General features: G+C 41.1%; 1 protein-coding gene and 3 long non-coding RNA genes across 11 annotated transcripts; 1 reads left to right on the top strand and 3 right to left on the bottom strand.

The window, feature by feature from the left end:
- Window positions 1-788: 788 nt before the first annotated feature.
- bach2b (BACH transcriptional regulator 2b) lies at window positions 789-88,922 on the bottom strand. Of its 5 annotated transcripts, none has more exons than XM_086019089.1 (6): window positions 88,517-88,922; window positions 67,919-67,999; window positions 39,506-39,760; window positions 25,559-27,052; window positions 7,562-7,768; window positions 789-2,510 (listed from the first exon to the last, which is right to left on the bottom strand). In XM_086019089.1, exons 3-6 carry the CDS (start codon window positions 39,746-39,748, stop codon window positions 2,025-2,027), a joined length of 2,430 nt encoding a protein of 809 aa, XP_085875215.1. In that variant the 5' UTR covers window positions 39,749-39,760; window positions 67,919-67,999; window positions 88,517-88,922; the 3' UTR covers window positions 789-2,024. The 5 variants fall into 5 exon arrangements, with proteins under 5 accessions (XP_085875215.1, XP_085875214.1, XP_085875213.1 ...); XM_086019088.1 differs by lacking the exons at window positions 67,919-67,999; window positions 88,517-88,922 and adding exons at window positions 56,948-57,011; window positions 57,092-57,511; XM_086019087.1 differs by lacking the exon at window positions 67,919-67,999.
- A 10,893-nt stretch (window positions 88,923-99,815) lies between these two features.
- LOC147127787 (uncharacterized) lies at window positions 99,816-108,549 on the top strand. Its single transcript, XR_015084014.1, has 3 exons — window positions 99,816-101,416; window positions 102,089-103,212; window positions 107,175-108,549. It is a non-coding gene; the product is annotated as an uncharacterized LOC147127787 (long non-coding RNA).
- LOC147127788 (uncharacterized) lies at window positions 102,027-105,330 on the bottom strand. The gene is made up of 3 exons (XR_015084013.1): window positions 105,024-105,330; window positions 102,890-103,038; window positions 102,027-102,602 (listed from the first exon to the last, which is right to left on the bottom strand). It is a non-coding gene; the product is annotated as an uncharacterized LOC147127788 (long non-coding RNA).
- Window positions 108,550-109,202: 653 nt separating the features above from the next.
- Window positions 109,203-115,248, bottom strand: LOC147127786 (uncharacterized). 4 transcript variants are annotated; one of them, XR_015084047.1, is made up of 8 exons: window positions 115,160-115,248; window positions 114,596-114,739; window positions 114,220-114,347; window positions 114,089-114,139; window positions 113,916-113,995; window positions 113,650-113,766; window positions 112,042-113,324; window positions 109,203-110,554 (listed from the first exon to the last, which is right to left on the bottom strand). It is a non-coding gene; the product is annotated as an uncharacterized LOC147127786 (long non-coding RNA). The 4 variants fall into 4 exon arrangements; XR_015084046.1 differs by having other exon boundaries at window positions 113,650-113,995; XR_015084049.1 differs by lacking the exon at window positions 113,650-113,766 and having other exon boundaries at window positions 112,042-112,933.
- Between the last annotated feature and the right edge of the window lie 7,111 nt (window positions 115,249-122,359).

Here is a 122,359-nt window from a genome sequence, read left to right as displayed (position 1 = left end):
TCTATTGTCAGATTTTTAAAATTCATTTCCAGAAAATGTAAACAAGATGATCTGCCAAGATGATTGGTGGAAGAAGGATAAGTAAAGACTGTCCTGGAATAATGGAATATATATATATATATATATATATATATATATATATATATATATATATATATATATATATATATATATATATATATATATATATATCATTGAAGTGTGAACATGCTTTGAGTGCTTCGGACTGGAACAAAAAGTGCCTGCATTATTTTTCTCTTTTTTTTTGTCAGTGGGTGTTTATTTCATTTATATGAACAAGGATTAGGGTCACACAGAAGTATATGAAGTCTCAAAACGATGAGAAAAAAGTGATATTTTTTAAAGGGAAAAAAATAGTTTGAGTAAATGAAGTTGTAATTAATAAAAATTGATGATCGAACAACCCCAACAAAGAAGTGATCTTAGTCCATGCATTTCTTCCAGAACATCCCAAAAAAATGTGTTCCATCATTCAACTTGTCAATCTAATGAAAACCAAAATTTTAATGTTTGTGAAAGTTATTCTAAAGTCTAACTTGACCAGATCTTGAGCAGTCGTCATCTTAACAATGTTATTTTTATATTATATGAAGATAATACTGTAAGTTTGGTCTTGTAAAATTACAGCTTTTATCTTGTAATATTACAACTATTTTCTCATCAAGCTACAACTTTAATCATGTTGTATTTTTTATTTACACTGTGGCCCAAATACTCCTTCATACATTCAAGAATGTGAAATACTAAAAAATATCTCAAACACAAACCACAGTGTATGCAAATAATTTCTTCGAATACTGTTATGAAGAACAAGATCCATTAAAACACAAAACATTTTTCCTTAAAACCTCATTCACTTTAACTATTGAGATAAAAGAGAAGAGCTGACTTAATACAAATTTATAACATGTACATTTAAGCTCCATGTGTACACATGACATGGCATGGCATGGCATGGCGTGGAGCCTAAATTTGGACATGTTTGTGCCACAAAATGTTTCTATCGACCTGTATGCATGTCTGTTAAGATGATTTCCTGAGAATTAAGAGCACCCACCATGTTGGGGGGAATATTCACTATATGAGATGGCAAAAGCCAGCATTTTCCCAAAGCAATAAGATGCTTTCTGTATCCTTGGTGGAAAAAAAAAAAACCATCGAAGTCTGCATCTGCACAAAGTCATTGATACAGTAATCATGCTCACACTATATACATTTTGTCAAACAAGCAAAAAAATCAATGTCCAAACAATGAATGGTATTGCTGGTTATAGAGAGAAAATATGTATCTGCCAGCAAAAACCTTTATATTGAGAGCTTAAGAAGGCAAAAAAGGAATGTGATCAGTTTACAGCCTGTACAGAATCACGAGACATTTTTGCATAAACACATTACAGTCTAATCACATGAGAACTTCCGCATGTATAAAATCTGTATTCTCATTTTGCATGAATTATGTTTAACATTCAGAGGATTTTTTTTTCCTGAGTTTCGAATAGCTGTAGATGAAAAAGGGGTCACTTACAGCAAAAAGCAAGAGAAGATGCATGAAACAGAGGCAGAGAGAGGTAGAGAAGACTGATGGAGCCCGAGTTGCAGAAAGAAGGGGAACACGCCAACAAAGCCAGCTAAAATAGAAAAAAATCGTTGTTTTTGTCCACTGAGGTTCCTTTTTGTGTTCTGGGTGACACATGAAGACATGAAGCCACGCTCCCTCACTCTCAAAGCTGCTGCCAGGGGCCATAGCACCATTGTAAGGATTTAGTGAGAAGCTCTCACATTCTGTAAGAGAATACTTTGTGAACAGTATTTCTGCTATTAAGACAACTTTAGTGTCAACTGTTCACCAAAAAGAAATCATGAAAAACAAATGCATACATTGTTTTTAGTGAACGTTGGCAGAAGCTCGGCATCTCAATGACCCTAAAAGAGGGTTTGTCAAATGAGTATGATTAAATAATAATAATAAAAACATTAAACATGAAAATTTTTTCGAAAAATCATTAATTAGTAGGGTCCTTGCGTGGCTGCTCATCAGTTGTACATTTTTCTGTCATTTCCTGGCAGAAATCAACTGTGACTGTCTGATTACCGTATTTTTCCATGCTCTGCCCTGAATCTGCGTACAAGCTGATGTATTGGCCGTCCACATCTTTGTCTTCCCTGTTTCCGACTGAGTTGATCTCCAAAGGGCCGGGAGAAGCAGGAATGTTTGTTTCAGGTGTGGCGGAGTCCAAACAGACGGCGAGATTGGCGCTGGTGGTGCTGGGTCTGTTACATGGCCTGGGGTCGTAGGCAGCATGATTGCTGGCAGTGGAAATGGTGGGTCGGAGGACTGGGCAATAGTGGTGCAATGACTGAACCTGTTCGGGGCTCAGCTGGACATCCCTGCACACCTCCTGGGATAAGCAGGAAAAGTTCTCCCATAGTTCTCCCATACAAGCCTTCAGTTGGTTCCTCTCCGTAAGCAGCTTCTCTTTTTCGCACACCTGTTTGTAAAAATGCACACACATACTTGACTTCAACTTTTGTTAACAACAATTTATACATAAACAATTCACCGCACTGTGATATAACCATCCATTCATTTTCTATAACCATGACAGCCTTTGTTTATCGCTGGGGTTATGATCCAAAAATGACCCCCAAGGCTATGCTTAAAATGACTGCAGTCAATTAACCCAGATTTTGCAGAGCGGTAGGGTGCACGCTGATTCTTTTTAAATAGCAGTGTATAAACAAGTATATATCTTGTCCAAACAGTGAGAGATTTTCAAACATAAAATATAAAGGCAGAAAATAGTAATGGAGGCATTAAATACACACAGTGAATATTATTTTTAAAAGTCACATTTTGTGCATTCTGATAAATTTTAATGGGTACAGAAAAATATTGATACTAAAAATTGCATTTGAAGAGTACATTGAGAAAGCGGTCCACATTTTTGTTTGTTGCCTCAATTAATGCCATAAAAAGGCAGCACTTTGAGACTGTTTAAATATAAAGTGCATTATAAACAAAATTCATTAATTATAATCATTGTTATTATTATTATGTCTAGGGAGAACACCCTGCAGTTTTGAAGCAAGTTCAGGTTTGTAGCTTGCAGATATACCATGGGTATTGGCAGAGCTGGGCAGTCCGTCCCTGGGCTGGACCAGTCGGACCCTCCTGCCCGGCCGAATGCCCATTTTTTGGGGGGGCGGCGTCGGTGACAAATTTTTAAAAATGGTGGACTAAGCATGGTCTGAAGTGGATTTTAGTCCGGCCCACTAATCGGCCCTCATGCGTTTGTCGTGGTCGTGAGGCAGCCAAATTTCATCTCAGCCTACTCAGTGAAAGGTTTTTTTTAGGCTTCTTTCTACTCCCGTGTCGGCGCAAGCGACAACTGCCGCATTGATTCACATGACCGACGCATTGTGCTGTTGGCAACAGGTCTGCGACACATGCCACACACACATCAGGAATTGTTGCTGCTCTGATGGTCCATTATGTCACATGTTGCGATGTTCCCACACGGAGAGGTGGAGAGAATGCAGCATGCAGCTTGTTGCTGCTGCAAAGCAAACTAGTTTGGAAATGAAATTAAATGCATAGTCTAGTCATCTCGGTTCCTTTATGGTTGTAGCAGGCACGATATCCATTGTTGTCGCTGTCTTTTTGAAGCGACGCCCCCCAAAAATAAATAAGTAACTTGTTGACTGCGACTTCTGGCCGTCGATCGGACCCAAATAATTATACAACCAAACTAACCCCGGGGCTCGCAATGGAAGTAATCACACGCAGTTGAGTTGCATTTTGAAGCATGTTTGAAGTGTGTCCACAGCGGGTTTGAATAGTAAATTAGCCAGCTAATGATCCTTAAAAAGCCTCTGCCATTAGCATCCCTCCCGCGGCGGCGTCAATCACGGACACGTTTTTGGGGGGTCGGGGGGGTGGGGTTGGAACGCGGCGTGGGGTGATTATTTTTATGAATAAGGGCAGGGGGCGCGGCCGGAAGGGTACCCAGGTCAAGGGTGGAGGGTCGCGGCCGGACCGGCAAAAAAGGGTCAAGTGTCCAGCTCTGGGTATTGGATATAAATAGTCTTGAAAATGCTTTCTTATCAATAGCGCATGTTTGAATTAGTTCCTCTAATATTGTGGGTTGTGGTGAGGGGAAGGTCGCACTTTCAGATTGCAGACATGGTTAGCCATTGATGCGTTTGTTGTTGTCGCTGGGGCCCCAGGCAGAGGCGGACATTCCGTCAGACTGACCGACCGGTCTGTCACTGACGGACGCCCGTGTTACAGATATCGCCAGTGAACACCTTTACATGCCTCAAGAAACTTTGATCATCATCATCAAGATGACACTGGTAGTCCCCCCCATGCCAAGATCCTTGCATTCCAGTCACATGACACTCAAAAGGAGCAAAGCGGCAGTTGCAAAGGTCTTTTCGTGAGTCACTGAACAGACCATAAAAAAATGTGTACTCTCATGTGTATACAATTTTGAGAATTATTTAACATGATATTGCAACCATGTTTTACACCACCTGCTCCGCTCTTTTTTCCTGGCCACTTGAGCGCGGCTGGACCCCCCCCCAACCCAGTTTTCCTTGCCGACATGTTTCTTTTCTTTCAAGAATCTTTCGCTTTTGTTTCTGAGCACCCAGCGATCTCCGGTGTCGTGTGTTTTGTACAGGTGCAACGACTTCATAGTGGTCGGAGCTGCTGCCAGGCCCGACAAACTTGTTGGCCACACTAGGCTCCCTGAACTTTCTCCAGTGATCTGTAAATAGGGATTTGAAATAGACCCACTAATCCTATGCGAGACCAGCTTTTTCCTTTTCTTCTCTTTTTTTAAATTTAAATTTTTTTCCTCCAATTATTTCCTGCCATCTCCTGTCTCCACTTGGCCAGCTCAACTGACAATCAGTGAGTCCAACATTTGCAAAATGACCAGTGAACAAAACAAAATTGGTGCTTAGTTAAGTCAGTCATGGACCTGCTTAAGGTGGACGGCCTTCACCCTAACTGGGAAGGCGCCATCACCCTTTCGAGGAATATAGGTAATAATAATATAGATTGCTGTTCATTTAGATTATAGCCGTACACACCACATACTGCTGCATCACATGGCAATATAGTTTCTACTGAGGTGGTGCTATACGATAATAATAGTACTCGAGAACTGACTAAATAACTACCAGATTCCTACAGTCGTACCCTCCCACAGCGCTAATAGTTATATATATATATATATATATATATATATATATATATATATATATATATATATATATATATATATTAGCGGACGCGCTAATCAGTCGACCACCGTGCCGTATATATAATATATTATATATATATTATATATATATATATATATATATATATATATATATATATATATATATATATATATATATATATATATATATATATATATATAGTTCAGAGGTGGTGGGTTCGAGCCCGGCCCCGGCCTCCCTGTGTGGAGTTTGCATGTTCTCCCCATGCCTGCGTGGGTTTTCTCCGGGTACTCCGGTTTCCTCCCACATTCCAAAAACATGCAGGGTAAGTTGATTGGACTCTCTAAATTGCCCCTAGTCCCCTGCCTACTGCCCAAAGACAGCTGGGATAGGCTCCAGCACGCCCCGCGACCCTTGTGAGGATAAGCGGTATCGATAATGGATGGATGGATTTTTTATATATATATATATATATATATATATATATATATATATATATATATATATATATATATATATATATATATATATATATATATATTTATATATAATATATAATATAATGTTTATATATAATATATATTTATATATAATATATAAACGGGGTCACGTAACAAATTAAGTTCGTAAGTTGAGGTACCACTGTGTTCGGTTTTCCAAAGTTCTGATTGTTTTTGATTTTTTTTCCTGGAGGTGGGGGGGAATAAATGTACCAATGTGACTATGAAATAAATACCTGTACCCTGATTCTGGCCAGTCCTTGATTTCCTTATGTTGTCTGAGAATCTGGTATAAATTGAGTGAGTGCTTCTACTTTCAGCCTTCAGCCAGCAACTTGTCATAGCAGAACGTTTTTGCAAAAGCCAGTTCTTCCACAAATTTCAGCTCATCAGACCGCTCATCCCCATCCGTCATACTTAGTTTTATTGTTGTTCTTGCCACTGCTGCTACACATCCAGGAAAGCATAAGTCGAGCAACAATTGACTTTTTTTTCTCATTTTAATCGGTTTGTGATTGAAAATAAAAACAGTGGAACATAAAAATAACTGAAAATATATACTTCACTATGAAGTGTTAACGCATGGGATAAGGACAACAGCTCCTCCATTGAAGTGTCTCCTTCCAAAATAGCATAGCAATCTTATTCAGATGTTTTTCTTTGATCCATTTTCTATTTATTTAATTTGATTTTTTTGACACAAAAACATCCTTGTCTTATTTTCATTAACATTAACAACATTAATGAAGTTACGGCAGCCGTTGTTAGAATTGTGATTGGAAGAAACGTGTGTGTGGGCGGAACTTCGGGCTGCACACAATAGCTTGCTGCCGCTTGCAGACGTTGATTTTTTGTTTTGTTTTATTTTATTAATATAAATAGACACTCTATTACAATAAATACTGTAAACACCAAACATACAGTCAAATGTTTGTGCCACGTTAACCAGAAGTGTAGGTGGCAGTTGTGAAAACTGTAATTGGAAAAAGTGTGTGTGTGTAAGCGCTTCTGGATACAGCTTTCTATTTGCTGCTGCTGAGGAACCATCAAGTTTTATGTGGACTTTTGGGGTGTTTAAAGCCAACCCTAACCTTTAAATCATTCTGAGATTTAATTAAGAGTTAAGAAAAAAAAACAGCACAACTATCGCAGTGAGTTATGCACAGTGTAGTAAAGGCTCAGCCTAACACACAGAGCCATCCACCCATCCATTATCTATACCGCTTATCCTCACAAGGGTCGCGGGGCATGCTGTAGCCTATCCCAGCTGTCTTCGGGCAGTAGGCGGGGGACACCCTGAATTGGTTGCCAGCCAATCGCAGGGCCCACACACAAAGACAAACATCCGCACTCACAATCACAACTAGGGGCAATTTAGAGAGTCCAATCAAATTACTATGCATGTTTTTGGAATGTGGGAGGAAACCGGAGTACCCAGAGAAAACCCACGCAGGCACGGGGAGAACATGCAAACTCCACACAGGGAGGCCGGAGCCGGGATCGAACCCACGACCTCTGAACTGTGAGGCGGACGTGCTAACCAGTCGACCACCGTGCCGCCCTCACACAGAGCCAATGATGGCTAAATTGTGCCAGAAGCACAGCACTGATCCATCTCATCCATGCTGAGATGCATGAGACGATGGGCATATGTAACTAGAGGCATATTTTCTACAAAAATTTGGTGCCTAACTTGAAAGGTTCGTAAAAAGGGTCGTTCATAGCTCAAACCTCCACTGTAGCTGTAAAAATGGCTGATTTGGGGTGATCCTCAAAGACAACAGTGTTGGAGAAGATGGACTCACCAGCTTTCTGATCTCACACTCAAGGTTCAAGATACAGTCAAGCTTTCTTTTGCGGCAGCGTTGGGCAGCGATGCGATTCTTACTCCTTCGCCTCACATCATGGATGAACTCAAGCTGCTCTGACGTCAGTTTGTGCATTTTCACCAAGGTCTGGAAGTCATTCCGTGGAAGATTTATGATTTGATCAACAGGGAAAGGTAGCTTCACCTGTAAAATTCACATACAGACATGTTGGTTATCACAAAATCATATTTTAAATAAAAGGTGTGATAATACAATACATCTGAAAATAACTTGAAGTTAAATGCAATTACCCTATCTGCCAGTAGAATACACAATTTTCTCCTGTCTCTGACCCACAGTGCAAGGCCAGTGTTAAAGGACCAAAAACAATAGTAAAGAAGCTAATCAGTGTGACCATAATGACTCAAATAATAACAAGCTATAGGAGAAGATGTCTGAATTAAAGCTAATTCTGCGGCCAGTGCTTCTTTGGGTTCGGAAGAGAGACATGTACTCCAAATTTGAAGATTAGTACACAAGGCCGGCTCAACCTATAAGCAGACTAAGCAGCTGCTTAGTGACCGCTGGCCACTAGAGGGGCCCCGACCTGAACATTAATGCCATTCACAAAAGAAAACAGCAAATACATCCGTGGTTGTGCGCCATGCAAGACGCGGCCAGAAGTCGAACTTCAAAACCAGAGCCAAGGTTATTTTAGTTGACCTAAACTAAGAAAATAACTAAAACTAAAATTGAAAAAAACAACAACAAAAAAACATTTTTGTTAACGAAATAAAAAAGAAAATGCTTTTAAAAAGACGAAAACTAACTGAAACTACATTTTGAGAACTAACTAAAACTAACTATAATTATTGCAAAACAATAATTCAACTTATTTCTTTTCATGTTTTAGAATGAGGTTTGGCACCATCTACTACAAATACTGACACTGAGTTGGTATGAGAGATTGAATTATCTTCTGCAGTGTAGCAAAATCTGATGAATATGTGAAATCTGGGTTTATGGGTTGCATATAGTAAGAGATGCACAGTAAACCTTGACTAAATGGTGCACCAGAAATATGGGCCTCTCAGGTTATCACACAGTATTACTGTCGACATCTGTGATTAGCTGAAAGTTTGGTCGGAAGTTTGCGTAACTTACGCTGGGTAATGAAGCTATTTTTGATTGAAAGAGATGTTAAAATTAAATAAATAACACATACTGTAGCAAATTTTTATTGTTTTTTTTCTGTGAATAAAATGGTTTCCAAGACTTTTTGCAGTCAAAAAAACTCCCAAACTACAAGAACGCTATTACTTTGTGAGTGGGTGGTCGAGGGGGTGGAGGCAGAACTTCTACCTCCCAGTGCATGTCTTTCCGTTCCCACAACACAAGAGGCTAAAAATAGTAAATGAGCTTTTCAGGCTCAAATAAATGCTAGCACAGAGCGACCCCGGAGTTGTGTTTGCTATAATGGCTTAATTGGCGGAGTTGATCAATGATGTCATTGATAGATGGTGCAAATTAGGACATTAATGTCATCACAGATTTATATCGACTGATTTCGATGCAAACAATCATATCGGCGTAAAATCTAGTAACAATAATAATAATAATGATAATAATAATAAAGGTATACTAAGGTGAATGTCTTCACACAATGAATCCTCTGAACTGAAACTGTGTAATTATTTTGCAAAATGATTGTCATTACTTTGTTTCAAATTTAAAAAATAGAGGCATTTTGTTTATTTGATTGAAAATACTTTTTATCATCTTCCATAATAAATGTAACTACTGAAAGTATTGAGCTAAATTGCTCTAAGGTTTACTCTTCCATTACTTGAGGTTTTCAAGGTAACAGTTTTCTAATGTTTGTCTCAACTTGTCCGGGTTTCATATACTGTACATATTGGGTGTATTGTATCATTATAAACCACTGTCAATAATATATTTCCCACTTATGTATATATTTTGTGAGTTCTGACTAAGAACGTCTAATATGAGTGTGCAGATGTGCACAAAATAATGTTGACATTTTTAAAGTGTAAAGAATGTAATTTTAATAACCGCTTGTAATCGTAAAATGTGTTTTTCCTAATTATAACAACAAAACCGTCATTAATTCCTCTAATAAAAATTAAAAGCTGAGGAGAGTCCTTTAGGTAAGTGGTTCTCAACTTTCTTTCAATGATGTACCCCCTGTGGAATATATTTTCAGCCAAGTACACCATTCCCCAGTGCAAAGCATTTTTGGATGAAAAGAAAAAAAAACAACCTTAAAACAGTGCCATCAGTGTCTGATTTATTAAGCTTTGGAACTCCATTAGTAGTGGTATCTGCTGAACGATTTGGAAATAAACAGATGTAATAAAAATAACGTAAAAAATAATTATAAATAAAGATTTTTGCACATAAAATATAATCATCAACATAAAGTGTGCCCCTTTGGTATCATAGTACAAATGGGTTCTCCATAATAAACCATTAAATTAATATTAAATAAAAGCAAAAACTGCTAAGAAAAGTTGTCCATTCCTTATGAAACACTTGACATTGATCATTGTCTTTTTTGGCCCACTCATTGTTGTGGATAGTTACAGCGAAGTAGCAGAGAGTAGGCCAGCACCTGTAAAAATCAAGTCAGTGTATCAATGTGCCTAATACACCACCTGCTGGGACGGTAGGTATTACACGGCAAAGATAATGCAGTCACGCAGGAAAAATTCTGCTCATGATTTGGACAAGGACAATTGGTGGGCTGTATTAAAAATAGCAACAGGCTGGATGTGGCCCACGGGCTATAGTTCAGCCACCGCTGATTTACTTATTCTGCCTGTCACTCTACAGTGAACTGCTGGCATATAGCTTGATGAACAAATTAGATTTTATAGGTTTGCATTTAATAAATAATAATTTTCTGACGAATTAAATGGAAAAATAAATCATTTCCCACCACATCCCTGATGAAATCTCACTACACCTAAGTGGCATGGCACCGTGGTTGCCGGAAATCACTTGCAAGAGACAACAGTATCAAGCAAATATGACATGCAGTAAGACAAATGACCACAGGATGGCAAAATTCCACCGGTCCATGTCATAATTTTAGGCCTTGGTAAGCCTTCCTGAAACAAGCACAGTACACTATTGTGTTCTCGCATTGGGATGATCCAAGATGACTCCATCTGTTGCTTAGCACCTGGAAATGTGCCAACATAGCAGGTGGAGGATGGGCAACAACTTGTCAACCTGATTTAAATCAATGTCTTCCTGAAATAATTTCTGTAGGCATGGATATTTGCAAATGCTAGTAACATGCATACAACATGTTTGTAGATGCAAAACAAAATGATCACTGGTAGTGTGTGACATATATTATTCTACTGCCGGTGATGGCAAACCTTGTAATAATCACATCATAAGCTGATCCACCCCAGCAGTATCTGCATTAACCAGGGAGCTGTAGATTAAAAAGCAAGGAAAGGAGTAGAGACATAACAAAGAGTTGGAGGAAGACAGCCAAATGAATTGGCAGCCATGAGAGGAGCTCCAGCGCTCTCTCTCTACCTTTCGTTCCCTATGGCAGAGTCTGCAGCTCACGAAGAACAAAGTCCATCAAAAGAGGAAGAGCGCGGAGAGGATAGTATAGACTTCTTCATACCTTTTTTTGTATTCGCACACAACCCACGGCTAATACTGGACGAGGACACCGCGGGGCGAAATTTCATCTCGCCTTTTCTGGCCAATTCAGGTCAATGTTTTTACTGCCGAGCAATGATCAAAACGAAAGCGATAACAATGGATATCGTGCCTGCTGCAACAAAGGGACCTAGATGCATTTAATTGTATTGCACAATCAATCATGAAGGTGGCGTCAAACGTGGTACGTGTGTGTGTAGGCTGCCCTCAAAGAACTGAGCTGGGGAAAAGTGTACATGGCATAAGTGTCATTGCAACATGTGACATAATGGACCAATCACGAGAGAGAATGCGCCCGGCGTCGTATACGTAGCAACAATTTCTGATGTGTGCGCGGCATGTGTCGCAGACCTTTTTTTTTTTAAGTCATTGTATTTAATTACTTGACAGATAAAATGTCCACCTGAATCACACTCAGTAAGTAAGACATCTCCACTAAACCTGTACTTTAACGTAGCTACCCCATTTGATGCAGACCTGTTGACAACATGCACTCACGTTGGTCACGTGATGCAATGCGGAAGTTGTTGCCCGCGCCGAAGCGGGAGTATAAAGAAGCCTTAGGAAATGCTCCACACTTTCACTTTACCTGCACAGGCTGCCTGAGGCCCACTAGATAAGATTTACTAAAAAATGACATTTGCTACTAATAAATTTGTTTTACATGCTTAAAATATGCAAAAATTAAAACTATTTACAACTAATCTAGTAAGAACATTTCTCTTTATAACACTGTGGTGATAAAGATAATACATTTTTCAAAGCAAAAATGGTTCCCTCCACTTTCTGCTCTCCGTCACGGCCCAAATTGTGAACATTGAGTAACTACTTTAAAAATTGTCATCTTACAAAAGATGGCCGTTGTTTTGGTTTCTGAATATACACAGTAAATGTCGTAGAGTACATTTGACTCTAAAAAGACTACATTTGGTCCCAGTAAACAGAGTAAAATATTCAGTGTGAAATTCAGCATAAATTTGACGATATTAGATCGTTAAGCGGTTTAACGTGTTCACGATCTCATAAAGCCGAAAGATCGTTAGATCGTCTACATGGGACATTCTAAACAGTTTAGCTCGATGGCGCAAAGCCGCTGACACGTATACCAACCAATCACAGCTCACACAGTGCACCGCACATGACACTCCCCACCTCCCTGTTTGTTTGTATACAGCTGGGAGCTATAGCGGAAAGTCACCACGAAGCAGAGTTGGTCCCAAAAAGAAACTCCACATCCACAGTGTCGATTTGGTTTGGCTTTTCCTCAGAGGAGAAAGCGCAAACCAGTGGTTTGCAAAGTTTGCAGGTACTCGGTTCGGACGTCAGCGCCGACAGCCAATGCAAACGGAGAGCAGACCATTGGTAGCCGGAGGCAGCTGCTAGCTCCAAGCTAACGCAACCCACGGTAACACAGCCATTTAACAAGAACCATATGAAAAAACAAACAAGCAGTGTAAAGAAGTAACTAAGGCAGTTTTATTACCTTGCTGAAGACATGATTGCCATTAAAACAGTGGAAAACAAGGCTTTAAAAGACTCTTCAAAGTACTAGACCTGCGTTACGAGCAGTGTTTTTATGGTTGCATTATGTTACCTTTTATGTTTACATTCACTGCACATTTTGATAAAAAATGTCACTATTCAAATTAAAACCTGTTCAGAAAGCTTAGCTGACTTAAAATGTTATTTTTCTTTGAGTTTTATACACATTTTAAATATATTTTATATGTTTAACGTGAGGAAAATGGTCAGAAATGTGCAAATTAGTATTAAAAAAAACGATGTAAAAAAAGAATTGTGATTGTGATTTTATTTTTAAAAAATCGTGATCTGATATTTTTTGCCAGATCGCCCACCCCTAATTCCAATTATCCCAGATCATAATGAGAGTAGTGCACATGGTGGTATCACTAACACAGTAACTGTCACTTGTCACTTCCTCTCACAAATTCCATTTCATGTTTCTTGCCATTAAGTAAAGAGTGACTTATTGACTTAAGAGTGAGAATTTATTTGTTAAGCTCAATACTAGTAGTTTAGCAGGACAAAATGGTACATTTTTAGTATTCACTGATGTCTTCAATGGCAAGGCTTAGCATTCAAATTATCCTTCGGGGCTGAAATGTGGCTGAAAAAAAAACACTCATAACACACCCCGGTCATGCAGTCATGTGAATTTCTTTCGTCCCACAAAAGCGTGTGCTGAAATGCTTACATTTATCTTGCAGTCATCTTTTAAATTACATCGCACCGAGAACGTGATTGGGGCTGCAAATCTACTACAAGCGTTTTGCGATGTACCTTGTGAACAACACTAACAACCACACAACTTTCTGATCTTTATCATACCACGTTTTGCCAACCTGCTCCTGGTGTACCCATCTCTTGTCTAACTGGAAATTAATCCAATTTATTGCCAGCAATGTGACCCAAACTCTGACATTGAACATGAAAAGTCAGTAGCAGGGGATTTGGTACCCCGTACTCCCGAAGCATCCCTCACACGACTCTCTGAGGGAAGTGGTCGAATACCTTCTCCCAGAATACAAACGCATGTTGGGCGAGCTCCCATGCACCCTCGAGACCCTGTTGAGGGTGTAGAGCTGGTCCACTGTTTCACAGCCAGAGCGAAAACCAAACTGCTCTTCCTGAATCCGAGATTCGACTTCCTGACGAACCCTCCTCTCCAACACCCTTGAATAGACCTTACCAGTAGAGGCGTGTGATCCCCCTGTAGGTGGAACACACTCTCCGATCCCCCTTCCGAAAATAAGGGAGCACCCTACTAGTCTGCCAATTCAGAGACAGTCTTTGAGTTATTTCTCCTTAATTCAATTCTCTCTGTGCACATGTTTGTATAGTTGTGTGTATGTGTAATTTTCTAAAAGAGAAGGACATACGGACCAATATGCAAGTGCACAACACAACACTGGATAAAAGGTACACCTCTCAAAGGATACTTATCACAATGCTGTTTAGGCAGCAACATTCAAACAGCCAACACAGCATTTTGACACTTGTGACAAAATTTTGAATATTTGAAACTCTGATTCTCACTGCTTACGGTGCACTAAATACATTATTAACACTAACTTACTCGTGATCACAACAACAGGTCCACTACAGAACGTAACATCAAAAAGGTAAACAAAACTACTCCAGGCTAGGAATCTGGGCAGTTAGTTGTAAGCAGTTCTCCAATAATTAGTGCATCAACATAAGTTTGACAAGAATATTGTGTGGTGTTAGAGGACCTATAAAAGCTGACATACTGTATGCCGTCATGTCCCACAAGAAAAGGTGCAACTACAAAGTTCAAGAGATGAGATAAAGTACAAAGAGATTTAGGAGATTTTTCTTAATTTAACAATGGGATAAAATATTACAAACGTCTCTCAGTCAGAGATGGCTACAGGATTTTTTTCCCTCCCGGGGCTAAAGGGAGGCTTCACTGATATATGGGGGGCTGAGAAAAAAAATTGATGGATATATTGTAGAACATCAAATAAAGTGTCTTAACTGGGGCGGCACAGTGGTCGACTGGTTAGCACGTCTGCCTCACAGTTCAGAGGTCGTGGGTTCGATCCCGGCTCCGGCCTCCCTGTGTGGAGTTTGCATGTTCTCCCTGTGCCTGCGTGGGTTTTCTCCGGGTACTCCGGTTTCCTCCCACATTCCAAAAACATGCATGGTAAGTTGATTGGACACTCTAAATTGCCCCTAGGTGTGATTGTGAGTGTGTGTGATTGTTTGTCTCTGTATGCCCTGCGATTGGCTGGCAACCAGTTCGGGGTGTCCCCCGCCTACTGCCCAAAGACAGCTGGGATAGGCTCCAGCATGCCGCGACCCTTGTGAGGATAAGCGGTATGGATAATGGATGGATGGAGGGTCTTAACTGGAAATACATAGATTTCTGATGGTGCTATATGGGCTAGATTACTGTAATTAACTTTATTTTGGAGTCAGCCAGTCCTGTTGGACTGTTAAATTGTTCTTAATTGATGTGACCTACTTTGGGGGATGTGGGCGGGGTTACACACAAGTGCACAATGGGTAAATGGGTGCACCTCTTTCACATTAGTAGTGACGATCGTGTGGCAAGCCAAACAAAAAACTGAGTTTGATGTGTTAGTCCTCCGTCCTCCGGCAGTCCCTAGCTGTTAATTATGGCAGCGCCAACAGGTTATGGGCATTTGGGAGTTTGGGAGCCGATGGAACCGTTTATATTTTGATGGAGATTAAAAGAATTATGAACTGTGGGAAACAAAGTTCCTGGCACATTTGTGTCTGCTAGACCTCAAGACTACTATTCTGAATGAAGCCCCTGATGCGGACGCTGATGATGTTGAAGAAGACGCCAGTAAGAATGAAGAAGCGTACGCAGTTCTAATTTAGCTTTTGGATGACAAAAGTTTGTCTCTTGTTATGAGACAAGCCGCCGATGATGGTAGAAAAGCGCTGCAGATCCTGCGCGACCATTACGCAGGTAAAGGAAAGCTGCGCATAATCAGTTTGTATACACGGCTGACATCTATCCAAAAGGGGATGAATGAGAGTGTTACAGACTACATTATCCGTGCAGAGACTGCCATCACAGCGCTGCGTAACGCAGGAGAGACGTTGAGTGACAGTTTGCTGACTGCAGTGATTTAAAGGGCCTTCCTGACGCATTCAAGCCATTGTCTGTTCATATTACACAGAGCGACGAAAAGTTACGTTTTTCTGAATTTAAAATAAAACTGAGAAGTTATGAGAGCACAGAGAAGTTTGGAGCTTCTCGCTCGGGGGAAGACAATGTGATGAAGGTGAAAGGAAGAGACAATTGGAGCGCCAAACTCACCTGTTTCACTTGTGGCCAAAAGGGGTACAAAGCCGCGGAGTGCACATCAGCTGGCAAGTGCAGAGAGCAAAGACAGTGGTGTAGCCTCTGCAAAAGCGCCACACCTAAGGACGCAAATTGCCGGCGGAGAAAGCGGGACAAAGTGAAGCAAGCATTGGACGAAGAGGACCATACGTTCGCTTTCAAAGTGCAGCTGGATGAGTCCGTCAGCACAATGAAGGTGAAGGGCCTTATGGTCGACTCGGGAGCGACCAGCGGGCCAGCGGAATTGCGCTGAAGAAAGGCACCGCCAACGGGCGCATAAGAAACAGCGAAGGCCGCATTGTCGACATCATCCTGAAGGAGGCGCTTTACATCCCATCATTCGTCCAGGACATTTTTTCGGTCAAAGCAACGACAGCGCAAGGAGCAACAGTTATTTTTAAAGAAGGACAGAATCGACTCATCCATAAAAATGGTATGTCTTTTGATATTAACACACAAGATAGACTGTTTATTTAAGTACTTTTCAAAGTGACATGGATGAGTGTTATGTGTGTTATGACGTCCAAACATGGCACAAAATATTGGGTCACTGTAATTATGATGACGTATTGAATCTGGAAAGTGTTACAGAAGGTATGACAATTAAAGAGAAAAGTGAGAAGTGCAAATTGAAATGTGAAGTATGCATTAAAGGTAAATTTGCACAAAGCAGAAATACACATCCTGATGTAAAACCTATTGACATACCGTATTGGCCCGAATATAAGGCGGCCCCAATTATAAGACGACCCCCTCTTTTTCAAGACTCAAGTTTGAAAAAAATTTTTTTGAACACCAAATTAATTTTTATACAAAAAATAATTACAGTACATCTGAAACAAATGATTATAACAATATATTTGAGAGAAAAGGCATGTTATTTTGCCTCATTCAAATCTTAATATCTCAACATTTAAATACGTAAACTAAAGTGCAATCACATTCATAAATGAATGGCTTCTGGTTTTTGAAATGTAAATAAACCAATCTATTGTGATCAAACAACAAAATTGCAATAACTGCATTAACCATCAAAGTGAAGTCTAACTAACTGTAGTCTTGAAACAAATCTGAATAAGGAAAAACATTGCAATAAAATAATGCAAACTGGTTCAACTTGAGAGTAGCTGAGATCTATTATGACAGAACATTACTCCTCACAAACAATTATCTGCCTCGCTGTGCTCAGTGTCGCTGTCCTTAATCCCATCCTCTGGCTCCTCCCATAGCACGTCATGCTCGCATGACAGGGGTTGCTTTGGCCTGCGGAGTCAAGTTCATCATTCGCTTCAATGATATCAAGCATCGTGAATGGGTATAATGTCTAGACCCCTTATATAAGACGACCTCCACTTTTTCACTCTTATTTCAATGCAAAAAACACCGTCTTATATTCGAGCCAATACGGTACTTGAACTAGCTCATGTAGACCTGGCTGGACCTATAGAGCCAACAGGCAAAGATGGTTTTAGATTTGCTACAGCTTTTACCGATGACTATTCAGGAGCTATGTTCACTTTTTTTTTTTAAATCTAAGAGTGACACAGCCAAAGCCACAGAGAGATTCATAGCAGATGTCGCCCCATAAGGAAAGATTAAGTGCATACGGTCAGATAATGGGACAGAATTTACATCATCTGTGTTTCAGTCACTGCTCAGTCAAAATGCTATCATGCCATCCGTATTCACCCCATCAGAATGGGACTGCAGAAAGGACATGGAGGATATTGTTTGAAATGGCAAGATGTATGTTAATTGAGAGCAAACTCCCAAAAGAGTTGTGGACATATGCAGTACAAACTGCTGCTATGAGCAGAGATCGATGCTTTAACAGACGACTTGAACAAACCCCATATTTTGTGCTAAATGGAAAGAAACCTGACTTGTCCAAAATGAGAGCATTTGGCTCTGAATATTTTGCATACAAATATGACAAGAAAAAGTTAGACACACGTTGTGAAAAGGGAATATTTGTTGGATACAACAAAAACAGTCCTGCGTTTTTAGTCTTTCATCCAAAGACAAGCAAAGTATTGAAAAACAGACTGGTTAAGTTTGTCACAAAGAATACTAATGAATGTGATACTCAGACAGATGAAGACATTTATGACTGTTTTGAATATTGAAAGAAAGCTGAAATTCAGCAGCTAAAAATTGATTTGTTCAATGTAAAAATGGAGGAATGTGAGTCTAATACCAACTTGGAAAGTAATGATGAAAAAGGCCATAGTTCTCGTAATCCAAAGAGAGACAGGAGATGCCCTCAATACTATACAGACTATGATTATGAAGCCAAATTCGAAGGTGAAGCATCAACAGATATTGATTATTGTTATCGTGTGACATGTGATGTACCCTTGACGTTACAGGAAGCTTTGAGATCTTCAAAATCAGAGGAGTGGTTTAAGATAAGATAAGATAAGATAAGATAAGAATGCCTTTATTGATCCCACAGTGGGGAAATTTTCGTTGTTACAGTAGCAAGGATATAGGTCACACAGGGGCGGCGGCATAATGTGGCCATTAATGTATAACATTGACGGCAAACATTTAGAATCAAACCTATGTAGATATACGCAGTAACATGTGTATATACACATGTGTATACACACCAACCTACATCTACATAAAAAATATGAGGAACACTCATTTCGGCCTGTACATAGTACAGAGGAAAAAATACTCTAAGTGACAGTGCTGCAGTGCTGTAGTGAAATGTAAGGAACAGCATTGGATAAAAATAAAACTAGACTAACAGTAGTGGGGAATGTTGAGTATTGCACGGTATTACAGTAGTGGGGAATATTGGGTATTGCACGATACGAGCTCAGGTGCAGGACTGCACAATTGCACTAATGACCGCCAGTTTGTAGAGACTACACAATGTTCTTGTTAAAGAGTCTGACAGCAGCAGGCAAGAAGGAACGGCGGAATCTCTCCTTTGCACAGCGAGGGTGTAACAGTCTGTCACTGAAGGTGCTGTGGAGTGCTGTTAGGGTGCCCTGGAGGGGGTGGTCCGGGTTGCCCAGCATTGATGACAGCTTGGCCAACATCCTCCTGTCCCCCACCGAGTCCACAGAGTCCAGGGAGCAGCCCAGGACAGAGCCGGCCCTCTTGACCAGTTTGTCCAGCCGCTTCTTGTCCCGGGCCGAGACGCCGCCTGCCCAGGTGACCACTCCCTGGAAGATGACCGATGCAACCACCGAGTCATAAAAGTTCCTGAGGAGTGTCCCCTGAACCCCAAAAGACCTCAGTCTCCTGAGTAGGAAGAGTCTGCTCTGACTCTTCCTATAGAGGGCGTCTGTGTTGTCGCACCAGTCCAGTTTATTGTTCAGATGAACACCCAGGTACTTGTAAGTTGAGACTCTCTCAACATCTGTTCCCCGGATATTCACTGGTGCAGGTGAAGAGTGCTGGCGCCTACCGAAATCCACCACCATTTCTTTGGATTTCCCCGCATTGATCAGGAGGCGGTTCTGCTGGCACCAATCCACAAAACCCTGAGTAAGTTCTCTGTACTCCCGATCATCTCCGCCTGTGATGAGGCCGACAATCGCAGAGTCGTCAGAGAACTTCTGCAGGTGACAGGTAGGGGTGTTGTAGTTGAAGTCCGAGGTGTAGAGGGTGAACAGGAAGGGAGCCAAGACAGTTCCCTGTGGGGCCCGCGTGCTGCAGAGGAGCACGTCAGACACACAGTCCTGTGTTCTCACATACTGTGGCCGGTTTGTGAGGTAGTCCTGGATCCATGTGGTGAGGTGGTGCGCCACCCCCGCCCGCTCCAGCTTGTCTCCCAGTAGGGTGGGCTGGATGGTGTTGAAAGCACTGGAGAAATCAAAGAACATGATCCTCACAGTGCTCCCCGCCTTCTCCAGGTGGGAGAGTGAAGTGTGGAGGAGGTAGATGATGGCATCATCCACACTGATGCCAGGCTGGTATGCGAACTGGAGTGGGTCCATTGAGGAGCTCACCAGGGGGCGCAGGTGGACAAGGACCAGTCTCTCCAGGGTCTTCATCAGGTGAGACGTCAGCGCCACCGGTCTGAAGCTGTTGAGCTCCTTCGGGTGGGGGGTCTTTGGCACCGGGACCAGGCAGGATGTTTTCCATAGCTGGGGGACCCTGCCCAGCTTCAGGCTCAGGTTGAACATGTGCTGGACAATTCCACACAGCTGGTCTGCGCAGGATTTGAGGAGCTGGGGGCTGATGCCATCTGGACCCGCTGCCTTCCTCGCCTTCATCTTCTTCAGCTGGTTCCTCACCTGAGATGTTGTGAAGGCCAAGGCTGGACAGGAAGGAGTGGTGGCTATCTGGTGTAGCTGGGAGCTGGAGTCTGTGGAGAAAAGAGGGGAGGGGGTGACACGCCCAGCAGGAGGAGTAGGTGGAGACTGCAGCAGGAGAGACTGAGTGGAGGCAGGCATCTGATCGAACCTATTGAAAAAGAGATTCAGCTCATTTGCCCACTGCAGGTCCCCCTCAGTCCAGGTCTTGGGTTGTCCGTGGCCTGAGATGGTCTTCAGGCCCCTCCAGACTCCCCTGGCGTTATTCTGCAGCAGCTGCTCCTCCATCCTCTTCCTGTAGGACCTTTTCCCCTCTCTGATCCTCCTCCTCAGCTGGCGCTGCACAGTCCTCCGCTCCTCTATGTTGCCTGACGCAAAAGCCCTCCTCTTCTCCTTCAGGAGAGCTTTTATGTCTGGTGTGATCCAGGGTTTGTTGTTGGAGAAACACCTTACTGTCCTGGTGGGTATGGTGTTCTCCATGCAGAAATTTATATAGTCTGTAACAGTGTCCGTTAGACTACTAATGTCTTCCCCATGAGCATCGCTGAATACTTCCCACACAGTTGTGCTGAAGCAGTCCTTTAAGGCCTCCTCGGCCTCTCCAGACCATCTCTGAACCGTGCGGGTCACAGCTGGCTGCCTGCGGACCAGAGGTTTGTACACAGACTGGAGAGCCACCAGGTTGTGATCAGCTTTGCCCAGCGGGGGGAGGGGCAGTGATGTGTATGCCTCCTTGGTGTTGGCATAGAAAAGGTCCAGTGTTTTATTGTCTCTGGTGTGGCAGGTGACATACTGTGTGAATGAAGGCAGAGAGGAGGAAGGGGAGGCATGATTGAAGTCACCAGAGATGAGTACCAGGGCATTTGGGTGCTGTGTTTGTAGCCTGCTCACTGCTGCAGTCAAGACATCACAGGCTGTGTCGCAGCTGGCAGCTGGTGGGACGTAGACGGTCACCGCGATCACGTGACTAAACTCTCGCGGGATGTAGAATGGCCTCATGCCAACAGCTAGCAGCTCAATATCCCTGCTGCAAAGCTGCTCCTTAATCGTGATGTGCCCAGGATTACACCATCTATCGTTCACAAACACAGCCAGCCCTCCTCCTTTCCTCTTTCCACTCTCCAGCGTCCTGTCCGCGCGTATGATTTGGAAGCCGTCCAATTCTACGACCGCGTTCGGCGTTAGCGTTGTTAGCCACGACTCCGTGAATAGCATCAGGCTAGCCTCCCGGAAGTCCCTCTCGTGCCGGGTAAGCGCCGCTAGCTCGTCCATCTTGTTGGGGAGCGATCTAACATTCCCCATGATAACAGACGGGAGGACGGGATGGTATCGTCTCCTCCTTTCCCGGCGTTTAACCCCCGCACGAGATCCCCGTCTCTTCCTCCTCAGCTCACGGGGGATATCGGGTCTCGCCCCGGGAGCCGGCGCATGGTTAGCACGGAGTGCTAACAGCTGATTCCGGCTGTAAACAATGGGGGCTCGGCTCCGAGCCAAGTCGCCGGACACGATCGCGCAAAAAATAGCAATCAGCAGCAGCAAGAATACCGCAGTTTGGGTGTCCATTGCTACGCAAGTTACGACTATCAATTATACGAAAAAGGTATGAGGTAGAGTAATATTAAAGAACAAAAACACACGAAAAGGCTCACCGATGAGCCGGAGCTACTGTAGCGGGCTGCCACTCGCGCGGCGCCGGAAGTCGTTTAAAGCTATGAAAGAAGGGATGGACACTCTAATAGAAAATGATACCTTCACACTAACATCTTTACATGAAGGTAAACATGCAGTGGGGGGTAGATGGGTTTATGTTGTCAAAGAAAATCCGATTGAGACAATTTACAAGGCTAGGTATGTGGCGAAAGGTTACAGCCAAGTGGCTGGTATTGATTACAATGAAACGTTCTCACCTACTGCTGATATGACCTCAGTACGTGTGCTCATGCAGCTTGCAGCTCAGTACGATCTAGAACTAGATCAGATTGATGTTAAAACTGCATATCTGCATACCCCAATAGATTGTGAAATTTATATGGAGCAGCCTGAAGGGTTTGAGGTTAAGTAAAAAAACGGGACAAAAATTAGTGTGGCGACTCAACAAGTCACTGTACAGCCTGAAGCAATATCGACGAAATTGGAATAAAATGCTTCATGACTACCAAATTGAAAATGGTTTTGTTCAAAATATAGTTTACTATTATTGTGTTTACAGTAAAGAATCTGTCAATGAAAAGATCATATTGGTAATTTGGGTAGATGATCTTATTCTTGCAGCGAGTGATTGTCAAATACTTAAAAGTGTAAAGGAAATATTCGGAGTTAAATTCAAAGTTAAAGATCTTGGGAAACTGAGGCACTTCCTTGGTATTGATTTTGCCCAGAAACAAGGGGGAAAAAAATGAATCAAAAGAGATACATTACCAAGATTTTGGAGAGATTTGGCATGACTCACTGCAAAGCAAGATCAACACAGTGTGAAATGAAAATGAAATTCGACAGTGAGGGTGAACTTGTTGGTTTAAAGAAATATCGTGAACTAATCGGCAGTTTAATTTATGTAATGACATCGACGCGACCAGATCTGAGTTTTATTGTGAGTAAATTGTCTCAGTATCTTGTTGAACCAAAACAACAACATTGGGTGACAGCAAAACATGTGTTGAGATATTTAAAAGACACTGTGGATCTGGAATTGTGCTACAGGAAACATGCCAACTTAAAACTTGTAGCCTTTTGTGATGCAGACTGGGCAGCTGATCAGAATGACAGACGTAGCATGACTGGCTACTGCTTTAGTTTGTCTGGAAGTGGAGCTATTATTTCTTGGAAGTCTAAGAAACAGCCCACAGTTGCTTTATCCACATGTGAAGCTGAGTACATGGCTTTGTCAGTTACTGCACAAGAAAGTCTTTATCTTGTACATTTACTTTCTGGAATGGACAAAGGATCAAAGTATGTACCTGTCACTATTTTTGAAGACAACCAAGGTGCTATTGTCCTGTCAAAGAACCCAGTTAGAAGTCAGTGGTGCAAGCACATTGATATTAAATATCATTTTGTCCGATCTGTCCTTGACGATGGTAAAATAATAATTCATTACTGTCCTACAGGTAGATTGGTGGCATATATTTTTACTAAACCTGTAACTAAAATGAGGACGAATGCATTTTTGATTTTTCTATTAGGCATTTAAATGTTTGTATGCGTGTATATAGAAAATTGTTGTCTATTTGATGTATTGTGTTGTACCCATGTCAACCAAAGAACAAGTGGGGGTGTTGGACTGTTAAATTGTTCTTAATTGACGTGACCTACTTTGGGGGATGTGGGCGGGGTTACACACAGGTGCGCATTCCAATAAATGGCCGCACCTCATTCACATTAGTAGTGATGATTGTGTTGCAAGCCAAACAAAAGACTGAGTTTGATGTGTTATTCCTGCATCCTCCGGTATTCCCAAACTGTTAATTATGTGAGCGCCAACAAGTCCTCTCTCAAGCGTCTCCAGTTGGTCCAAAATGCTGCTGCTTGCCCCCTAAGTGGATCTCATAAGAGGGAGCACAAAACTCCAATTCTGGCCTCTCTTCGCTGACTCCCTGTACATTTTAGAGTTCATTTTGAGATTTTTTTTTTGTCTTTTAATCTTGAACTTTATATGTAGATGTATATTGGTGTATATATACATGTGTATACACATGGTTACTGTGTATATTTACATTGGATTTGATTCTGAATGTTTGCTGTTAATGTTATACATTCACGGCTACATTATGCCGCCGCCTATGTGACCTATATCTTTGCTGCTGTAACGCTGAAAATTTCCCCACTGTGGGATCAATAAAGGCCTTCCTATTCTTTATTCTTTAAATGGCCTTGCCTCAACAAACCTCTCCGAGCTTTTCCACCTCACACACATGTCCGGTGCCTCAGGTCAGTGGACCAGACACCACTGGAGGTACTGAGGTCTAAGAGGAGATTGCGCTTTTTCCTTCCTCTCGTTTGGAATGACCTTCCGTTCAACGTTAGGCAATCCCACACTCTGTCCATCTTTAAAACTCATCTAAAACACTTTTTTATTTTTTGGAATTCGGCTAAGCATGAGACTTGACATTGTTTTAGTGGTTTAGTTTTGTTGTGTTTACTGTTTTTCATATTTTTAATTTATTGTCTTAATTGTATCTGATTTTTACTTTATGTATAGCACTTTGTATACAGCTGTGGTTGTTTTTATATAAAGTTGAGTTGAGCTGAGTGCAATTTTATATGGTCAGTTCTCATTGCTACTTCAACGCCCTGGTTCCAATCATTACAAAAAGAAAGTGAAATTATAGGTGTAAAATGGGACATATCCCTCTAAAAACAGTTGGGTTAAAAATAACACAATTTTGGACCGATCCACTAATTGGGTCAATTTGATCCACTTTCTTGCATTTTTTGCATTTTTGTTTCTACAAAACAGTCAAATTTTAGTGGTTGTTTTGTACGAAACTACCCATTCTTTGAGTGATTTTCTGCATAAACAACGCAGAAAGTTGGGTCAAATTGACCCAAGTAGTGGATTGGTCCATTTTTGACCCCAAATTGTGTTATTTTTAACCCAACTGTTTTTAGATCAATCTATCTATCTATCTATTAGTATCCTATCCAACTTATCAGAGTCCCTTGTGTGACTTCAGTGCTGTGTGGATGCTTCTCAAATACAAAGTAGTATGCTATACTGTATTAATGTAAAGTATTGACCAAACATTTGTAAGTAGCAGATCAATCCTCGAATTATACGAGCAATTAAAGTACAGATTAATAAAACACGCTCTATAAAACAGTTGGGTCAAAAGTTACCCATGTGGGGTCAAAAAGGGACCACCCCAACTTTCTGAGTTATTTATTTGATCCCAAAAATTTGATTATATAAAACAACCACACAAATTGGGATGTTGTAAAAAACAACTCAAATGTTTTTTTGTGGATTATTAATTTGACTTAACTTTTTAGGTTATTCATTTAACCAAAGAAGTTGGGGTGGGTGTTTTTTGGCCCTTTTTTTTTCTTTCTTTTTTTTTACCCAACTGTTTTTAGAGTGCACAATTCTTATATATAAGGTATCCTGCTCTCTGGTAAATGATGGTTTCAAGACTGCATATGCAGATTTGCACTCACCTCTGAGCCACGCTCTTGCACAGCGCAGGACTCGCTGTCTCCCTCTGAGAAGGAACCTGACTCATCGCTGGAATTGGTGCCATATGACTGTTCACATTTTATCTTGGGTTGCCCCTGGTTAAAAACAACATCCCCTACATTGTGCTCCTGCTGGTCAACATTAAGGCAGCGGGCCATGTTGGAACAAGGCGAGGAAGAGAACTCAAATTGGGGCAAACTACATGGAGAGCCTCCGCTGCCATCCTCTGCATATGAGTATGACGAACAGGAGCTGGATGTCCTGGTACGTGTCTCACAAGACGGTGAGCGTGAGCAAACTTTTATTGGAACCGGGCAGCTGGTGTTTGGCTGTGGGCGGCACAGTAGTTGGGGTTCGGCGGAGGTGGTGTTGGGAGAATAGGCTTGGGAGGTTGGAAGGGACTGACTGGCTCCATGACACATTCCCTTTGGTATGTGCTCAGAAAGCTCTATTTCAAAAGAATTCCCACCAGGGTAGGAATGTGCTGGGGTTCCGAGGCGATTGCAGGCTCCTGAGGAAAAAATGACACTCTGTCGATCAAGCTCAACTTCCTGTTTGCAGATTTCATCACAGGAGGTGGACTTAAGGGACAGACCTGCAGTGAAATTCTCATTGTTCTTTGGGGATATTAAAGACAAACTTAACTCCCCAGCGAAAGCTCTGAAGTCTTTTTTGTGATCTCCCTGAGAGTTAACTTTGTCCTGGGGACAGACAAGCCTGTTGGCAAATAGCTGCTGTGATGTATTGGGCGGATTGGAGCGCTCCACTCCTTTTTGGAATAAGGCTCGGACGCAGGATGCAGTCTTGATTATTTCTGAAGACACAGGATTATCCATCTCCATTGCTGAGACACTATCCTTATCCCTTATGTCCTGCTCATCCCCTGAGAGGCACAATGAGATGGCCTCTTCCTCTGTCTGTTGTTCAACTTTGATCTCAGCCAAAGGCAACCTGTCCTGATATGATACTTCCCCACGAATGCTGTTCTTTTTTATTGTGCTAGGAAAACCTGAGGTACTGGTGTCTGAAGAGAAATCATTATTGTGCTTGTTGCAAGCCCACTGGTATTTCCTGTACTTGGGGCATCGTGGCAGGTCCGATCCTCTGCGTCGATCAAAGTCCAATCGGCCGTCTGCGAAGTTACTAGGTACAGTCACTGCTAGCCGATCCTCACCAGGGCACTGAAAGGTGGCAAGATCATCAGCACGTCGTATCCTTGGGGAGGAGGGCCTTTCGGCCTCTGACTGCATGCTTTCATTCTCTGAGTTGATGCCCTCAGCAGCCACATTGTGACAGTGCAGCAAGCGGTCCTCACTCTGCAGCTGAGCTTCCAGAAAACGAAAGCATGAATCCTCTAGGTTGTGCATGCGCAGGAATTCGGCACAGCGGATGACCTCTTGAATGTTGTCTTTGCTGAGTAACAGCTTAGCAGTGTAGGCAAACTGCAACAATGGGACGAATCCTCTAGCAGTGACCTGCAAAATAGCAGGGAAATTGTCATGATTACTAGAACAGGGTGTGGTGAGAGAAACTGCCAGTCCTAATGACCTTTAAAATATAGTGGATTCACTTATATTAATAAAACTGGAATATTATTGCAGCCTATAGCAATAAATAATTGCCGGTTGTTGAAACTCTAGTGCTGGTGTCCAAACTATAGCCCTGGGCCATTTGTGGCCCGTCATCCGTTCTTAAGCGGCCCATGGCATATACTAAAAATGACATTTGCTACTAATAAATTTGTTTTATATACCTCGAGCTTTTCAAAATATGCAAAAATGTTAATTTACAACTAAACTAGTAACATTATTTCTCTTTATGACACTGTAATGATAAAGATAATCTATTTTTACAAGCCAAAATTGTTCCCTCCGCTTTCTACTCCTGTGTCAAGGCCCAAATTGTGAACATATCACATGGTCAGCTTACAGCAGCTCCTGTTTTTATTTCTGAATAAAGAGATGGGATTCGGCTGCTGTTCAGTGCAGGGGCCAATATTTTCTTGTGGTTTACAGGGGCTCTGACCACCACAAATTCTTGTGAAATCCTTAAAGTGGAAATCAACCCAAACATATTTTTTTCAAGAATATGTAGCAAAATCCACCAGTTTTTAGCCATTTCAGGGGTCGGCCATTTTATCACTTTTGTCAACTGAAAATTACATCAAAAATGCCCTGAGGGCTCAAATAACGACCAATTACAGCTCAGCTTCAGAAAACAGGTCAGCCGTGATTGGTCGTTACCTGAGCCCTGAGTAGCTGTGATGTCATTTTGAGTCGGCAGAAGTGACAAAACTCCTTGTTTCAACTAGTGGGCTTGCTAGGGTTGCCAACTTTCTCACTCCTAAATAAGAGACAGGTGCACGGTGCCACGGTGGTGTGAGCATGACGTATGAATTTTTGATTATTTTTCAAATTTCACGTCAACGCTGAAATGTTGCCACATTCACGTAAAAATAAGAAAAAATGGACAGTGTTTTTCACAGGACAGCGACGATATGTCACCTCATATAAAACCACAATTTGGCTGTTTTCATCAAAAAACGGGTGTAAGAAATTTGAAATGTAAAAGAGGAGTCTGACTCACCAAATTTCTTTTTTCCATGGATATTTCTGGCTGCTTTTGACTGACTCAAGCAGTCTTCTGTCATTTTGCGCAGCCAGAGAGAAGTCCTTACATGACGGTGAAGTGATTGCCGCTTGTTCTGTTCTGACGCTTTATCTGATCTAGGATATGTCATGTGTAGTACCGAGAGTCTCCATTAGAAGCGCTGTAATGTGCTATCACTGTTTAAGAACCAGCAATGTATGTTCGAGCAGATATACAAGTAAAAGATATTGAGCTGCTAACCCGTCTGTGTCCGACGTTATTGACAATCGATCGCCATCCAAAGCTTTACTAAAAGCATCTTATATTACAGGATCGGTGGATATAAAATACGGGGCAGTTGGCAACCCTAGGGCTTGCATAGAACATATTCTTGAGAAAATATGTTCCCCTTTAACTATTTGCCTTGTAGAAGGTGTTCAGGTAGCAGTTTCCCCCACATAAAACACTGTAATATACAGTAAACAAAATGCATTTGCTTGATTGACTGACTTTGGTGTTCTTGATTTATTCAAGTCCAAAAATTTTAAGTGGCCCTTGCATTCTTTGATTTTCTGTTCAGAAGAAAACGTTTGGACACCACTGCTCTAATGTCTTTATGCAGCACATTTCTGTAGCTATATGGTCATAAATAGAGTATTGCAAATTAACAAAATGTATCAATGTGAAGGGCAGGCAAATTATGTCTGGTACATTTGACACCTAATTTAACACACTTTGTTGCAGTCTTGTTTACAGCTGTACTTTTTTAGCTTCAGGCTATAATTTGTTAGACCACATAATGCCTTGTGTGTCAGTACCATGTGTCCTCAGGTCAAGTGTCTGGAGTCTAAAGCCTAATTGTTTGTAAGATTCCAGCTAATCTCTGTTGTGGCCATGTGGTGGGGAATGATAGAGAGGCCTTTCCATTTAGATGTAATGCCAGTTAATTAGGTATACTCTTGAGCCGGCAGAATTCCAGGCTGCTTTGGTGCTTCGTTTAAACATGTGAGAGAAAGGGTGTTAGAGCCTTTTAATATGACCCACTGTTTTAAAGATAAGCATGAGGTTCAAACTTGATTGTGAACATCTTTGGCATTTGGAAATGTATGAACATGTGCATTGCTCTTTTCACCCATGCCCATATTTCTGCTCTGAACTACATTACACTAAGCTCACAGTTCAACAACAGCAAAACATATCAGTTATTGTTAAGAGGAAGCTGCTGAGTTGATAGCCATGAGGGGGGATAGCGTGTGTGCGTGCATGCGAGAGAGCGAGAGCGCGAGTGAGAGAGAGCGAGAGAGAGAGAGAGCATAAGTAGGGGTGTGGGAGTCTGAGTATGACACTTTGGGGGAGGGTAGAGGCTTTGTGTTCATTCTATTTATGACTATCCACATTCACTCACACTCAATTCTACACACATGCAGTATACAATTTAGACCGATTATAAAGATTTAAATCCACTAAATCCAAATCACTTAATTTTTTGTTTAGTGGGCACACCCTTAAAGACTGTCTCTTATTGAGCTGCAACTGCTTGCAAGTGTGTGCGCATGTAGGAATTTTTGTTGTTGTTTTTTTGTCAGGATTCTAAAATGTTGCAAACTGTTTTTCTTGCTAAAAGAAAACCTGTCTGCCACTAATAAAATTTGTTTGGGAACATCTTTGCAACCTTTTGCAACTTTAGCAACACTGAAACCTTTAACGCACCCTTACTAATATCCCTGCTCAGCCTGATGCTCAAGTGATCTAACTGCAGTCGCCTTGTTTTGATGTGATCTAACAGCTCAACCAGAAACCACTAAACAAGCCTACTAAACAAGGTAAAAGGAAGCACAATTTGTGCCACCTATAGCATTGCATTTAATTACCACCCATGATTGCAAACAAGTAAAAGAGAGTCAAATTATGGCAATAGCTAGGACACGTGTGGAAACATACAGAGCTTGAATGAGAGGGATTGGCCAACCTGCTGCAGCTTATTAAAACGTGCTTATTAATAGCAACTCTGAACCCTGAAAGGAAAAGGTCTCAGCATACCAATGGGTCTATTTTCAAGTTAGTATCATCAGCTGCTGTCTGCAGGTTTATATCTTTATGTGCTCGACATATGCAATTACACTACTGCTAAAACCGCAACAGCAACCAAGAGATGGTTTGACCAAAACAAATTAACATTAAATTTAATTAAAACAAAATTGATAATCTTTGGGAACCGAGCTACGAACTTCAACAAGAAACTCATGATAAATAACATAGAAATTGAAAGAGTGACAGTAATTAAATTTCTAGGAGTACAAATAGACAATAAATTAAGATGGAAGTCGCACATAATTTATGTCTGTGCCAAAGTATCCAAATCAATTGCAAAAATGAACAAAGCCAAATATTCTTTGAATTAAGCTTCACTATACACCCTGTACTGTTCCTTCATACTTCCATACATTACCTATTGGGTGGAAGTATGGGGGAACATTTACAAAACAAACTCACATTCTGTCTTCATCCTGCAAAAAGAGCTATTCGTATCATCAATAAAAGCCATTACAGAGAGCATACAAATCCACTCTTCATCAAATTCAATTCAAAGCAATAAACCAGCAGCTTCCCACCAGCATACAGGAGTTGTTCTAACTGAGAGAAAAAAAGTATAATACCAGAGGAAACCTCATATGAAAAAAAAAAAAAGTCTGCATATATATATATATATATATATATATATATATATATATATATATATATATATATATATATATATATATCTCCATACAGTGGTGCACATAATTTTTTTCATGGGGTACTCACGTGAGTACCAGGAGAATGTCTTTGGTACTCACTAGTGGTCCATTGGATCACAAGTCACGGTTCAGATCGGTCATGGATTTTGAGTCAGGTATCAGATTGTTTTTTGGATCATAAAAAAAAGGTAAATAGAACTGATTTATTTTATAAAACGTTTTGCCCATAAAAAAAAAAATATATATATATATATCCTAAATGGCCATTTTAGACATTAGGAGTTGAAGAACACAACCTAACGCAATATAAGGCAGGGTACACTCTTATTTTGTAAGTGGTACAATGTATAAATTCCAAGGTATCCTGCCATTTTGAGCTGAATGTTTTCTTTGAATTATTTATCGAGCAAAAATGTTTTTATAAAAGTAATCTTGGTCCACAATATTGAAAAAGTAAAAAAAAAAAAAAAAGGTGCTGTATGCCAAGGAACAGCTGTTGAACTATCCGCTAATGATAACAGCTGCTAGCCACTAACGCCAGAGACTTGTACCGTATCATACAATGACAGCGTAGTTAACCAGCGGTTTGTTGACGTCCTAAATTAGAGACTGAATATGATTTCGGGGCAGCATTGCTTTAGTGTTGGTCGCAAGCGTTAAAAACTGCTGTAGCGTCGAAAGTGGAAGTCATGTTAGCCGTTACGCCACCACGCGGGCCAATTTCAAAGTGAAAGTCCACTAAGGCATTGGCGTCAATGACTCAATGTGCTATTTGGTAAGCTTTATTTTTAAGTTAGCCTTTGCCGAGGCGGTGTGTTCATTGAGTATGTTTGCAAAACGCTCGCGTACATGACTTAAGTGATATTGAGGTTTTTTTCAATTTCCTTTACTGAATGCAGACTAATCACATTGCCTTATTGTGAACGCGCAGTCACGCACGATTTTTTCACCAACCATTCTGTGGATTGTATCCATCCTGAACTGTGAGGCTTGATCCTTACCGATCACCGGTCACAGATGATTCGTTGCAGTGCACCACTAGTGTGTACAGGTACGCAAATGCGCATCATGACGCAAATGACGGTACGCATCAGTGATTTCTGTTGCGCATGCGTACCAGTTATGTGCACCCCTGTGTTTATGTGTGTGTGTGTGTGTATATATATATAAAATATATAATATATAAAGTCCACTGATAGTGTAGTGGTACACACGCCTGAGTTGTGTGCGGGCAGCGTGGGATCGATCCCAGCCGTCAGTGACAGTGTCTATGTGTGCCCTGCGACTGGCTGGCGACCAGTTCAGGGTGTAGTCTGCCTTCGCCCATTGACGGCTGGGATAGGCTCCAGCAACTCCCCGCGACCCTATATAGGATAAGCGGTTTGGAAGATGACATGACATGACATTTAATATATATATATATCTATAAAATATATAATATATATATATATATAAAATATATATAATATATATATATATATATATATATATATATATATATGTATAAAATATATATGTACAATATATATATATATATATATATAATATATAAATATAAAATATATATATATAAATATAATATATATATTATATAAATATATATATATATATTATATAATATATAAATATAAAATATATATATATATAAATATATATATATATTTATATTTATATATATATATATATTATATAAAATATATATATATATATTGTATAATATATAAATATAAAATATATATATATATATATATATATATATATATATATATATATTTATATTTATATATATAGGGATGTGCGCGATTTATTAAACGTTTAGTATTTTGCTAGTCGGTTAAACACTAAGTTTGGGGAAGAAAAGTACATACAAAGTATTTTGATGCAGCAGATGACAACGTCGTCTGTAGGCTTTGAAAGCATAAACTCGCTTACAACCACTCTCCCGGAGCGTTCAGAAACAACATCCAAAGTAAATCTCGATATGAACCAGCAGGTCGATGGCGGCGGGGCCAGGCAGACGAGCATGAGAGCGCTTGTTCCAGCCAGGCGCTGCGATGCTCACCGCACAGCAAAGATTACCCAACTAATTTGTAAAATGACGCGATATGCTGCCGCGTTCTTTTGTTGAGGGCAAACGAAAAATTCGAAAAAATAATGTTTCGAGAGTAGCCATAACCAAATGAAAGGGTAGATACTACGAGCGTTTGAGCGCATCAGCTATGTAGCCAATGCTATAACTACAGATGGATGGACGTCCATAGCCACCGAATCTTACATGACTATGACGTGTATAACGTATATGGACGAAGGACATCTCCGCAGCTGTGTGCTTTATGCGCCTTGGAGGAAAGACACACAGCTGAAAACTTGGCTGCTCTCCTGCGGAGTGTGATGGGTACGTGGGCACTAGAAAATGAAGCCGTCACCTGTGTGCATGATAATGCACCTAACATACTGTATGGCGAATGAGACCCTGCTGGACTGGGAGTCTGTACTATTACTCATTACATTATTCATAATAAACGCCATGCAGTCCATTGGCAAATGTATCAGAAATGTATTTCTCTTTCAATTGTTCACTTTTATTCAGTCAGTTGTTGTTACATCAATAGAATTTAAATTAACAAACTGTCCTGAATGTTTGGGCTAAAATAGCCCCTACTGTAAATACACAAAACATTTGCATTTTAAACTTTGAATTTTCTTGCTTATAGACTAGTAGACTAGTCGCAAATAAAATTTTAGACTAGTCGGCGGGCAAATTAGTTGAAATTCCCATCCCTAATATATATATATATATATATATATATATATATATATATATATATATATATATATATAAAGACTGAACACCAATGCACAGTGATTCCTTTGAAGGTAGCTGAAATTCTGTATAGTAAGGTGCACTGACATGATATACTGACAATGATGATCAGAAATCCCAAATATTTGAGGATACATTTTTCACATAAATTTTGGTTAACCTCTAAGAAGTTTAAACTAAAACTGCTACATTCCCTTTTAAGATATAATCATCACACGCCTACTCTGGGGAAGACAGGTTACTATTCCAGATCATTGGGTGAGTAAAGTCTCACCGCCCCCCACACACACTGTGGATTAAATCTGATAGTGTCTCGTAATCCGCTCACAGTGCAGTTTAGTCCAAGACAGACATTCGGGAGGACATGAACTTACATCTATAATGTTTATAAGTCTGCTTCTGACAATGCAAATATAATTTGGTTCATCTATTAAGTAGATACATGGAACTGTACAGCATTGCTGTCTCTCGTCTTTTACTTGTTTTGTTTTTAATGCTTTTATGGCAACTCATTTTTAAAACAAGGACTCAGGGTTCAAGATGCTTCCTTCATATGAAAACCCTTCATCACTACACTTCAACTGTTGCAAAGTCGCTTTCTACTTATGAAAGCAAAGTAATTCAATGTTTGGAGGCATTGCATTGTGCTGAATGTAAGACTTGTCACTAACCCAACTTAGTATATAAATAGTTCCCACAAAATCAATATTCAGACAATTTTGACCCGTACATGAAAACAAATCTAATGTGTTAGATTGTTGAGGAATGGACAAAGGAAATAAGCAGAAGTGGGCATTCCGTCAGACTGACGGAATGGTCCGTCAGTCTGTCACTGACGGACACTCGTTTTGCTGACAATTGACGATAGACACCAAACTAAAAAAATAAATAAATAAAATAAAAAAGACAGCCTAACACTGATGGAAGTGGGTTTTCGTTCGTCAGTGTAATCGTCATTAACCGGGTCAAGTACCGACCGACAGGGGGTATGCCGGGGTGACATAGTCCAATGTAAAGCAGAAATAGTCAAATGAAAGGCTTCTGGGCATTCTAGCGTTAAATGCACAAGCTAGCAAATGAGTAAAACAAATAGACGTATTGGGCACCACTCGCACATTTGAGTTCCTCCACAAATTGACCCGATCCATAATGTGTGCGTGCATTAGCAAGTAGGTGCCTCAATAGTAGGTGTTCGGTCATTGTAGGTCATATATTTCGTTGTGACTGCTGATATTATGTAAAAAAATGAATATCGTGATGTTTTTTTTAAATCTCTCTTTTTTGGGGATATCGTGATCTTTTATACAGTATCATGAGCTTTTAATATAACGCCAACCCCTCCCCAAATATTGTTATAATTATCATATCATGAGGTTCATATCGTGATATTATCGTATCGTGACGTTTGGATATCGTGACATCCCTACTATGTATGTGTGAGAATGAGTTATCCTGTTTTCAATAGGATCTCTACGGGGACAGTGATGCCCGGCAGTGATTGGCTAAGGAGGTCGAACCAGATGGCATCACTTCTCTTTGCTATGACAACACCAATCTACAGTCTTTGTTTTAGGCTAATATCTTATGCATGTGTATTTATTTGCATATAAATTTCAAAGTTTGTGGTTTTCTGTTAAATCTGAAAATCAGCACCTCCAAATCTGAGACAATGGTCCTCAGTCGGAAAAGGGTGGAGTGCCCTCTCCAGGTCAGGGATGAGATCCTGCCCCAATTGGAGGAGTTCAAGTATCTTGGGGTCTTGTTTACAAGTGAGGGTAGAATGAAGCGTGCGATTGACAGGCGGATCGGTGCAGCGTCTTCTGTGATGCACTCTGTGTCGATCTGTTGTGCTGAAGAAATAGCTTAGCCGAAAGGCGAAGCTCTTGATTTACCGGTCGATCTATGTTCCTACCCTTACCCATTGTCACGAACTGTGGGTCATGACCGAATGAACAAGATCCCAGATACAAGCGGCCTAAATGAGTTTTCTCCACAGGGTGCCCAGGCTCTCCCTTAAGGCCCTGATACACCAAAAACACACTGGCCAACAGTGACAGACGCTAAACCCCTGTGGCATCCGGCCGGGTGTCGGCACATCACGCTGGAGGAATACACCGCAACGACAGACAGTGACGCTGACCATTAAAGTACCTTCTGCGCATGCATAAGATGTAATACCCCTCCATACCATCAGCGGCGGTAGTCACCATTTCTCATGGTTAGAAAACTCCAACCGGAAAGCTGTTGGCTGGCGGCGGATTATAAAAACGTAAACAATGCATTCAGCTCTATTCTTCGCTCACGATGAACTCCGACGCGAAGTAAACCATCACGTTCTTGACACGGCATTGTGAAATACTTACATTGTCAACCCTCGCTCTTGTACTTGTAAGAAGATTAAGACAGCGGAGGCGTGCTCACTGTTTTTCCGCCTTTGTCACTTCCTGTTGGTGCTCCGCGCGCTGATTTGCTAGCTAACAGCCAATCAGAGTGACCACATGTCACGACTGGTGACGATAATTCAACATACGTAAACGCCCCCAAGACGCTTACAGATGGGTTACGACTAGTGTTGTTCCGATACCGACACTGGTATCGGTATTTGCGAGTATGTACATAACGTGCCGATGCCATTTCCCGATGCTGTACTAGTAAAGAACGTTGAATGCAGCGCTTTGTATCTTGCTCCCTGCTGCTTTTTTATGTGTGTGAGTTTGGGGGCAATGGGGTACAGGAGATATAATGTCGGCAATATGTAACTACTTCAACATAGAAACTCCAGCTAGATGTTGCAAGAGGTGGAACCAAAGTGGCCAGCTTCAATACGTTAAACCTGATGCAACATTTGAGAACAAAACATGTGAACAAGCACCAAGAGTTTGCGGCGGCGGCAGCGAGCATTAACAAGGGGAATTGACTGCAACAACAAACCCTGCTCAATTTACATTGAATGCAGCGCCTTGTATCTTGCTCATTCACGACACTGGTGTGTGGTGACTGTTCACTATTAGCCATCGCTATTGGCCCAGAGCGGACGCTCTTAACCAATGGCGGGGCTGCTTTTTCATGTTGAGGAAAAAAAAAACAGTAAGGTACAGGACAAATAATGCCAGCGGCGATATGGAATTACTGTACTTCAACATAGAAACTCCAGCGAGTACAACAGCTAAGTGCAAAATTAGCGGTGCGAAAGTTGCAAGAGGTGGAATTAAAGTGGCCGGGTTCAATACGTCAAATCTGATCAAACATTTGAGGACGAAACATGTGAACAAGCACCAAGAGTTTGCGGCAGCGGCAGCGAGCATGAACAAGGGGAATGGACCGCAACAACAAACCCTGCTCAAATTGGGATTTTGGAGTTGAACTTGTTGGATTTTTCTACTGCTTGTTTTTGATTTTGAAAATGGATTTGGGAGCGGAGGTTGTTGCGATGGGTCACTAATACTCAAAACAAACTTTTATAATAATGTCCTATAGCTTTTGTAATTAATCCGAAACAATCTCTTTCAAAGATACCTCGTGTATATTATTTCTTATTTTTTCCTTTTTCACAAAGGTTTTTAAGTCTGACCAAGCCATGATCGCAATGGTTTTACATCCAAGTGAGTATGCAGTTCTTTAGAATTACAAGAAAAAAATGCTCATATATATCTTTTTTTTTTTTCTTCTCAAAAGTCTGGTATCGGTACAGTATCAAAACCGGGTATTGGAATCGGTATCGGGGCCAAAAAATGGCATTGGAACAACACTAGTTACGACACTACGACGGTGGCCACTACACCAATCAGACGGCGCTTAAAGACGTGACGCTTCACGACCTCCGACGTCGGTTTGGTGTATCAGGGCCTTTAGAGATAGGGTGAGAAGCTCGGGAGGGACTCAGAGTTGAACTGCTGCTCCTCCACGTTGAGAGGAGCCAGTTGAGGTGGCTCGGGCATCTGATTAGGATGCCTCTTGAACGCCTCCCTCGTGAGGTGTTTCGGGCATGTCCCACTAGGAGGAGGCCCCGAGGACGACCAGGACACGGTGGAGAGACTATGTCTCCCGGCTGACCTGGGAACGCTTTGGGATCCCTCTGGAAGAGTTGGAAGATGTGGCTGGGGAGAGGGAAGTCTGGGCTTCCCTGCTGAAGCTGCTGCCTATGCGCCCCGACCCCAGATAAGCGGTAGATGATGGATGATGGAAATACCATGAAATATTTATCCACACATGTAAATTAACAATTAATGCCTGGTTAAGAATAACAAACTGTAATTTAACAATATAAAACAGTAATTTTTGACAAGCAATGGAGCATGTTTATCAAGCACAACATTCCTATCTCCAACGCTTGACGGAAAATACATTCGGCTTCTTTATTAATCACTAGTGATGGGAAAATGTAGCTTCAAATTTGCTTCATGAACCAGTTGTTGTATTTTTTGACTCCTCTAGAAGTCACTCTGTTCAAAATTGGTCTGAAAGCATACTGACTTGCCATTTCTAAACCCCTTTATTTAAACCAACAGTGCCATCTAGACATCAACTGGTTCATGAAGCAGATTAGAAGCTACATTTTCCCATCATGGCCTTGCATTAAAATTAACCATGGGGATTCCGGGTGCGGCGTTTTGGTGAATACAAGACGAAAAGACTGGACACAAAGATGGGAACACCAGATATTTATCAAACTTAACAATATTGCTCATATTATATTGTTATATTGTTTCCCCATCGATACCGCAGCAAGGTGCACAATTTCAGTAAAAGACAAGAAACATCAAACTAGGAGCAGCCTTGGGTCAGGAGGTAGAGCGGGTCATCCAGTAATCGAAGGGTACGCTGTTCGAATACCACTCTGTCCAAGTCATGTGTCATTGTGGCTACATATGTTATTTCCCGAAACCACAGTGTGAATGTCCGAGTACATAAATATCCATTGTGAGCAGTTTGAGTGCGCGACATAAAAGCACTACATACATTTGAAGCATTATTATTATTAATATCATTATTAAATAACACATTTAACATCTAAACTGGTGTGTACTGTAATAATACCATAACACAGTTGTGTTGGACTTTAATTCAAAATACAGTACTCCAGTTTACTATTTAAATAAGTTACAATAAAATACAGTACTCCAGTATTCTGTAAATTATAGTAGGTACATTGTAAAATAACAGTAAATTAATGACGTCCCTGCTGCCAGTAATTTACAGTTATTTTACAGAGAAATTATTATTATGTATGCAGAGATGGACACTTCACCCTATTTTGCTGGTCCGTCCTCCGTCCGTGACCTAGGCACCCTTCTGTCATCGTCCCTCCGTTCTTATTAATAAAGATAATGATGCTCCGACCCTGTCCATCCTCGTCCTTTTAATGCGCTTCCGTCCTTACATTCTGTCAATTCCCCCTCCCCGATTTTTTTCTGTAATTAAATACTAAATGGTGAGGCAAGGGAGAGGGGTGTAAAAGTATTTATTTCAATGAGTTTTGGACATTGAGTGGTTCTGATAATTTAATAATAATGCTAGATTAATTTATACCAATATATAAATATACAAATATTTCTAAATTTTACATGTAAAAAATGTAATCATGTGATGAATTTGTTTCATTTCACAAAAAAATGTGAATGCTAATGAATATTTAAGTTATTTGAAGAGAGCTTGGTTGGTACTGTGCTTTTATTGCGCCAAGAGAATATTTACTATGGCATTGTCTAAAACATGGTTGAATATCCAGCATTACAGGCTAAAAGTATCAGTCTAAATGATGTGTTTGTTGGACATACCTCTTCAGGAAGGCTGACCGTGAAGCCATTCTCTGCCTGGCCTACCAACACCTGGAGGAAATACTCGCTGCAGGCCGCCAGCACGGCCCGATGCCCACGAAATTCCTTGCCCTCCACTAGGACAGTCACATCGCACAGGATATCCTGCTTCCGCTGGTCATTAAGGCAGAGGAGGATATTGGTACAATGAACTGTTGACTCATACACATACATGGGGGCTTCAGGCTTCTCATCCACAGACATTCCGCTCACAATCTGAAAACAGAAGGGATGAATCTTACAACCAAGCATACAATCTGTAAACGTCTAGATATTGTAGTGTATAATACAACAATGCAGGAAAATAGTTTAAGATAAGATAAGAATGCCTTTATTGATCACACAGTGGGGAAATTTTCATTGTTACAGTAGCAAAGATATAGGTCACACAGGAGCGGCGGCATAATGTGGCCATTAATGTATAACATTGACGGCAAACATTTAGGATCAAACCTATGTAGATATACGCAGTAACATGTGTATATACACATGTATATACACACCAACAGACATCTACATAAAAAGTATGAGGAACACTCATTTCGGCCTGTACATAGTACAGAGGAAAAAATACTCTAAGTAAGTGACAGTGCTACAGTGCTGTAGTGAAATGTAAGGAACAGCATTGGATAAAAATAAAACTAGACTAACAGTAGTGGGGAATGTTGAGTATTGCACGGTATTACAGTAGTGGGGAATATTGGGTATTGCACGATATGAGCTCAGGTGCAGGACTGCACAATTGCACTAATGTCCGCCAGTTTGTAGAGACTACACAATGTTCTTGTTAAAGAGTCTGACAGCAGCGGGCAAGAAGGAACGGCGGAATCTCTCCTTTGCACAGCGAGGGTGTAACAGTCTGTCACTGAAGGTGCTGTGGAGTGCTGTTAGGGTGCCCTGGAGGGGGTGGTCCGGGTTGCCCAGCATTGATGACAGCTTGGCCAACATCCTCCTGTCCCCCACCGAGTCCACAGAGTCCAGGGAGCAGCCCAGGACAGTTTGTCCAGCCGCTTCTTGTCCCGGGCCGAGACGCCGCCTGCCCAGGTGACCACTCCCTGGAAGATGACCGATGCAACCACCGAGTCATAAAAGTTCCTGAGGAGTGTCCCCTGAACCCCAAAAGACCTCAGTCTCCTGAGTAGGAAGAGTCTGCTCTGACTCTTCCTATAGAGGGCGTCTGTGTTGTCGCACCAGTCCAGTTTATTGTTCAGATGAACACCCAGGTACTTGTAAGTTGAGACTCTCTCAACATCTGTTCCCCGGATATTCACTGGTGCAGGTGAAGAGTGCTGGCGCCTACCGAAATCCACCACCATTTCTTTGGATTTCCCCGCATTGATCAGGAGGCGGTTCTGCTGGCACCAGTCCACAAAACCCTGAGTAAGTTCTCTGTACTCCCGATCATCTCCGCCTGTGATGAGGCCGACAATCGCAGAGTCGTCAGAGAACTTCTGCAGGTGACAGGTAGGGGTGTTGTAGTTGAAGTCCGAGGTGTAGAGGGTGAACAGGAAGGGAGCCAAGACAGTTCCCTGTGGGGCCCCCGTGCTGCAGAGGAGCAAGTCAGACACACAGTCCTGTGTCCTCACATACTGTGGCCGGTTTGTGAGGTAGTCCTGGATCCATGTGGTGAGGTGGTGCGCCACCCCCGCCCGCTCCAGCTTGTCTCCCAGTAGGGTGGGCTGGATGGTGTTGAAAGCACTGGAGAAATCAAAGAACATGATCCTCACAGTGCTCCCCGCCTTCTCCAGGTGGGAGAGTGAAGTGTGGAGGAGGTAGATGATGGCATCATCCACACTGATGCCAGGCTGATATGCGAACTGGAGTGGGTCCATTGAGGAGCTCACCAGGGGGCGCAGGTGGACAAGGACCAGTCTCTCCAGGGTCTTCATCAGGTGAGACGTTAGCGCCACTGGTCTGAAGCTGTTGAGCTCCTTCGGGTGGGGGGTCTTTGGCACCGGGACCAGGCAGGATGTTTTCCATAGCTGGGGGACCCTGCCCAGCTTCAGGCTCAGGTTGAACATGTGCTGGACAATTCCACACAGCTGGTCTGCGCAGGATTTGAGGAGCTGGGGGCTGATGCCATCTGGACCCGCTGCCTTCCTCGCCTTCATCTTCTTCAGCTGGTTCCTCACCTGAGATGTTGTGAAGGCCAAGGCTGGACAAGAGGGAGTGGTGGCTATCTGGTGTAGCTGGGAGCTGGAGACTGTGGAGAAAAGAGGGGAGGGGGTGACACGCCCAGCAGGAGGAGTAGGTGGAGGCTGCAGCAGGAGAGACTGAGTGGAGGCAGGCATCTGATCGAACCTATTGAAAAAGAGATTCAGCTCATTTGCCCACTGCAGGTCCCCCCCAGTCCGGGTCTTGGGTTGTCCGTGGCCTGAGATGGTCTTCAGGCCCCTCAAGACTCCCCGGGCGTTATTCTGCAGCAGCTGCTCCTCCATCCTCTTCCTGTAGGACCTTTTCCCCTCTCTGATCCTCCTCCTCAGCTGGCGCTGCACAGTCCTCCGCTCCTCTATGTTGCCTGACGCAAAAGCCCTCCTCTTCTCCTTCAGGAGAGCTTTTATGTCTGGTGTGATCCAGGGTTTGTTGTTGGAGAAACACCTTACTGTCCTGGTGGGTATGGTGTTCTCCATGCAGAAATTTATATAGTCTGTAACAGTGTCCGTTAGACTACTAATGTCTTCCCTGTGAGCATCGCTGAATACTTCCCACACAGTTGTGCTGAAGCAGTCCTTTAAGGCCTCCTCGGCCTCTCCAGACCATCTCTGAACCGTGCGGGTCACAGCTGGCTGCCTGCGGACCAGAGGTTTGTACACAGACTGGAGAGCCACCAGGTTGTGATCAGCTTTGCCCAGCGGGGGGAGGGGCAGTGATGTGTATGCCTCCTTGGTGTTGGCATAGAAAAGGTCCAGTGTTTTATTGTCTCTGGTGTGGCAGGTGACATACTGTGTGAATGAAGGCAGAGAGGAGGAAGGGGAGGCATGATTGAAGTCACCAGAGATGAGTACCAGGGCATTTGGGTGCTGTGTTTGTAGCCTGCTCACTGCTGCAGTCAAGACATCACAGGCTGTGTCGCTGCTGGCAGCTGGTGGGACGTAGACGGTCACCGCGATCACATGACTAAACAATCGCGGGATGTAGAATGGCCTCATGCCAACAGCTAGCAGCTCAATATCCCTGCTGCAAAGCTGCTCCTTAATCGTGATGTGCCCAGGATTACACCATCTATCGTTCACAAACACAGCCAGCCCTCCTCCTTTCCTCTTTCCACTCCCCAGCGTCCTGTCCGCGCGTATGATTTGGAAGCCGTCCAATTCTACGACCGCGTTCGGCGTTAGCGTTGTTAGCCACGACTCCGTGAATAGCATCAGGCTAGCCTCCCGGAAGTCCCTCTCGTGCCGGGTAAGCGCCGCTAGCTCGTCCATCTTGTTGGGGAGCGATCTAACATTCCCCATGATAACAGACGGGAGGACGGGATGGTATCGTCTCCTCCTTTCCCGGCGTTTAACCCCCGCACGAGATCCCCGTCTCTTCCTCCTCAGCTCACGGGGGATATCGGGTCTCGCCCCGGGAGCCGGCGCATGGTTAGCACGGAGTGCTAACAGCTGATTCCGGCTGTAAACAATGGGGGCTCGGCTCCGAGCCAAGTCGCCGGACACGATCGAGGGAATTATACCATGGCAGCCGTTTAATCAGAATTGGACATCAATCAATCCATCTGTCCATTTTCGGTTTTAGTTTTTACTGTCCAGTGTTTAGCAGTTCATGGTCACCATGATGAGGTATCACTCATCACAGAGAGACAAATGACCACATTTTTCTACAACAAGCACTTTCGAATTGATATGTAAAACAAAATATTTAGTGGGGAAAAAAGCATCCGTCATTCAGGCCAGTCAGTTCTTAAAATCTCTAATACAAAATGCCAACAGTGTGTGTTTCATTTATATTTATATTTTTCAATTGACTAAGTATTATGGACATAATAAACAATAAAGAATTATAATATGTTGTTCCGGCGGGCAAAATTGTGTTTATTTATTTAGCATATGTAAGACATGGACTTTTCATGATGCTGTAATATGGTTGATTTGTTTTCAAAACAAGTACAAATTTACCCAAACAAAATTTTCAGGTCATATTTACTGATTCTAATATATATGACTATTTTGTTATTCCCCAACGTTATTATTTTCTTTTTATTTTCATGGTGTTATTGATTTGTTTTCATTTGTATATTTCTACATGTCACGTTGTAGTTCTCCTTTTTATAAATTGATTAGCTAATTTGCTCAGTTTTGTGGGGGTTACCCTAGTGTTGCATGGGATACCAGTACCAGTACTGTACCCCGATTTTTCGGCGTCAAAAACGGCTCGATAGCATTTTTTAATACCAGCACTTTAAAGAAAGAAAAACCCCACATAGCTCACTGTCTTAAAGGCAAGTATATATATGTGCATAGCCGCCTGTCTATCACCATGTGTGAAATGCCTTTAAGTGGCACGCATCCTTGACATGTATACATTATGCTTATATAAACATAGGCCTATCCTTATTATTTTTCAAATGATTAGTCACAGTTTGAATGTGTGAAAAGAATAAAAATACAAGAGGCTTGAATTTTACATGACACATACAAGGTCATTTTCTACTTGACAAAAAAAATAGGGTGTTCAAGAATAAAGTGTTCAACGTGCAGGGGTGAATGGGCATGAGGCTACGATAATAGTTTGGAATAGTTGAGCTTTAGTCGTTGAATAAACACAAAGGCTTGAAATCAATGATTCATCGTTTTAATAATCGGGATTTCAATCTCAATCAAAATAATCGTGATTATGATTTTTCCCATAATCGTCCAGCCCTACTATCAAGGTTGTCACCATTATAATATTGTCACAGCATGCTTGGAACTTTAGCTAATGAAATACAAGAAATATTTCCCCATAATACTTGTGCATCCCAGTGGAAAAGCATCAGAATGCATGCAGTGGAAAAGGGGCATTTGGTCTAATGTGGTCACATGAAAAGGGTAACCCGGGTTAGGTTGTTGTGGATGATCCTGTGGTGTAGAGAGCAGTATATTGAGCCACATTACTACTTGGCTCTCTTCTATTTAGGAAAAATAATTGATATATTTTTGCCCTACAAGCTAGTTTAGTTTTAATTAGCTACAGTAGAAATCAAATCGATGGATAATCAGCAAAAGAATATTTCAACAACAAAAAACAATTCAAAACTCTTTTGAGTGACATGACTTTACGTTCACCAATTGAATCGGCTCTTTCTGCAACTCGCCGTGGACTACTGTTGATTCTGACATCATCATCACATTGGGCAAAGTGTACAGATATGTATGTCATATGAACGTAGTCCAAAAAATAAGGACATTTGTGTTTGGTCTCTTCATTGTAACAATGCTTCTTGGTAATACAACTTTAATAGCTGGAAAGCCTGTTCGTTATAAATTCTAAAAGGTGCCACAATTGATAGGAACATGCATTTGTGGGATGAGCAAAAGAGCTGATATGTGGGTTGCACTCACGAAAAAATTGCCAAATCTTCTCTGTCAATGCCAAATTGCCTTTTTTGCTGTTATTGACTCTTGTTTGACATTTGGTGGATTGGATGATTGCAATTTGAGGAAAAAAAGACATGTCAGCAATTTAACACTGTATTCACTTAACAATCAGGAGCCTCAGTAGCATGTGGAAATGTGATAAAAAGCCACAACAACCTGGCACCTCCTCATGCTGGTCACACACTGCTGTGGCATGGCATCCCTATCTTGAACCTGCAAAGTGGCTGTGTTGGTCACTCTGACAAACAGCACACCTAAAATAATCCGCCTTGTGTTCAATGGGGTTGAGTCAGGCCATTTGATCCTCTCCATTTCCAAATTGTGGAGATAGTCTCTGAAGGGGCGAGTGTTGGTATCTTGGAGGCTAGAGTTTGGTCCCAAACAGTGGAGCCATGGCATTGCCACTGCAGAATCTAATCTGGAAATCAATCCATTGAGATTGCCTCCAATGATGACAAGTCTCGTTTTTTTTTTGCTGCCCTACAGCATCAGATGTTAGGTGTATGTAACCCACTTCAGAGTATGTACACATCACTGCTAGGTTCGGAAGGAGCTGAGAGTTGAAGCAATAACGGAATGACAAGTTTAACGTTGCAAAACTGTGAACTTTTAGTTCTACAAAATATGCAAACAATTTACAACATGCGTGCAACTCCTAAGGGCCCAATAAGTAATAAAATAAAATGTTCTTTTCAAAATTGTTCCTTATAGAATTTGTTCTTTTGAGGATCCAAGTCAAAAGTCACGGGAAATAGTCAAAAATCAGGGAAAATGTCCAGGAAGGGGACCTTGTTGATCTTGGTCAACAAGATTGTCACAATCCTACCATAGGATCCGCTAGTCAAGCTGTATGGTGGATTTCCACAGTTCGTCATGGGAGGCTCGGCAATAAATGGATCATTGGTCCACTTTGTAGAAGGACTGAAGCTTCTCAGGTTTTTCTTGCATCCAAAAAAACCTGACCTGTATAAATAACAGGTTTATAGTCCAGAATAATAAATGAAATATAATATAACTGTTTTTTCTAGGTGTTGTACAATATTAAAAACATTTTCAGTAAGGAAAACAAAATAATATTGTTGCAGGAAGGTGACAATTAGTATTTTCCTATTAACAGTTCAATGGAATCAAAATATAGCATTTTAACCTTTACTAATTAGAATGGATTGCAGTAAAATGACCACATTTTAATTAGGAACACTACAATTTACAAAGACATTACCTTTAGGGTAATACGCATCACTCACATTTTCAATGTGTAGTAATTATATACCTTAAGTCACAATTAGAGACAGTGACTAAATGCTTCTCAATGTAAGAACCTCACACAGTACTTATTTTTATAAAATATGCCAAACCAGTAATCATTTCACTTTTAAATCATGAAATAATTGCTTTTTACAAAAAATACATTCTCAGAAACAACATAAAATGTGCAAAATATCTTTAGACAGCCGCTACCAAAATCTCATTCACCTTGTGGTGTTTTCCACACGTACAATCACAGAGAACTTTCCAGAACTAGCTTACCAAGGAAGGGGATTTTCCGCCAGAAAGCCTAGCAATAAATGCTTCCTTGACAATTCTCGAAGTTCTAAAATGACATTTACATGGGTTTACCTCATGGGCAAATGCATATTAAGTGTCAAATAAAAAGAAGCAGGTTTGCATACCTTTTTTCTTGTTTCACATTTACACGGGAGAAATCAGAAGCCAATGCTCGATCGTACGTTAAGTTAGGATGAGTACTGCAGAGCACTTTTTCCGGTTTCTTCACAAAATAAAGCTTACGGTTTTCAAAATAAAAATACTGATTATTCAAACATAAAATATGAACAATTAATTATTCGAATTTAATGATGGCGGCACGGTGGTCGACTGGTTAGCACGTCCGCCTCACAGTTCAGAGGTCGTGGGTTCGATCCCGGCTCCGGCCTCCCTGTGTGGAGTTTGCATGTTCTCCGCGTGCCTGCGTGGGTTTTCTCCGGGCACTCCGGTTTCCTCCCACATTCCAAAAACATGCATGGTAAGTTGATTGGATACTCTAAATTGCCCCTAGGTGTGATTGTGAGTGCGGATGTTTGTCTCTGTGTGCCCTGCGATTGGCTGGCAACCAGTTCAGGGTGAGCCTACTACCCAAAGACAGCTGGGATAGGCTCCAGCACGCCCCGCGACCCTTGTGAGGAGAAGCGGTACAGATAATGGATGGATGGATGGATGAATTTAATGATTATTAGTTAACCCCTTTTTAGATGGGTTACATCGTCCCCCTCTTAATTAACCCTTCATGTTCTTAATTGGGTGGAAGTACCTTCAAATGTTTCAACTAAAGCTTTGTTAAACCCATCAAGCATGGTTTGTGAAAATGAAATCAACGGTTTACCAAGCTGTGGGTACGTAAACTTAGCAGGTGGCTTTCTCAACCGTTCAGATCTGCGCGTTTGATCAGCAGTTAGGTGATCAGGGTTTTCACAATTAGCTAGATCTTGTTTCGTATTGTCCATTTCAGTAAATTGTTTTTGTCTTTGGGCAGTTCAACTCTCTCTTCGATTTCATTGTCCACTTTGTTCCGTCTCTTTCCATAGATTGATCCAGGAGTTCAGGAGGTAAGTCCTTGGGTAAGTTGTCCAGTTCATCAACATTTGTTTTCTGCTCATTTGCAGCATTTGTGTTTGAGTTGACATTAGTTGGTTGGGTGATTCGAGTGGTTGTCTCGATTGTTGTAGGATAGTATCTTGGCCTATAATCATCTTCACTGTCAGAATCAGGAGGAGTTTCCTCAGGAGAGATGGAAGCCGCGGAGGCCTTAAAGGACTGCTTCAGCAGAACTGTGTGGGAAGTATTCAGCGATGCTCACGGGGAAGACATCAGTAGTCTAACGGACACTGTTACAGACTATATCAATTTCTGCATGGAGAACACCATACCCACCAGGACAGTACGGTGTTCCTCCAACAACAAACCCTGGATCACACCAGACATAAACGCTCTCCTGAAGGAGAAGAGGAGGGCTTTTGCGTCAGGCAACATAGAGGAGCGGAAGACTGTGCAGCGCCAGCTGAGGAGGAGGATCAGAGAGGGGAAAAGGTCCTACAGGAAGAGGATGGAGGAGCAGCTGCTGCAGAATAATGCCAGGGGAGTCTGGAGGGGCCTGAAGACCATCTCAGGCCACGGACAACCCAAGACCCGGAATGGGGGGGGACCTGCTGTGGGCAAATGAGCTGAACCTCTTTTTCAATAGGTTCGATCAGATGCCTGCCCCCACTCAGTCTCTCCTGCTGCAGCCTCCACCTACTCCTCCTGCTGGGCGTGTCACCCCTTCCCCCCTTTTCTCCACAGTCTTCAGCTCCTAGCTACACCAGACAGCCATCACTCCCTCCTGCCCAGCCTTGGCCTTCACAACATCTCAGATGAAAAACCAGCTGAAGAGGATGAAGGCGAGGAAGGAAGCAGGTCCAGATGGCATCAGCCCCCAGCTCCTCAAATCCTGCGCAGATCAGCTGTGTGGAAGTGTCCAGCACATGTTCAACATGAGCCTGAAGCTGGACAGAGTCGTAATGGAAAACATCCTGCCTGGTCCTGGTGCCAAAGACCCCCCACCCGAAGGAGCTCAACAGCTTCAGACCAGTGGCGCTGACATCTCACCTGATGAAGACCCTGGAGAGACTAGTCCTTGTCCACCTGCGCCCCCTGGTGAGCTCCTCAATGGACCCACTCCAGTTCGCATACCAGCCTGGCATCAGTGTGGATGATGCCATCATCTACCTCCTCCACACTTCACTCTCCCACCTGGAGAAGGCGGGGAGCACTGTGAGGATCATGTTCTTTGATTTCTCCAGTGCTTTCAACACCATTTGGGAGACAAGCTGGAGCGGGCGGGGGTGGCCCACCACCTCACCACATGGATCCAGGACTACCTCACAAACCGGCCACAGTATGTGAGGACACAGGACTGTGTGTCTGACGTGGTCCTCTGTAGCACGGGGGCCCCGCAGGGAACTGTCTTGGCTCCCTTCATGTTCACCCTCTACACCTCGGACTTCAACTACAGCACCCCTACCTGTCACCTGCAGAAGTTCTCTGACGACTCTGCGATTGTCGGCCTCATCACAGGCGGAGATGATCGGGAGTACAGAGAACTTACTCGGGTTTCGTGGACTGGTGCCAGCAGAACCGCCTCCTGATCAATGCGGGGAAATCCAAAGAAATGGTGGTGGATTTCAGTAGGCGCCATCACTCTTCACCTGCCCCAGTGAATATCCGGGGAACAGATATTGAGAGAGTCGCAACTTAGAAGTACCTGGGTGTTCATCTGAACAATAAACTGGACTGGAGCGACAACACAGACGCCCTCTATAGGAAGAGTCAGAGCAGACTCTTCCTACTCAGGAGACTGAGGTCTTTTGGGGTTCAGGGGACACTCCTCAGGAACTTTTATGACTCGGTGGTTGCATCGGTCTTCTTCCAGGGAGTGGTCACCTGGGCAGGCGGCATCTCGGCCCGGGACAAGAAGCGGCTGGACAAACTGGTCGGGAGGGCCGGCTCTGTCCTGGGCTGCTCCCTGGACTCTGTGGACTCGGTGGGGGACAGGAGGATGTTGGCCAAGCTGTCATCAATGCTGGGCAACCCGGACCACCCCCTCCAGGGCACCCTAACAGCACTCCACAGCTCCTTCAGTGACAGACTGTTACACCCTCGCTGTGCAAAGGAGAGATTCCGCCGCTCCTTCTTGCCTGCTGCTGTCAGACTCTTTAACAAGAACATTGTGTAGTCTCTACAAACTGGCGGACATTAGTGCAATTGTGCAGTCCTGCACCTGAGCTCATATCGTGCAATACCCAACATTCCCCACGACTGTAATACCGTGCAATACTCAACATTCCCCACTACTGTTAGTCTAGTTTTATTTTTATCCAATGCTGTTCCTTACATTTCACTACAGCACTGCAGCACTTTCACTTACTTAAGAGTATTTTTCCTCTGTACTATGTACAGGCTAAAATGAGTGTTCCTCATACTTTTTATGTAGATGTATGTTGGTGTGTATATACACATGTTACTGCATATATTTACATAGGTTTGATCCTGAATGTTTGCCGTTAATGTTATACATTAATGGCTACATTATGCCGCCGCCCCTGTGTGACCTATATCTTTGCTGCTGTAACACTGAAAATGTCCCCACTGTGGGATCAATAAAGGCCTTCTTATCTTATCTTATCTTATACGCATGAGTGAGGGGTCGGACATATTCACGCCACCTAGTTTTCTCTTTGTCCTTGAGCGTACCCAACATACCTTGCAAGATACGGTTATATCGCTCAACGGGGTTACCGCAGGGATGGTATGGGCTCGTTCTCACTTTCTTTGTACCAACCAAAGCGCACAATTCTTTGATGACTTGTGACTCAAAGTCACTATGGAGACGCTCAGGAAACCGTCATGGACAATGAAATGCTCCCAAAGGCATTTGGCTACAGTTAGGGCTTTTTGATCTTGAGTTGGAATAGCAGTTGTATATTTCGTGAAGTGGTCAGTTAAGACCAGAACGTCCTTGAAATTATGGCTGTCGGGTTCAATGGACAAAAAGTCCATACAGACGAGTTCCATCTACTGACTTGCCTGTATGTTGACTAATGGTGCAGCTTTCTCAGGTTGTCTTTTTCTTTTAACGCACCTTGCACAGCTTTTGATCTTGGAATCAACATCAAGAGACATCTTCGGCCAATAAAAGCGAGATCTGGCTAGCTAAAGTGTCCGTTCAGCTTCTAAATGGCCCATCTTATCATGTAAACTGTAGAGCACGGGGTTTCTTAGAGTTTGGGGAAGGACAAGCTGGTAAACTGTTTTGTTGTCACATTGTCTTTTTCTGTACAGCAAACTGACTCTAATTTCAAATCGACTAATTTCTTTGAGCATAAGCTGTAGTTCAGAGCAGTTGACACTAGCAGATACGGGTTCTCCTGATTCACACGACTGGATTACAACACTGATTACAGGATCGGCTCGCTGTAGTGCAGCTATCTCCTCTTCACTGAACTTAGGGACGGTAGAAAGACCACTCAGATTTTCATCATCTGCGAAATCTGAGGAAATAGCATCTAGATGCACGGCGAGTGACTTGATGTAACATGAGGACAGCTCAGGGTCATTTAGAAATACAGTGTTGCGTTGACATGTGGCTTGGACAACATCCACAGGTGCAAGATGGAAAGATGTGAAGTCCTGAATTCTTTGACTCTCTTCCTGAGATGCACTGTCGTTGATTAGTTCCCCATGTGGCCTCCTTGAAAGGCCATCGGCATCTTGATTTTGCTTGCCTGTGCGATATTTGATGTCAAAAGTGAACGTAGACAAGGCTGCTAACCAGCGATAACTAGTAGCATCTAGTTTAGCTTTGGTTAGAACGTAGCGCAAAGGGTTGTTGTCGGTAATGACTGTGAACATGTTTCCATCTAAATAGTCGTGGAATTTTTCTGTGATAGCCCATTTAGAAATTCCAATTTATGGGCTGGGTATCGGGCTTCACACTGCGAAAGACCCTGACTCGCATACGCAATGACATGACGCGGGTCTGGCTGTCTAGTTCTTGGTATAACGCTGCACCAAGGCCTGTTGTGCTTGCGTCTGTATGAACAACATAAGGCAATCTGGGATTTGCAAACCCTAAAACTGGTGCAGAAGTTAGTTTTTCAATGATCTGGTCAAAAGCATCTTGGCAGGCTCTGAAAGGTTCTTTGGGATTATGGTACTTTTAGCGCCTTTTCGTACGGGAGGGTACCCAGCTGTGAGGTTGGTTAAGGGCTTTACTATCTTAGAATAACCCTGCACGAACCTTCTGTAATACCCTGAGAACCCAAGAAAGGAGCTAAGGTCTTTCAAGGTCTGGGGTCTTGGCCAGGTCTTAAAAGTGATTCAGTCTTTTGGAGATCAGTTTCAACCCCGTTCCGTGATACTATGTGCCCTAAGTACCGGACTGAAGTTCGAAAGAAACGGCACTTACCGGGAGATAGCTTTAAACCATTCTCTTGTAAACGGGACAGGACATTTGGAAGACGGGTTTCATGTTCCTCCAGTGTTCTTGAAAAGACAATAATATCGTCTAGGAACACAAGTACTTCACGCAAATTGATGTCCCCCATGCACTTTTCCATCAAGCGCTGACTGGGCGCATTCGTGATCCCCTGGGGCATGCGATTCCATTCTCAAAACCCTAGTGGACACACGAATGCGGTCTTTGCTTTGTCACGCTCTGTCATCTCGATTTGGTAGTAGCCACTTTTCAGGTCCATTACTGAAAACCACTGAGAACCACTCAGGGCTGAAAAGGACTCCTCAAGATTTGGTAATGCATACGCATCTTTGACCGTTTGCATGTTCAATCGCTGGTAGTCCACATATAATCTGACATCACCATTTTTCTTTTTGACGATGACTATTGGAGATGCTAAGGAAGACTACGATTTGCGAATGATACCAGCTTCAAGGAGAGACTGCAAATTATGCCTCACTGCATCATAATCTTGAGGGTGAATGGGATGGGGGCGGTGTTTGAAAGGTGTCTCGTCCTTTAGTTGGGTGGAATGTTTCACTTTTGTTGCATGTGCATAGTCAAGATCGTGATGTGAGAAGATATCAGAAAACGTGTTTAACTTGTCAGTCATACGTGCTTTCCACTCTTCTGGAAGTGACGCTCCAAAGTCAAAGTTTAGGTTAGAACTTTGTTGCTCATTTTTCTGGCTAGTAGACTGCTGAAGGCTACTGCAACTAACGGTGTTCTGAGTTGAAAGTATCTCCTTAACAGCACTTTGTTCAACCATAACACACCTTACAGGTAGGCAAATGTCTCGATCAGTGTCATTCCTTACCGCTACAGGTACTTTGTAAGGAGAGACTCTTGGAACGTTAATGAGACAACATTCAACAAAAATTCCTCCAGGTAAGGATGGCATGGTAGGTTGTTCAAGTAAGACTCAATTTTCATTGTTCACATTGTCAATATGTGCATATCCTTCAAGCATTATCTTTTCACCAGCAGGGATTACACTTGGTTCAGTATTTCTCAGGTTGACAAGGCCAACTCGGCCATCTTGACGTTGCCGGTGTCTGACTTGTAAAGTTTTCAGAACTTGGTGGTAACCACAGAAAGCACTATTTTGAATCATATTGCCATCACGGAACTGTTTGTAAAGTGGATCAAGAGTGTTTGTTCCGATTAACAATGGTGTGAGATTATTGGAACGAACATCTGGTACTATGAGGGTAAGAGTCTCAAGTTCAGGCTGAGTGTCAATAAATTCTTTTGGAAACTGGAATGTAACTTTTACATACCCCAAGTATAGTATAGGCTGTCCATTTGCGCCTTGAATCTACGATTTCTTTGTAAAATAAAAAAATTATGAAAAATGAAGTATTTTGAATGTCTTTTATTTAAACTTATTTTTTCTTTGAACTCAAAATGCCAGTAAATTTAACTTAATACACACAGAACAATCCATTGGCATTTAAAGCATTTTACTTACACAATAGATTTCAGATCTGCTCTTAATTAAACCAATAATGAAAGAAGATGCATATTCCATCTGAAATGAAATCATCAACATGAGAGAAGGTAGACAGTCAAGTCTATAAACCAAACAGTCTGTCAGCAAGTCATTTTGCCAACCAGCTAGTGACTAGCCTTTCACCTTTCTCCCTGGTCTTACTTAAACATAAATCAATGATTAGTTCAAAACTGTCACTCAATAATACAATGCACTGTCAAGCTTAAGTACGGATGCACCGCCAGAGGTCCGTTGTAGAGGAGAAAAAATGGGACGCCTTTCAGACGTTGAGTTACTTGCTCGCGGATTGTTATTGTACATGCGGGGCACACACTACACTACAGATCTATATTTGCCCGATTTATTAACTAAACTGGTGTTGTAGTTTTTCCGGTGTGCACGCTCGTGGGAGGAAGCAGAAATGCAGAGGAAACTACGGTAGCTTAGATACACCAAAAATAAAAAAAAATCGAACGCGCTGATTTGATCGTTTTTAACATCATTTTATCCAGAAAATTCGATTTAGTTTCAAAATCGCTTAATCGAGCAGTCCTACCTGAGACCCAGTATCAAGTATTGAATTGCACTTAAGCCCATTAACTTGAACATTAGCAGTGCTTTTGCTGCCAACAAGTCCTTTGGGTAAGGTCCTGGATTTTGTCACCATGTTCTTTTGACTTGGCTTTCGGTTTGGTCTTTGGTTGAGTTATGGGACTTCCAGGTTGATTTGTTTCCATTTGTCCCTCAATAGAAACACAGCTCAGTTTAAATGTTTGTCAATGTTTCATTTTCCCAAGCTTGTTGTTTCTCTTTTAATAGAGTTCTTTTTGCAGACACTAAGGTGGCATTGGGAGGATCATTGCAGCTCGTGGCAATATGCCCATCCTCACCACAACGAAAACAGTACCATGGTTTTGGCTTGGGTTTAACTGTTCCGCTTGTGGTTTCAGATGTGTGTTTCGGGGACGTCGTCTTCTTGTTAACTGGTTTCTATTATGTTTTTCTTTCTCTTTTTTCTTTCCAGTTTTGTTTGTAGATGATGTCTTTGGTTTTGGACTCAAGAGAGCAGCGATTTGAGCCTGTAGTGCAACAATTTGCATTTTAAGTTGTTGCATAGCTTGTGGTTCTTCAGAGAAAGACTGAGATGACTCGTAGGTGCCTCCAAGATATTCCTCATGCACTTGGGCTACAGCTTGAGCTTTAGGTTTTTGAAAACCTAAATGCTGTTTCATCTGGTTTGCTTTTGCAGTCTGTTTGTCCTCCTCTGTGCGTAAAAGGAGTAAAAACTCTGGAAAAGTGGGTGGATTCTCTCTTCGTTGCTCAAGATGAAGGTTGTTAATCAATGTATTGTTTCAACAACCTCTACAGAATTGCTTTAACAGCTGCTTCTCGGAATCTTGGGGTGCAATGGTTTTCATTTTTATGATTCGGTCAAAAAATGTTTGGATTCTTTGAAGATAATTAGAAGGTTTCTCGCCTGAGTTTTGATTGACATTGAGAAACTGGGCAAAAGGTTCATCTCCATCTTCCACGATTGCATAACCTCAGTCAAGCAGGTCTAGAAAAGCTTTTGGATTGGCATAGTTCTGAAAGTTGAGTTAGGTGGGTCGAGACTGAGATTTTGATCAACAGTGCCAGAGTCTGTATGAGTGGCATCAGGTGAAATGGGGCCTACTAAGGGTTCAGCAGATCCCACGAGTGTGTCCTGATGTATGCTAGATTCACACTGTTCTTTAATTAATCTGGTAATTCTCGTTAGCTCATCTTGTAGTTGAAAAGGTTTTCCACTGAGTTTTGCAATATTTTGCAGGTCTGACGGAAATGTTTTGGTGATATCGGATCCCTTCTCACTTGAATACACACTACCTAGGGCTTCAATATGAAAGACAACATTCTTATCTGAATCACAGCGTTTGTCAATAGGTAAGTCTTTCTCAATTGTCTCCATAGCAGTACCAGATGCATACTCTACAAGAGTTTTTCCATACAACTCAGACATTTGGTCTGAAACTCTAATAATTCTGTCAATTGACCCAAATTGCTTCAAAAACACATAAATTTGTCAAATCTGATACAATGACAGCATTGGGAACCTAAATGCCTTCTCTCTCAATAACATCCATTTTGGTCATATTTCGAAAAATATCAATTCACACTTGTTGGACACTTTTAGTCGTACAACAGTTATAACTTAACTCAAAGCTCCTGGCTGGCTCGTCACGTTTTACCGTGTAACCCACTTCAGAGTATGTACACGTCATTGCTAGGTTCGTAAGGAGCTGAGAGTTGAAGCAATAACGGAGTGACACAAGTTTAACGTTGCAAAAATGTGAACTTTTAGTTTGACAAAATATGCAAACAATTTACAACATGCGCGCAACTCCTAAGGGCCCAAAAAGTAATAAAATAAAATGAAAATAAAATGTTCTTTTCAAAATTGTTCCTTATAGAAATTGTTCTTTGAGGATCCAAGATTTTGTCAAGTCAAAAGTCACGGGGAATAGTCAAAAGTCAGGGAAAATGTCCAGGAAGGGGACCTTGTTGTTCTTGTTCAACAAGATTGTCACAATCCTACGATAGGATCTGCTAGTCAAGCTGTATGGTGGATTTCCACAGTTCGACATGGGAGGCTCGCCATCAAATGGATTACTGGTCCACTTTGTAGAAGGACTGAAGTTTCTCGGGTTTTTCTTGCAACCAAAAAAATCTGACCTGTATAAATAACAGGTTTATAGTCCAGAATAATAAATGCAATATAATCTAACTGGGTTTTCTAGGTGTTGTACAACATTAAAATCATTTAGAGTAAGGAAAACAAAATAATATTGTTGCAGGAAGGTAACAATTAGTATTTTTCTATTAACAGTTCAATGGAATCAAAATATAGCATTTTAACCTTTAGCAATTAGAATGGATTGCAGTAATATGACCACATTTTAATTACGAACACTATAATTTACAAAGACACATTACCTTTAGGGTAATACGCATCACTCACATTTTCAATGTGTAGTATCTATATACCTTAAGTCACAATTAGAGACAGTGACTAAATGCTTCACAATGTAAGAACCTCACACAGTACTTATTTTTATGAAATATGCCAAACCAGTAATCATTTCACTTTTAAATCATGAAATAATTGATTTTTACAAAAAATATATTCTCCAGAAACAACATAAAATGTGCAAAATATCTGAAAACAGCCGCTGGCAAAGTCTCATTCACCTCGTGGTGTTTTCCACACACACACAATCACAGTGAACTTTCCAGAACTAGCTTACCAAGGAAGGGGATTTTCCGCCAGAAAGCCTAGCAATAAATGCTTTCTTGACGATTCTTGAAGTTCTAAAATGACATTTACATGGGTTTACCTCATGGGCAAATGCGTATTAAGTGTCAAATAAAAAGAAGCAGGTTTTGCATACCTTTTTTCTTGTTTCACATTTACACGGGAGAAATCAGAAGCCAATGCTCGATCGTACTCGCAATGTTAAGTTAGGATGAGTACTGCAGAGCACTTTTTCCGGTTTCTTCACAAAATAAAGCTTCCGGTTTTCAAAATAAAAATACTTATTCAATTAATTATTTGAATTTAACGACGATTAATTAACCCCTTTTTAGGTGGTTATGTAGTAATGCAGCCGGGGTACCCTTCTGCTGTCTGTTTATCTGCCTTTTTCTACGGCCGGAACAAATAGTCACCTAATCACCTATAGGCCAGTCTGCCAAGCATTTTAGAAAGGGCTTCTGTGTCCGTCTACAAATTTCCACCAACTTTCACTAGCACCATTTGGAAGGGAAATAATCAGGCTTGGCGGCACGGTGATTGACTGGTTAGCACGTCCGCCTGACAGTTCCCCCTGTGTGGAGTTTGCATGTTCTCCCCGTGCCTGCGTGGATTTTCTCCGGGTACTCCGGTTTCTTCCCACATTCCAAAAACATGCATGGTAAGTTGATTGGACTCTCTAAATTGCCCCTAGGTGTGATTGTGAGTGCGGTTGTTTGTTTGACTCTGTGTGCCCTGCGATTGGCTGGCAACCAATTCAGGGTGTCCCCCGCCCACTGCCTGAAGACAGCTGGGATAGGCTCCAGCACGCCTCTGACCCTTGTGAGGATAAGCGGTATGGATAATGGATGGATGGATGGATAATCAGGCTTTCCAAAGGTATAATATTTATTGCCAAGAAGCACTGTTAAAGGGAAGTCAACCCAAAAATTGTCCTTACAATAATAAGTTCTATGCAGCCCCACTAGTCCAAAAACATAATTCTGACTGATATTGTGCTTGTGGAATATGAGTTAAGGAGTAGGGGTCGTTTTGTCACTTGCTATCAACTAAAAATGATATCACAGATGCTCAGGGCTCAGGTAAAGACCAATCACGGCCCAGCTTCAGGAAACAGGTGAGCTGTGATTGGTTGTTAAATGAGCAACTGTGATGTCATTTTCAGTCGAGAGCAAGTGAAAAAATGGCCACCCCCTGAGATGGATAAAACTGGGGGGAATTTGCTGCTTAACTCATATTCCACAAATGCAATATTCATCAGAATGACATGTTTAGACTAGTAGAGGCACATAGAACATATCATTATTAAGAACATTTTGGGCTTGAATTCCTTTTTAAAATAAAGAAATCTACTAAATACAAGTTTCGTTACGTTTTATGCTGTTTACTGTTAGTTCCAATTATTGATATGGTTCAATTAACTCGCTCCCACCACAAATAAAAAACAAAATGGTAAGGATTTTTTTGGTTTGTTTACGCCTTTGTTGTAGTATCAGTATGATTAATGTGGTCTTATTGATATTTAAAAAAACCTAACAACTAGGCAGGTTTTAAAATGCAGTAATCGTTGTCAGCGTGCTTGTCCCAAGACAAGAAATACGTTTAACTGATATGCAATCAGTGCAAATATTGAAATTAAACCAAGATAAATTACCCAGAGACATTGCCAAAAATCCCTTAAAGAGATAGTCAATCAAGTCAGGAACAAGCTAGCTGCAAGCGCACATGTGCATTACCTCAAAAAGGTGTCAGTACAGATCCAGTCATCTTAATATTCCCCTCTTTGCAGTGACAACTTTCAATGCCTCCCGCTATTTGTTAGCAAAACCAGCTGAACCTATCAGTGTCTGAGTGTGGGTGAGTATGAGTGAACAAGCAAAGTGTGTGAGCGAGAGTGTGTGTGCGTGTGTTTGTATGACGACATTTAAGATTATTTTAGGCCCCTGCCTGCTTAAATGCAGCTTGCATGAATCATGACTTCCCACATAGTAGGTCAGTGAGTAGGGTGAGTCATATTGCTGTCTTATATGGTAACACACTGCACATGTGATAGAAACACAGTGTTATCTATAGACCAAACTCACTGTTTCAAATGTCTCTTAAGCATTGCTTTGCTGCTTGGCCCCTGTTGTTAGGTATTATAGTAATTAAATAAAGCTATAATTATATTGAAATATAAGTTTAATATTTTGGATTTAAAATGAGCTTGAATTATACTGCAGGTGAAAAAAAATCACAAGTTGATATTTTTATTTTGGATTCCCACCCCCTGCCCTCAGCATGCTGGTATGAGTCAACACGGTCTATTTTTGCTTTCACATGACACAGCTTCAGCCTAAAATCATATCAGTCCCCACATAGGACAAACATGTTTGGTGTTTGTAGACTTGAAGACTCAAAGCACAAAAGCAATCTCACATTGCAAAAAAAAATGTCCTTGATGACCAAGAGAATAGTCATTTCTTGGGGTGACTAAGACAATAATAGAACATGACAAGGGATTGAAAAATACAAGTGTAAAAGACTGTGTGAAACTGAAAAAAAACATGACAACCACATTCAGAAAAAAAGCCAAATGGAAAGTCGTGTAAATAGTTGTATTACCCAGAGATATCACCCACGTAAAATGCCAAATGTAGACAATGTGTATGAGGGCATGTGTGTAAATATGTAGAAGCATACCAGTGAAAAATCTAATCACACACCAACAAACAAAAATGTAATGAAATAATGATGAATACATGGCTACGTTCACACTGCATGTTGTGATGCCCAATCCAGATTTTTTGTTAAATCCGATCTTTTTATGTACTCGTTCACATTACAAACAAAAAATAAAAAATGATATCACATGGTACAGTGTTTACGGAAATAATTATGATCCCGCGTGATGGGGCTCATCTTTTTATCATCTCATATCGCCAGATAAGCGAGGTGGGGGTGTAGGAGGGGGTACAATTTTTGGGGTGAAATTATGCAAATTTCCCCATTGTGGGACTAATACGGGTTATCTAATGTAAAGTATGGTAATGTAGTATAATGTAATTTAATCTAAAGAGCACAAAAGGCGTATTTCTCTCACATATTGTTCACAAATTTGTGATGGTGACCACTTCTCCTTTGCCAAGTCATCCAGCTCTCAGGTGTAGCATATCATGATGCTGATTTGACAAAAGGATTTTTGCCCAGGTGTGCCTCAGACTGCCATCAAATAAAAGGTCAGTCTAAAATGCAGAGTTTTAGTGAATTACACTGTGGCTTAGATGGTCTCTGACAGTTTGTGCAGAAATGTTTTGGTTGTGGAAACCGATTGTTCCAGGTGGTTTGATCTCAGATAATCCTGGCGGTGAAGATGCTGGTCCTGGGTTTATTTGGTTACGTATGGTATGCGGTGGGCGTGCCGGCACGGTGGTCGACTGGTTAGCACGTCCGCCTCACAGTTCAGAGGTCATGGGTTCGATCCCGGCTCCGGCCTCCCTGTGTGGAGTTTGCATGTTCTCCCCGTGCCTGCGTGGGTTTCCTCCGGGTACTCCGGTTTCCTCCCACATTCCAAAAACATGCATGGTAAGTTGATTGGACTGTCTAAATTGCCCCTAGGTGTGATTGTGAGTGCGGATGTTTGTCTCTGTGTGCCCTGCGATTGGCTGGCAACCAATTCAGGGTGTCCCCCGGCTACTGCCCAAAGACAGCTGGGATAGGCTCTAGCACGCCCGCGACCCTTGTGAGGATAAGCGGTATGGATAATGAATGAATGAATGAATGGTATGCGGTTGTGAGGCCAGTTGGATGTACTGCCAAATTCTCCAAACGGACAGATTTAGACAGATTTCTGAACAATATTTGAGAAAGGCATTTTGTGTACAAAGAAAAAGTCTTTGTGTTCAGCTCATGAAAATTGGGAGCTAATGCTGCATGTGTATTTTTGTTTAGCGTATGATGAATGCAAGCACAAATGAGCCCAGGGGAACATCTAAGGAAAAAAATCACAGAGTCAAGCTGCTGCTATTTGCGGACGAGACACACATTGACTGTGAAATGACATGTTGGATGCTAGGCTGTGGGTGAATGTTCTGCGATTGGCTGGCAACTAATTCAGGGTGTCCCCCACCTACTGCCCGAAGATTGCTGGGATAGGCTCCAGCACGCCCGCGACCCTTGTGAGGATAAGCGGTATAGATAATGAATGGATGGATGGATGGATGGATGGGTGAATGTTGACTTTTCTCATATCACCCAGTTATTTGTAGGTATGATAGTTTTACAGCAAATCTCTACTTGAGTATCCAAACCATTTCAACTCATGAGGTGCTGTAACTTACACAGTACTGTGGTTAGTAGACACAGTGGCTGCCATTCTTAAGCCCCACACAAGGCGAGATGGCATGGCCATTCTTTATCGTGCTACCATTTCCTGGCTAAACTTAACCTCTATGCTCACTGAAATCTTGTCAGACAGACAGCGGAAAAATTTCCATTGATTTTTGTGTTGTATGTGTTAGGCACTTCGCACCATTCTATTTTTAGCTGTTTAATCCATTTTAAATGGGTTTATATTATGTCACTGACAGGCCAGATGAAAAATAAAAATGAAATGAAAGACTATCATGGTTTTACACCTGAACTGCCATTTTGGACTGTAAACTTCCATTATGCAAGGGATAATCAACTGTAAAGATCGTGCATTATGTTTGAGTCCGGATTATTGGGTTTTGGGGGTTTGGGTTGGTTGGTTGTTGGGGTAAAACAGCTTGTTACAAAGCCATGACATGCAGGGAACCTTGCTGAGCTTGAGCAGGACAAAAACATGACCTGACAAAAACAATACGGACAACCCTCTGGCCTTCACCAATGACTGAATTGCTTGCCTTTTAATAGCCACAAAAGAATAGCTATTGCGAGACGAGAAGTCCAAAAATAAACAAAAAAAAGCGTGCTCGTCTACTTGATTTGGCTTGATTTGGGATAAAGATTTAAATATTCCTATAAAAAGCGCATTTGATAACCATAAATAAGACAGATTTTCTCTTATGTTTCTGATATTGTCGTAGATAAAATCCTTTTTACAATTTAGTTTCAGTTTTAGTTCAGAATAATACACGGGCGAGTAATTCTGCACCACAATGCACGAGATTCAGAATGAACAGTGAGGCCTGTCACGATAAACACGAGCCCTGCTGCGAATAGTGAATATCTGAGAGTAATTGGCGGACACACAAAAATTAGTTTCGACAGCACGAATGTAAGCAAAACTGACAACAATAGACAGCAAGCCACTGGTGCCATTTTGACCCTTGAGATAGGCGATTATGCTTTAAAATTTTAAGAACATCAGCGGAATTACAACCTGCACTGCATTGGTGCTAAAATTTGGAGTCCGCAAGCTGTAGAATTATTATTTTGTATTGTGAAAAAAAAAGTGAATACCTGCATATGGGGACTGGTGCATTGAAAAAACAAACATGCTCCTCGCTACCTTAGCTTTGGAACAATTCTGATATGATTGTGACGTACGTATCGCATCGGCCTGCACAATATATCCTTATATTAGCCAATATTAGCCTTTTTTGATTTTTCATGTGTTATGGGAAATAGCACTGTACCCTTTCAAATAAACTAATCTAATCTAATATAAAAAAAAATATCGATATCCCGATATTGGCCTTGCAATATGCATCTCGCAAAGACATGCAATACGTTTCTTACGGGACTGTATCTGAATTTGACCAGTCGGACGCAAACTTAAATGTGCATCGCCATCCAATGGTTGAACATTATCTAAGGTAATTACAATTAATTAGCAAAGGATAACTTGAGCTTGATCTTAGTTTGCTGCGTGAAGATTTTTTTATTTCTTTCATTAGATAATAAAAATGTAATTTCTTTAGGTACATGTTAAATATCGGAATAATATCGATATCGCTATATTCAACAACCATATCCCATATCGTGCAGCCCTAGTATTACATAAATCTGAAATGAGGTTCCTTTCTGTTAAACCGATTATGAACATTTAGGTAGAAATGTTAACAAAATAAATAATTCCAATTGAATTAGGTGTACACATTGTAGTTGATAATGTTCGATTCGGATTAAGAGTAGGTAAAATGTCTCCGCAAAAAGAAACAGACTCCTGCATGGACTTTAACATTCACAAGCAGTACTGCCATTTTCAGGATTATAGTGAATTTGACTCAAGTCTGAGGTCTGAGAACATTGTGAGTCCCCCTTACAATCCACCTCACACGTGACAAAAACCCTTATTGTCCAACAACAACTAGACCACTGAACAATCCACAATACGAGTACTCAGCCCTAAGGTTACAACTGGAGTATACAATTGTTTATATTTTTTGTGAACATTTATTTTGATCCAAAACATAGCACGCCCATTCTTGGAGGTGCTGAAGCACCCTTAAATTAATCTAAGCACTAGAGTTGTATTGTGATAGACATGTTATCAATATCAATGGAAATTACATTCAATAAATGTTCAACAGAAAAGTATCAAAACCCCGACCCCAAACAAGGGCATTCTGCAGGATGTAGGCAAAGGCTCGGTATCGCGTCAGATTCATTCCACAATTACAAGCAGCTAGAGAAAATTTTGAGGACTCGTGGTGCAGAACCAACCCCCAAGTGGCCCGCGGGTCGCTAATTGAATAGGCCTGGCCTAGAGCATTCTGTTCCCAATTGGTGAAAGCGGTGTTGCTCCAGGTATAAAAGCAGGGTTGACTGGACCCTCCAAGTACATTGTTACAGTCAGAGGTGGGCATTCATCTATGCTTTGGTTCGTCGACGAATTCTCGTCCATATTACGCAGTGCCCCACTTCTGATACGCAGCCAAGCGGAAAAAAAAAAAAGTGTTGTATACAGAGCTGGGCATCACCTAACCGGCACGAAGTTCCCGTCTGCATTTTTAGCCGACCCACGTGGGCCCAGTCCAGTCCGTCCCTCGTCGGCGACAGCCAATCGGCGTCAAGAACTTTATGTATACGTCACATGCAGGCATCGCATTAGTGGACACACCGCCAAATAAAGGAAAAATATTAAATAAAAACAACAGACACACCCACAGTGTGATCGGTGAAATAAAAATGATAATTTGGGGCACATATCATTGCGTCTGTGGGACCGCAAGGTATATAACACTTTTATTTTAAATTTTTCTTTATTTGGCCAACTGTTAGGTGTGCGGCACCCGCATGTGACGTGGTACCGGTTAAGTCCGTTCTCAACGCCGTTTGGCTGACTCAGACCGACTGGAACCACGTGGTTCGGCTAAATATGCAGACGGAAACTTTGCTACAGTTAGGTGATGCTCAGCTCTGGTTGAATACCTTTCAGTCCCACAGATGCAATGACGTGCCACATTTTGGTTTTATTTCACCAATCACCACATTGGTGTGTGTGTGTGTGTGTGTGTGTGTCTGTTGTTTTTATTTGATATTGTGCTTTATTTGGCGGCGTGTCTGCTTGTGGAACGCCTGCATGTGACGTGAAAATTATGTTCTTGACGCCGATCGACTTTCACCCACGAGGGACGGACTGGGACTGCGTGTGTCAGACGGAAATACAGACCAGAAGTGATAGACGGATAGATGATGCCCAGATCTGGTTACAGTCATGATTTTTCAGCAAGGGTAAATTAAAAGGGTACAAGCAACTTTTATCATTTGGATGTTTAGGAAATTTATTTAGAAATAAATATTAATAGATATTTTAGAAATTTTAGAAATGAAAAAAATAATTGAATAATGTTGTGAATTATGTTTACATACTCATGTTGGCAATGAGTAAGTGCCTCATTTTATATACCGGTACTCTTTCACTTATTCAAATTTGGAAAGGTTGTCATCAGCATTTGTCTCTGACATATGAGACATAAAGTATGTATTTTCACTTTACAGGGACTTCAGGATATGAAACCGATCAGCAAAAAAGTGTTTCTAACTGACCATTTCCTGCCATGGTATACAGTATAGGACAAAATTGTGCCTTCTGCAGTAAAATAATTCTCATTCAACACAAGCACCATCTCATATCTAGAGTTTTTGATTATTGAGTTATGAATCTGCAGGAGGGCTGCACAATATATCAAAAAAACATCGCAATCGCAATAATGGCCTATGCAATATGCATATCCAAAGACATGCACTAATAAAATGCTTCTTTCATTAGATAATATAAATGTCATTTCTTTAGGTACACGGTAAATATCACAATAATATCGATATCGCGATATTCATCATCCATATCGCATGTTTTTCCAATATCGTGCAGACCTAATCTGCAACATATATAAAACATAGTCTGTAAAATACAATTTTAAACATTATAAAAAATCTTTTACAGTAAATCCTTTTATTTCATAAATGCTGTTTAAATACACGAGAAGTCCAAACACAAAAGATGAGGAATAAGTCAATCTTAGCAATGTGCATGACAGTTGGTATATGACTTCCGATGCATCTACTAATGTACCTGCCGATCAGGTTGGAACACATATTCATGTCATGCTGTTATTTAAGAGAGCACTGTGTTAAAAACACACCAAATGCTCTATTGTTCTAAGAATTCCAGCTATCCTGCCAAATGTGACGGTGCTACAATATGTGGTACAGAGGTGCTTTGCTGGCTTTTTTCCCTATAACTTTTGAAGTGCACATCAGCAGCAACTCCACAAGTTTGAATTAGAGATAACATTTTACATTGACTCTGCGCTGTGATACAATGATTATGCAGCTCCCCTGTCATTCCACCACACACTCCCAGATGGCGCACAACAGTTTGAGAACCATTGGTTTAGGTGACAGAACAAAAACCCAAAGGAAAGAGGGAGGGAATCATGGGACGGACTGGCCGTAGTGAAAGGGAGGAGCTTTTGAGGGTTCAGCTAGTTCAGTAAATAAGCGACTGACTCTTTAGAGTGCATTCCACGGCTGCAACTCACTCTCCCGCCCAACATCTTCTCTAGGGGATTCCATGAATTTCTGGGGCTGCTCTCAGCTCTATATGTCAACATTTCCAGGCAAGTCTTCCAACAGTTGAAGACGGGGTGTGAGATGCTCATTCACTGTAGTATGCTTGTTGCAGAAGAAGAGATGAAGGTCAACATACTGTCTGCCCTTCACCTCACGTTATCGAAAACAACCTGATGGTCTCAGTCAAGGTCTTTGCTGCAGAAATGAACCAATTCACCACACAAACTCACACAATACTTAGTGAGCTAGCCGTCACTCATTCGTGAGTCACAGACACTCAGAGCCCAGGTCACAATGGATGGAATTGTTTTATATGCTACCTCATCTGTGTTGGCATTTGCTAATTACTTGTGCCAGATGACTGAGCAAATATTTAGAATCTTAAATTACTGCACATTAAATTGTAGCATGTCAGACAATAACACGCTAACCATCTCTAATTAATAATTGTGGATTTGCGCATTGCTGTGTATTTTATAACTGAGAACCTGTTATGCAACAAATACTGGGAGGATGATGAAAAGAACTGACTATACTTTTCTTTAAATTGGAGTTAAATTCTAGCTGTCACCGTTGAATACTTTTTACAATGGATTTTCTATTGATTATTTAATTGATTAATTAAATTCTAGGATAATTATGTATAATTTATACTTTGGGTTTATGTTGTGTCAAAACTTGCACAGTAAAATGTAGTTTCTGCAAGTATTTATCAGTAATATGGTGAAAATGGAGGGGAATATAAACATTTACTTTGTGAATCAATTTACCATGTGTATCCCTAAATTTTCTATCAGCGCTCCTAAAATTTTAAGTTAGGGGCTAATGTGCTCCTAGTAAAAAAATGTTAGTCTGGAGCCCTTCTGTTAAAGTAGAAATCAACCCAAACATTTTTTTTCAAGAATATGTTCCCAGCATGCGACTGGCTGGCGACCAGTTCGGGGTGTAGTCTGCCTTCGCCCATTGACGGCTGGGATAGGCTCCAGCAACTCCCCGCGACCCTGCATAGGATAAGCGGTTTGGAAGATGACATGACAGGATGTTCCCAGCAGGCCCTCTAGTTGAAACACGGCATTCTGATTAATACTGTGTTTGGGGAATATGAATTAAGCAGCAAAATCCACCCCTTTTTAGCCATCTCAGGGTGCTGCCATTTTATCACTTCTGTTGACTGAAAATGACATCACAACTGTAAAGGTAACAACCAATCGCGACTGACCTGTTTCCTGAAGCTGAGCCGTGATTGGTCGTGATGTCATTTTCAGTCGACAGAAGTAACAAAATTGATTAACTCTTATTCTACAAACACAATATTTATCAGAATGCCTTGTTTCAAATAGTGGGCTTGCATGGAACACATTTTTGAAAAAAATATGTTTGGGTTGACTTCCATTTAAATATTTGTTTTCATGGTGTGTCATAAGTTAAGGGTTTGTTCACCGCACTTTATAGCTCCTGCTCTGTGCTTTGTGTACGCATGATTGGTGGGGGAAAAAAACTACATCTCCCTGCGCACACTGATAATGAGAGCGGGCAAATCCTATCACCTACTGTAGTGGATGTGCAAATATACGATTATGTTAAATCACATACATGCAGGCATGCGAGGAGAGATGTCAGAGTTAAAGGGGCGTGCACACAAATATTGCAGCAGGGGATGGTATACCTTGCTCAAGGGCATCTCTACAGGAATCAGACTAGCACCCCTCCAAGAGCAAGTAACAATGTTTACATGTTGTCCACAACCACAGCAAGACTCAAACTGTAGCCATCTGGCTCCAAAGCTCAAGTCCTTCCAGAGGAGCTACTGCCACCCACCTAACACCACCCATAAGGCAAGATCCTTTTTCCGAGAGTGGTTCGGCTACACTCCATCGAAGCTACCTGAGTATCCTAAAAAAATAATCCCTTCTAGCCTAACAAATGAAGAAAATGGCAAGAGGAGACACATGATACAGTACAGCAAGGTTAAAATTAGACTCACAGTTGACTGATAGGGCACTTGTAGACACAGTCATTGGATCAGTAAGCCTCAGAGCTATTAGGATTTTATGTGGCCTGGAACCTGAGAACAGAGAGAATCAAATATTCTCATGCACACTGAAGCAAAGAGTGTCTGTTGTGAGAATGTAAAGAGAGCCATGTTCTGTGAAAAAATAGTGATGGGTAAGAGAACAAGAGGCAAAACTTTGGAAATGAGGGCTAATTTTTTGCTTTGTTCAAGATTGTCCCACTGCGCTTTTCTGCATTTTTTAGGAACTGTTTGGATGAAAAAACAAACTTGTGAGTTAAAATGGCATTTGACTCAGTGGATTAGATTACTTTATGCTTCCCGGATTAGAAGAAAAAAAACACGAGCAATAAGAATTTTTTTTTTCAATTAAGGTTCAATGTTGATTTTAACTCAGGCAGTCTATTGTTCTCTGCCAATATGAAACACATTGGAAAGAGAGCACCACATTCATCCAGATTTGACATATTCAAACACATTCCAGTGGTATAATGGGAATATTTTCTCCCACTCTGAGTCAGAAGTGCAGGGTTCTTGCCTCAGTCTGACATGAACAATGGTCTCTTTCACTGCCTTTACCAGCCTGGTGATGCAGGGAGGTGCATCATGGGTAGCAGACAGAGAGAAACACTGGTACAGATTAGAATACACACATCTGAGAGGAGTCACACAAACCTAAGCAACAAGTAAGCGTTCTCACTGAGCTGTGGAAGTCTGGATCAGAACACAGGCCAACATAATATGTAAATGTAATACATACCGTATGCACACAGTGTATATTCACTTTTACATGTACATATGTTTAATTGATATTGTATGTATGTATGTATATATATATATATATATATATATATATATATATATATATATATATATATATATATATATATATATATATATGTATGTATGTATGTATGTATGTATGTATGTATGTATGTATGTATGTATGTATATATATGTATGTATATGGGATGGGAATTTTGACTAATTTTAAAATTCTTAAATTTTATTTGCGACTAGTCGACTAGTCTATAAGCGAGAAAAATTGAAATTTGATACATATAGAATTCAAAGTTTAAAATGCAAATGTTTTGTGTATTTACAGTAGGGGCTATTTCAGCCCAAACATTAAGGACAGTTTGTTAATTTAAATTCTATTGATGTAACAACAACTGACGGAATAAAAGTGAACAATTGAAAGAGAAATACATTTCTGATACATTTGCCAATGCAATGCATGGCATTTATTATGAATAATGTAATGAGTAATGGTACCGACTCCCAGTCCAGCAGGGTCTCATTCGCCATATGTTAAGTGCATTCAGGTGTCGCGTCGACATCTTCAGAATTTACTTTTCTTCCTCAAAATTAGTGTACCCGCCTCCTGCTATGTGTGCATGCGGGCGGGGTGTGAGTGGTGGTGGTGTGGGGGGGGGGGGGTCAATTGTCTCTCTCGGTGCTCAGCTTGTTGTCAGAGGCAGAGGCGTGAGGAACACGATGCGTGATTCTTAATGCAGCGTTTAACCGACTAGTAAAATACTAAACGTTTAATAAATCGTAGATGGTAAAATGGTTAAAGTCGCGCACATCCGTGGTATATATATATATACCGTATTGGCCCGAATATAAGACGGCCCTGATTATAAGACTACCCCCTCTTTTTCAAGACTCAAGTTTGAAAAAAAATTTTTGGAACACCAAATCAATTTTTATACAGAAAATAATGACAGTACATCTGAAACAAATGATTATAACAATATATTTGAGAGAAAAGGCATGTTATTTTGCCTCATTCAAATCTTAATATCTGAACATTTAAATATGTAAACTAAAGTGCAATCACATTCGTAAATGAATGGCTTCTGGTTTTTGAAATGTAAATAAACCAATCTATTGTGATCAAACAACAAAATTGCAATAACTGCATTAACCATCAAAGTGATGTCTGTAGCCTTGAAACAAATCTGAATAAGGAAAAACATTGCAATAAAATAATGCAAACTGGTTTAACTTGAGAGTAGCTGAGTTCTATCATGACAGAACATTACTCCTCACAAACAATGATCTGCCTCGCTGTGCTCAGTGTCGCAGTCCTTAATCCCTCCTCTGGCTCCTCCCATAGCACGTCATCCTCACGTGACAGGGGTTGCTTTGGCCTGCGGAGTCAAGTTCAGCATTCGCTTCAATGATATCTGGCGCCATCAAGCGTCGTGAATGGGTATAATGTCTAGACCCCGAATATAAGACGACCTCCACTTTTTCAGTCTTATTTCAATGCAAAAAACACCGTCTTATATTCGGGCCAATACGGTAAACGTATGTGTGATACTTACAAAATAAGTGTTTTGTTAAGATATGTTTATTTTGTATTTATTTCCATGAAAGAGTCATTTTTGTTTTATTTTAATTGTTTCGTTTAATTCTGTGTAATTCATATTCAGAAACTATTGCAGTATGATGTTTTGCAAAGTGGACACTGGGTGGCAGCACTGACCTGCAGCATCACAGGGACATCGCGATGTATTTCGGAAGTGTGGCTCATAATCCAAGTTGATGGAGAAAGAGCAACAGGTGTCCCACATCGCTGATTTATGTGTGTTATTTTTCATACATCCAGGTCAGTTACTTATTTTTACTATGATTACAAATGTTTGTAGGCACATATGTATACCCAGTGATGGGTTGCATGCATGTAGGCTAGAAGTGCCGCAGGTGTCGAAGAAGTATGACGCAGCAACTCGATGTATTCTTTCGTTCGTTTCTTTTGGCTCCTGGGCATTTGCGGGTTGTTTCTTTTTGTGTGAGAAGCGAAAATCATTTGGGTGTGAAGTACAATACTTGAAACGAAACCAGCAATATTAGTAATGTGGTGGACGATCACGACTATAATCCTCGTTAAAAATGGCGCACGTTAATCGCAGCAGTGTATGAGCGAGACGTTGGAAGGCAGCCGTTATAATGATTTCAATGGAATTTCGTTGAGTTTAAATGTAATTTACATATGCATATGTGTGTGTGTGGGTGTGTGTGTGTATATATATATATATATATATATATATATATATATATATATATATATATATATATATACAATATACCATACACATACATATTGATGGATCCAAATATATATGAATATGAATATGGCAATTACACATTTACGGTCATCGCAAAATCAGTTAAAGGTGTAAACCAGCTAGAGAGGATCAGCCCTATAGACAGGGCCAGCCAGGGAGGGGACCAGCCCACATTATGTTAAGATTTTGAAGACAGTATAAATGTGAGGGCTGCATGTTCGATGGTCCAAAAATGGTCCAAATACTGTTGAAAACAATAATGGAACACCAATGCAGTACAGTACTGTACTTAACTATAGTCAACTGTACTGTATTTTAACGTTGACTTTTCTCAGACTTAGGAAAAAAAACTAGTCTATTTTGAGTTGTTGTGTTGGCGTCATTTTTTGCTGTATGAAACTGTTTGTCTGCGTATCATACAGTTTTGTTGCTAATTGCAAGTAACTGTCCCGTTGATCATCACTGATGTTTGGTGATTCTTGTGCATACAAAAGGACACGTTTATTTACTGTCCTTCGTCCGTCAAGCCGCAAGCAATTTCCTTTGAGCAGGAATGGAATCGTACTAAGCCAGAATCGATTCCTTGTTTTTCAAAGTCTCGTAGATTTGAGTTTGTCCGACTCCAAGTGTCTCCTGGATGTTTTTTACTTTGTGTCCAGCTTCGCTTAATTGGATGCATTTCACTCTCTCTTCCATGGTCACTTCTTCTTCGTTTGGACGCCATGAGCTTCAGACGAAAATGTAAATGAATACATTTGAAATCTTTTGCAATTCCAGCAAAACACATGCCAAAGAATTAACTTACATGTCGCCGTTTTGGATCCGATGATGGCGGAACGGTTAAAGTTTTTCCATAGTATCGAGTGGGAACTGCTTGAGTTTGCGCTACTGCAGGCTCCGCTATTGGTTCCAGGTTCCGGATACCGGAACTTCCATTGTATGGAATTGATCGTTAATGTGATATAGGAGTAGAAATTTAATGCATACGTTGTTTTTCCGGGTGAGGGAATTTCCGTTTGACAGAGGTCCGTAGGTGGGAATACTTACTGTATATGTATATATATATATATATATATATATATATATATATATATATATATATATATATATATATATATATATATGTATATATATTAGGGCTGTCAAACGATTAATTTTAATCGAGTTAATCACATTTTAAAAATTAATTGATTGTAATTAATCGCAATTCGAACCATTTCCAAAGTATGCCATATTTTGCTTTGTATTTTTGTATTGTATATATGCACATTTATATATATATATATATATATATATATATATATATATATATACACACACACACATATATATATTTATACATATATATATATATATATATATATATATATACATATATATATTTATACATATATATATATATACCGTAAATGTGTGTGTGTATGTATATATATATATATATATATATATATATATATATATATATATATATATGTATATGTATAGAATGTATGTTTTCATTCCAACAAGTCCTCATGAGATGAAAATTTTAAATTAAAATTATTAATATTCTTTCTGTAGTAGACAGTATTTTTATTCACTACAAAAATAAAAACGCAATAGGGCCTCAGAACAGTGACAGAAATATTTCAAATGTGTGCAAACAAAGTGTGTGTCTGTATTGTACACATTTTTATGTGGCCCTTGTAATATTCTTATAGTATATGTTTTCCGAGTGGTCACTGAAGTGCACATGAATGTGATTGGCTCATTATGTTATGCTATGCTATGCTATGCCGTAGGTCACATACAGGTATGTCAAAGTCAAGGCCCAAACAAAGTGTGTGTCTGTATTGTACACATTTTTATGTGGCCCTTGTAATATTCTTATAGTATATGTTTTCCGAGTGGTCACTGAAGTGCACATGAATGTGATTGGCTCATTATGTTATGCTATGCTATGCTATGCCGTAGGTCACATACAGGTATGTCAAAGTCAAGGCCCGTGTGAAGGTTTTCTACGGCCCCTGGAATGACATTTCTTTATTATTAGATCCGGCCCGTAGCAAACCGGTGTGGGTAGCAGATGTGATCGTGTGCTTCGCGCCTGCCGATGACATCACGCTTTAAAATATATTGTAGCGTCTTCCAAGAACACAGACGTAGTTTAATTATCACGTTTTTATTAGTCCAACCGGCTACTGTGGGCCGCAGACGACGCCAATACAGTACGACAACCGTTCAGTCAAAAAAGAGCAACGGCTCTCCTCTTCGTCCTCCGCTCCTCTCGCTCGCATACCCAATCATCCAGCGAGCCGCGCGATACATTCATTAACCTCGGAAACAACACTACTTGGCAAGACACGAATTCGACCACAACACAGATAACCCAATTCGTTACACTATTTCTGTAATATATTTCTTTGCATCTATGTTTGCCACCCCCTGGCTGTTGTTATAACGAACATTACCGCTACTTTTGCGAGGATCGTCCTTCGGTCGTCTACGTGCCTACTGAAGACTTCACCTCACTTTTCGTGGCTTTCAAAATCGGATTGTAGTGAAAAGTTATTAGGAGTAAAACACGCATTATTAAGAAATACTTCATGTTAGAAATCTCACGTTTTATTATTAGTAATCGTTGGCATTGAGTTTCGGTGTAGTATTGAGATGTCCCACACTATGAGCAGGCATTAAACGCTCCTCGAGTATTAAGTGTTGATAGCGAAGGAGACGTGGTTTCTTTTCTTTTTCCTCCTTCGACACAGCTGGCTAGTAATTTGTTCGTGCCAGCAACCTCAGTAGTTGCAGATTTCCGGTGTTTCACCACATTTGTTGTTGTGTGTAAGTGTTAAACGGTGAGTTTAATAATTGAGGTTCGTGTCAGGTAACTGCTGTACATAATAGCCTTGATATGTTCTCATGCGTGATGTCACGTTGATGAACACTAGTTAGTTATTTCGGCTAGTATGCTAACTATTCTAGTGACGAAACGTGTGAAGGTGTATTGTATGTATTGTTTGGCTGTTTAAAGACTGAGGTCTTTTGGGGTTCAGGGGACACTCCTCAGGAACTTTTATGACTCGGTGGTTGCATCGGTCATCTTCCAGGGAGTGGTCACCTGGGCGGGCGGCGTCTCGGCCCGGGACAAGAACCGGCTGGACAAACTGGTCAGGAGGGCCGGCTCTGTCCTGGGCTGCTCCCTGGACTCTGTGAACTCGGTGGGGGACAGGAGGATGTTGGCCAAGCTGTCATCAATGCTGGGCAACCCGGACCACCCCCTCCAGGGCACCTTAACAGCACTCCACAGCACCTTCAGTGACAGACTGTCACACCCTCGCTGTGCAAAGGAGAGATTCCGCCGTTCCTTTTTGCCTGCTGCTGTCAGACTCTTTAACAAGAACATTGTGTAGTCTCTACAAACTGGCGGACATTAGTGCAATTGTGCAGTCCTGCACCTGAGCTCATATCGTGCAATACCCAATATTCCCCACTACTGTAATACCGTGCAATACTCAACATTCCCCACTACTGTTAGTCTAGTTTTATTTCTATCCAATGCTGTTCCCTTACATTTCACTACAGCACTGCAGCACTGTCACTTACTTAGAATATTTTTCCTCTGTACTATGTACAGGCCAAAATGAGTGTTCCTCATACTTTTTATGTAGATGTATGTTGGTGTGTATATACATGTGTATATACACATGTTACTGCGTATATTTACATAGGTTTGATCCCGAATGTTTGCCGTCAATGTTATACATTATGCCGCCGTCCCTGTGTGACCTATATCTTTGCTGCTGTAACAATGAAAATTTCCCCACTGTGGGATCAATAAAGGCATTCTTATCTTATCTTATCTTATCTAATACAGTGAATTGTAATGTTTAGGCATATTGTTAACTAATGGATATGCATTGGATGATGTTGCAAGGTTATTCTTTGTCTGTGTTGTTGCAGACCACAATAAATAGTGTCTAGTGGAATACGGGCCTGTGTTTTCTGATGGGAGCACCCACATTCATACCTTGCCACTCTAAAATAGAGTCAGCTGGAGACATCATACCAATCATATGATCTTCTCCGTTTTACCAGTTCCCCAGTTCATACAATCTTGCACCCCAAGTCAACCAGAAAATTGTTTCCAGTTTGGCAGGAGAAACGCAAATGTTCCACTGATCTGACGGGCAGCGGCTTCTTCTCGGCTTATAAGCGGAAGTGACGTACGAGCTGCCTCGCAAAAGTAGCAGTAATGTACTTTTATTTTATTTTTTATTTAGTAACAGACAAACACAACAGCCAGGGGGGTGACAAACATAGAGGCAAAGAAACATATTACAGAAATATAAAGCGTGACATCATCATCATCAGCAGGCGCGAAGGACCCGATCCAATCTGGAAATTTTAAAACATTTCAATGAACATTCTATCAGTCCGGCCCTCGGCTTGTCGCCAAATTTTTTATTTGGCCCTCCGTCCATTTGACTTTGACACACCTGCTGTAGGTGGTCTCAAGAAGTTGTGTGTTCCTCCTTTAATTACTGAACAAGAAAGCCCTCTTCTCTACTTATCCTCAGTCGCTGAAGCAAACCAATTTATTCACATTTCTGAGATTTAAAGCTGCCCCCTTCTTTCGAAATGCGTCTTTACATTGTTAGAGTTTATTTTTTCCGAGTAGCCCCTGCAGTGCACACGAATGTGATTGGCTGAGGCTCATAATGCTGTGCTATGCCATGGTTTCAGCACGTCGTGTGTTCCTTCTTTAACTGACTTTATTAACACAAAACAAGACATAACTCTTCTCTACTCATCCTCAGTCGCTGAGGCAAATCAATTTATTCACATTTCTAAGATTTAAAGCTTCCCCCTTCTTTCGAAATGCTTCTTTATGTTGTTAGTTTATTTTTTCCGATTAGTCCCTCAAGTGCACACGAATGTGATTGGCTGAGGCTCATAATTCTGTGCTATGCCATGGTTTCAGCAAGTCTTGTGTTCCTCCTTTAACTGACTTTATTAACACAAAACAAGACCGCCCTCTTCTCTACTTATCCTCAGTCGCTGAGGCAAACCAATTTATTCACATTTCTAAGATTTAAAGCTGCCCCCTTGTTTCGAAATGCTTCTTTATATTGTTAGTTTATTTTTTCCGAGTAGTCTCATAAGTGCACACGAATGTGATTGGCTGAGACTCATAATGCTGTGCTATGCCATGGTTTCAGCACGTCATCGTTTCAGCTGTGATGTCATCAATTGCATCGCGTGAGGCATCCCGGGACCAATGAAATCAATGTATTGTCCATTGCATGCGCCACACTAATGTTCAGAGGCAAAACGTACTCAAAGCAAGAATTCAACTCAGGATGACACATGCAAATCTTCAGAACACAGTGTGTTGAATATATATATTTTTTATAGAATAACTTGAAACGTATCATGGTATCATTATCGTGATATAAAATGGCCAATATTGTGATAGATTTTTTCCATACACCAAGCACTATTCCCAGCCACAGAAGCATTGATGATTACTGACTTCGGAGTGAGTGCATTGTTTGGCCGCAGCAGTAGCCAGGTGAAGCTCGTTGCTAGCTACACTGTAAGAAATATCTGTTAAATTAACATTAATATGCCGTAAAATCATGACTTCAAAAATCTGTAGTATCAATAACAATAAATCAGTGTGTATCTTAAGGCAGTATATTGTGGAAAAACAGAATAATAACTTAATTTTACAGTTAAAGTATGAAAATTTTAGCATACATTTTTGCATTACAGTTTTAACTTGTAAAATGTATAGTTGTTCTGTAATGTGTTGTACACTCTGATGTATTTTTTTTACAATACTATTCCAGCAACCACAGCTGCAAGTTTTTTTTCCCATAAAAACAACAGTTTTTCTTAGTGTAGGTGATGCAAAGAGAGCTGTGCTTTTTTTTTTTTTTTTTTTTTGGGAGCTGTGCCTCAACCTCCGACTACCTGCAGTGTGTGACGCAGTGGCAGTCCAACGAACCTTTCTGGGATGTATGGGTGGTTGATTCTCAGTTTCTCAATTTTGCCTCGCAAACTGCCATGCAAAAAGCCTATTTCGAGCCTTGATGTCATATACAGTAGATATGACGGCTCAAGACAATGAAGGCATTTAAAATCTAGTAAAAGAACACATGGGGAGTCATTGCAGTGATTATTTGTTTCGATCAGCAGCTCTCAAACCTTTTTTGTGCCAAACAAAACAGTTTCATATAAAGAGATATTTTTACGGACTGGCATGAAACAAATGAAAACGTATTAAACCTACAACTCACCTTGCGCTGAAAGTAGTTTGAGTAATTGATGGAAGCCCTGCGTTTGTTTCTTGCGCCTCAACAGTCTTTGGGTCACCTGTTTTTCTTTTTGCCTTTGGACTGTCTTTTTGAAGAAGCTCCCCAAACAACTACACTTGCCAACACTAATAGATAAACCTTTTATGCTGTATTGTCTTTGGGTGGGTATAGTGTATGTAATCCTTTTGAATATGATTTCTATGTGCCTCCTTACTATTGTTAAATAGCCATAATATATATTGTAATGTATAACAAGTCCAGAACAACAAATGCGTATCAGAAAAAAAATCTATGCTGAGCTGGTTTCATAACATGGCGCACATTACAGAACTCCCAAATGGTCTTGACCTAAGCAGTGTGAAAACTTGTTTACATTATACTAGGGCAATTTGAAACTGCAATGTTAAAAGCACAAAAGGAGCGAAGAGAGAGATCTGACTCTACCCCACAAACTTAAACGGGATGAGTGGATTAGAAAATGGAAGTATGGATGGATAATTAGTGATCTGACTTAATAAACAAATACCATGTTGTGTGAAAGCTGTGAAAGAAATGTAACGGACTTGAAGACATTAAAGAAAGATGCAGAAGGGGTACAGGATTTGTATTTTCTTGACTCACATCACAATTTAATTCAATATAAAATATACTTTTGTGGCGAACAAGCACCTGCAAAGGAAGTCAGTGGGAAGCTACATTTCCTTTGCACTCAGTTGTCTACATGCAAGCCCAAAAACAGAAAAAAAAAACATTTTTGCATAACAGAAAGGAAATCATACAGAAACGTAGTTACTGTTATTACAAGGATTTTAAATGAAATTAATTAAACAAAAAGTGCACAAAAACATAGTGTGAGAGGCAGTATAAGACAAATGAATGATATACTGTAAAACTGCACCCTCGCCTCCAAAATGAGGCCAATTATTTTACCTATGCTGTAGACTGAAAACATCAATCCATCCATTATCTGAACCGCTTATCCTCACGAGGATTGATATTCATCAAAAGATGAATATGAAAAAGGAGATGAGCAATTCAGTTTTTACTTCCAGATACAGTACTGGATTTTCATGTCGAGCTGTTAAACATGCTTTTGTTCACAAAGTCTACAAATAGATTGTGATACTTTCACACTTGCTTTAGGGAGGATCAAAAACCGTTCCTTTGAGTCTTTTTTGATCTTTTCAAATCTGTTATCAACAGCTTTTGTTTTCCTTGGTCTATTTACCTGATTTGTTTGTGTGTACACCTGTGGTTTGTTTCTTCTTCAGGACATAGTTTTTCACCCATTGACAGCTCTGTAGTTTTCATATTGGTTACACCTCTATCTGACTGCAAATGTATATACAAGCAAAACCTGAATCTGAAACTGAGCGTGTACATGATTTGAATATATATATATGTATATATATATATATATATATATATATATATATATATATATACATATACTGTACATATATATACTGTACACACATAGATATACACATATACTGTACATATATACATACATATACACGTGGATATATATGTATGTATATATATATGTATATGTCTGTATATATATATATATATATATATATATATATATATATATATATATATATATATATATATATATATATATATATATATATATACCAGCTAATGATAACAGCTGTTAGCCACTAACGCCGGAGACTTGTGCCGTATCATACAATGATAGCGTAATTAACCAGCGGTTTACTCATGTCCTAAATTAGCGACTGAATATGATTTTGAGACAGCGTTGTGTTGGTGTTGGTAGCAAGTGTTAAAATTGCAGATACGTCGAAAAGGGAAGTTAATTAAGCCGTTACGCCACCACACAGGCTAACTTCAAAGTAAAAGTTCACTAAGGCTAGGTTCACACTGCAGGTCTTAATGCTCAATTTGGATTTTTTGAAAAAAATCAGATTTTTTTTTTGTTTAATAGTTCATATTACACTATAAATGCAACCTTGGTCTTGTCTGCTGTATGAATATATGCGTCGTCAAAGTGGCCCGCATGCGCGAGATGACGTCACACCCGACGTTGTGTTTGCTGAAGTAAATGTGGTCCAGCGTGTCGAGGCATTTATACAGTCAAGCGATTAGGTAGCAGGTAGAAATAAATACAGTATTTGGGGGAAATTATGAGGCGAGGCTTTAATATCTCATGTCATGGAGACATCACTAACGATGACGACCCGTCCTAACTGTGCATAAAAAATGAATCTATCTGACCCGTCCGTGGCTGGATTACTACGATCTGCATAAATGTCCACTTTATGCTTAATGTTTCAAATGGGATTAAATTAAAGTAAAATGTAAAGTCAACAGTGTTACTCAAAACAACTTTGTAGATTCGATCCCCTGCTGCCAGCAGTTTCCCTCTGCCTGCGCGGAGCACATTTTTGGGCTCTGGATGATGTCAACGTTGGATATATGCGACCTGGCCGTTCAGACCGCGAATGCATTGGAAAAGATCGGACAAGTATCCGATCTAGGACCACATATGAAAGTGACCCAGGTCGCATTTGAAAAAATCGGAATTGAGCCGTTCAGACTCATAAAAAAATCTGATACAGGTCGCATGTGGGCAAAAAAATCAGATCTGGGTCGCATTTACCTGCGTTGTGAACCTAGCCTAAGGCTATTGCATTGGCATCAATGACTTAATGTATTATTTGGTAAGCTTTATTTTGAAGTTAGTGATCTTGAGGGTTTTCAACTTTCTCTACTGAATGCAGACTAATCATGTTGCCTTATTGTGAACGCACAATTTTTTTCACTAACCATTCTGCGGATCATGACCATCCTGAACCTATGCTTGATCCTTACCAATCAAAGATGATTCATTCCACTGCACCACTAGTGGGGTTTTTTTACCACCCGTATGTACAGGTACGCAAATGCGCTTTGTGACGCAAATTACGGTACGCATCAGAGATTTCTGTTGCGCATGCGTACCTGCGTACCATTTATGTGCACTCCTGTGTGTGTGTGTGTGTGTGTGTGTGTGTGTACATAGATAGATAGATAGATAGATAGATAGATAGATAGATAGATAGATAGATAGATAGATAGATAGCTAGCAGGGCATTTTACTAAAAATTCATGCTCCATTTATCGCCTACTGCCTATAACCAGGGTACCCTTCTGGCCGCCGCCTATCCATTTTTCTGTCCAGTCAGAAAAAATACTAATCGCCTATAGGCCGGTCCGCCTATGATTTTAAACGGGCACTGATTTTAAACTTCCATTAGTGTTTCCAACAACCAACTTCGACACACTAATACTACTACCCCTACGGTTGCCAACCGTCCCTTGAAAAACAGAACTGACCCATATTTAGGAACGTATATACGCGTCCCATATTGAGTTGTAAAGGGACGCACCTTGTCCCGTAATATCGGCAGAGTAAAAAATAATCTGTAAAATGTTGATGGAATTAATGAACAACACTTCCCTTTTATATGACATTTTTTACGGTAACGGTCCTAGGCCCTCCCCTGCTCTCTGACCAATGAGCTGACAGCACATTCATATACGAGTATGACGATTCAGAATCCGCTTATCTTATTGGTCGAGGTAATGTCGCTTGCCAAAGTAGATAGCGGAAGTCAACAAAGCAACATGACAAATTTGTTGTCCACCAGGCCACGCCAGAGATAGATATGGTATATAAATAATTATTTGTTTTTTAACCCTCCGATCAAGGTTAATATGGGAATGTGCAATGAATGTCAACATTGTATGGACAAACAGCATATAATCATAATTTTGGGGTGGAATAAACAAGTACAATTGATTAATAAGTACGTTAAATAGATTAATAATACATAAAAGTAATAAATTGATGAATAATAGATAAAGAATAAACACAGCCTTACATTTATTACAAGTTCAAACAGAATGCATCGTTTTTACTGTACAGGCAGTAGATATACTGTACTACACTTTTACTATAAATATAGTAAAAAAAAATGTTTACACTATTTTTCTCTTTTATGAACGGTAAGTGGAAAAATATGTTAACATGTTCTGCTGAACTGATTATAGGTGAGCTAATTTTGAGCCTCAACTATGACATGTCTTGCTCAGCGTTTTACTCTGCAGTAGTCAAAGACGTTTCGGCCAAGGCAGAAAGCTCATTGCCCTTGGCAACACATACTGAAAATTCGAGAATTCTGATTGGATAACAATACAACCTCCTAAATTATACATTAATAAATATATATATGAATTAATTGCAAATATCACTACTTTATCTTGAGGATCGATACGTAAAATTGAGGACTCTGGATCAGAATATCAATATTGTGGTATCGATACGCCCATCGCTAGTTGAAGGTAGTCAGGACGGCTGTCCCTGCCGATGAGGTGTCCCTTTTTATTTTTCCGGGAGTTGGCAACCCTAACTACCCCCCTCCTCCCATCACACCATCATACACGCACGCCATAGCGCATGGTCAGGATGGTACCACCTCTGACTCAATCTGAGCAAGGAAAAAAACCCTGGTTTTATTTATATATAGATTGATAGATATTTATTTTTTTAAAGATATTTATTTTTTTTAAAAGCTATTGAAAATTAAGAAAACTAATTTTTTTGTGTACATTGTGGTGCAATGTGTTCTCCTCCATCAGTGCATTGTAAATGCTTATTTACATTAAATGCTACCCCAAAGCAGTATTATTGATACATTGATTTTAAGCTTCATTCAATGTTCATACAATGTAAGTGTAGTGAACGAATACTCTCGTGCAGTGCAGGCATTAGCGTTGACCCACCGTCTTAACACTTAATCCTTTTAGCGGACTCATTATTACCATAGTCCACTCATATTTTACTGATTTTTACTTGACCGTGATGCTGAGCCAGACAAAGCACGGCTCAGAGACCTGTGATGATGACTAAAATAGTTGGACGACATTTTCCCTTGCCCAGGCGAGGGCCCCCATCTGGAGACAGGCCTGGAGGTTAGGCTCGCTGACGAGTTCCTGGTGGCCAGTCCTGCACCCATGGGGCCTGGCCGGGCTCAGCCCGAACAGGTAACGTGGGTCCCTTTCCGATGTGCTCACCACCTGTGAGAGGGGCCAAAGGGGTTGGGTGCCCTGTGAGCTGGGCAGTGGAAAAAGGCAGGGACCTTGGCGGTCCGATCCCTGGCTACACAAACGAACTCTAGGGACATGGAATGTCACCTCTCTGGCAGGAAAGGAGCTGGTGTGCGACACAGAGAAGTTCAGACGAGATATAGTCGGACTCGCCTCCACGCACAGCTTGGACTCTGGTACAAGTCATCTCGAGAGGGGTTGGACACTCTTCGACTCTGGAGTTGCCCAAGGTGAAAGGTATCGAGCAGGTGTGGGCATACTTATTGCCTCCCGGCTTGGCGCCTGTACGTTGGGGTTCACCCCGGTGGAAGAGAGGGTATCCTCCCTGTGCCTTTGGGTGGGTGGACGGGTCCTGACTGTTGTTTGTGCTTATGCACCAAACAGCAGTTCAGAGTACCCACCCTTTTTGGAGTCCTTGGTATGTTGGAGAGTGCTCCCCATGGGAACTCATTCATTCTGCTGGGGACTTCAATAATCACGTGGGCAATGACAGTGAGACCTGGAGAGGTGTGATTGGGAGGCTTGGCGCCTGTACAGTGGAGGTTCACCCTGATAGAGGAGAGAGTAGCCTCCCTCTGCCTTCGGGTGGTGGGAGAGGGGTGATTGGGACAATACTTCGTAGACCTCCTCAATCCACTTACACGCCTTCCATTGAGGAAGCAGAGCCTGGATACTCTGAGGTGAGCTCTCCTATCTTTAGGGTCGAGGTGGTTAAAAAAGCTCCTTGGTGGCAGAACCCCGGTGGATGACATACGCCCAAGGTTCCTAAAGGCTCTGGATGTTGTGGGGCTGTCCTGTTTGACACGCCTCTACAACATCGCGTGGACATCGGGGACAGTGCCTCTGGATTGGCAGACCTTTTTAAGAAGGAGCAGAGGATGTGTTCCAATAACAGAGGAATCACACTCCTCAGCCTCCTTGGTAAGGTCTATTCAGGGGTGCTGGTGAGGAGGGTCCGTGGTTGAATCCGGGTGGTTGAATCTCTGATTCAGGAGGAGAAATGCGGTTTTCGGCCCGGCCGTGGAACAGTGGACCACCGCTACACCCTCGGCAGGGTCCTCGAAGTGACACAGTAAGCACACACCCCCATTAGGAGGAAATGAATCAGTTACGTCAGCCAGGACGAAGCGCTTATGAGGTCAAAAGTTTTTCATTTTAATTTCCGTCAGAAAACCTGCAATTCAATGTTTTCCTGAAATCGTTCAACTATACTTCACATTATGCTGAAATGGAATTTTATTTGGGACTGAATGTGAGGCTATTTAAAAATATAGTGAAATGCTTTTGTTGTGGTTTTTTTGTTGATGTTTCACTGTGTGGAACTGATTTATTACCATTTAAAAAAGATATTTATTTTGTTTCAGCACTTTATTATTTTTTTTTATATTTGAGTTTGTTTTTTTGGGGGGGCAGGATATTTAAATTCATTTGCATAATTAATCTGTGCAGTATCACTGATGTGCTACTAGACTTGTAGCCATATAAAAAGGTATTATGTTGTGATACTGTTTTTTTACACTAAAAAAAATACAATTGAGCAACTTACGATGCCCTTTTTTTTCCTAATGCACTGCCATGATATCAGATCGGGACTCAGTTTCGGCAGATATTGACGAAAAAAAATCAAGTGACTCTGACTCAGGTGAAAAAAATGTGATCTGGACATCCCTAGTTGAAACACTACACTGCATCATCACCAAAAGAACACCGTTCCAACAGTGAAGCATGGTGGTGGCATCAACATGCTTTGGGGCTGTTAGATGGAACTGGGGCCTTAGTCAAGGAAGAGGGAATTATGAAAAGTTCCACATAACAGCCAATGTTAGCACAAATATTCAGGATTTCAGGATTCTCCTATAAAGCAAACATAATTTCAAGCAAATACTAGAACAGCTGGACATCATTTGGGGTTAAAAGGGGCAGGAGCATGTGTTGACTCCTATTCAACCTTAGTTGTACCTAGTTAATTCTGAACACAGCCACAGTACCATTTATAGGAAGGTGTGTACACTTGTACATTTATCTCAGTTTTTTATTTTTACTTGCCCTCTCAAATGTTTTTTAATTGAGTTGCACAAGTATCTCGAAAAGATACACCTTCAGTGACTATAATAGAAACAAATAAAAAATAAATGCTGTTAAATATTTCATTTGACAAATGTGAGAATTTGAGCTATCTCACAGAACACTGAAAATATCTGGCATGTTGAATTTACCTCTGAGAGTTATTTGCATCTGCTCTACACTCATCATCAGCAACATTTCCACACTGAGTCAGCTCAGTGGGTGCAAGCTCAAACAGTCCTCAGCAATACCTCAGTTCCATGACATAGTTGAAATAGTTTCATGGTTGAAAGTGTGCTCCACTATCCCGTACAACAATCTTGTTACACTTGGCAGAATGTTTTCATACGCAGGGCCACTTTAGACATGCTTCATTCTTCTAAACTGCTTTGTAATCCCCATCTTTATTCATATAACATTAGAAAGCCAGGATACGAAAAAAGTATGAACAATCAGTTCAAGAAGTGAATCTGCTTGAACTTTGGACAAAACGGACTGTCTTGACAAAAATAAGGGAGAATAACTAACAAACGTGACTCAGAAATATGCCTGTGGTGTTTAAATTATTTGATAGATTCTTGGCAGGTTGCCTCAGTAAAAAAGATTCCACATGGTGATGGACAATGGTGGAGCACACTGTCGCCAAAATGCAGCAAAAGGAAAAGAATGTGCAGCGGTGAAATAGCTCAGGAAGAATGACAAATAAGGGTGGGAAGTGGGAACAACACTCCTTGGGGGTGAAGTGAAGACTTTTTTTTTCCAGCGATGCTGTTCATTCTATACCAAATATTGTGGCAGCAGCCAGTCTCACATACCTTTGTGCTGACATAAGAGGGGATGAGAACAAGTTTTTTTTTTCATAGTATTGCAGCCATTGCACCGTGTTCATGTTCCCAAATAACCTTTGGGAAGGGGCGGGGCGGTCATTTTTTTAATGCAGAAAAAAAAAAAAAAAAAGTATAGAAGCTGCAGCAATTTGCTTCTTTGTGGAAGAGATACTTACATCCTTTTAACTATTTTATTCAGAATGTACAGAAACGTAAATAAATATATGAAAAAGATTTTTTTAAATACTGGATCTACATTTTCAATATGCAGACAAAAATAATACTGTATTGCCTCGTGGAATTTCTGATTCTGGGAACCCCACGGGGTAGGGTAAATTAGTATGCTTCATCAACACTTTGTTCACAAGCAAAACTGAATTTGAGGCTTTGATATAAAGACTAATGACACTAAAAAGGTCCAATCTAGAATTGGTCCAGATTAAAACACATAACAGTCAGGCAGAAGATCTTTTATTTGAAACTCCGCTGTAAGTGTACAGTAATAAGGCAATGATGTGTTAACGACTATCAAGACAAGACTGAATTGATTCCACATACTGGTACATAGAGAATGTACATTGAAATTACTACACACACACACCAAATATCTTATAATTTGGAACCATACTGTTCAATAAAAATATGACTCATCCAGATGCAAGACTCTCATGAAACAAGTGCTGGCTGGATTTACACTACATGGTTCAATCGACACAATTCAGATTGTTTGCTATTAAGTGGCACAAAAAGACACTTGAAATTTGATATCCTAACATGGTTGGGCCATTCATATTTGATTAATCATGTGATGGCTTGACTCTGGAACTGATTATTTAAATCATAATTTATTCCATGAAGGAACATTTGTTTTGAAATTAGAACAAAATGGAAACGGACCAGTTCCATTTTATATATATATATATATATATATATATATATATATATATATATATATATATATATATTGTTTTTGAAATATTCCATTATATATATATATATATATATATATATATATTGTTTTTGAAATATTCCATTATATATATATATATATATATATATATATATAATTTATATAATTTTTTTAAAGAGGAAGTCAACCCCAACATTTTCTTTACAAGAATGTTCTAAGCAGGCCCACTAGTTGAAACATGGCATTCGGATTAATATTACGTTTGCGGAATATAAGTAATACAGTAAAATCCACATGTTTTTGGTCCATCTCAGGGAGCGGCCATTTTGCCACTTGCTGTCGTCGAAAAATCATAACACAGTTGCTCAGGGTGCAGGTAATGACCAATCATTGCTCAGCTTCAGAAAACAGGTGAGCCGTGATTAGTCGTTACCTGAACCCCAAGCAACTGCGGTGGGATTTTCAATCAACAGAAGTGTCAAAATGGCCACCTCCTGAGATGGCAAAAAATGGGTGGATTTTGCTACCTAACTCATATTCCACAAATGCAATATTCGTCAGAATGCCATTTTTATACTAGTGAAGGTGCATGGAAATATTATTGTAAATATTTTTGTGGTTTGACTTCCCTTTAATGTACAGAAAAAGAAAAAAGCTTGAAAACAATGTCTTTATAAAGTAATTAACGAACAGCTATTCACCAAAGACAAGAGACTATTATGTAGCGATGGTGGGGGAAAAAATGATAAAGGTCAAACCCGTTGTCAATCTAATAGTGTAGGCATGAAAAAATATATATTGACCAACCACAGGCTGGTAAGTCTGAAATGACATAATTTCACTGTGAAGGTTTTACAGTGTTCTATAGGTTATAAACTGGTGGTGTTAAAAATAATGGCTTAGTGCAAATTAAAAAGGATAGAGGGCAACGTCTACAGTAGAAGAGACTCGTTGCATAAAACGACAGATGAGTGCTTCAGCCATGCACGTGTTGGGAGAGTCGAGCAACGTTTACCATGACATCGAAATAAAACTAGTTTCTGTATTTATACAACACGTAAAAATATCTTAACATCGTATTTCATTATCAAAGATATCCCCCCAAAATATAAATGACGAGAGAAAGTGGAATATTGACGGCTGATGCTGCTTTACATAGCGCGGACCGCGCATCCACAGACAAAGAGCTGCATACCTTATGTCACGACGACTCTAATTGCTGTATTACAGCATCAATGTTCGCAACCACATCAACGAGTCAATAGTGGGACTCAACCAGAACACGAATAAACCAAGACATTCTGCAATCTTTTGTTAGGGCACGTTATGTTTCAGAGAACGATGTAGGAAAGCATGTAGCGATGTCGAAATACCTTTAATAGTTTAGCATGGATACGATTTCAATTTAGAACATATATTTGATTGCGTCCCTTTTCAGGAGTGCAGTCACAGCAGACTCACCCGCTAATCAGGGACCCCCGCATAGTAGAAGGGGCTGACTAAGCCACTGCGCTGCAGGACCCGCTCACATAACAATACAGGCGCATCTGGACTCATACACTCACAATGAAGAAATATAGCTATTTGATAGAATTACACCACATTTCAATCATTACATTAAAAAATGAAATTATTCTGAGTGAAGAATGAATCAGGAACGTTTGGTTGGTGGAGTAATGGGTAACCGCAGTGTATAGTCGAATTGGCTGTAGGAAAAACGTAGTGTAATGATGTGTATTTAGACCGCGAAAGGGATATGATGATAGAATAAAATGAAAAATCATCAAAGTAGGTTACTATTTGGGAAATCAATACTGCTTATCGCATTACTCTAACTAATCACCACGACAGTAATATAACCTGGGAAATTCCTCCCTATTGAATGCTGTGACTGAGGTATGTTTGCGTCATGGGGCGTGGGGTGGGGGTCAGTGTTCTTTAAATGTTTCCCCGTGGCGTGAAGTCAACACACTTGATCAGCCACTATGCACAATCGCAGCAAACCGTGCTGACTCAAAACATAACAGGATGTGGTTCGGGGATGTGTTTAATTTCTGAACCAGCGTTCAAACCCGACAAGTTTAAACCCAATAATATATGTTGCTTTCCTACCGATGACTTTTTACATGGCTCAAAACGCCCATGACTGTGTGTGACTCACCAAATCGATTGATCACTTTCGGTTGTGACAGACAGGAAACTAAGCTATATTACACAGCATATAGAGTAGGTCGAAGTACCACAAAGACACCAGAAAGTGCATGGCTGCTTACCGTTTTCTTCCTTGTCTTCTCGAGCAAACGCTCGTGTCCGTTTCCCATCCAAGTTCTTTCACATGATGGCTTGATTTGCCGTCTCCTTATATCCTCTCGATAGCAATTTGTCTTCTTCAGTGGCTACTACTCGATTTGATTCGTCTCACTTGCTGAAAAAACATGTCCGTGATTTGCCTCCCTGTTAACGACCATGAGTACGTGTAAACCCGCGTTTACAGTGATCCTGCACGGAGTGCAGCTCAGTCTCCCGCTGGTTGTTACACTCGACTGGAGCGCCTACTCTCGACCGCTGCATTGTTGACATTAGTCCGCGACGTCACTCGGTTCGTTCATTGACAACATCGTCAGCGCGTCGCTCCTTGCGTATCCACGGACCCCGCCTTGGCACAGAATCGTACGTAAAGTTCCCTGCCATATTGAATGTGGCAAAGTGTCGCGCTCGGTGAACTCAAAGCAGATTCTACTGCTGCATTCGAGGAAGGGAGGAAGTCGGACACATCTACGGTTCCCAACTCCCTGAAAAAAAAATAAGGTAAACCTCATCGGCAGAGACGGCCGACCTGCCTGCCTTCAACCTTCCCTTGCGTGACTTTTTTTTGTTTGTTTATTAATTATTTATTTTTGTGGGTGAAATCATTTTTAACTATTTATAGTTAAAGTTGCCGCCACGTCCGCCCCACAGTGCAGAGGTCGTGGGTTTGAATCAGGCCCTGGCCTTCCTATGTGGAGTTTACATTTTTTTCCTCGTGCCTGCGTGAGTTTTCTCCGGGTACTCCGGTTTCCTCCCACATTCCAAAAAACATGAATGGTAGGTTGATTGAATGCTCCAAATTGTCCCTAGGTATGATTATGAGCACGAATAGTTGTTTGTTTGTGTGTGCCCTGCGATTGTCTCGCAACCAGTTCAGGGTGAACCCCGCCTGCTGCCCGTAGACAGCTGGTATGGGCTCCAGCACAGTTTGGATAACGGATGGATGAACACATGAAAAAGTTATTATTCAGAAATGTACTAATACAAACTAACAAAATTTGCGGAACAAAATAAATCTCTCTCAAACTTCTTGAAACATTTCCTGTTCAACTTAAAAATATATACATTAATATAAAACAATCAATAATAAGCAGAACATTCATAACTTATGAACAGCTCAATGCCACATTATGTGGAGACAGCCTATTTGTTCCATTTATATTTCTTCTGAGATCTTGATGGTTTGTCTTTGACTACAGCAGAGTAAAATTCTGAGCAAGACATGTCATGTCAAGGTCACAATGAGCCCACCTTTCATCAGTTCAGCAGAACATTTGTCATTTATCCACTTATTCTTCATAAAAGAGAAAAACAATGTAAACAATTTTTTACTGTATATATTTATAGTAGTATAAGTAGTATATCAACTGCCTGTACAAGTAAAAACTATGCATATCTGTTTGAATTTGTAATTAATGTGAGGCTATGTGTGAATCCTTTCATTATTCATCAATGTATTACATATCTACTTAACATACTTGTCAATCTTATTTATGTACTTATTTATTCCACCCAAAAATTATATGTTTGTCCATACAATGCTGACATTCATTGCACATTCCCATTATAACCTTAATTAGAGGTTTGAAAAAAAACTTCATTCTTTACACACCATATCTAGCTCTGGTATTACCTGGTGGACAACAAATTTGTCTCTGAGGCAAATTCTCGCACTTTTTCGACCTATGTGTTATTTTCTGCTTTCCAGTCCTCTCTGTATTTTTGCTACCAAGAGCTTGTGTCGCCATAGCAGAATCGGAGGGCGGCTGCAGGGCTTGCAACAGTCCAACAAGATATGCGGATTCTGTATCGTCATACTCGTGTATGAATGTGCTGCCAGCTCATTGGTCACAGAGCAGGGGATGTCCTACGACCTTTACCGTAAGTTGTCATATGTAGGGACCTGTTGTTCAGGTCATTGACATTTTACGGACTATTTTTGACTCTCACAATACGGGACAAAGTGCGTCCCTTTACAACTCAATACGGGACGCACACTTACATTTCTAAATACAGGACGATTCCGGTTTTCAAGGGACCGTTGGAAACCCTAGACTTAGCCGACCTCCGACCAGGTAAAGTGCACTATAACGCCACATTGAACTGGGAGGTCAGATTTGCGAAATCGGAAAAAAAGGACCATTGGCTGTCGAGATGACGTCACAAGTCTAGGTGGCTGTCAAGTCGATGAAAATAAACTCTCCACTCATAGAAAAGCATCTACCTACTGATGACGCAGCATCAGGAGCAACTGGGCGTTCAGTATCTTGCTCAAGGATACTTCAGCATTGTCACAATGGCCAGGGATCAAACCCACAACCTCAGAGGTGGGAAACGACCACTATGTTATTTGTCAAACGGGTATCATGTCTTTTTTTTAAGTCAAAGTTTTTTACTTCTTTCTTGTACAATTTCGGTGATCAGCATTCGCCTTCCTTAGCAACGCTTCACGGCACATGAAAGAGGCCGCATGCGTTGCTGCCTTCTGACACGCCTGCTGCCAGTGACACCAAAACTGCAATATCTGAACAAAGTATTTCATTTGTGTGTGTTCATTTGTTTAATTGTAGTTGTAAATTGTAAGATTATTGTGACCTCGAAATACGAAAATAAAATTATATTATTATATTATTAAATATGGTCAAATTCTTTTTTCTTTTTTTTAAAAATCACAAATCGATTGTAATTGCCTCTACTTCGTCTGTAATTTGTATGCAATTCTAGCCAATTTAAAGCGGTGAAAATAGTAAATACTCAAATAAAGCACAATTCCACGGCTGTAAGTGTGTGCAACATGGCTGTTGCTGATTGCAGCCTTTTTTTTAAGCAATAACCAGTGAAAATAGTAAGGTTCATTGGATTACGTTGACTTGTTTAAGATGGATCGATGAGATGTTTCGGTGCAAAAAGACCCCCCTCACGTGTGTCGTGAGGTAAGTCTCTGTTTCATTTCAATATGTACCTTTAACGCGGTTAGTTGGATCAGTTTTATTCACCTCATCACTCATGGATTTAAACCTGAAAGAAGGCGTTTTGTGAAGGCGTTGGAGCCAAAATGAAGATGGATTGTATTGGGCAGGTGTGTTTTCTGGTGTGACGTTTCAAAGGCTGGGGGCACGATGGGGGCTTCACATGCGTTCGGACTTAGAAGTACTCGGATGTCGCTGCATGGCTTGGTTTTTGTACTCTTTTAATCAATTCAAGTGTCAAATTATCGATTGAATGTATTTTGTAAGCAGTGTTATGTGGACGTGAGTATGCAATAGCAATATAAGGTATTATACAATTTGAACTTAACGGTGCCTGGGAACTAAAAAAACTAGCCTTTGGAGGTTAATGTCAAAAAGTGTTTGTGGCTCTCTGTGTTTTCTTTTCCGTGGCAAAATGGCTTGAAGGTTGCCGACCCGATGGGCTAACCTAGTGTCTTTCTTTAGAAAGAAAAATAAATACATATATGTGTGTGTGTGTATATGTATATATATATATATATATATATATATATATATTATAAATATATATAATATATATATATATTATATATTTTATATATATTTTTATAGATAATTTTTATATATAATATACATATTATATATTTAATATATATTTTTATATATAATATATATACATATATATATATATACATACACATATATATATATATATATATACATACACACATATATATATACATACACACACATATATATATACATACACACACATATATATATATATATATATATACATACACACATATATATATATATTTGTGTTCTACCAATACCACTTTTTGGCCCCGATACCGATTCCGCTACCTGGCTGCGCAGTATCGGCCGATACAGATACTGTACCGATACCTCCCCGTTTGAAAAAACTCCAAAAGAAGCACAATTTTTGGGGTAATTCTAAAGAATTGCACACCCACATGGATGTAAAATTATTCATATTTAAATCATCACTTGCGAAGTATCTGTAGTAACATATACACACAAAATACATATGTTGAATAAACAGCCTATTTTCATAGCTCTTCGTGCTTGTGAGAGTGAGACATGGGAGACATACTGTATTAACATGAATGTACACTTGTAATAAAGCAAGGCGCAGCATTTGTACTTCTAAAATATATTCAGTGATTTGAACCAACCCCCCAATGCATGAGGTCACATTTGTATGCTGCCAGAGTGGCAGGCGGTCGAGTGAGTGAGATGACCGCTATGTATTTCTAAAAATGGTTAACACCTGTGCTGTTTATGGTTGCTCTAATCGGTCAACTAGAGATTTTATTTTGTGATACCGGCAGTGATTCAAATTAACCGGAGGCAAAAATGAAGTTGTTTGAAAGCAGACGCGCACAATGTCTGTCAAATCTTCAACATGAACACTTACACCATCACAACATACAAGGTTATGATCTGATGACTTTATATCAGTTATTGTTTTCTTTTTACTTTTCATTCAAGATTTACTTCGCACTGCTGTTAAACATAAATCTGTTAATTATATAGGTATACAAATTTCATATACATTGATGGAACATTATAGAACATTTTGCTGAGCGATGTGTTGTAAACAAACTTGTCTCTTTGTTAGCAGTTAGCAAGCTAGGGCGAGCTCGAAAAGCTTCGACGCGTCATAAAGTTTCTGTTTATCTGGACACAAACCATTTCATGAAAGACGTTTTACACCATTAAACTAGTGATCGATGTACTGTGTCAAACAAAATCAACATACTTTGCTACGAGACAAAGATCCAGCCGACATGCCCCCAAAGTAATTGCAGGCTCTTGATAGCATCAAAGTCCCCCCCAAGCAACTGCCTCCAATGTGGCGATGTATGTCCTTATAGCGACCTTTTTCACCAAACTAGACATAAGTAGAACGATGACCAATAACGCTAATAATGGATAAGACACGATTATTTTGGTAATAATTGAAATCATGATTATTCAAACGATTATTTATTTTTTTGCTGCAAAACAAGAAGACGTTTAAACGTGTAAAAACTATTAAGACAAAATTCTTTGAAACGCTATAATTTAAGTTCGTTTTGGACCCAACAACATTTATTGAATTAATTATTTAAAAAAAAAAAATGTAAGTACAAATGTATAAATTAAAGTATGGTTTCCTTGTACAAACAAACGAGTTAACTTGCTATGCACTTAAATTGGCAAAGTAGTAAACTGCTTGGAGTAAAATGCCAATTTTGACAGAATAACAGACATGCTATTCATCGATACATTTAGACATTTGTCTGCAGCCTTTTTTGTTTTGTTTTTAAAGTAATATTTACACATAGTAAACAAAGTAATTTGCTTCTGATAAATTATAAATTTAATATGCTGATTGGGTCAAACTAATTTAAATGTTGACTGTTACATACTAGTACATAATCTATACAATACTTCTAAATTACAGTAGGCCATATATAAACTGTATTACAATATAATGACCAATAATATGTTTGAAAATTGCATTTGAAGCAATTTGAAACAAAAATTAACACAAAATTTGACTTCATATTATAGACTACACAAGAAATTTAACTTATGTCACAGTAATAATGTTTAGCATGGTTGCTATTTTTGTGCTGGTAAAAGTAGCGTATATTTGCATAAGATATGTTATTTAAAATAAATCCCGCGTCCCAATTGCAAAGTGGAGTCTGTGCCCTAAACATTTGGAAGCCTTTTCCGGGCATTAGATTCTGTTATCTTTTTGTGTCTCTCCGATGTAGATGGGTGGAGATTGCTGCGTACAGTGTTTCTACGACTGAGATTTGCGTTGTAGACGATGCCAAATCTACGGTAGTCGACTGGTTAGCACGTCCGCCTCACAGTTCAGAGGTCATGGGTTCGATCCCAGCCCCGGCCTCCCTGTGTGGAGTTTGCATGTTCTAGCCCGTGCCTGTGTGGGTTTTCTCCGGGTACTCCGGTTTCCTCCCACATTCCAAAAGCATGCATGGTAAGTTGATTGGACTCTCTAAATTGCCCCTAGGTGTGATTGTGAGTGCGGATGTTTGTCTCTGTGTGCCCTGCGATTGGCTGGCAACCAATTCAGGGTGTCCCCTGCCTACTGCCCGAAGACAGCTGGGATAGGCCCCAGCACGCCGCGCGACCCTTGTGAGGATAAGCTGTATCGATAATGGATGGATGGATGGATGACGCCAAACCTAACTCGGTGTTTTCTTGCTTTGGTGTATCATAACATCATCGTAAACCAAACGATTGAATATTATATACGATTGAACGGTTGAATAGATTTGTTGTGTTGTCGGTGGATGCAGCGACAACTTGCACTTTATACGTCTATGCTCGCCGTCTTCCACGACAAACCCAAAATGTAACCAAATAAGAGATTTGCCTTGCTTTGCTTGTTTACAATTCGTTCCTGTGGCAGGTCTTGTGCCATTTTTAGGTCTGCTACTCTTTTAAAACGTTGAGTAGGAGCGTGTGCAGTGTGACTTGCAGGGTGCGAGCTGGCTGGCTAGCTAGCTAGCTAGCTTGGAGAGGGCGGCGCAGCGGAGTAACTCGTGTGTGCATGCCTCAAAACAACTCCAATTGTAATTGTATATTTTACTTAGAATAAAAAGTGGCCTCTACTCATTTTAGCGTACTTTGTTGTAGGGCTGTTTGATTTTGCCTAAGAAGAAAATCCTGATTATTTTCTCTCAAACCCGATTTACTGATTACGATTTCTTTGTATTATTCCACTGTGACAAGTAAACAAACTTGTCAGCTGCAAGTCACCTGTACTTAAAAGTATCAGTGAGCAAAAAGCGTCTGCAAAACCCGGAGAGACTCGGCAGTTTTCGGAATCTCTCGCTGAACACACATGCGCAGTTACTCACCAACGACATGTTGAGGCAGCCGACCCTCAATGAGTGAGAGGGAAATGACATGAGAAATGGATGATGCACAGTGTCACGGTAAGCTTAGTTGGTATTTTTGTTGTGTACTTTATTCGTTAGTCCAAGTTGGAAGTTAACTTTATGTTTAGCTACTTAGCATGTGATATAAAAAGTTAACGCTAGCATGTGAAGCTCAACCAGCATGTTACACGTCCAAAACTTTGTAAATAAAGTGTTCGTTTTGAGGTGTAGTTTCAGTAAACAAACATGCTTGTTGGCGGTTGAAAGTGCAACTCTAATTATTTAATTTTTCTGGGCCGCTCTTCAACTCGGCAAGTGCGGGGTAAGTTTACTGTCGAAGGTTTTGAGCGTGTACACATACAAATCGTATACATATTAAAAATGTGTGCGTGTTAGTCTATAGTTTTGTTACTGTGGAATGCATTTTCGTGTGGGTTTAAATAGAAATGTTTGAATCTAACTTGTTAAACTGCAATTTACGTATGATCCCAAAAATAATCGGTGACTAGTTGATTACTAAAATAATTTTGTGACAGCCCTAATCCTCACGAATGAAATAAACAATCTGTTAATTATTTTTGCATGTGCCATATTTACTTGAATATCTAATATCAGAATATAGCTTACTTTTATTGGCTGTCTTGTGTTTTCTGCCATACAAAATTAAGATGACATCTGATTTCGAATTGCTGTATTGCTGCTATTGGTTTTAGGACTGCGATGAACCATGCGTGTCAGACATCACCATTGGAATCCTGACCATCATTCCTGAGGGCGAACCCATGTCCTTTGACTCACTGCACCTTCAGTCTTCGGGTACCGCAATAATTTTGGAAGGAAGAATTGCGATGGATGGCCTTGATAATGTTCCACATGCCATGTGCTTGCTCTTTGGACTCATATACGCCCTGAATTTGGAGTATCCTCAAGAACTGAAGAATACCTTTGACTTCATCCTAAGGGTGCTTCTCTCACTTGGACATGAATCACTTAAACCAAAAATACATTCATTCATTCATTCATTATCCATACCGCTTATCCTCACAAGGGTCGCGGGCGTGCTGGAGCCTATCCCAGCTGTCTTCGGGCAGTAGGCGGGGGACACCCTGAATTGGTTGCCAGCCAATTGCAGGGCACACAGAGACCAACATCCGCACTCACAATCTCACCTAGGGGCAATTTAGAGTGTCCAATCATCTTACCATGCATGTTTTTGGAATGTGGGAGGAAACCGGAGTACCCGGAGAAAACCCACGCAGGCACGGGGAGAACTTCAAGATTTCAGCAAACATTTATACAGTTCAGCAGCAAACAAAAAGTTGATTTGGGTGTGAGTCCCTCTTTAAAGCGGAAGTCAACCCAAACATATTTGTTTGAAGAATATGTTCCCAGCAGGCCCACTAGTTGAAACACAGCATTCTGATTAATTTTGCGTTTGTGGAATAAGTGTTAATCCACTTGTTTTTAGCCATCTCTGGGGGCGACCAATTAAGGCTCAGATTCAGAGAACATGTGAGTTGTGATTGGTCGTTGTGAGCAGTTGTGATGTCATTTTCAGTCGACAGAAGACAAAATGGCCGCCCCCGGAGATGGCTAAAAATGAGTGCATTTTGCTGCTTAATTTATATTCCACAAACGCAAAATTAATCTGACTGCCGTGTTTCAACTAGTCGGCCTTCTGGGAACATATTCTTGAAATAAATATGTTTGGGTTGACTTCCACTTTAAGAAACATTGTCATTGATTGTTTACATACAGCAGGGCGATTTCAGGTTCAGAGCTTTGGGGGTGCTGAGCACCCAGAGTGTCTGGCTGGTTCAATTTTTTTTTTTTTTTTCATTTCACTTAAAGCGATTTAGGATCATTCATTAGATATTTCAGCGATTTCAGGTTCAGAGCTTTGGGGGTGCTGAGTACCCAGAGTGTCTGACTGGTTCAATTTTTTTTTTTTTTTTCATTTCACTTAAAGTGATTTAGGATCATTCATTAGATATTTTCACGTTAATGCTGAAACCACATTCACGTGAAAATAAGAAAAAAAATGGACAGTGTTTTTCAGAGGACAGTGACTCACCTCTTATGAAACCTCATGTGAAACCACAATTTGGCTCTTTTCATCAAAAAACGGGTGTAAGAAATCTGAAATGTAAAAGAGGAGTGTGACTCACCAAATTTTTTCCATGGATATTTCTGGCTGCTTTTGACTGACTCAAGCAGTCTTCTGTCATTTTGCGCAGCCAGAGAGAAGTCCTTACATGTCAGGTGGAGTGATTGCCGCTTGTTCTGAAATTGACGCTTTATCTGATCTAGGATCTGTCATGTGTGGTACCGAGAGTGTCCATTAAGAGCGCTGTAATGTGCTATCACTATTTAAAAACCAACAATGTATGTTCGAGCAAGTATATAAGTAAAAGACACTGTGTCCGATTTTACGTCTGTGTCCGTCGTTATTGACAATCGATCACCATCCAAAGCTTTACTAAAAGCATCTTATATTACAGGATCGGTGGATTGCAGTTTTCTGTATTTGCAAGAGTTGATAGTCAATGTGCAGGACATTTAAGGTCCCGTATGGGACAAACAAAATTACCCCAAAATACGTGATACCCACTGTATAACATGCTCTCACCGTAATACACCGTGGCCTCCACATGCCGCATCATTTGCCGAGCGTGGGTGGGGGGGTGGAAGAGCGGTGCTGGGAATCAAATGGACTGAACCATTTCAAGGCAGGGGGTATTTCCGATGCTGCGTTGTTCACATTTTTGTTTTGTTTTATTTTTTATCCAGCGTTTTTCATCATATTTAATCATAACCTATCCTTTATTAAGGAAAAGAGAGTTTTAAAAATGCTATAATTTTTGGGGGTACTTGGGTTGAATTTGGGGGCGCTCAAGCAGCTTAGAGCTGGGCTGGTTACGCCTATGACATACAGTATATTGGATTTTCAATAGGTATTATTGAAGCTTGGATTTCTTCTACTAGATTTGGTCCAACTTTACAAATATTCATTGAATTTATGAACTATATGGTGGGCAATTAATTTGTCTATGATATTTAAGACACTACCACCACACTAACCTGAACTGCATGTAAGTGTGGCGACAGTCTTTGCAGGACGTTCAATGGTGGCAGTGAATAAATTTAGATCCCTGTCAGACTCTCCCCTTCAGTGCACCAAACAGGCTTACAGTCTGAAGACTCTTTAGGCTGTTTACATGGGAAGGAGACATGGGCCCAATTAAGCCGCTTGGAATCTACAGGTGAAATCCTGTAAGACAGCCAAATCATTGTGTGACAGCTCCCTGTCTGTCACCACTCTAGCTCTAGCTGGAGATGAGTGTAGTAAACAAACAGTTGTGAATTGTGCAGTGAGAGATGAGTCATCAGTTTTGGACTCACTCTTAGAGCTGTGCATGCCTTCATCTGCTGTACTGCTCAGTGGCAGTCCTAGCTTTAATGGTGCCCTGTGCAAGACTGCCTCTTGGGGCACCATCAACAACCTAAACACCCATACTCTAATGAAACATTTTCTTTAAAATATATTGAATTATTATATACTTTATAAGGATGCAGAAACAGCATAATAAGCAGAGGTGGGCACATCAGTCAATTTTGCCAGTTCATCATTCACTCCACTTTATTGAAATGTCCCTTATAGGGCTAACAGTATTTTTTTTGCAGCAGGTCACACTGACAAGCATACAACAAAACTGTCACTTTTACCTAGAATTATAGTAATGATATGTGAAGTAAATTGCATCAAATGTGTCAAGTGCATCGACATAATACAAGGTAGCTCGTGAACAGTTACTACAAGGCAAAATGCAGTGCATGGTTTGTGGTACAGATAAAAACAACATTATGATAGACTACTGGTCAGCATATATACAGTAGCTGCAGGTAAAGTGCAAATACACAGTAAAAAAAAAAAAAAAGTAAAAAGGACATAACTGACTGGTCTTATGACTATACACAGCAGCTGTAGGTAGGTAAAGTGCAAATACTAAATACTTTTTTTAAAAGCGGAAATCAATCCAAACATTTTTTTTTTCAAGAATATGTTGCCAGCAGGCCCACTAGTTGAAACATGGCATTCTGATAAATTTTGCGTTTGTGGAATAGAAGTTAAGCAGCAAAATGAACTCATTTTTAGCCATCTCTGGGGGCGGCCATTTTGTCTTCTGTTGACTGAAAATGACATCACAACTGCTCAAACCGACCAATCACGGCGGACCTATTTTCTGAATCTGAGCCGTGATTGGTCGTTGTGAGCAGTTGTGATGTCATTTTCAGTCGACAAAAGACAAAATGGCTGCCCCCAGAGATGGCTAAAAATGAGTGCATTAACACTTATTCCACAAACGCAATATTTATCAGAATGTCTTGTTTCAACTAGTGGGCTTGCATAGAACATATTCTTGAAAAAAAATCTTTGCGTTGACTTCCTCTTTAAGACATAACAGACAACTGGTCAGCATATGTACAGCAGATGTATTGCTACAGGTTGATACAGTAAAGTGCACAGTTTACAGTAAATTGTTAGATTTAGGCTTCTTTGGTGCATATGATCAGATAGGTGACTTGAGCTTGGCTGTTGTGTCGCTGTGAGCGTTCCTCCTGTCTTGGTATCTTAACTATCACACATTTGGCACACATCTAATTGGAATCAGTTAAGATTATCGAGTCACAAACAGTCACATGGGCGAGAGTTTCCTTCCCTGTGGGTGGATGGCCAAGGGAGTATAAAGAATAGGAACAATTTTGGACGGATTAGACCTTCTTCGCCAATCTCGTAGAAAAAGGCTCCGCGGCTGTGTATCGATCTTTCTGGCATACATTAAATAGTTCAACTGAGACTATGTAGTCCTGTGGATGATTAGCACAGTGAGCATTAAAGATAAAAGAACCGGGCAAAGATTCCTCTAGCAATATAGCAAAAGAAAGAAAACTCCACCTATGCACGCAGTTAGACTTGCTTCTGGAACGAAATAGGGCCTACAATGTTAAACTTTTTTTTTTCTGTCAGAGGATGAGAAGCCCTTCCTCCGCTCCGCAAGAAGTAACCCCAGTGTATTGACCACCCAAAAACAAACACACGAGACATGCAGCGCGTGTTTCCATCAGTTGTCAGCAAAACGTCAATGATGGACTGAGAAGGTCCGTCACTACTGACCCGATTAGTAATGATTCAGGTGTTTGAAGAACACCAACTTAGTACATCAGTTTTTCTAAGTTCTCTGTCAGTCGTCAGCAAACCAGGCAACTGTCAGTGACTGACGGACAGACCTTCCATCAGTACTGATCGAATACTAACCTCTGATAATAACAGCTAGGGAAACAAATAGAATTAAAAAAAAAACACAACTCTTGCATTACACAAATTTGAAAATATATATACAGTATGTAAAGGGACACTTGGGTGGGATGAACATTGGCACTTATATGATAGGTCTGTATTAAAAAATGTTGTCAGCACTACGATTAGCCCCCAGAAAAAAAACTTGACGATTTAAGAGTATTTTTGGACAGACTGGCTTTGCTGTGCCCACAAATTGGGTGGAGTCTGCTTGAATGGCCTGACTTATTGAAGGCCGTAGTGAAAGCAGTTCACGATTGTTTCCTGCCTTGCTTGTTGTTTTGGAATGAATTTTGAACATTTTTAAGGCAGCAAATATGCCCAAACGATGCATTGTGGCTGAATGTATTATTAACACATGGAAAGAAGGGGTCAGCCGAGATCAATTCCCGAAGGACAAAAAAGTGAGGAAAAATGTGGACCTAACAAGTGTGATTTGCACTGTACAGTTTGATGAGTCTGATTTTGATGAAGGGCTGTGGTGGGAATTTGGAGTTACCAAATCCAAAAGGCTCAAGCCAACTGCCATCCCAAAAATAAAAAACAGCAAAGAGGGGAGGAGCACGGGCTCACAGCCTCCCGAAAAGCAGAGACGATGGGCAGTCCCGGCGCTCAAAACGAGAGGACAGAAAGGTAAGTCTTTTGACATAAATTTTATTTCCAAAACATAATCTTTCCATAGATACTGACCGAAGTTTTTCACTTTTAAATTTTGTAAATGTACTGGACATTTCATTTTAGCTATGCCAGTTTACAACTACTTTCACACTGTTCCGCAAACGCTAAATAACTATGCAATACTTTTATGTCTCGGGCTGGGTAGTCTTGTCTTTGCAAAAAAAAAAAAACTGTTACATTACTAAAAATGCCGACGTAAGGTTTTTATATTTTATGTTTAAGTATTTTGGACATTTCATTAGGTATGCTAGCTAACAAGAGCTACGGTGTCGGCAAATGCAAAATATACACAAACTATGCAACAGTGTCACGTTTACGGACTTGTCTTATTGTCTTTGCAAAAAAATGATATTACCAAAACTACTGACGTGAGGTTTTATTTTATGTTTCGTAAGTGTATGCAAGATTTCTATTTATGTACATGTTTAATTACACTCATCACCTAGTTTTGGTGCAAACAAATAATCCACAGCCTCATTTCAAGCATGATAATGAATGCCACAGCATTCTTTAGAATACTGCTAAAAGAACTTGTATGTGTTAATTCTCTTAATACGTTCTGAAAGAAAAAAAATAACCAATGTTTAATGTTTTGTTGGTGTTTTTATTTTCTGGGATACATCACAGAGTTGGTGAAGGATGTGGTGAAGCGCACAAAAGAGGACAACATATCAGAGAGGAAGCCATCACCACCGCCTCTAACAAGCGGCTTTGACCCCAGCAAGGAAGAACTTGTCAAGCAACACAGAAGCTGCTTCAATCCAAACAGGCAAGCCAAGTCATGAGAAGAAATCACCTCAGACTTTCAAATATCAACATGCTTTTTATAATGTCAGCATTGTTTTATCTCTGTATTCATCATGTGCATGTGACACAAGTAAAAAGTGATTTGTTCCTGGATGTTCATGGAAGTGTACATACAATTAGTTACAAAACACATTGCATTATAGAAACAAACTAAATGAAAGTTTCATATAGAAGAAATGAGGAAACAATGTTCTTTGGCTCCTGAAACCCCCGATGGAAAGGCCTCCCTGATCTTGGTCACGGAGCAGGATGGAAGGGATAACCAAATTCAAGAGAATTGCAAGAATCGCCAGCAACATCTCACCAGACGCCAAAGGCGACAAGCCTATTCCTACTGAAAGAAGAAGGGAAGCATAAGAACAAAAAAAATGTAAGTGGAGGAATAAAGAAAACATTTTATTTTGTAATACAGTATGTACAGTACTTATTACATGTTGGGTTTTTAAGTGATAAAAATGACAAGATGAAATCTCATCCCAATATCATATTCGTGTTTTTTTTTTGTGCATCTTGACCTTAAGAAAACTATTTTGGCTGTAGCTATTCCAGACAAATGTAAGATCAGGTTACAGTATATAAATATATTTATATTTAAAAAAAAAAAAAAAGAGACAAACTTACTCATGTTCTGAGGCTTCACATCGGATGCGGCCGGCAGTTCGGGTATGAAGCTGCCTTTGGATGGTGTCATGGTCTGTTCTTGTCATGTTTTGTTTTTGTTGTTCCCGGTTGCTCCAGTAGGGGCAGTAGGTGGATTCTCTGCAGCGCACCTGTTTGTAATCTTAATCAATGGACTATTTAAGGACTGCCAAGCAGACCACTCCTTGTCGGATTATTCCTCTGCTTGCTCGCGACCATAGCACCAAGTATTGAATTTTCTAGTTGTCCTCTCATGTTTTCGCCATTTATTTTGCTCCTTTTGTTGCCTCAAGTCTTTCTCCATAGTAAGTATTGTATCTTGTGTTATTAAAGCTACCCTCGGTTGAACTTTTTGGAATTGGTGTGATCTTGTCCTTTTTACGACAAGCAATATTCATTATTTCTTTCCTTGCCTTTTGCAAGCGTTTTTGGTTGTTCTCGTTTTCCTGGTTTTGTCATACCAGCGCCTTTAGTTGAACTTTGTCGGTCTTGCGTATTTTTGTCTAATAAACACTTTATGCTCCAAACACCATCTGAGTCCACGCTTTTAGAGTCTGCTTTGGTTCCGGTTCCTCCCGGAATCCTGACAATATAAATGAGTGTACTTGTAGTAGTATACGTTTATAAACTTAATTTGTTCCAAATTAGTATAAAAAAAACTATTAAATTAGTATACTTTGTAGTACACTACAAGTACCTAGTTCAGAGTACACTTATATACTTATACTTATTTTATATATATATATATAAAGTATACTTCTTGTATACTACTTTTTCGTAAGGGATCCACATTTCAGCTCGTATATAAATGTTGCATGCTCATTACACACAATTGTCTAAGTTACTTACAGGCGATGGTTGAACAAGAATGAACCACAAACAGGCAGCCACACACTAAGCGCACAATTACCTCCAAAAATTCGACTTACACTCCAGTGCGACTTATGTTTTTTTCTTCTTTTTTATGCATTTCATGGCTGGTGCGACTTGTACTCCGGAGCGACTTATAGTCCGGAAAATACGGTAATACAATAATGTAGTGTATTTTGGTGTTTATTCAATCGCGTAGTTACGTGTGACGTCATCACGCAATGTGTGTGCGTTGTACCATGTGAATGTGAGCTCTCCGTGTTATACTGCTCTGCTCCGTAGCTGATTGAAGCTATCGTTCTCTACCTCGTCATCATTCCTACCAGCCTGAAACAACGGTAGGAGATATAACAAAAGTGGCGACGAGGACATCTGAGTTTCAGTGGGTTGCGGAGCTCCGAGTCCAGGCGATGGATGGTACCATTCCCCGGGGAGCACGCCGTTTCGCGGGGAGTACTTTGCATTGTGCGCGGAGGACTTTGCAAAAGTTTGCATGGTGTGCAGAGGAGATGAAAGTGGTGTAAAGGTGTAGAGGGTTTTGAAGCCACACTGTGACAGTTTGGAGTATAAGTCACCCCCACCCTCTTCACCCCCTCTCTGAATCCAAGTTGTCTCTGTCGCGTAACGCAAATAAATGTGTCCATATAAATCTAATTAATAAAATTGTGTGCTTAGTACACATCATTTCCACCGAGCTACGATGGTAACAATGAGCTAACATCCACACATGTAGCATGACAAGAAAGTTATGGTAAGATAACTGTAGCATTTTGCAATTCCACCTGGCAGTTTTACCTGAACGAAAGGTGCACAAAAGTAAATTTGATGCTGTACTTGAACAATTTGGAGTATCTGCATAGTTTTGGTCTCTTTTTGAAGATAAAACTTTGAATTTTTCTCCTCAACTGTCAGAATCGTTTTAAGTGCTACTGGCACTGAATTATGGATGTTTGTATACATAAAAGGCAGTGGGTCGCCCGGCATAGTTTTGGTCTCTTTTTGAAGATAACATTTTGAATTTTTTCTCCTCAACTGTCAGAATCATTTTAAGTGCTACTGGCACTGAATTATGGAAGTTTGAATACATAAAAGATTTAAGTGCTACTGGCACTGAATTACAGTAGTTTTAATACATAAAATGTCGTGGGTCAGCCTTTTATGTATTCAAACTTCCATAATTCAGTGCCAGTAGCACTTAAAAAGATTCTGACAATTCCATTCTGGAATTGCAAAGGGTTAAACTCACCAAAACGGTCGTAGATCGGTTAAATAAGTCTTTTATTTATCGCCGACCATGTAGAATGTTTCCAAGTCTCCAAAAAAATTTTTTATATTTAGTCGGAATTATCTGTTCTTTCCTCTGCTCTCGTGCGTGCGTGCGTGTGTGTGTGTGAGGCTGGCTGATGATGCAAGACCATGCACTGCCAGGCACGGCGCCTTTTAAAGGAACAGTACACTATTTTGTATAGATGGATTGATAGGCCGTCAAATTGTCTTGTTGTTTTATCATACTATTTTAATTACCTATTTAACACAATATTAGATTTTAACCGTTTAAATTATTCATTTGCATTTTAATAGATTTTAGGATTTATCTTTGTTTCTTATGTTTCTTTATGTGGGTTACAATAACGGGAAATGATATACACTACAGGTTATTCTGCCCGTTGTAAAGTCAATATGTAATGCAGGTTTATATGCAGCCTTAGAATGCCCTCCTGTGGTTGATTGGTGTATTGTTTGCTGACCTTGAAAAGGAAAGGGATACAATATAATGTGTTAATAATTTCACACATAAGTCGCTCCAGAGTATAAATTGCTCCCCCCGGCCAAACTATGAAAAAAAAACGTGACTTCTAGCCCTGAAAATACGGTACCTACGTTTTTTTAGTGTGATAGGTTCAAAGACATTTGCCTTGCTGCGTAATCTGCACAACCAGCAACAACAAGCAGCAAAACGTATGAGGAAATAGTGGGTGTTCTCACTGGACATTTTTCACCCAAGCCTCTTGTCATTGCTGAGAGATTTAGATTTCACAAGCACAATCAAGAAGAGTCCGTAACCGTGTTTGTGGCAGCCTTGAAAAAGCTATCTGAACATTGCGAGTTCAAAGAGGTGTTAAATGACGCACTAAGGGACAGACTAGTGTGTGGATTAAGAAATGAAGCAGCACAGAAAAAGTTGCTTACTGAAAGCGACCTGACCCTGGAAAAGGCTATCAACATCAGTGTTACAATGGAAATGGCATCCAAAGAGGCTCAACAACTAAATGCTACAGGAAGAGTGCACAAAATTGAAAACAGTCAGAGCAGTTCTCAAGGACCGTGTTTTAGGTGTGGTAAAACAGGTCATCTTGCATCCACCTGCTGGTGTTAAGAAATGGACTGTCGTCATTGTGGCAAGAAAGGACATGTGGAACAAGCATGTTGGAATAAGACAATTCCAGAAAAGAATAAGAAAAAGAACAAAAGAGACAATGACAAATGTACAAAGAAAAGACAAGTACACGCTGTGAAGAATGACAAAAGCTTGTCCTCTGATGAAGAAATGAACGTAAACACAGTACGTATAATGAATGCGGATGAAAGCTCAGATTGCTATTGGGCTAAAACTAACTTGGAAGGGCATCCAGTAAAAATGCAGAGAGACACAGGGTCTAAAGCATCCCTTGTGTCATATCAAGTCTACAACAGGTGCATGAAACATCTTCCTTTACACTCTTCTGCTACTGTTTTCAAGGCATATACAGGACATAAGGTGCACATTAAAGGAATGACTGATGTAACTGTTGAGTGTAACAGTCAAACTGCTAAGCTACCAGTGTATGTTACGAGAGGGAACTTTGCACCAATCATGGGGCGTGTGTGGCTGAAAGCACTACGTATTGATTGGCAAGGGGTCAGACAGTTGTCGAAGGAGAATTTACACCTGCAAACCATCCTGGACAAGAATGAGGAGGTTTTTTGACCAGAGTTAGGAAGCATGAAAAATATCACTGTGAAACTACACATAAATCATGGAAGTAAACCAGTGTTCATGAAGGCTAGAACAGTGCCTTACGGCATTCATGACAAAGTCGAGGCAGATCTGGAAGCATTGGTTCAAAGTGGTGTTTTGGAACCAGTTACAACAAGTGAATGGGCAAGTTCCATTGTGCCAGTACCCAAAAATAATGGAGGAATACGTACCTGTGGACATTTCAAAGTGACACTAAATCCAGTGTTGAGTGCAGAGCAATATCCACTCCCATTGATTGATGATTTGTTTGCAGGACTGAGTGGTGGACAAAAGTTCAGTAAGATTGACTTAAAACAGGCGTACCTGCAAATATGTGGATAAAGAGTCACGTGAAATGCTAAACATAAATACTCACAAAGGATTGTTTATATATTGCAGATTACCACTCGGCATCACATCAGCTCCGGCACTATTTCAGCGTGCCATGGATCAAATTCTCAGTGGATTACGTGGTGTACAGTGCTATTTAGATGACATACTGTGCACAGGAGCAACCGATGACGAACATCTTCAAAATTTGGATGTGACACTGCAAAGATTAAGTGATTATGGACTTGGAGTTCGCAAGGAAAAATGTGAATTTCTGAAATCATCTGTGGAGTATTTAGGCCACGTTATAGATAAAAATGGCCTACATATGTCACCTTCAAATCACAGCCATTGTGGACGCACCTCCACCTGAGAACGTGAGTCAGATGAGGTCTTTTCTTGGATTGCTGAACTACAATGGAAGGTGCATACCTAACCTAGCATCAATGCTAAAGCCACGACATGAACTTATGTCAAGACAAAAATTGGAAATGGACCTGTGATTGTCAAGAAGCATTTCAGAGTGCTAAAAATGCATTTACCACGTCTCAGGTGTTAACACATTCCAATCCTTCATTACCAGTCCAACTGGCATGCGACACATCACCCTATGGAGTGGGTGCTGTCATCTCTCATGTTTTTCCAAATGGTGAGGACAGACCAATTGCGTTTGCATCCAGGACATTGAACAAGGCAGAATCTAATTAGAGGACTTGCTTTGACATCTACTACAGCAATCAGAATGAAAAAAAAGTGTTTCACTTGATTTTTAGGAATATTTGTGTCAATTTAGCACTATACTCATCTTTGAATTGGCTCCAACTTCTCCAAAATGACCTATATGACAAAATTTGAGGTGTAGTAGTTAGATGCACCCCTTTGCCACCTACTAAAGCAATCAGAATGACAACATGTTAATTAACTGATCTTTGGTGAATATTTTTGTCTATTTATGACACCATAGAACATTAAATTTGTGGACGGTCCCTAATTCGTGAATATCGAACATCAAGCCAACTTTTTCTCGCTTCATTATTCTTATGTCCACCAAAGTTTCAAATGATAGTGTCCAAACTTGCTCGTACACACATCCGCGGAAAGAGATTGTATGGGGTTTCATTTGTGCCAAAAATATGTTATGTGTCGATGATACGTGTCTATGGGGTTCCATTTGTGCCAACAATATGTTATGTGTCGATGATACGTGTCTATGTAATGTGTTGATGGTAAGTGTTTGTTAGACGTCCATGACGTGTCTATGTTATGTGTGTTATGTGTGGATGATGCGTGTCTATGTTATGTGTGGATACGTTTCTATGTTATGGGTCGATGATAAGTGTCTATATATGTTAGACGTCGATGATAAGTGTCTATGTTAGACGTCCATGTAAAGTGTAGATGTTAGATGTCCATGTAAAGTGTCGATGTTAGACGTCGATGAGAAATGTCGTCAGTGTTTAATAAAATCATTATAAATAAAGTAATATGTATAAAAGTATGCATGCGATCCTATCAGCTCATTCCCACCACCGTTACGACACAACGCCGCTTTATTTACAGCCGGGATCAACTTTTGGGTATGTCTCATTTTCAGCATCTATTAATTTCTTTTTATTTATTTTTTTTTGAGCGCGAGTCTATGAACTATGCGCTGTTTCTACACCTAGATGTCAGTAATGCCAAAGGCATTGAACTCAAGGACAAGAAAACAAATTATTATTATTATAATTATTATTGTCCGCTGATAGTGTAGTGGTACACACGCCCGAGTTGTGTGCGGGCAGCGTGGGATCGATTCCCGCTCAGTGACAGTGTCTATGTGTGCCCTGCGACTGGCTGGCGACCAGTTCGGGGTGTAATCTGCCTTCGCCCATTGATGGCTGGGATAGGCTCCAGCAACTCCCCGCGACCCTATATAGGATAAGCGGTTTAGAAGATGACATGACATGACATAATTATTATTAATATTATGTGAAGGCGAAGACCATTATTATTAAGTCAGATTTATTCAAGGGGATGTGGCCGGAGGTGTCACGTCCGACAAAAGCGGACAGGAAAAAAATGTGGATCCCAAAAACGCAGAATAAGACAAAAGCGTCGAACAGAAAACCTTTAATTACAAAATCCAAAAATGACCGACAAAATATGAACAAAGGACGCTGGCGAAAACAAGGCCAGGGAACATCAAATAGGGAACACAAAGGCACAGGCAAGGAAATATTGACAACCGAAAAACAAAACGAGATTGCAAAAAACCCCAATAACACGAAAGACAAAGCGCTCAGTCAAAGTGACGAGGAACAAAAACTTTATATAACAAAACCTTACCAGAAAAAAAATCGAGAACAAGATACGAGAACGTGATGTCTAGAAAACAGAGCTTGGGCTGTGAAGCGAGCAAGGTCAATAATCCGACAAGATGTAGTGGTGAACAGTGTCCTTTTAAACCTAGCTGATTATGATACGCCACACGCACGCAGCTCAAGGGAACGCCACCCACTCCAGCTGGGCTGCAACTAACACACAGAGAGAGCGAGAGAGAGAGAGAGACAGAGCGCGCCTAGAGCAAAACATGACAGTAGCCCTCCCCCTCCCCCCGCCCGGGTCTCCCTCCAGACACGCTGGGCCCGCTTCAGGTGGTGCTGGACCGAAGGCAGGGACCTGGATTTCCTGTGACGGAAACAACCGACTTGCCTTTAGAGACTGGCAGTGGCAGTCCAGTGACAAAGTCCAGAGAAACGTGAGACCACGGGCGCGACGGGGTTGGCAAGGGGTGAAGAAGGTCCGCCGCGGGTTGCCACAGGCGCAGGCCGAACACGCTTCTACAAAATCTGTGACATCTTTTTTCAAGTCCGACCACCGGAACCTTTGCATGATCATGGCCGAGGTGCGATTAATACCCGGGTGGCACGCCACGTTGGACGAATGTCCCCATAGTAATACCTCCTGCCGAAGTTCGGCCGGCACAAAGAGACACCCTGGAGGACAACCCTCCGGCGCTGGAATGTCACAAGCGGCTTCCGAGATCTTCTGTTCAATCTCCCACAATACATCAACCAGGCAAGATTGCCTCGTGCCGCGCCTCATCAACTGCGGGGTCGTGGAGATGCGACAAGGCGTCTGGCTTTTGATTGCAAGATCCTTTGCGATAGGTGAGAGTGAAATTGAACCGGGTAAAAAACAGCGCCCACCTGGCTTGACGGGAGTTCAGGCGCTTCGCAGAGCAAATGTATTCAAGGTTCTTGTGGTCAGTGAATACGGTGAACGGTTCCTTGGCACCTTCCAGCCAGTGACGCCATTCTTGAAGGGCTAAGACAATGGCCAGGGGCTCCCGGTTCCCCACGTCATAGTTGGACTTGGCTGGAGAGAGTTTCCTGGAAAAGGTGGCGCACGGGTGGAGCCTTTGTTCGCCTGGGGCTCGTTGAGACCCCTGAATTAGAGGCATCAACCTCAACGACAAAAGGGAGATCAGGGATAGCATGAATAAGCACTGGTGGACTAGTAAATAACTTCTTCAATATTTTGAAAACTGCATCGGCGCTATCGTTCCACCGAAACTGCAGGTTGCTGGACGTTAAACGAGTTAAAGGGGCTGCGACCTGACTGTAGTTTCTAATAAACCTCCTGTAGAAGTTAGCAAAACCAAGAAATCTCTGTAACTGCTTCCTAGAGGTAGGGGTTGGCCAGTCTGCCATGGTCCGTGTCTTAACCGGATCAGCTCGCAGTTGTCCCTTTCCAATGATAAACCCCAAAAACGGTACAGATTCCACATGAAATTTGCATTTCTCTGCTTTAACGTACAGTCGATTCTCCAATAACCGCTGGAGGACCTCAGGGACATGTTGTCTATGTTCCTGAATATCCTTAGAAAAGATCAGAATATCATCTAGATGGACGAAGCAGAAGACATTTGGCACATCTCTGAGGACATCATTGATAAAACTCTGAAAAACAGCATTTGTCAGCCCGAATGGCATCACTAAATATTCAAATTGACTGAGAGGTGTCTTGAACGCAGTCTTCCACTCGTCACCTTCTCTGATACGGACCAAATGGTAAGCACTGCGCAAGTCTAATTTAGAAAATAATGGTTGCAGACCGCAATGGGGCGAAAGCGGAATCCAACAAGGGAAGTGGGTACTTATTCTTGATCGTGATGTCATTAAGACCTCGATAATCTACGCACGGTTTTCATGTCCCGTCTTTTTTATCAAAAAAAAAAAAAAAAAACGGCACCCAGTGGTTTAGTGGACAGACGAATGTGGCCCGCTGTCAGTGCACCGGAGATATAATCCCTCAATGCTGCCTGCGACATTTGATAGAGGTGAGAGCTAGGGAGTGCCGAATTAGGCGCAATGTCAATGGCGCAATCATATGGCCTTAAGGTCATGATATTCGCCTGGCACACGATCCAAATTAATTTCCTCCTCCGGAGGTACGAACGATAGTGAGTTCTCCGGCACAGCGGACTTAAGACAATGAGCATGACAAAACAAACTCCAATTTTCTATAGCTGGGCGACCACAGTTAATGTCCGGGTTGTGCATCTTGAGCCATGGTAGGCCTAATATGATAGGTGCCGCACAAGACGGCATGAGAAAAAATGGATGCATTTCAGCATGGTTACCAAACAGACGGAGCAATACGGGACACGCGACAAATCTGATTTCTGCTAAAGGACGCCCATCAAGATCAGTAACCCTTTTGACCTCGGTCAGCTCTTCCATTGAGCAACCCAAGGCTTCCACTAAGGCGGGATCAATAAAACAGTCATCTGCCCCTGAATCAATAAGCGCAGTAACATTAACATGTTTGCCAAGCACACACAACTCGCCCCCAAGCTGAAGTCTTTTCGAGTCTGTTGAATCACTGGAAATTCGTCCTTTGGAGGCCACAGTATTGTAAGAGTCCGGACCCCCCAAAAAGGAAGACTTACGGGGGAGCGGTCTTGTAGGACACTTAGCCACACGGTGTCCCGTCTGTCCGCAATCGAAGCAGGCCCCGGACAGTGCGCTCCGCCTTCTCTCCTCGGGGGGTAGCCTTCCACTGCCTAGCTGCATCTGCATCGTCTTGGGAGGTAGCTGGCATCCAGATGCGGATCCCGACTCCTCCATAGGGACCTGGAGGGCCCGGTGGCTCCCGAAGCCTGAGCTCTGACCCTTGTAGAGGGATCAGAAGTGTTGTCCAGCTGGTGCTTCCTAAATCAGAACACAGGATTTTGTCAGGGTTCCGGGAGGACCCGGAACCAAAGCAGACTCTAAAAGCGTGGACTCAGATGGTGTTTTGAGTAAAAAGGGTTTATTAGACAAAAATACGCAAGACCGACAAAGTGCAACTAAAGGCGCTGGTATGACAAAACCAGAAAAACGAGAACAACCAAAAACGCTTGCAAAAGGCAAGGAAAGAAATAACGAAAATTGCTTGTCGTAAAAGGACAAGATCACACCAATTCCAAAAAGTTCAACCGAGGGTAGCTTTAATAACACAAGATACAATACTCACTATGGCGAAAAACTTGAGGCAACAAAAGGAGCAAAAGACATGGCGAAAACATGAGAGGACATCTAGAAAATTCAATACTTGGTGCTATGGTCACGAGCAAGCAGAGGAATAATAAGACAAGGAGTTGTCTGCTTGGCAGTCCTTAAATAGTCCATTGATTAAGATTACAAACAGGTGCGCTGCAGAGAATCCACCTACTGCCCTTACTGGAGCAACCGGGAACAACAAAAACAAAACATGACCACAACAAGAACAGACCATGACAGATTTCACCTCGCAGAAATGGCTTTGAAGCATCCGTCCAGTGTGCAAATAATTTGCCATAGCTGAAATAAGACAGAAGATTACATAACATTTCATTCAAACAAATTATACAGTTGCACAGTACCAGTTTTCCATTAGTAGTATACACCACCATTTATTTCTTCAATAATGTCAGTCTAAAAAAAATAATACCAACATTTTTTTTATTAGCCACGTAGAAACACACAAGGAATGTGTGTTAGTTTTGAGCTACACAAGTATTTAAGTTACAAGAAACTATAACTAAAAGAACATTTGGGACATGACAGGTGCTGCAGTACCGAATAATTACTGCTGTGCAAGTGATTAAGAGAGTCATTAAAAAGTACAGTCAATGTCAATGAAGTCTTCTAGAGCTTACTTAAAAAAATTTAAAAAACAAAAAAAAAGATGGTTAACCCTTTGCAATTCCACCTGGCAGTTTTACCTGAACGAAAGGTGCACCAAAGTAAATTTGATGCTGTACTTGAACCATTTGGAGTATCGGCATAGTTTTGGTAGTTTGAATACATAAAAGAAGGCCAACCCATGGCCTTCTTTTATGTATTCAAACTTCCATAATTCAGTGCCAGTAGCACTTAAAAAGATTCTGACATTTGAGGAGAACAATTCAAAGTGTTATCTTCAAAAAGAGACCAAAACTATGCCGTTACTCCAAATGGTTCGAGTACAGCATCAAATTTAATTTGGTGCACCTTTCGTTCAGGAAAAACTGCCAGGTGGAATTGCAAAGGGCTACCTTACGATGGTGAACTCATAGGCAGCATCCAGGACTTGGTAAACTTAGTAAGGGGTCACATGATGTTGGACTCCATGTTGGAACAACATAAAGGTCTGCAACATTTATGGTCTTTCCCTGTGTAACATATTGTAGACAAGATGTCAGACAGACAATTACATTAAGTATAAGACTAAGCATATTTAGAGAACACTTTCTCATTTTTTCTTTTTCTTTATACGTCAATTTGAACATAATCCAAAAACATCCCTCTGTGGGTGACCTACCGTTTATTTCATTTCATTGTCCATCCAAAGGTTGGCACACATCAGGGCAGCTGTCTGCATTTTCACTATCAGTTCTTTTCCTGGGGTTTTCAAGACATAGTCAAGTTGATTAAAACACACATACACACAAAAAAAATATTTTTAAACAAAAATACAATGTAGCACTATCTTACCAGGTATCTATGGATGCCTTCAATATACTATTCAATAATACATAACAGCTGCTGTTGGGCAGAATGTAATTTTAATGTCCAAGAAGTGACCACAGATGCAGTTTAGCAAGAAATACACAAACTGGCATTACCTTAAAACAAAATAGCATTTTTTTGTGTGCTGGAGAACTTTACAGAGATGAGTAGGTTTAAATTGGGGGCAAAGCGGGCAGCGCTGCATTGCAAACTTCCCATTCCCCTGAATGATCGAGTGATGCATCTACAAAGAGTGAACGTAAAAATACAGTGAAAATAAAAATATAAATATAATAAAAATGAGCAATTTCTGCAGGATAGATTACACCTGCATATATTTTTTTTCTTGAACCCTCCACCAACCTCACCTCCCCCCAACACAACAAAAAAAGAATAAACGTCATCCTCTCACAGACATCAATGTTTATACAAATATGGGTAAACGTGCAAACGCAGATGCATTTTAGCTAAAAATACACAAACAGGCATTACCGTGAAACGTGATGGCATATTTTATGTGCACTGGACAACTTTAGGGAGACGAGCCGGTTTGGATTTCGGGCAAAGCGGACAGTGATATAATTTGCAGCGCTGCACTGGAAACTTAACATTTCCCTGAATGATGGAGTGATGCATCTGCAAAGAGTGAATGTTAAAATATAGTGAATATAAAAATATATAACGTGGCCATTGCATTTTACCGTTTGGTAAAACGACATGAATTACAGACATGAAGTCTGACTCTAATGTGGAAATAATTGACGTCCGAGGAACTTACACTTTGAATAAAACAACTACCTGTTTGAGGTCCTGATGCCAAATGATTGTAGTGATTATTACATATAGAATGACATTACAATAACTAAGCAAAAAAGTTATACATATGTCCTTTGCCGACAACACAGCATTCTAACGGAAACAGGATGTAATATACGCAGGTAACAATAACCAAAGTTATTTTTGATAATGTTACAATCATAAACAGTCATTTTTATATTTTTCTTAATTTAAATGTAATATACAACATATTTTTGCAGATAACGAAGCGTCACTTACCGTTCTCTCAGGACTTCGTAGTAAAAAGCAAGGCTCTTTGACCGTTGATACTGAGAAAGTGACGCGCTTCTGTTTGCAGGTAGGTTACGTCACAGGGAGGAGTTAAAAAAAAGAAAAGAAAAGAAAACCCCACCTCTTCCTTTCTGAGAATACCCTTTCCGGTCTGACAATACCCCTGTCTGAGATTACCCCTCCTCCGGCCAGATACCTCTCGATTTATTTGGCGCTTTTCTGTATGTTGCTAAACAGACCAAAAACTCTCCCCAAAAGGCCTACGGAAGGCACAGACCCAGCAGGTTACCAGAAAAAAAAAAGAAAAATAAATTTATACAGGCTGAAAATAAGACACACGAAAAAGTTGATCTGTTATCCGGCTGTTAAACAAATCGGCGTTTCGCAACGGTGGTGGGAATGAGCAGACAGGACCGCATGCATACATATTATTGATTTTATTAAACACTGACGACATTTCTCATCTGCGCCTATCATCGACACTTTACATAGACGTCTAACATAGACAGTTATCATGGACGTCTATAGACACTTATCAGCTACACATAACATAGAGACGTAGCATCGACACATACAGACACTTATCATAGACACATAACAGATTTTTGGCACAAATGGAACCCCATAAGAAAGAAAGAAAGAAAGAAAAAAAGAGTTGGGATGAGCAAGAAGAAAAAATAATAATACTGTAATACAAACTATAAATACTTTTAAAGCAACACTGTGTCGTCAGTTTTTGTGGATTATGGCGGCGCCATGTGGACAAAAGAGGTAGTGTTTTGACAAAAGTCAACCACATTTGCAATGCGCGTCCAGCGCGTAGTGTCGTGAAATCCTGAGCTCTCGCTGGCCTCCAAGTTGGACTGAATTACATTTCTATTTCCAGTGGCTTTGTGAAAGATGAATAGTGATGAGGTAATGAATCTAATTTTGTTCAAACAATACTTTTGTTTTTTTGTTTGTTTTGGGACTTCTACCATGACACCAGTAATAGCGCTTGGACGTTCAAATCGACTTCCATCCTTATAGCAAAAGGAGGAAGTGAGTATGCCGCAAAGCAATTCAGGACATTTGCTTTTTTTTTAATGTGCCAGGGTTGCTCCTATCCTCCTCAAAGTTGCAATTCTAAAGAATTGCACACTCACTTGGATGGAAAATTATTCATATTTAAATCATCACTTGCGAAGTACCTCTAGTAACATATACACACAAAATATATATTTTGAATAAGAATAAGAATAAGAATAAGAATGCCTTTATTGATCCCACAGTGGGGAAATTTTCATTGTTACAGTAGCAAAGATATAGGTCACACAGGGGCGGCGGCATAATGTGGCCATTAATGTATAACATTGACGGCAAACATTTAGAATCAAACCTATGTAGATATACGCAGTAACATGTGTATATACACATGTGTATACACACCAACCTACATCTACATAAAAAATATGAGGAACACTCATTTCGGCCTGTACATAGTACAGAGGAAAAAATACTCTAAGTGACAGTGCTGCAGTGCTGTAGTGAAATGTAAGGAACAGCATTGGATAAAAATAAAACTAGACTAACAGTAGTGGGGAATGTTGAGTATTGCACGGTATTACAGTAGTGGGGAATATTGGGTATTGCACGATGTGACCTCAGGTGCAGGACTGCACAATTGCACTAATGTCCGCCAGTTTGTAGAGACTACACAATGTTCTTGTTAAAGAGTCTGACAGCAGCAGGCAAGAAGGAACGGCGGAATCTCTCCTTTGCACAGCGAGGGTGTAACAGTCTGTCACTGAAGGTGCTGTGGAGTGCTGTTAGGGTGCCCTGGAGGGGGTGGTCCGGGTTGCCCAGCATTGATGACAGCTTGGCCAACATCCTCCTGTCCCCCACCGAGTCCACAGAGTCCAGGGAGCAGCCCAGGACAGAGCCGGCCCTCTTGACCAGTTTGTCCAGCCGCTTCTTGTCCCGGGCCGAGACGCCGCCTGCCCAGGTGACCGCTCCCTGGAAGATGACCGATGCAACCACCGAGTCATAAAAGTTCCTGAGGAGTGTCCCCTGAACCCCAAAAGACCTCAGTCTCCTGAGTAGGAAGAGTCTGCTCTGACTCTTCCTATAGAGGGCGTCTGTGTTGTCGCACCAGTCCAGTTTATTGTTCAGATGAACACCCAGGTACTTGTAAGTTGAGACTCTCTCAACATCTGTTCCCCGGATGTTCACTGGTGCAGGTGAAGAGTGCTGGCGCCTACCGAAATCCACCACCATTTCTTTGGATTTCCCCGCATTGATCAGGAGGCGGTTCTGCTGGCACCAGTCCACAAAACCCTGAGTAAGTTCTCTGTACTCCCGATCATCTCCGCCTGTGATGAGGCCGACAATCGCAGAGTCGTCAGAGAACTTCTGCAGGTGACAGGTAGGGGTGTTGTAGTTGAAGTCCGAGGTGTAGAGGGTGAACAGGAAGGGAGCCAAGACAGTTCCCTGTGGGGCCCCCGTGCTGCAGAGGAGCACGTCAGACACACAGTCCTGTGTCCTCACATACTGTGGCCGGTTTGTGAGGTAGTCCTGGATCCATGTGGTGAGGTGGTGCGCCACCCCCGCCCGCTCCAGCTTGTCTCCCAGTAGGGTGGGCTGGATGGTGTTGAAAGCACTGGAGAAATCAAAGAACATGATCCTCACAGTGCTCCCCGCCTTCTCCAGGTGGGAGAGTGAAGTGTGGAGGAGGTAGATGATGGCATCATCCACACTGATGCCAGGCTGGTATGCGAACTGGAGTGGGTCCATTGAGGAGCTCACCAGGGGGCGCAGGTGGACAAGGACCAGTCTCTCCAGGGTCTTCATCAGGTGAGACGTCAGCGCCACCGGTCTGAAGCTGTTGAGCTCCTTCGGGTGGGGGGTCTTTGGCACCGGGACCAGGCAGGATGTTTTCCATAGCTGGGGGACCCTGCCCAGCTTCAGGCTCAGGTTGAACATGTGCTGGACAATTCCACACAGCTGGTCTGCGCAGGATTTGAGGAGCTGGGGGCTGATGCCATCTGGACCCGCTGCCTTCCTCGCCTTCATCTTCTTCAGCTGGTTCCTCACCTGAGATGTTGTGAAGGCCAAGGCTGGACAGGAAGGAGTGGTGGCTATCTGGTGTAGCTGGGAGCTGGAGACTGTGGAGAAAAGAGGGGAGGGGGTGACACGCCCAGCAGGAGGAGTAGGTGGAGACTGCAGCAGGAGAGACGGAGTGGAGGCAGGCATCTGATCGAACCTATTGAAAAAGAGATTTAGCTCATTTGCCCACTGCAGGTCCCCCCCAGTCCGGGTCTTGGGTTGTCCGTGGCCTGAGATGGTCTTCAGGCCCCTCCAGACTCCCCTGGCGTTATTCTGCAGCAGCTGCTCCTCCATCCTCTTCCTGTAGGACCTTTTCCCCTCTCTGATCCTCCTCCTCAGCTGGCGCTGCACAGTCCTCCGCTCCTCTATGTTGCCTGACGCAAAAGCCCTCCTCTTCTCCTTCAGGAGAGCTTTTATGTCTGGTGTGATCCAGGGTTTGTTGTTGGAGAAACACCTTACTGTCCTGGTGGGTATGGTGTTCTCCATGCAGAAATTTATATAGTCTGTAACAGTGTCCGTTAGACTACTAATGTCTTCCCCGTGAGCATCGCTGAATACTTCCCACACAGTTGTGCTGAAGCAGTCCTTTAAGGCCTCCTCGGCCTCTCCAGACCATCTCTGAACCGTGCGGGTCACAGCTGGCTGCCTGCGGACCAGAGGTTTGTACACAGACTGGAGAGCCACCAGGTTGTGATCAGCTTTGCCCAGCGGGGGGAGGGGCAGTGATGTGTATGCCTCCTTGGTGTTGGCATAGAAAAGGTCCAGTGTTTTATTGTCTCTGGTGTGGCAGGTGACATACTGTGTGAATGAAGGCAGAGAGGAGGAAGGGGAGGCATGATTGAAGTCATAAACAGCCTATTTTCATCGCTCTTCATGTTACATACTACATTCACATGAATGTACATAACATTTGTAATAAAAGCAAGGTGCATCCTTTGTACTTCTAAAATATATTCAGTGATTCCAACCGACCCCCCAATGCGTGACGTCACATTTGTATGCTGCCAAAGGGGCAGGCGGTCGAGTGAGTGAGATAACAGAAGTCCGTTATGTGCTTCTAAAAATGGTTAACATTTGTGCTGTTTATGGTTGCTCTAATCGGTCAACTAGAGATTTTATTTTGTGATACCGGCAGTGATTCAAATTAACCGGAGGCAAAAATGAAGTTGTTTGAAAGCAGACGCGGCTGTCAAATCTTCAACGTGACCACTTAACACAATCACAACATACAAGGTTATGATCTGATGACTTTATATCAGTTATTGTTTTCTTTTTACTTTTCATTCAAGATTTACATCGCACTGCTGTTCAACATTAATCTGCTAATTATATAGGTATACAAATTTCATATACGTTGATGGAACATTATACAACATTTTGCTGAGCAATGTGTTGTAAACAAACCTGTCTCTTTGTTAGCAGTTAGCAAGAGGAAGTAAGGAAACACTTCACTTCCGGGTCACTTGGGAAACTTCCGGTTTATTTACTCGTCATTTGGCTCACTTCCGGTTCATTTCCGCGTCATTTGGGTTCATTTACGAGTCATTTGGGTCACTTCCGGGTCACTAGGGGTCACTGCCCAGGATGGCCGCCGCACTGGGGAGACCTCGGGGTGAGTATCCCCAGCCTAGCTAATGTCCCTGCCCAAGATGGCCGCCGCACTGGGGAGACCTCGGGGTGAGTATCCCCAGCCTAGCTAATGTCCCTGCCCAAGATGGCCGCCGCACTGGGGAGACCTGGGGTGAGTATCCCCAGCCTAGCTAATGTCCCTGCCCATGATGGCCGCCGCACTGGGGAGACCAAGGGGCAATAACACTGGTCCACTGGAAATGAATGGTGAATTTTTGTGTTTTTTTTAAGTGTGAATGAGTCGAATGTGTGGAAAGTCGGAATTTTGGGGGTGTTGAAAAGCTGAATGTAGGTTGAATGAGTCTAATGACTTGAATTTGTGGAAATTAGAATGGTGTAAATGCGAAAAGATAAATCTGCCATTGGAAATGAATGGTGAATAGTGGAATTTTTGTGGGTTTTTAAGGGTGAATGAGTTGGATGTGTGGGAATTAGGAATTTTGGGGGTGTTGAAAAGCTGAATGTGAGCTGAATGAGTAGAATGCCTTGAATTTGTGGAATTTTGAATGGTGTAAATGTGAAAAGTTTAATGTGCCAATGGAAATGAATGGTGAATAGTTGAATTTTTGTGGGTATTTTAAGGGTGAATGAGTTGAATGTGTGGGAAATTATATAAACTATAGGAATAACATGTGTTAAGGCCTTTGCCTTCACACAATAATAAACTATAGGAATAACATGTGTGAAGGTCTTCACCTTCACACAATAATAAGTTTAAAGTGTAGGAATAACATATGTGTGAGGCACACAATTAATAAAAGATAGAAAAATTCGAGCGGTGAATTGGGGAAAATATAAATGGCCTTGTTTTGAATATGATCCAGAAAAAATCAGCTGTGGAGGTAATCCGAAAATTATTGTCTACATGATTCATTTTGTGTTGCTGGCGTAAGAGACACCAACCAGTGATAGACAGATACCAATGACTGGAAATAAGCATGTTCATACTGGTAAGAAAGAGAACGTACAGTTGTCCACGATAACTTCAAATAGCATAAATGGAGTTTTGTCTGAAAATTCTGAAAATTTTAATGAAAGAGGTGGAGTCACTTGAGCAACAGCAGACTCTTGAATGGAATTGGACGATTATTTTTCTGAGTCTGATTGGTTACCTGCAGAGGTGAGGAATAATTTGCGCGCTTTGTCAAGACCAGAAGCTAAATGGAAGACTTATGGATTTGATTCCTTGGCATTACGAGGCACCGACATGTGGGCTGGTAGAAATATGTGGTATCAGCGATTGACGCATTCGGTTAGAGAAGCAGGATCAGTGAATGGTCCATGTCTCATTAGGGTTCAGACGCCGTGTACATTATTTTCTGTTTTTGAATCAATTCCAGTGCCGGTATCATGTACCTGTCAGTATAGTTTGAGACTGTGGTTAGTGTATGAACAATCTGAGAAAATTCCCATATGACGTGATGACAATTCGGAGCAGTAAGAAGCCCGTATAGGCTTACCATGGTGTTAAGAACAATAGAGGAAAGAGAGACATGGCACAATTTCATAATTTGGAATCATATCATTGGAGGATTAGTTTGGGTGAGAAATGGGGAATAGGTCTTTTTCCATGGTACGGTGTTCCCTTTTTGGCGGATCATATTGATAACATTACTTACACTCTCCAGGGGTTTGCCAACGAGACTATTAGGGGGTTCGAATATTTGGGGAGGGTTTCTAGGAGACGTCAGGAAGCAATTTGGCCTTATTATATTAGGATTTTCTTAGTTAAAACAACCTTAAGTAGCATGCCTTGAGCGTTATTTAGGATTTAGTTAATTCGTTTTTCTAAATTGTATCTTAATAGTTTGATGTGAAAGATTGGAATGAGACTTTTGAATACATGCTTATGTCGTGGTTGCTTTATTGCTTTGGTGTCGAGGCAATAGGTGATTGCCTCGAAGGGGGGAATGAAGTATATTTTAAGATAGATTAATGCAGTCATAGCTGGAATGTCCTTATGGTTAGATTGGAGACAGCCGCGGAAGAGCAGAGGGCACGGATGCAGTCCGGGCCTCCTGCTGTACCATTTGTCTTTCCTTTTTGATGTTCGCAGTTGCACGTTTTGCCTCCTGGACCTGTAAATGCAACAATTCATTTTTTAACATTTCATCTTTATCTTGTATAACTTTTTCTCTTTCTAAATATCTGGCATAATGGTGCAAAAAGTGTGTGCGCCACTTGGTTGGATTTGCAGTTGACAGTGACGGGTTATCTCACATGGCATCTGCCACCGGCCGAGGAACTCCTTTCGGCACGGCCGCTCGGAACAGATGAGTCATAATGAGGCTAATGGATGGGTTACCCCCAGACGCTTCAGTCCACTCACTCCTGGCCCAAGATAAATAAGCCAAGCCAGTCTCCCCCTCCCCTATCTGGAAAACACAGTTAGACAGGGCCCCAGAGGGGCTGGGTGCATTTCACGCACGGCACGGCCGATCTCACCCAGAAGGTCCGCCGTCACAGGCCGGTTGT

This window comes from Filicampus tigris, chromosome 20 (genome assembly GCF_054856515.1).
Source record: "Filicampus tigris isolate MCC_2025a chromosome 20, RoL_Ftig_1.0, whole genome shotgun sequence".
NCBI lineage: Eukaryota > Metazoa > Chordata > Actinopteri > Syngnathiformes > Syngnathidae > Filicampus > Filicampus tigris.
The sequence above is the reverse complement of the archived record's forward strand: the minus strand, read 5'-3'. Positions and strand labels throughout refer to the sequence as shown.

Excerpts from the sequence above, each read along its gene's own strand:
- bach2b (XM_086019087.1), bottom strand. The coding sequence starts at position 88,564 with ATGGGAAACGGACACGAGCGTTTGCTCGAGAAGACAAGGAAGAAAACG. Across the intron at positions 7,769-25,558 it reads TGCAAGAGCGTGGCTCAGAG|GTGAAGCTACCTTTCCCTGT; the intron begins GTGAGTGCAAAT and ends TGAATTTTACAG. Across the intron at positions 2,511-7,561 it reads AGTGTGAGATCAGAAAGCTG|GTGTGCGAAAAAGAGAAGCT; the intron begins GTGAGTCCATCT and ends TTTTACAAACAG.